The 143,716-nt window shown below is 39.7% G+C and overlaps 6 protein-coding genes across 11 annotated transcripts; 3 read left to right on the top strand and 3 right to left on the bottom strand.

The window, feature by feature from the left end:
* Positions 1-32,765: 32,765 nt before the first annotated feature.
* Positions 32,766-76,914, bottom strand: PMS1 (PMS1 homolog 1, mismatch repair system component). 4 transcript variants are annotated; one of them, XM_054277537.1, is made up of 14 exons: positions 76,583-76,704; positions 75,654-75,752; positions 74,500-74,646; positions 70,659-70,841; positions 68,615-68,717; positions 67,345-67,508; positions 55,956-56,072; positions 52,139-52,261; positions 50,907-51,050; positions 48,831-49,726; positions 44,397-44,852; positions 43,725-43,855; positions 34,946-35,106; positions 32,766-33,141 (listed from the first exon to the last, which is right to left on the bottom strand). In XM_054277537.1, exons 3-14 carry the CDS (start codon positions 74,629-74,631, stop codon positions 32,950-32,952), a joined length of 2,802 nt encoding a protein of 933 aa, XP_054133512.1. In that variant the 5' UTR covers positions 74,632-74,646; positions 75,654-75,752; positions 76,583-76,704; the 3' UTR covers positions 32,766-32,949. The 4 variants fall into 4 exon arrangements, with proteins under 4 accessions (XP_054133512.1, XP_054133514.1, XP_054133513.1 ...); XM_054277539.1 differs by having other exon boundaries at positions 75,654-75,749; XM_054277538.1 differs by lacking the exons at positions 75,654-75,752; positions 76,583-76,704 and adding an exon at positions 76,866-76,914.
* ORMDL1 (ORMDL sphingolipid biosynthesis regulator 1) lies at positions 76,835-83,255 on the top strand. 2 transcript variants are annotated; one of them, XM_054277542.1, is made up of 5 exons: positions 76,835-76,924; positions 77,168-77,230; positions 78,300-78,480; positions 80,829-80,980; positions 81,928-83,255. In XM_054277542.1, the coding sequence occupies exons 3-5, from the start codon at positions 78,307-78,309 to the stop codon at positions 82,061-82,063; spliced, it is 462 nt and encodes a 153-aa protein (XP_054133517.1). In that variant the 5' UTR covers positions 76,835-76,924; positions 77,168-77,230; positions 78,300-78,306; the 3' UTR covers positions 82,064-83,255. The 2 variants fall into 2 exon arrangements, with proteins under 2 accessions (XP_054133517.1, XP_054133516.1); XM_054277541.1 differs by lacking the exon at positions 76,835-76,924 and having other exon boundaries at positions 77,058-77,230.
* A 1,185-nt stretch (positions 83,256-84,440) lies between these two features.
* Positions 84,441-89,333, top strand: OSGEPL1 (O-sialoglycoprotein endopeptidase like 1). 2 transcript variants are annotated; one of them, XM_054278328.1, is made up of 8 exons: positions 84,441-84,668; positions 84,814-85,063; positions 85,694-86,081; positions 86,972-87,176; positions 87,257-87,405; positions 87,998-88,128; positions 88,275-88,346; positions 89,208-89,333. In XM_054278328.1, the coding sequence occupies exons 2-8, from the start codon at positions 84,852-84,854 to the stop codon at positions 89,296-89,298; spliced, it is 1,248 nt and encodes a 415-aa protein (XP_054134303.1). In that variant the 5' UTR covers positions 84,441-84,668; positions 84,814-84,851; the 3' UTR covers positions 89,299-89,333. The 2 variants fall into 2 exon arrangements, with proteins under 2 accessions (XP_054134303.1, XP_054134304.1); XM_054278329.1 differs by having other exon boundaries at positions 84,626-84,668; positions 84,825-85,063.
* A 271-nt stretch (positions 89,334-89,604) lies between these two features.
* Positions 89,605-93,312, bottom strand: ASNSD1 (asparagine synthetase domain containing 1). The gene is made up of 3 exons (XM_054278327.1): positions 91,846-93,312; positions 90,776-90,957; positions 89,605-89,930 (listed from the first exon to the last, which is right to left on the bottom strand). The coding sequence occupies exons 1-3, from the start codon at positions 93,310-93,312 to the stop codon at positions 89,675-89,677; spliced, it is 1,905 nt and encodes a 634-aa protein (XP_054134302.1). The 3' UTR covers positions 89,605-89,674.
* Positions 93,313-93,316: 4 nt separating this feature from the next.
* Positions 93,317-96,309, bottom strand: ASDURF (ASNSD1 upstream open reading frame). Its single transcript, XM_054278330.1, has 4 exons — positions 96,164-96,309; positions 94,583-94,636; positions 93,991-94,066; positions 93,317-93,405 (listed from the first exon to the last, which is right to left on the bottom strand). The coding sequence occupies exons 1-4, from the start codon at positions 96,236-96,238 to the stop codon at positions 93,335-93,337; spliced, it is 276 nt and encodes a 91-aa protein (XP_054134305.1). The 5' UTR covers positions 96,239-96,309; the 3' UTR covers positions 93,317-93,334.
* Positions 96,310-120,978: 24,669 nt separating this feature from the next.
* SLC40A1 (solute carrier family 40 member 1) lies at positions 120,979-137,285 on the top strand. The gene is made up of 8 exons (XM_054278348.1): positions 120,979-121,198; positions 121,408-121,475; positions 125,644-125,803; positions 126,593-126,708; positions 127,032-127,158; positions 130,155-130,397; positions 132,228-132,887; positions 133,990-137,285. The coding sequence occupies exons 1-8, from the start codon at positions 121,159-121,161 to the stop codon at positions 134,307-134,309; spliced, it is 1,734 nt and encodes a 577-aa protein (XP_054134323.1). The 5' UTR covers positions 120,979-121,158; the 3' UTR covers positions 134,310-137,285.
* Positions 137,286-143,716: the final 6,431 nt, after the last annotated feature.

Here is a 143,716-nt window from a genome sequence, read left to right as displayed (position 1 = left end):
ACCACTACACAATACCACCAGAATCATCCTTAAACACTTGAATATATAGTGCAGACTTGTGAAATGTATCAGATGAAATTCCACATAAATGGACAAACCCTGAAATTAGGGACGGCATAGTATATTTAGCGTGTTTCCATTCCTTTTTCTCATTAGTATGTTAGTAATCAATGGCAATGGTGCTACATAAGCAGGCTGAGTAAATAGAAAGATAGTTATATAAGCGAAGGAATTTAGGCTTAATAATGAATTTACCCTATCCTCAGGTACACTATTCAACATTCTCAAGAAATAGATATTTTTTAAATGAAAAGGAATAGTTTTCTAGACATAGAAAAACAGAAGGCAGCAAAGAAATCCAAAATTCAAATTGCAATCCCACATTTTAACCTGCCTTTGCAACATTACCGTTTGCACTATGGTAAACCAATGCAAATAGTTGGTTGCTACAGATATTGTTTAAAAACCACTTTGATATAACTGACTTGTGTAATATGTATGCATCAATATTTTGTAAATAAATGTTTATTTTTTAATCACTGTTGGTATATGTTCATCACAAAAAAGAATGGCTTTAACCTGTACTTTAGTTTAATAAACAAACCCCAATATTCTCTTCATAATAAATTTTCTGGATTTTAACACAAATAATATGTAGGAACAATGCAACAAACTAAACCATATGTTGAGAATTATTCTACATTTTATATGTTTTTTACATTGGTATGAGCCATCTAGCATAAATGATGGCTGTTGACATGTTTATAAGGTTCTTTGGGTTACTGTTTTTATGGTCATTTTGATCTACAACTGAATTTCCATATTTTGAATGTTATGTTCATAAATAATAATGATATCACAAAAGATTGCTATTAAATGCATTTTATTATATTTAAAAGTTTGCAGCAAAGTATTTCCTGTATTTGAGTAAACATAGTACATGGATTTTCACACAAATTCTGTACATTTTCCTTATAGTAAAAAATTGTTAATTGAAATTAAAAAGATCTATTTACTATAAAGTCCATTTTATTTCACATGTGAAATAGAACTGATAAACCAGGTGTTTAAGACAACACAATCACTGTTAAAACATCTTCATGTTAGTATGATGCACGTTTTTGTTATATTTCAGAAATCAGTTTTGAATTTTCCTTTGTGTAAAACCACCCTTAAATTGCAGAACTGCTTCATTTTCTTCCCTTCCTCTTTTATATATTTTCTGCCTCAGTGGTAAATATTTTGTACTGATTCTTTTTTTACTTTTTTAAAAAATTTGTATGTAAGGACATTAAAACTTAAAGTTTGAGTGATGAGGTTTGAAATTTAAAAGCAAACAGATTTTCTGCAATTTCTTTTGAATGATTAGGAGTTCTGCTAAAGCTGTATCCAGGCATCAAGCAGATGTTCAGCTTCTCCCGCTACAGTTCACCAGAGCAGGTCCCTGGGGCCCTTAAATACACTTTCAATTTAGTTTCCCACAAAACACCATCAGACTAAATAAAAAATCTGAAAGCTTTTGGAATACAGACTCTCAGCGAAGCCAAAAGAATTAGAAGTAAAACACAATTCCCCTCCTAAACAAAGTAACAGAATTAAGGGAGAAATCCTCCATTTGTTAAAGTCAATGGCAAAACCTCCACTGGCTTTAACAGAGACCAAACTTTTGCCCTCTGACTTTTAACTCGTGACATTCAGGCACCAAGCAGTGCCATCCTGCTCATGTGAACTATCAATAGCATCTCCTTGCATGAGGCTCTTAAACCATTCAGAGACTTCCAATTAACTTCCATATACCCTGTAGCTAAACATTCACTGCTTTAATTGGGCCAGTTCATATAGCAACAGCTGCAGAGATACAGCACCGTGGATTCTGCAGATAGGGAACAAAATATATTCCCAGTCTGCACCAAAGTCCAGTTACAACACCTGCAGGATTGGTTTCACTCATGAGAGGTAAAGCTAATGTCAATTCATTTGTTTCCACACAAGTAACATCATTGGCTGCCTGGTAATAACTGTACCCTGCACAAAGGCAGTATACAGAAGTGATGGAATTTTTTATTCCTGGAATTAATGAAAGCAAAGTTAAAGCAAGAAAATAAGTAGCATGAATTCCAAAAAGCATCTACTCCAACCAGCATCCCATCTTGACACTCAGACAAATTTAATTCCTTGTAAATTTTATGCAGAATGCATCTTTTATATTTTGCCAAACTTGAAACAATCATAGAGCAATTATGGCTCCCATGATTTAATATTGACCTTACAGATAAGTGGGTCCTCATGGAACATGCTTTGATCTTTATTTTAGCTGCTGAATAGTTAATTATCAATGTGTTTATTGACAATCAATTTAAGATCTCAATGATTCCTTCTGTTCTTATTGTTACATCCTTTTATTTGCAAGGCTCAGGTCTGAGAGACTTCAGCAGCTTTTTTGAATACTTTGTACAGCTCTCAAACCTCACTGTTAAGCTGTGTATTCAGAATAATGAAAATACCCAGTGAGGGATGATGTGTGAGGAACAGCATCATTTCCTTGCCTGGCATGCTAAGAATCCCAACAGGAATGAACCAGGTAGAGTCCAGCTTTCCAAGGCAGTGTCCAAGTGCCCCAAGATGCACGTGCACACCTGAAACAGGGCAGTTCCTCATCTCTGTACTGCTCCAGTTCTTCCTCTTGGCTCTACTGCCCAGCCCTTTCCCTCCCAACATGAGCCAGTCCTTTTCCAGGGCCGTTTGACTCCTATCTCCCACCCAGCTTCAGTTACAGTGTAACTCGAGTAGCAATTCCCCTCCCATTTCACACAGCATCTCCCATCCCATCCCTCCCCAGACTCTTGCCCTGCAGCCCCTTTTGCAGGGGGAACAGCCCCCTGCAGCACTGCCCTCCTGTCCCTTAAGCAGATCCAGTGCATCCTGCTCCTGCTGGAAGCTGTGGTTAGGGGAGAAACCTTCCAATGTGCTCAACAGAGCCTGTGGGGAATTTAACAGCTGAACACAGAAGTCATCACCACTAAGCATAAATGCACTGAAATTTTTCACAGATGGACTGTTTAGCTAAATATGAGCAGATTTCAAAGGAAGAACTAAAGGCCAAATCCATTCATAGCTTTAGGTAGCTTTTCCTCAATTCTGTGGAGTTTAGGTTTGGGGTTTGTGGTTGTTCATTGGGAAATTGGGGGTTTTTGAAGGTTTTTATGTGTGGTTTCTTTTTTAATCAGACCTTGGATGTGAATGACCTATTTTGGCTAAACTTCTCAAAAAATAAATCTGCTTGAGATTAGGTTTGGACAGCTCAGTCCAGGCAGATAAATTTTGTTAAAGCTGCAGTATAACAAAGCAGGTTATTATAATCTGAAGCACTGATGGACAAACTTCAAAACCAAAATATCCTACCTGAACGTATAAAGTTAGTACCTTTCAATAAAAATAAGTTAGGAAACAGTACATTATGGGAGGCACAAGCTAGGAGCTTTACAAACAATGCTGTACCTATGTAACTCAGCAAAATTGTCAGGAAGAACCTTAGGGATGTGTTTTAACTGACTCAGGTTAGCTCTGTGTTTCCACTTGAGCTTGCACCCAACAATGTTAACTGCAGCAAGCAGGTATCTATACATTGATTTAATACCAGCAATGAAACCAGTAATGCAACTGCATCTGCTTTTCTGTCAAGGCTTCCCCTGCAAGAAGTAAGACTACAAACTCTGGCTTGAAATGCAAGTGTAACATGCTTGAATCCATAAAATTAAATGTTAACAAACTCTGGAAACACTAAAGCTCCAATTCTCCCATTTAGTTTATAAAAGCCCTGACAAAATTCAAAGGAAAAAGGGCTACAGGCCAATTTCTGAATTTGAATAGGCAAGAAGTACAGCTCTGTTCACTCTTGGCCACTTCTAAATAATCTCAAAAAAAAAAGTGATAGTGCTAACATCTGCTGTAGCAATCTTGCAAAACAAAAAAAAAGAAAATGGAGAAGTGCAAATGTACAGCTCATTTACCAGTGAATGACACCAATTAAATACTAGGTGTATTGATGAATTGAACAGAATTCTTGTCTTTGGTGGCTAGACAGTGAATTTGAGGGATGAAGAACTACTACAGTGACTATAAAACAAAAAACCTGCCTGTTTTTATTGCTCCAGAATATAGATGAGAACAAGTAATGAAGCCCTCTGTAGGTGAGGTGTCAAGATCAGCAACAAGCCTTGCAGCATTTTGGGTGTAAGTCTGGCTAATTCTCACCAGCCTTAGCCACTAAGGCTCTCTGAGGGTACAGGAAAAACTGTTCCTTTCTTTACAAGTGGACATAACTCTCACACTGTACATGCTTTCAAAACAGTGCTTTCAGAAAATACAAAATAGCTTAGTGTCCCTGAGTCAGCTTGTGATCTTGAACTCGTGCTCTTAACTTAGAGACTCTGTGTTATCATGAATCAAAAGTAGTCAATGGTCCTAAAAGCTGTTGCAATTTCTCCCCACAGAAATGCCTTTCACCTACAAGTCAATAACCAAGTAAGATTTCAAACCTGTAGCTTTTCCACTATATTTATCATACTACCTCTGTCCTAGAGAATCCCTCAAGAGCTGAGAGCATTCACCTTGAATGCATCCCACCTGTGGAAAGGCAGAGGAACAAGCCCTGGCTCAGCACTTCCTTTTCTGTCACTCCTGATGAAGCCGGTATGGCCTTGGGTGAGATCTTGTTAGCAACTAGTTAGGAAAGAATAAAAAGGCTTGGTTTGGGCATTATGTTCCATGTTTCACCAGTAAAATTACCAGAAGCACTAAAAGGTTATCATGGTAAGGGAGGAATACCTGGGAAAGCATAATGGAAGCTGTTTACGATCCATAAAGTTTAAAAAAAAAGCAGTTTGGGAGACAGCTGCAACACAGACAGGACAATATACTGAAATCATGTAAGGTGTAACAGTCATTGTAAAGCAGTCATGTGCTAAGTGGTCTGCTTCTATGCATTTCAAGGAGCTGAGTACAATAAAAAAAGTGAAATTTAAAGCAGTTAAATAATTTAAGGGATGTAACCAAGGCAGCAGGAAAGATTTTATCTTCCCAAATCCAGGATGATATTGAAGGCATTTGCTAAACTCCTCTATCTTTTTACTCCTCTATCTTAAGAATGCTTAACATGAAAAGGTCTGCTCTTTGCCAAAATTAAAAGATGTTTCACAGCAAATCTAACTTAAGTATAATCTGTTGCATCATAATTTGAATATGTAGCTATCCAAAATATAGTTATTCATAACTTGGCTAATAGTTTGCAGTTAAGGCTCACAATTCATGCACTCTTTCTGCAGAAATCCTTATTAGTTTTTCACCTAGGAGAGGAGCAACTGCTCTCCCAACCAAGCCATAGTATCAGGGACTTTGAGCATTATTTCAGGGCACTTTGTGGCATCCAATTGGGCATTCTTAAGCAGCATGAAGAGCAAAGATTTTCTTTACTCTTGAGCATCTGTGCATTTGAAGAGGAGGTTTATTCTGATTCCAAACAGCAACCATGTCTCCTACTAACGTTTTCCCCATCATTTTCCCCCGTTGTTATCCCTCAAGCCCGGCAGTGCTGCCATCACCGAAGCAGCAGAGCGAACACCTGGCTGTCACGCATTATGGCATCAGGTTGCAGCGCCAGGTGGTCGGAGGAGCGGGAGGCACGTCAAACACATGCCTTCAGGCTGAGCTCAGCTGCCTACTGTATGCTGCTGTCATGTGGGAAAGCTCAGCCTAGGTGCTGGTCCTGGGCAAAATGCCCATGGCTGTGCTGCTGTAGGTGACATGTACCTCAACGTGCTGCTGGCTGGCCAGAGCTCTCTGCTCGCTGTGCTGCTCACCCACCCTGGGGTGGGACCACAAATCTCACAGGATTCCACTCAAGATCACTGTGAGCTCAGAGGCACCAAAGAACATGGGTTATTCTGATAAACAGCAGCACAACATCATAATTGAGTCTTTTCCTTCTAGAAAGGACTTATTCTAGGAGTACCCTAAAACTGGGCTTTTCCCCAAGGCAGAAGTGTTCCTCTCATCATATCGTGACATGCAGTTGCAGCAACGGAATTTTATACTCTGACCTGCACTCAGACCTCGCAGACCTGAGTCCTCACAACAAACACCATGTATTAACAGTCACCAACACACTTCATAAATCAAACTAATAATATTTATTGAACCTGATTTTTGATACCATCCCATTTACAATTACACCATTTGCCTAAGAAGAGAGAAAAGGCAGCTACTCAAAATATTCTTTTTTGAGGCCACTGTGTTATCTCTGAAACACTCTCAGCACACTTGCCTTATTTGTTTTTTTTTTAATAGCTTGTGACTTATTTATTGTTTTGTACTGCTGCACAATTTCTTTGTACTTCTGTATTTTCAGTTCTCCAATACCTTACCAAACCTGGGAATACTACTAAAGCATCCTCACAGAACTCTCCTCTGTTTTCTAAGAGCATCTTACTCTTATTCCCAAACAACTATGTCAACTTTTCAACCAACACAAATCTAGACACAAGCTCTAGTTATCACAAAATTATAAGCCCAAAGCTGACTATCCCCTTAGGGACTAATTTACTGATTTATATTTTAAAATTACAGTCTTAGGAGCATTTTAAAAACTAGGAAAGGTATTTTTTCAAAAAGCACTTCTCCATCCTAATCATTATTTTAGCAGGGTATTGCTCTGGAAATGGATCCTACACCAAGTGGGGCCTTTTACCACAACTTTCTTTCATCACAGTGATATCCCTAATGTCTCACTTTTATCAGTTTACTTCTGTGAAGACTACTGACCTTAACAAAATGCTTCAGAAATCTGTAGCTGTCATTGACTGCCCACTTCTTTACTGCCACTGCACTTGTACAAGACCTCATCTGAACAGAGCTGTAGTAATTGCTACTACCACATAAACACAAATGACAATCCTCATGGATAAAACAAATCACGTCTATAGGAGGCACAGTGCAATCCTCAGCACCCATTGTTTGGGCTGGACATGGCTAAACTTCAGGTCTTCATTTGAAAAACAACTGAAAATTGGTTCCACAAATTTCTCTTGACTGTGATTAAGAAGGAGCTTAGTTACAACAAAATGCAATTACTCAGCTTTGGCCACGCAGCCTTCATGAGGCTTTTCCAGATCCGCTCCCACGGACCCTAATTCTGGTTTGGAAGCCAATTGTTCCTTGGCAGCGTTGCCATGGATCTCACTCAGAGATTTAGCAACACATTCTCCACCAGCTTACAGCAAACACCAACGTCTGCAGCTCACCCACAGCTTGCTTACACCACAATTTGGAAGTTATCCATATTAGAGCCTGCCCATGATTCCCTTCCATGGGGAGGGTGGAATGCTGTGCCACATGAGACTGAGTTCTTGTAGCTGTACCTGACACTGCAATTTCACAACAAGAAGTTCCAAAACACAAAGTCATACACAGAGATAAACAGGCAGGAGGAATTGGGATTTTCCAGGCATTTAGAGAGCCACTGGGATCAAACTGATGTCCCCACCAAGGGAGACATCATGGGTATCTGCTATGGAACCTCTAAGCAGGAAATCAGGAAGCCTCCTTTTAAGCCTCCTTCACAATTCCAGGTTAACATGGAGACTTTAACCACCCCCAGCACCTGCAGGAAAGGCAATGCAGAGGGCACCAGAAATCCTAGAGATTTCTGGAGGATGGCTGGAACAAGAGACTTTTCACTGGCACTGCTACTCACACCTCAGTAAGAACATGGTGACCCAGGGTACCTGTTCTGTCCAATCCAAGCCATTCTGTGACTGACACAGTAGGGGCAAAGGAAATGAGGGAGGCAGAATAAAAGAGGAAAAGCTTTAGCAAAAATAAGGTTCTGTGGCATCAACATGGACATCAGAATCAGGCACCTTGAATTGCCAATATTTTTGATTATTGCCACCATGATGACAGAAAAGTGTTTACTGGATCTGCAAAGCTCCTGTTCCACCGGTTCTCTGACTGCACTGAAGCATCTCACTTTAAACTTGTATTCCATAGAGAAATATATTTCTGTTTGCTTTCCTCTTTGTTTAGGTTTTTTGAAGTATGGGGAAGCTTTCTAAATTCTGTATTTCTTTTCTTCTGGATGATGGCACTCTCAAGCTATGGAAGAACTCTCCTGATAAAGTACTATTACCTAATGTGGATAAATAATTAAATAGTTCTTGGGGTGATGGGAGAATGGCACAGCCTCATTCAGCAGGGTGGAGGAGGAATATTATTTTCATGCTTTGCAATTAATTTTGAAATCTTCTCTCACCATTCTTCAGTGGCAGATATCATGAGACTCCCAACAAGCACCCCAACTCTGTGATCTGTGTGGACTTCGGACAATAAAAAAACTTATATAATTTTTTTGCAAAAATAATTACATTCTTTAAGGATTTTTAAAAAAAATATCGAACTTTTTGCAATAATGCTTGACCAGCATGAATAACTGGAAGAATTATTGGCATTATTACTAAAACAAGTCACAAAAAATTTCTTTTTTTTCCCCTCTGCCCAGATGGTCATATTTAACCAAACAGGGAAATAATGAATAAAAACCCTTGGACTCAATAAGAAAATCCTGGACTGGAATCTGAATTTCATGACCATTATTTTACAAGTGAGACAAAAGTCTTAAATACCAGGTTTCAGTTGTGCTAAAATACTCAAGCAATCTTTATCCTATATATGTGGAAAGAATGTAAGAGAATATTGCCATTGTGATGGTTTCCTTTAACTACAGAGATTATTACAAATAGATGTATTCTATCTCAGGAATTTTTTGGGAATACCAGGAAACCCCCATGAGCAAATGGATGGAAACACATAAACATGGATTTGGACTGCTACTCAGGAGCCTAGATTTCTGGTTGGATTTTTTGTGTATGTCTTAGCCCCTTTTCCTTTGGCTATACCTGTTAACAACAAAGAAGTTCCTCTCTCACTGTTAGGAAGACAGTGGAATTTGGCTGCTCAGAGGCAAAGTTTTAGTTGGGCGTTTGGAATGCTTTTTTATATCTCACATATTTGTGTTCAAAGGACAACTGACCGTGAATAAACCTTTAGGTGAGAAAGTGGCTTTAACACACAGCTCTGACTTCAGCATTATTCCATAGTTTCATTACTACTTGAGAGTTCAACAGAGCAGGCTATAATTTATAGTAAATTACACTTAAGACTACAAAATTCTGACAGTTTTACTCCTGTGTTGTTCAATGCACAAAGTGACCCTATCATGAGGCTGTTGACCTGGCACCCTTGGGAAGTACAGCAGATTTTTCTCAGCTAATGCATGGCCTCACTCAGCAGGACAGGGCAGGCTTGCCCTAAAAAAGGGCAGCACAACAACCCCATGTTCCTGTTACCAGAACTAATGCTACACAAATGAAGAAGTGAGAAAGACACAGCAATTGAAATAAACATTGAAAGAAAATTCTACCATGTGTTTGTCTCTTACAACTAACATTTGCACCAAAACTGTCTATTATATAGCAGAATGATTACTCCTTAATTAAAACCATCATTAGCTGTGTATTTCAAAAATCTATTTTTCATATCATTGTGAGCATGAACTCTGACTGCCACAGACTGGGACACATATGCACTCTCACAAAGGGATACCCTGTTGTCTCCTATGCCACTGCTCAAAAACCCCAGACTGTTGCCAGATGCTAAAAGCAAACTTCATGGCTTGTAGTAATTGTAGTAGAGCCACATGAAATACCATACAAAAACAGAAACATAATTTAAAAAAAACACAGATTATTTAACAATATTAATTCCTTTATCAGTAGTTAATCTAATAATTTCCCCATTGAAAACAAAAAATATTAGCTATATATATTTTGATTAATGCATGTATTTTAAATTACTTAACCAGAAAGTCCATCCTCCCTAAATGTATATTGTAAATACAAATACACACCACCAATCAGAAGATGGAACTAACAAAAATAACCTTAATGAAAAATCAAAGCATAAAAGAGCTTCTATATCCAGCTGAAGACTTCACAATGAAATTAGGACAATCCTACACTAATGGTACAGTCTCTGAAAGATTTTTCCATTCCTCTTTTCAGGAAACCCAGTATAAAATGCTGAGATCTGGAAATGTAATTCTGGCTACGACAGCTATTCTTAATCCCATCAGTAGAGTTGTGAAATCTGAAGCAGCCAACCTTTGTGTTACCCTAATTCACACTTCAATTCCCAGTTATCTCCTAAAAAAAAAACTACGCAAAAGTCTACCTTCAGGACTAAATTATAAAAACATTTCAAACTACCATGACCATAGAATGGTGAAAGGTGGTTAGAAGCTAATCCATGTTCCAGACTTGCTCTTTTGGGGTGACTGTGACACTTGGGGGGGACACAAACACCCTCATCTTCCTGCAATGTCAGGTAGTACACCCCATGTTTTCCTGAGTAATGTGAACTGACTGCAAGCCTCATTGCTCACCCCCTGAACTGCTGGGAGAATAGGCAGAGAAAACTGTGAGGGAAGTTGAGCCTGTGAAGAAGGGAGGGCAGGGGAAAGGCGTTTTTAGGATTTGTTTCCATTTCTCATTGCCCTATTCTGATTTGATTGGTGGTCAATTCAGCTCATTTTCTCAAGTCCTGTCTGTTTTGCCCATGACTCTAATAGCTGTGAGATCTCCCTGCCCTTATGCCAACCCATGAGCCTTTTATTATATTTCTCTCCCCTGTCCAGATTAGGAGACAGAGTGAATTTGATGGGCACCCAGCATCCAGCCAGGGTAAACCCACCACAGGTATGCAACACACTCGGATTATGGGAAATTCTAGAGATATAAATATTAAATAATTTCTCCAATTCCTAAAATGCACTACTTAGAGCATATATTAGATTTGGGAGCTTTGGCTAGTCCTATAGTCCTGGATTAAATCAGGGTCTTTACTGAATGTGCACACTCCTATAAGCAGAAGGATCCTACACCACCAAATGCCTTTGAGAAAAAAAGCAATTTCCTACTGAATGAGAAGTGTAGAATATTTTAAGCCTTTCAGTGAGGATACACTAGTAATTGAAATACAGTTTGCTTTTGCAAGTACTATTCCAGAAGGTGAGCTGAACTCCAAAAGCAGTAGGAAACTGAAACACCCTAAAACATTTTTTCCTCCTCTCTCCACCATCATAGTTTACCACAGCTAAACTATTCTGTAGAGCCAATGCATCAGTGCACAGTGAGGACCTCAGCTGTGGAAGCCCAAGGTCCAAACAAACAACCTGAAATAAATCATGGCAGGGACAAGCCCAGTACTGTACCTTGAAGTGCTACATCTACCCTGAGCATAGCACTGCAAAGGCTTCCCCAGGATTTGCTCTGTTTCTGAACACTCCTCTGTGATTTGGATAAAAAGCTGCCAGGGTGTTTCCTCGGAGACTTCACATCACCTCACAAGAATGCTGTTGACACCTAATCTCACAGCACAGAGCCCCAGACATTTTCCAATCTGTCCATTTCTCTGAAGCTCTTTGTCACCAGGTGATTACCACCCTATATTCCACTGGAAATTCAATTTTCATCCGTAGAGCTAAAAACCTATCAGGTGATAAAAAGCCAACTCATTGCTTCAAGAACACCATGGCAGGTGACTTCCCAATGGCAGAGAATCAGTGCTACTCATGAAGAAGACAAACTGCTAACACTTCTTCAGTGTAAAACATTATCAGAGAGTCATTCCAGAATAACCTCTGCACGTGGAAAATTTTTTTAAAGAAAGGCATATGTTAATTCTAGAAGAATTATTCCTTTCAAACATAACATACAGAAGAAAGGGAAGAATATCTAGCAAATATGAATCAATCCTTGATGGGACAAGGATGGATAACACACCACCACCCACCATGACCTACCCTAAGGGCAGTCACAAATGTTTTTGGACAGTTGCCAGCTTCTTTGCCTTCCTGCAGAGCCTTCATGTAGTGTTCGGGAATTTTTGCCTTTCCACAAGGACACACAGATTGTCTTATGTTGAGCACTGATAGGCACTCAACAGTGATCTGGTGCTTTTAGCTTTTCTTCATATAATACCTACTGAAATTATATGAATAATTATTGTTAACTTGGAAGAAGTTTGCATGGTTTTTATACCATATTCCGTGCATAATGAAAAAGCGACAGTAAAAAACCAAACCGAACCACATCAGCTTTTAAGTCACCAGCAGAAAGAAGCAACTTCCCAAAATAAAATTATTTGAAAGAGAATGCAATTCTGTTACACAAGTACAGAACTCCAGTAAACACAATTTCACCTCATTCTTTCATAAGTTTGTTCAAAACCGGTAAAGGAGTAGGAAGCAGAGTCTAAAGATTCTCCAAAGACCCATGTTCTTCTAAATCCTATTCCTGTAATGGGAAGCCTTCCTCATGAAAGGAGACACCTGCTTTTCCATGGTGCACAGTTCCCCTATGGGCCATGAATAATCTGATACATTTCAGTGGTTTTCATCCTCCTGAATCCAGTGGTAATCCTATTTAAAATACAGAACGGATTTTCCGAGGTAATAAATTATCTGTTATTAACATAAGATTTTTTGATAAGTTTGGCTTTACAAAATTAAGTACAGCTTTTTAAATACCTGGATAATTGGCTGGTTGTATTTTGATATCCTGATTTCTCAGATTGCCATTCTACTATTCAAGCAGAAACACAACTCAGACAAGGCAAGATAATATCCTTGATGATGTTTATATTTAATTTGTTCACATCGTTACATGTTGAACCAAACATTTAGAAGCAGCTAAGAAACTAAAAAAATGGGTGGAAAGCTGAACTACATTATATATTCAGCACTTGAAAAGTCATCTGTTTCCCAGGTCCAAAAGTCCAAGGCTAGAAGAAATATTTATTATTAAGAACCTCTCTTAGATGTTTAAATCAAGTGGTTCTGTTCAAGTTTGCTTATGTAAGATATACTGAACTTTAAACTGTAATCCTCAGTTAGCCAGTGATGTTTTTGCTTTCTCGCTTTTCTTCTAGCCTCAGGAATATCACAATCTCAGCTGCTCAGGTTTGTATAAGGCTTATATACGCTCAATCATGAAAATAGATGCTCTGAATATAAGGAAGTACAAAAAACCCAAAAACTCAAGTCAACATGATGATATCACCAAAATTGAACACTTTTGGCATGAACCTAGTGAAGCCAAGAAATGCATTTGTGAAACAAATTATTGCTAATTTTGTAATTAACTTTGGTCAAGCAATTATCCCTACCTGTCCCATATTAGGAGCAGCACCTCTGCTGAAAGTTAATGCAGCATCTTCACCAGGGTCCCAGTGCAGTAAGAACAATACCAGAGCAATCATGAGCTGCTATCACACTGCCCTGGTGACTGACCCACTCTCAAACTCCACTTGGCACATGGGAAAGGCAGCAGAAGCTACAAGTTCAGGGGTAAGTAAAACCTTTTCTAGCTGTAGCTCAGAGTTTTAAACAGGCTTAAAAATATTACCTGAAAACTCATTCAGCAGCCCAGAGCTCTTTAGAGGCCTTTCCACAAATATACACTATTTAAAAAGAAAAAAAATCAGTTTAGTAAAGCTTTTTGCAAAGTCTGTTTGATGGGTTTATTTTAGTATTATTTTACATGGCTATGTTCATTTCAACCACACTGAATTGATAATGAAAACCACTCAATATCATTGCCTTTCAGCTGTAGTTCTAGCTGAAATATTAAGCTATCATATAACAGTGGCAGCTCTCCAGGCAGGGGAAAAGTGTTTTGCACCTGTTTACAAATGTATTTAGGCATTATTCATCATTACCTTGACTCTACATCTGATTAAATACATTAATGCAATACTCACTTTGCTTTATGCCTGCTTCAATGCCCTCCTAGTCTTAGGTCTTCACTTTGTCAATGACAGGGAACCCCCAAAAACTCTTTCCTGCATCAGCATGGTGGTTTGATCCTGGCTGGATGCCAGGTGCCCACCAAATCTGCTCTGTCACTCCCCTCCTCATGTGGACAGAGAAAACAAATTTAATACAAAATATAATTAAAAGCTCATTATCTGAAAGGCAGGAAGAGATCACTCCCCCATTGCCATCACAGGCAAAACAGGCAGGGCTTGAGGAAGTGAGTTGAAGTTATCACCAGTCAAATCAGAGTAGGACACTGCAGCACCCCCACTACCAAGACCATGCAAACCCAATCTTCTGTGATGCAAAGAACCCCTAATAGGTGTTAACATTTCCTTGAAGGCCTTTGAAGCCACCCTTCTGCTGACCTACACCAAACACACATAAGCAAATTTCTCTTAGCTGCCCCTTCCAACAGAAACCTCAACCCTGAGGATTGTCTGCTGCTCCTGATTTTATTCCTCAGTAACTTACACAAGCCATCATTCCAAGTACAGGCATGAAGGCAAAGGATGCCAACGCTCACTAATCCCTCTTCTCATTTTTACTATCACAATTGTTCTTGAAGTTTGAGTCAGGCTTGAGCTGTTTTGACAGAGTTACACAACTCGGGAATTGAAATCAAAAGTACAAACCAAACAGTGACAAAATTTAGTTATTTTGGAGCCATGATATGATGTAATGAACTACTGGGAAAATTAAAAACTGGTAGAGTTCATTTGCTAAACTTTGTCCAAAATATTGGCATCATTGCTCAAACAAAAGGATGGGAGGTTATTTGAGGAGCAAATTGGACCATAAGGAAAATGTAGGAATTTCACCCCAAAATTCTGATCAATTCCAGTAAGTATTTAACAACTCTGATTAATCTATTTTCCCCCAACTTTTCAGAGTATCTCCTGTTCTTATGGGAAGTGCTAAGAAAAACCCTAAATTATTTGTAGAGCAATAGGTCTTGAAAATGTTTTGTTTACACTGATCTGTATAAACTGCACATTTGCTAGATGCCTGCAATTAGATTTTCTTGGCATGAATACTCCTTTGGGTGTGACTGTACATTGTATGCTCTCCCTACTGCTTTAAAAGGGCAGCAGAGCTTTAACTGCACTTCAGGAGGTTTGGCTGATTGGTTATCTTTTTTTCTTAACAAGACAGACTTTTTTCAAACTTCAGAGTTTTTAAACTATTTTTCTTCACCTAACTGGGGTGATGGGGCAGGGTGGGTGACAGAGGTAGGTGATGATTGCAAATATACACAATTTTACTTTGAATGTATGTAGATGTTTCAGCATAAATAAAATTTGCTCCCCACAGACTCTCATCTATGGGATTCAAAGGCATTCTACACATTGAGCTTCAGACAAAACAGTGGAATTTGAAGACTGAAAAGAGCAGAGTACAAATCCTTTCTACAGTTCTGCATCAGTAGGTAAAAATTTCATGAATAAATCTGAATCTAAACAGCAACACCCAAAAAAACTCCAAGGAACTGCTGAAGGGGAGCAGCATGGACTGTCTGAGCCTCAGAGGAACAGGACTTTAACACGTTCCTTGTTATTTGATAGCTAATCTTAATATAGTTAGAAGAGTCTGAAACAGATGAAGGCTGACTTTATCAAGACAAGATTGGTAAAACTTACTACTTTTATGGAGTAGGCAAAAGACATGGAGGGTATGAAGTCATTCTAGGAAAAAAAGAAAACTCATTTTTCTCTGCATTGAAACACAAAAATCTTTCCACACAGCAAGCACAAAATTAGCATGGTTCAGAAGAAAACAGGGGCTTTGAGAGGGGGGGAAAAGATAAATCATTTGATTACACTGAAGACCTAAATCTATCTCTGACAGAAACTTGAGAACATACCTAAATTTTATCACAACATAGGATATGAAATATTTTCCACAAGATCCTTCCCATAATATCTCTTCCATTTGAGGCAATAGCCCTATAGAAGACCCTACTGATTTAAAATTCCCAGTAGTGGGTAGGTGGTTTCTCAGTCCAGGAACACAACAGACAAGTGAGAGTCCTCAGAGGCTGCCAGACTCTGATGGAGCTGTGGCGTTCCAGAGAGCTGCCATTGGGAACATCTGGAAAGGACAAGGACAGCAGGGACTCTTCCTGTACCTACATTGACCAGAGGGTGGGGAAACCACCAAACCAGGCTGAATGGAAGAGGAGATGCTGTTCAGTCAACATCTCCTTTAGATGCTCTGTGGGACAGAGACAAAAGAGTTTGCAGTGCTAAAAAGGGATTTGATGCTAGTAAGGCAAGAACAGGACCATTAAGGAGATGATCAGACCTGAGAGCGAGGCAGCCCACAATATTGTTTGCAGTGAATGAGCTTTTTGAACAAGTCACTTAGCCAGCTCATCATCTTCATAGACAGTCAAAAGGAAAAACACCCACCCAACCCCTAAACCTGACAGCACTCAACAGTGGGAAAAAACAGGAATACAGCAGGAGATAATCCTGAATGTAACATCTCCACTTTAGCAATTCTCTATAGGTGATTTTCTGAGCACAGCAGCTCTGCCAAGGCAAACAGGGAAGATGGCACAACCTAACCCAGTTAAGAGGTGTGTCTGGTTTTGCTCCTGGCCACTCACCAGCCATGTGGCTCTAGCTTACACCCCTTCCCAGGCCATATCCTTTAGCTGAGGTCCCAGCTTGACTCCAGGATGGCCAAGAGCAGGGAAAGCCTCCCCAGTCTGTGTCCTGCTGGGCACTGGTCAGCACAGGAGCCAGAAGAGCCACAGGGGAGAGAGGGAGGTTCCTGCTGCCACTTCTGCCAGTGAAGGCTTTGGCCTGTGGCCGCTGCTTGCCCTCAGTGGAAAGTTAAAACTCCAGAGTGGGAAGAAACAGGAAGGTTCTGCATCAGGCTGTTATTTGCCATGCCAACAACAGCCAAAACAGATTAGTCAGTGTCCAAATTCACGAGCATGTCCTTCAGAGCCAGCTCCCCAGTTGTTCACCATTTATCTACTCCTCATCTCCTCCTAAGAGAGTGTTAACTGTTTCAAACCTTAAGTCAGTCACCCTCAGATTATTCATCTCAATTTCAGTTAAAGTGAGTATTACTGGCATGGCTGGTTTCCCCAAGAGCACAACAAAATTTTTGTGTAAAAATCCACCTGTCTCCACAACCACGTTAACGAAATACTTGTAAAGAAATGGAATTTAGAGCAGTCATTAAAGGCAACATCCCATAATGATGATGAATTTTTGGAGAAGCAACAGATACTGCTACAGTTTCACCCTAATGAACTGCAGTAATAATCTATTATTCTGGGTAGACTACCTAATCTCCCAAGTATGAGGAGGTTGGGGCTCTGAGAAAATTCACTTTAATGCTTTTTCTGAAATTTCTCAAGTATGTTTCCTGCAATGAATAGGACACTGGTACTGAAAGCTATTTACAAAAACCCAACAAAACAAAAAATAAAACAAAACAACCCCCCATCCCCTTAATGCAAATTCACTTATTTTAACATATTTTGGAATTTAATTGTCAGCCACAGAAGGAAATTTGAGTCTGGAGTACTAAAGATACAGGTTGAGAAAGAAGAAAATGGTAATCAATGAAGGAAAAAAAAAAGAAAAAGAGAGAAGGAATAGGTAGGAGACTGGGTGAAATAGGAACAACCCTATTTCTTTCAACCTTAGCTATGAAAGCTTTTACTGAGTGCTATAAAATTGAATTTAGAGTGCAACAAAAAGGAATTTCTAATTAACGTTAATTAGGCCAGAGAATGCTATGGGGAATGAAGCTGTAGATGGAGAGTTTAAAAAGAACATGCAGACAGTTGTGGGTAACAAAAGGAAAGAGCAAAAGTTATAAATGAGTAGGAAAAAAAAGAGCACATTCCTCCTCTATAGAGGGAGAGGATGCAAGAAGGAGTAACAGCCAACAGAAAGCAAACTAGAGAATTTACTGAAGAAAAACAAAGTGTGATAGCTTTGAGGGGCAATGCACAAACAGCAGAGACTATCTGCTGAAAGAATATCAGGATTAAAAAGAATTCAAAATACGGACTGATTTATTAAATTGGTTTTTGATATTATGAAAAATTAAATTTGATAGTTAAATTAGTGGAAAGCAGTTGCACATGTCATGCAAGGAAACAAATACAAAACATAAAAGAGCTAGAAAGATCACAGATGCACAAAATTATGGTTTATGCACCTCTGCAATGTCCTGCTGCGAGTCACCTTCCATCTAAATAAAGCCTTTTCCACCTTATTCTAACAGATTACCTAAAAACATGATTCAATAAATTAAATGTTCCTCAGGTATTAAGATACACAGGTTTCTTTTTCTGCATGAAAGTTTCCAGCAATTTGTGTCTCATCTTGGCAACAGACTCTAGTATAAAACATAAAAGGATTTGCCAAAAGCAGATTTGCCAAACCTCTTACAAATAAAATAACATAAACACTTCAGAATGCTTAGAAGATGTGAAGACATGTGAGTGTAGATGTGAAGAGTGAGTACAGAGCTCTTGTGCCTGTCAGGAGACAATCAGTGTGAAAAAAAGCTATTTATACTTAATTACACTAACTAACTAAAAAGAACAAATTTCCTTCTGTGATATATTTATTAATGTATAAATAAATAAAACTAAACATATTTTTAAGTATGTTGGTAATAGCAACTACAAAGCAACGTAAGAGAAATGCTTCAGATCACAGCTGTATTTCATACAAATATTTACTATCACACATTGCAATTAGAAAAGCACATTGGTTACAGTAATAAAACTACACAAATGCTTATTTGCATTCTAAATGGCAATCTGTTTTTAAATAAGAATATGTCTGAATAGAGTAAGGGCAAGAGAACTAATTTTTTTATTCTAAGCTAAAACCCATTAAAGCCACATTGAGGGGGATTACATAGGTATAGATCATAGGAACATCTGGCTCTGTAGTTAGTGCAGGCTTCTTTCTAAGCAACAAGCAGTAGAGCACATTGAGCTAAACCTATTTTCAAATATTTAAATTTATTTCAGCATTTTTCACAGATCAGAGAGAAAGATATGTTTGTGATAGTGTAGTTTTTCACTAAAACACAATGGAAGACCTGGCAAGGATATCTTAAACTTCAAGCTTTCAAACTATCTGTATTATATTAGACATGTATTTTAAATTTTTTTTTTTAATGTAAAGAAGAGTTTTTTCAGTTTCTTTATTGGCTGCTCTTACTTTTTAAAGCTTCCTCAGCAGCACCAGAAAATGGCTGGTGGAGGGTCAGTGCAGATCTCCAAGCATCCTGAGTCAGAAGGCAACAAAAAGAATCCCCTCAGGAGCTCAGAAAGTGCATCACATTCATGCGTGTGTGCTCATACATTGATTTTTCCCATCTGGGACTGGAAGTACATTTCTTGTGCTACCAGAAAAGTCACCAGCAAAACCTTCACCTTGCCCTGTAGCATGGTGAGCAGCTCACCTTCAGACATGTCTCTTAATTAGTGAGAACATTACAGCACAGATCAACATTGCTCTTTCGTTCCTATCTTCCAGTGTTCTAGGAGACAAATGTCTGCTATAAACAACCTTTCAGGCTGTTAGACCAGACTAAGTGACCTCTTGAAAGAAGAGTTTAGCACACTCAGGCTAGCATCTGTACAAAGGCTTCCTATGTAGTACAGTTAAGCTTAGTATGAGACACCCCAAGAGTGGAGAGAAACCAGTGTTAAACCAAACAGAAAGAAGTCCCCCAAGCATCCTAATTGCATTGCACCTATCTGACATGCAAATCCCATACTTCGAGAAGACTGTACTGAAGTCTCCATATATTTGGCACATTTGGATATTCCCCGCTATCTTGTTAAACGCTGAGTGCTAGCTACATATTTTTTCTGCTTATATGCAACACTTAAATTTACACGAGTCTACTTACAATTAGGATGCAATGCCTTAATGAAAATTATAGTGTCTTTATAATAAAAAGCTTTTCTAGTATAAAAAGGGGTAGAAAAAGAAAAACTGTTAGAATATTAGGTTTTAGTTGCTGCTCTTAAGGTTACAACAGAATCCCTAAGGAGGAGGAACATTTTATCTACATATACATATATATATACTTTAATTTGTGCTTCAATTGAGGCAAAAGCCACATTAGCCTTTTTATATAGCTCATATTCTTCCAATTTTGTAATGAACCCTTTAGAAAAGCTTCCTATACTGTTAGTTTGATCTTTTACCTTTTTTATCTAAAAAAACTTCTGGGAAGAAGTTCAACGAGGAATGAGAACAGTTGTTGATGCTTTCTCATTCCAGATCTGTTGCACACAGTTCACACTCATTCAGGGCTCAGATTAACCCAGTTCATTTTAAACAGGAGATAATTAAAAAAATTAGGCATAATAAATTATATTTCATCCAAAAGGCTCTTAAAATGCTTTATAGACTCTACACACAGATCACTCCATCAGTCACTGAAAGCAAGTACCTCTGGGATGAAATGCAACAACTGTTCCACGGGGCACGGCAGAGGAGAGGAAGTGAGGAATACCAGCACATCGAATTGCAATTGCAGGGGGAATTTAGGTAGGAAGAATGTAATTACCCCGTTTGGAGCCTGGCCAGACCACGGGGGTTAACATCTTATAAAGAGCCCTCTGAGAATTTTAACAACCCCTAGTGCTCAGGACCTTTAATTTATATTAGCCCTCAGGAGCAAGGCTAACTGCTCTGCTCAACTGGGTTTGTGCGCTGCAGGAAACGGGGAAAATCAACTTCTAGCTGTTCTCTGATTCCACCCAACTACTAAGCAGATTAATACTACTTAGGCTGCAACTTTTCATGAAAATGCAGCAGAAGGCAACAGGAATGAAAAGTGCACAGAATCAGAGCTGTTCTTAATTGATCTTTTTAAAGCTGTAGAGGAACAAAAATGTTTCCTACTCCAAAACATCCTAACTCCTCATACACAAAGCACTCGAGATAATCTCAGATGGTATAACAATAAATAAACCTTATAAACATATATAGGTAGGAAATACAACATCAGAAACATCTATTCCCTTTCCAAATCAGCTTCTGAGAAAGAGCATGAAGCACGTGTACAGATCAGTTAGTTTCTTAAATGAAATGAACCGTTGTCACCAATTATTCTGATATCTCTGATGCATGTACATTTTCGTTTTTAAGAGAAAGAAAAGGCAACAAATGAAAATAAGAAAGATGAGTAGGTAAAAGAAATAGAAGCATGCTATTAATCTTTTTTGCCACTGTCACCTTAAAGCAATTTTAAAAACAAAGTAGACTTGCTTCCAAGCTTCTTTGCTCTAACATAAAATATCAAGTGAAGCTGGAATGGAGTGTAGCTTTTCACTCCCATTGAACCAAAAGCATTTGGAGCAAATTCTAAGAGACTGCCAAATACTCTTTGAAATAGTTTACATTATGCATCCATATCCCACAGAAGTGTCTTATTTTTCAACTAGGTTACACACAATTCAGAGTAATTTAACTTTTTCATTGTAGTGTAATGTAATGTAGTGTAGATTTTTTACTTCATTTTTTTTAAACTTCTGAATGTGCCCAGAGTTGTATTTCCTTTGCCTTTAGCTGATTTATTTTGTTGACTTCAGAGACAGCTAATAATAAAAGTATTCTACATTATTTTCTCTTAAAGCCCCTTATTTGTTTTATTTTATAATGAGAAACGGAAAGAATAAACAAGAGGCTTCTCCAAATCAAGCAAAGCACAACCCTTTGGCTTGTAAATATTCCTTGGGCACAGCAGAGATGCTGTATATCACACGGACAACACAATTGCTGCAGGAGCTGATTTATGCTAATTAGCAAAGCCACCTTGACCAACAGAAAACAAAGGGCAGAACAGTTCACTGCTGATGCAGATTTCCAACATTAGGTTTAAGTTTCACAGGAAATACCAAAGACCAGTGATTATAGGAATCTCACAATGCTGGTACATATCTGGGAGTCCTGGCTGGAGGAACGTCAGTCAGAGGCACAAATCATGAGTGATTTGTATCATGCAGTCTTATCCCAGACTCATCAGCTCTGTGGGCTCTAAAGAGGACAGCCCCTGCTTTTTTAAGAGGATTCACAGATCAGGACTTTTAAGTCCAGAAAAACCTTTGAAAAAGCACATCCTTCAGTCTTTTATGTAAGCCCATCATGCAAGGCTGCTCCATATCCCTGCAGTTATAAGGGAGAATTTGTCTTGCTACAGGTGTTTATATTCAAACAGGTCTCAGCACTGGATTGGTGTGCTCCTCTTCCCCCCAAACAGCTCTGGTCTATTTCTCAAGGGTTGTTTAGGAGCCTAATATTTTTCATTGAGTCTTGAGATTACATGATCTTTTTTGAGTCCCTAAGAACTAGATTTTGAGAAGCATTTAGGCACATGAAACTCTTCTCATGTGCTCATCCCTGACTTCTGAGCATTTAGAAAAACTCCAGAGCTGGTTGAGAATCTGTCACCTCTTCTTATGTTCAAAGATGACTAAACTCAAAAGAGCAAGCTTCGGATGTCCATAAAAGGCAGAAATTTGTAACTCAAGAACTCAGAATGTGTTACAGAGTGCAGATCTGCTCTGAGGCCCGAGTTCATTCCATGGACATAGAAACTGATACAAATAGGTAGATTACTTTTACAGATGGCATGTGCAACTTTGACCACGTAAAGAATTGGTCTAAGTTAAAAACTAACTCCTTTTCAAAATCTATAATGTAGAGATCATGTCAGCTTGTGGGCAAATAAGAGCAAAAAGCAGTGAGTTGAGACATGGATTTATCCCTTTATAACCATCCCACCGTGCAAATTATCATGTACATAAATCAAGCTCATGTTTTCACTTTTACTTAACTAAAGCATCACAGGCCATGGAGCAATTTTTATCCTCATTTTTACTAGAAATGCTGTCCCTCCCAGTACCTCTAAGGAGAAGACCTGTAGCATACACATTCTTTCAAGCTATTTGTGCCTCAGTTTGAACATAGTAATTGCTACACAAGCAAAGAAAATGCTACACAGGTAATTACAAAATGCAGAACACTCTATGTCACTCTATGTAGACAACTTCAGGTTGGATTTAGGAGTTGTTCCAATTAGGTTCCTGTGCAGCAAACAGCTACTAAGTGTTCCTCTGAATATGAAATGAATCATTAAAATAAAACCAATTGAAAAATGCATCAAAACTCACTCTGGCTCAAGAGGTTTAAACTGCAGAAATATCTAGGCCATCAAAACGTAAGTAAAATCTTTTCCATGCAACAACAATAAAAAAGGAGCACTTATGTGATTTGCAGGGTCAGCACTGCTAATTTATAGCAAGGCCATGGTGAACTGAGTACCCTTTTTGTTTTTCTCAAAATACATGCTATCCTACAGATGCAGCACACTGTGTCACAGATGCCCAATAATTAAACAACACGGACAACTTCACATAGTTGTTTGCCATGACCTATTGAAAAACTAACAAAACCTAGCAGTTCTTAGGCTTAGTACAAGGTGCAGAAAAACAAGGACTGTATTTTGCCCCATTGGTGAAGGGGAACAAAAGTGGCCATGTATCTTAACACCTGGGAAAAGTCAGGGCATGCACAGCTGGCCGCGAGCTGGTCACACATTCCTGAGGTTACAATTACAGCTAGTGTTCTCAAACCAGCCTCACTGACAAGCAGTTGCAGATGGCCAAAATGCTTATGTATGGAAAGAGCTTTACTCAGCAAAATCTTAGAAAAATAATGTATCAATAGGAGCACTTGTATCTGTATATGGAGCACTTTCCCAGTCATGTTTTCCTCAGTTAGCCCACAGGTCATGCCATAGAAACCCCCACAAAACAGGAAAACTTTTGTGCTGCACATCATATAAATAATTTGGTACCAGCATATCATTTCCCCCTAAAATAGAGTCCCCACGTAGCTAAAATGGGGAAACTCTATCAGTGTGTTCAGCTAATCACCAGATTTGCCAAGAGCCAGCCACACTGCCAGTCCTCTTCCCAATACTCCAATTTGATGAGGGGACCAAGGGGCATCATAAGGATCATTTGTGTACACAACTTCATTTGTGTACACAGCTTCACACTTCTGACACTTGGGTGAACAGCTAGCAACATTGCAAAGAATGAAAACATGAGAAAAAATAAAAGAAGTACTTTTTTCTATCTCTTCAGCACTGACATTTAAAAAAATACACCTACATGAAGCCTTCTCTGAGGCTTACTGAAACATTCAGAATTCAAACATGATAAAAACTGAAAAATTACCTGCTTAGATATGAAAAGAGAAAGTGAAGGTTTTTGTTGTTTGCAAAACCATCCTTACAAGACACTTTTTTAAGGATGGGGTGATCACATGATTGGGTGCAAGTTTTTGTGGTGCTGAAAGCATGGATACTCAATATAAAATAATCTACAGCAGTTATTACTGTGTTAAAATACAGGTGGAAAAAGATATTTAAGTTAAATATCTAAGATGCTTTTAACTAGTAGCCTTCAAGCTCCTGGAGTGTCTAGCAAAATTTATATAAGAATTGGTATAATAAAAATCATTAGACTTTACATCAAACATGGCCAGAGCCAGCAATCAGGACAGCAATAACAGCTGAAATTTGAACTGGGGCATTGATGATTATTTGCACCACTAAGTTAAAACCTCTTTCATAGGAAAAGAAGTGCTATCTTTTCCAGAACAGAATATGCAAAAATTGCATCAAGGTCTAACATTTTAATTGCAAAATTTTTTCAATTAAAAAATGCAGTAGAAGAACAAATACACAAGAGTACTGCTTGTGCCTGCTGTTCCCTAAGCAAGAGCCCTATTACTGGGATTAGTACAGGGCACCACATGAACATCCTTCTGCACATGATCAGCAAGACTAAAAGGTCACTATGGTTTTAATTCACTATTTGCTATTAAACTCATCTCTTAAACTGACTTTGCATATGTTTCTCAGTTATCACGCATGCCTTGACTTCAACAAATCAGAGGTTAGATTACAAATCACTCAGAGTAAACTTGTGTTCATACTCTGTCCCAAACCAGCTGAGAGTAGAGGAGACCTCTCCAAAGCTTCTGGCTGTCCTTTTTATTGGGCCTTACTCTGCACTCCCTGAGACAGGGATATGTCCCTCTCTGAAGGTTAGGGAGTTTTGCCAGAGTAAAGAGTACAGGACCTGACCTCTTGAACAGCAGTAGCCACATAGATCTCTTAAAACTATTAAGATTTGCACACAACAAAACCTCATTGTCAAAAAGATTTAAAATAAAGTAATAAGGTTGATACTCAATTTTGTAGGTTCCTATTTGTGAAAATCCCTAAGTCTCCTAAAAGAGAATTTGTTGTGAGGTAAATTTTGAACCTGAATATTCCCTCCTGCATATTGAGCTTTTCAAAGATTAATTTTATTCAGCTTGTAACTACCAGCACAAATGCTGATTCTAAATATATCTGCTGAACTCTAAATGACTTCTGTTTATAGAAATAGGACATAACAAGCTATTAAATCTTCCTTACAACAAACTGCAATGCCAAAATACTCGCTCCAGATTTTTGAGCTAGAGTTAAAAAGACATAGACTGGTAATCAGAAGAAAACTAGCAAGAGAGTTATTGCACTGTATTTTGTCATTCAAAACTTTCTTTAAATGGACTTGAATTTTTATTAGTTTTGCATCCACACAGGCTTAAAAAAAAATAAAATTAAAAATCGCCTGGTGCTTGAAACCTTCATGACTTCATATGATTAAGGAATTTAACACAATTTTTGTTGCTACAGAGCACCTAAATAAACTCACAAGAAGCAGAACACAACAATAATGAAAAGATGCATAACTTGTGATGACTTGGATTAATATAGAGTAAGAAATTATATTAAGAACTCCAGAAGAAGTTTGCAATCAGACAAAACTGAACTGCACACACCCATTAAACATTAGATTCATGCTCATCCTAGTAAAAATACAAGTGTAAATCTGAATTGCAGCCCTTGGAGTTTTCACCCTTGTAAACTCTGCATCCCTCTCACGGCTGACTGAGCTGTTTCTTCAGTTTCCATAAGCTACAAGTGGCTGGTGCACTATTAAGCATTTTCAGATTCTACAGTGAAGCTCACTAAGAGCATAAAGCACTATTATTGTAAAAGGTCAGTATCCATTTTATTGCTGTTATAGTTCATGCATAATCACAGTTGTTCATTTGCAAACATAGATCAAAATTGAAATTTCAAAGCCACACTTTCTCAAGGAGCTGGCAGCATTTTCAGTTGCTCAAAGGTCATTGTAAATAAAGCATAGAAGATATGGCTCTCCTAAATGGCAATGGGATCTGGGACAACCACTTTTGGAAAAGGGCATTTTGAAGCTCAGTGTGAAGCCTCAGGGAAAGGTTCTGTAACTCTCTTGTGGGAGAGGTAACTCTGTGAATTCCTCTGATGAGGGAGCAGTTTCCTACAGTTCCATTTGTTTTAGTGGAATGGTTTTAAATGGTTCCTGTTCTAAATTATACACACCTAAGGTATCAGGGAGCATCAGGAATGTTAACTGCATAAATAATATTTCTACTCCGTCTGCTTAAGGGAAGAAGAGACCTCCAATAAAACATTCCTTTGAAATAATCTATTTACTACTAGTCTGTTTTGGCAAAGTCTAACAAGAATCATACCTAGAGACTTGCTCCTCACAAGCTGGAATTATTAGCCCTTCGAAACTAATTTATATGAAAAACTCAAATTATTTCACAAAGATTTTCCCTTTCCATTCTATTAAAGTGAGATGACAGGAGTCTTAAATTTACTTAATGGACACGAGAGGGTTTTTCCCTACTGTTGCCTTTGTTTTTTTTAATTGAGAAAGTAAACTCTCTTACCTTTCATCAGGAACATCTATCTAATATAAGCAGTACTAAGCTTAAGGAAGTAATTCCCTTTTAATTTTGTATAATTTTAGATATTTTTACCTAAGCATCTTGAAATCCTCCAAGAATAGACTGCCTGACATTAGAATTAACACAGAATCTTATTTCTACCAATGCATTTTCACTATTGCAATGACCTGATGAGCAAACACATAAATGCTTTATAAAGCATTCCTCTGTCAAAATGCTTGCCCCCTGTGAATATAGTAATTTATCAGGCATTTCAAGTGCTGAAGCAAAAAACATCAGTGATCTAAAATATGTAAAAAATGCAATGATTCAATTAATGCTGAGTTACTCCATGCATGAATGAACAATTTGACCTGGGCTTGAATACAGTATTTTTAATAACGCAGCTGCCATATTCGTTGGTGTGCGCATTTCCTGAAAACTAATCTGCCAAACAAGTCACAGAGCATGAATCTGCTGCGCTTCCGTTCTTCGAGGGTCACTCGGTAACGCTCCCCACGCACGCTGGGTCACCGCAATGCTGCACGCTGCAGAACACTCACACACCCTGCCATTCCACGATTAAGACATGAATCCTCCAGTTGAAGAAGTCCTACTCTCTCTGAGCATCTAGTGGACACTACAGGTTTTTAGGAAACTTCAGGTTTAGGCATTAATTTGTAATTATTCTGGAATACTTGTTTTGGTTTTGTTTTCCAAGTACATGATATTGTGTCTGCAGTTTGGGTATTTCTTTCCAAGAGTCTGTCAGATTCATAGCTTCTCTTTATAACTGAGGCAGCACAACACATTTGAAAATAAATGAACTAAAACTATTTTCACGTAACCCCCAAAAAAACCCCACCCTCTCCTGTACCACCTAACTGGTACTATTCCAGCTGCAGAGCTTAACCTGAGGATAGTCTGGGAAAGCTTCACCTATAAGCAATTTCACATGGAGTTTATACAAAATTAATGTGCTAGGCTGGGCCCTGAAGAGCAATTCCCCCATCCCACCCCTTATAAATATAGCTTGTTTAGTTTCAGGTGAAATTTCAAATACAGAAGTAACCTTTGAGCAAAACCAAAATCAGGGTTACTTTGACTGAGGAGCTCAGTCCAACAAAATCACCAATAAAATTACTGATGTGAAAAAAAAATTAGGCTGGGTTGATGAAAGACTATAATAACTTTGGATAAACATCTACAACTTCAGATAAAAAGTGATTTAAAAATTAAGTAAATATTCTTTAACTGCAGATGACAGCAGCAGTACAGTTAATATTTAATCAGGACATTATGAGAATATTCAGTAGTGGAAGATAGGATTAACATATTGCTTTAAAACATTCCATTACTTTCTGCATCTGTTTACTGATAATAAAAGAAACAGCTGTTCTAAATGTAACATTAACAGGTGTAAACCATTCATATGAGATTTTAAAACAATAATTCTCCTCTGTTTCCTCCTTAGCTATTCTGAAATGACATTACAAACACCCCTCCTATTAGCTTACACAATTAACTCGTAATTGTTTAACCTCTCTGCATGTCCCCAAAACATATACATGTGGAGTTAGCTTCCTTCTCCTTTTGGGCAAAAGGCTCTGTTCTCCAGCACTGCACATCCTGAACTAATGCACCAGATGTGTCCCATAAAATGGTTGGTCACACTGTTCAGCAGCTTTCCTTTAGCAACTGTTCTATATCAAATTTACTGTAAAAAAGCATCGTAATTATGAAGTAACACTGTATCAAATTCACAGACTGAATATCTCACTATGCTCGGTTAAACTATGAATGATAATTGAGCTTGAAATTGTATATTTACTTTAAATAAGTCCTCCAAATCATCTGCAACAATGTGGGCTTAATTCGAAGCCATTAACAAAAGATTTAACATTTCCACATTTACACTCTCCATAATTTCAGATATGATACTCCATACTTACAGAGAGAAGGAAAGAGAGGAAAAAATAAAAGTTCTGGTAGCCTTCCATTTGCAAAATTAAATAGATGTACCTGAATTATTTCTTATAATTGCTAACCCATCCTGTTAAATGCTGGGTACAAATGAAACAACATTCTCAAGAACCCTCCTAAATTCTATTGCAAATAAATTCAGAATTATAAATTTATTTAGCAAAAGAAACCAAAACTCAATACAAACCCAAAACCTGACATGCTTTATGGAAGATAAAGCAAACTCTGAAGATCAAATATTACAACCCTGTCAAAAACCTAAAAGCTTGTTTGCTGACATTAGCTTTCATGAAGACCGGTAAGTTTGCAGGAGGAAAAAAAAGGAATTAAATCCTTGAGACTAGGAAATGTTTGCTTGTATAACTAAATAAAGTGTTTGGGAATATTGTTCCTATTGACAGATATTTTAAATATTCCACATCAGAATATGAAAATAGAGCAGAATCCATTCTAACAAATCCCAAACTCCATCATCTAGATTTTACTGTTGCCCATGACTGCTAGGTGCTCCTGAAATAACTTCAATGTTCCTCTGGTTTTGCTATAGTTCTCTGAACTATACCATTCATGATAAAGGAAAAAAAAAACAAACAAGAAATAGTGCAAACTCCTTCACACACACACTGGTTAACTGGAACAGAAACTTCATTAATAAGATTCCTACTACATCCAGAAAAGGCACGTGTAAAAGGTGCTACCTTAATTTCATGGTTATACCCATATTTACATGCAAAGAAAAAGAATTGGTTTTCCAATGAGATTTTCCTCTATTTATAAAATCAAATTTATATTCAGCTGTTTCCCACTAAAGGAATGTGCAGCTTCTCAACATTTGGGGGAAGGGGACACCTGAGCTGCAAACACACTACCAGAACCAAACCTGCCCCAACCAATGATACAAACGACCCTCTCAAAAATGCAAAGCTACGTACGACCAACAGGCTTTGGAAGTTTTCCTACGAGTCTGGAAAGCTCCTGACCTCCCCTAGGGAACATTGCTACCTGCCCCAGGCGTATTTTAGGAAAGCAAGCACGCACACCACGAGGAGCAAAGTAAGCAATAACGCTTTCACCTGCTGGGGACGCCAAGGAAGGAAGAAATGACGCTCATACATGGTCAGCCCCAGACCTTAATTTAAGATCAAATTGTACAAAACCGAAATGCCAGCAGAGGGCAGCGCAAATACGACAAGTCCCTGGAATGGCCCAGCCCGGCCACTCGTGGGGAAGCAGCAGCGTGGGGGACAAGGAGGTGGCTGCCACTCGGTGGCCGCTGGGACACGCACCCACCACGGCCTGCTCCGCAGCTCTCCCTCCCTGGGAAAGGTCAAGGACGGCAATATGCAACTCCACCCAACGTGCACATTCAGGTTTTCCTCTTCCTTTCAAACACAGTGCCCGCGGAGCTGGGGACGGACTGACTGCAGGCAAAGGCAGCCTTTGTGTGCTTTCCCGAGAGCCTCGTGGGGCTCACTGTACAGCACCCCATGCTGATAGAATGGCAGAATCCTTCTCCAAAACTCCTACCTCAGGCATACCATTTAACTGCTTCCAACTTGGAAACCTAGAACTGGGGTATTTCTGTTGTTTAAACAAAGAACACAAAATGGATGCATCACTAGAGGCATCAGTAAGAACATCTATAAGAACAGAAAGTAACATTTCTTTTTAGTCACACTGGATAAAGCAAGGAGAAACCTCCACCCTGTCCTATCTAAAGCCATCTCCCACATCAGCAGAACAACTCCCAGTTTCAGCTTGCAGTCCCAACCATGAGTGGTGGGGGGGACACCCAGACTTACAGCTCCAAAGCCGTGCTCCAGCAGTCACTGCTGCCACCCAGGCACACAACATCCCCCAGAAACAGAAAACAAACTGTATGGACACGTACCTAAGGAAGAACTCCAGAGCAGCTCTCAGAAGTGCGAGTCCAGCAAACACAGCAAAGAAAGGAGGGAAGCCCCAGCTCATAAACACCTAACCTGGTGCACCTGCACTTAAAATCCTGATGCTAATTTGCTTCCATAGCAACTAAACCCACCTTGGCACCTGTGAATACCATTTGCCAATCATGTTTTGTCCTCAGTCTGGGGCCTGAATACCAAGTAACATTTGTCCTCTTGATGTAGACTCAAGTGTTACAAAAGATACTAGCACTGGCTTCAGTATATAGGATATAGCTATCTTACCTTTTGGAAAAGAAGCAGCAATTATTAATCTCATTAAATACTTTATGTTATACTCCAAACTGACTGAAAGTGGTGCACCACATTAATTTAATTTCCAACAACCTTAGTCAGGAGATAAACTTCCATTCTTCAGCTTGCTTCTGGCTTTTCTAACTGTAATGGCACCTCTCTAAACTCTCATAATTTGTATTCCAACAAGAATAAAAATAAACAAACTATAACCTTCTATATCCCATGCAAGGCTGGGATCCTGTTTCCCCATCAGAGCCAAGGGTCATGTCTCCTTTCTCTATCTCCATCCACCTTCTCACTTCGATTCTAAAAATTCACATCTTCTGTACTGAGTGACATTTAGAGCCAAATGTCCAGTTTGCAAGTGACATTCTCATTTTGTACCTTGCTACCATTAAGCTTGGAAAGATATCCTGCTTATGCCCTCTGATCATCCTTGCTCTTTTTGAAAAGGACAAACTTGCTTTAGTGGCATAAAGAAATAATCATAAAGGTCCCCTGCACTGAGCAGGGACATCTTCACTCGATCAAATTGCCTGGAGCCCCATCCCACCTGACCTTGAGTATTTCCACAGATGGGGCATCCACTGTGTGTCTGGGTAACCTGCTCTAGTGCCTTACCACCCTCATTGTAAAAAATTTCTTTCTTATATGTAATCTAGATTGATCCTCCTTTGGTTTAAAACAATTACCCCGTGCTCTGTTGCAACAGGCTCTGTGAAAAAGATAATCACTGCCTTTCAGGTTAGAATTGATAATCCTTGCCTTTCAGGTTAGAATTTACATTTTGTGATGTATGGCTGTGTTGTGAGTTCTTAAATTAGTTCACCAGTTCAGCATCAGTGATTTAAACATTCAAACCCTACATTTGCTTGTCTGGTCCAACACTCCTGTCCACAAACTAACTTGCACTTGGGCCTTTCAGCAACCTTCAACCATCTACCCAGCAGCCACAGAAACACTACACAGCTAGGTCCTACCACCACGTTTTCATAGTGCCAAGGTTTGCAAACAACAGCAGGGGATAAACAGGAATTTTCAGATGAACTTGAAACTTTTAAAACATACTCTTCCAGAGACAAGGCATCTGCTGTGCACAGAAGGCCTAGGGGGCAGGTTTACAGAAGTAGGCCACTACTTGAAATAGAGGAGTAAACATTGTGTTCTGGTAGAAGAGAATGAACCAGTTTACCAAAGTCAGTAGCTCTCTATATAGCAGACTATGCCCTAGTTATGCCACATTCTCCCTGAGGGAGGACAGTTTATGTTTCCCACCCCCAAACAGTTTGTGTATAGCACTGCACCAAAAAACATCCATGGGCACCTGATTTCAGTGGTAACCTGTGCTCCTGTGACTCACATCCATTCTGCTTTCATGGAACCAGCCAGTTTTTGTTGATCTGAAGTTTTTAAACTTTTGTACTGTATTTTTGAGAACCATACTTCTGTAAGTGTAGAATTTTTGGGAGACTGGATACTAGGACTGTCAATACTCATTTACATGAGCTAAGAATTTCCAAATAGAAATACAACACTATAATAACTACATATGGCATAACTAACTATAATAACTGCATATGGCAATGCCATATTCAAATACTTACAGCTATCTGGCATTCCTTTGAATATTAAGAGTTGATGTCCTTAGTATAATAAACTTTGCCATGCTCTGTTGAAAGCAACTTCTAACCACTTCACATCTAAAAAATTCTGACATACTGGTATTTCCTAAACCTGCAGCAATAAGAGAAGGAGGAAACCAGTTGAGAACATTTCTTTAATAAATTCTTTTTAAAAAAATAGTGGTGAGTTGTTTTTCTATGGTATTTTTTTCTGTTTTCAAATAGCATTTTTATTTAAATAAAGTCTTTAGGAGGTGAACATGTAACAATGAAAAGTCATTAAACAAAAGCTTTACACAAAACATACTGAAATTACAGAGTAGTGATCAAAATTAAGCAAGAGACGTATGACCCCAAACAAAATGTTCCATTTACTGAATAATTTCCATGGAGTTGTGCTTGTCAACTTCTGGAATATCTGTTAAGTGATGAAAAAAAGGACGACCGTGAACACAGCCTTTATTTTCCTTTCCAAGCTGTTGCTTCATCCTGTAAATTGTGTTTTGCACATCTTCTTTTGACAAATGTAAGGGCAGCTGCCGAGCTAAACGCACTGCTTCTCCCTGTGGAAAACAAAACCAAAACCCCAATAGTTTTAAAGTACCACTTTTTAGCACATCAGCCTGTGGCTACCAGAAAGCAGGAATTAAAAACTCACTGTTTAAAGGTCATCCTTTTCTGCTGCTGAATATTCCAAATCTCAGAAATCTAAATATAACTTTAAACATTTCTTACTGGTCAATTCATAACATTTCTATAATGGAGGCATACACAGTCAGCCCCCCTGGTCATGTTTGCCCTCTTTTAGCCTAATTTTGCAAGATGCTTTGTGTTTCTTATTTCCTGTTGTCACCAATATCAGCTGTACATGTTTACCAGTTCATAAGACATATTTCACACCACAAATTTTAAAAGTATCATAAATTAATTCAAGCAGTCAGTAAGTTCAATTTGAAAAATACTACAGCAAAACTTCATAGATTAATTTGTATTTACTATGTTCTACTGCATCCAATTAACACTAGAAAGCAGAAGTGACTGCTAAAGTACCCACCCTGAAAGGACTAAGGAACTTCAAAAAGAAGTTTTGTTTCCTCCTCCAAGATGGGCCTTCCTGCCAATGCCTTCTCTTCTGTACCTGTTACCTGGACAGAAATGTATGTGGCACACAATCTTCCTTCATACTGTACAAACCTGATCAGCATTCATTATGATTTCATCTAAATCATCTCATTTTCTTAGTCTGAGATTTCCTCCCATTCCTCCAAGTGGGAAAAAGATCACTGTGGACTGTTTCATACCCTGGAAGGCTGCTGCTTCAACCATTACCCTATGCTTTCTTCTGCATCTATCCACTGACAGCAAAAGCTGCAGACATGCTGCCTGCTCAAACATGAACTGAATGATTAAAGTAGTGATTCTGAACACGACAGTGAATGGCATTTCCAGTGTTTAACCTCCCAGAATGGTCAAAAAATCCAGTGCTTATTTCTGAATAACAGCTTTTACAGTTATCTGGGTTTTTTTACAAACCATTCCTGTCTCAACACTGAACCTACCCCTTCTTTAAGCTTCTCTCCTGAGTGCATGAGAGTGGTTGAGTAGTACATAACAGAATCACTTGCTGCAAAGGCAGCTTACTACCCTCAAAAGATAGGGAAAGATTTGTGTAATAATACTTAAAAGATAAAACACATACTCTGTGTAAGTGTGTGTCTAGGTCCCAGTTTGAAGTAACCCAATTCATGTTTTAAATGAGGCATGTTATAAAGGCCTAAGTAAGAAGAGACTTTACATATACTTTGGTAACCTTTTTGAAAAGAATTGGAATTGAAGAGCATTAGTGAAACAGCTAGACAGGAAGTGATCACTACTACTGTTGGGTTACTCCTGCTTTAACTAGTTCCACATCTATTAGTTGTCTCTGAAACTTCATGCCATTATTGTCTCTCCTTTGAGACACTGGAGACATGGACATTTGGAAAATTATTGGATGGAAAATTTATTTATTTCCACAGAAAATACTTACATGAGTCACTGCCATTCTGTGGCAGTTTTTTATCCTAATATGGAGAAATGCCTTTCCAGTTTGAAAAGTGCCTTACAGAGGAAACACTTTGTGAAAACCACCTTTTGGCATGTGTTATATCACATTGGGTGACTGCTTTTGGGTATATCTGATGGAAGCATTTTGGTAAGGAATACACAACTCAGAGAGGATATGATACTCTCTTTTTCAAGTTCTAAACTTCTGTTTAGAACACAATGAAATTAATTAAAACACAAAGTTGAAGAAAGATTTTCAAGCTGTTTCAGGAATTATTACACGTTTAGCCGGCTAATATAAAAAGAAAGCTTCTGTCTCACCTCCAAGTAATTTATCACTTTGAGAGGCCTACATTCATATACTTCCTTTGCATTTCTATTAACTACAGCATTCAGAATTTCTTTCAAATCAGAAATTCCATAATATGGCAGACAATTTGCCATCCCTTCTATTTCCAGATGACTTTCTGCAGCCGAAACACCTGAAAATACAAAAACAAAACAGTAATTCATGCACTGCTTTGATTTCTATTCTATAGCAATTCACAGAAAATTAAACTGATGCAAAATAATTTAGTACTTTAGTCCAATACAATTAGGAAACTTTTTTGCTCCTCCCTTGGAATGAAAAGCATTTATTTGCACAATGTTTCATTATGATGATGTGTGTTTGTTCACATCACAAATGTCTCAGCTTACATTAATCCAAATCCTAGCTGGCACCGTTTAATGCTTAAAACATTTGCAGCATTCCTAGTATTGAGCACAGCTTTAATTAAAGCTTCTGTGACTTTAATTAAACATACATAAACTTAAAGTTGAAGCTAGCAATAAAACACAATTTAGTTTGAAAAAATTAAAACAGTGTTGGCACTATTTCCAACACTGTTAAAGTGGTTTAAACATCTGTAGAGTTCAAATGTTATCATAACAAATTTGGATTCTATTGAAATAAAAAGCAGCTTTTTCTCCTAGCACATCTGAGGAAAAACTCAAACCCATAAAACTAGAGGCTCTGTGACTGAGTGAGTTCATTTTATCATTCATATGGTATCACTGTTGGAGCAGGTAACACTCTGAGTAGGAATGATGAATAAAAAATTAAACAGCCTTTCTAACAGAGTATCTATTCAAGCATTGTGGTCTATATGAATTCCCTTCTTATTCACATTTCAGGAGAGAAAATTGATTGAAGTTGTTCTGATGTAGCAACTTTTTTTCCATGCCACTTAGAAGTAAGTTCTCTGGTGGTCAGGCTCACACATTCTCATTCAGACTATCCTCTCATTCATGTTGTGTGCACAAAAACCTCAGCCCAAACTGCACAGCTACCTTTGCTTTTCCTCCCCTACAGGCCTAACAAGTACAAACTTTCACAAAGACATAGAAAAACTGAATTACTAATGAAAATAAATCCACTCTCATGTAATGGCTCCAGGTAGGATAAATTACCTTCAGCTCAAGTCATAAATGGTTTTTGTAAAGTCAAAAGAGTGGAGAGAAATACATTGCTCCGAAGGTGGATTAAACTAACCAACTCTCACAAGGGATAATTTCTGTTCCTAATCCAAACAAAAACATGAAATATCTCAGAAGTGAGAGAAAATATATAATCATAAGTCAGCTAGATGTACTTTCATTACTGGTAGAATGAAGCTGAGTTATCCATGTCCAGGCACTATCTGACAGTCATTAAATAAGATGAACAGAATAACTGTGCAGGTTGAAACTTTTCCTAAATATGGGTGTGTCACTGGGTAAATAATGCTCTTGGGCCTCTTTAAGCTTCATGGCATGAGATCCTTTGACCAGTGGGAATTTGATATAGGGAATAGCCCCTCATCCCCCCTCCCCCCAAAAATCACATAACCTTCTTCCAGCTATGTAATAAACACTGCTTTACATATGAAACCACATTTCGTTTTTCACCCAGCATAGTCTTCCTTCTCTTTTTCAAGCTGCTTTTCCTGAATCACAGACAGCAAGCAGAGTCATATTTTTATATAATACTGTAAACCTGTGTTCAGATTCAACTTAAAGCAAAATGTTTAATTATATGAAAGTTTGCCAGATATAAAGGTGAGAAAAGAAGAGGTACTATGTTAATATTTCCCCATGGGCAAGCCTGTCAGTAAAGGACAGAAGGAAAAGATAAAGTCTCTTTTTAAAATCTCCTTCAGCTATTTTCTCTTACCTTTTGTCCTATTTTTGATTTAATTACTGATTAGATTTGAGGAACTATTCCAGACCATTTGATTATGCTGCTTTCTCTCTAAAATTAGAACTTAGTCTATTTGAAAACCTTTCAATAATTACCCCTCTATTTCCTACCAAAGACAGGACACAAACTTTTTAAAGTTTCAGGTATTTAGACACTCAGTTTATAAACCTGTATTTCCTGTACTTCCTTTTAAAATTTTATGACAGTGAGGTTCTGAATTTGCAAAACATTTCCTCCTATACTCTTCAGCTTCACCAATAGCCATTGTTCCATCTGCAAATTCTGACAGCCAGATTTGGCTTCACCAATTTCCTATTTCATCTGGAAGTCAAAGTGGGCTTGAAAGAGTTTAACATAAGAACAAACAATACAAACCCTGGCTAAGGGAGGTTTATTTCTTTGGTATTTCTGTTTGTGTCCCACTCTCCTTTTCTGCTAATATTCTTTAAACTGCAAAGTAGCCCTGTTGCATGCTGATTAACAAGTATTTATCTGCAAGTCTCTGCAGGAACTCTGATATTGGCAACACTTGATGATTCAAGCAGATGTCCAAGCCTCAATGTACTTGTAAATTTTTGACAAAATATATGTTAGGATTTTTGAGTATTCAAACAGCACTTCTCAAACAGTTGCCATAGTAGTTTCTCTGAAATACTTTGCAACTTCCAAGGAAAGTGTTTCCATGAACAAATAAACTAGCTTTCAAATGAGTAAAAATGTGGATTTCTCATTGTTACAAATTTCCCCTTTCTCCTTCCAAACGAAGCATTTACAATCATCTTTGGATAATTCCTTCTTGATGGCCAGGAAAAACTGTTCCCTTCCAGCTGCCACCTAGATTAGGTGACACTGTAACACTGTCTATCTCCCAGTCTATGGTCAAATCAAACTGAAATTAAATTGCAGCATGGTTTTGCACTGGTGGATTACAAGAGCTGAGGCAGTTTATATCACCAAGAACAATGGGTTATTTACCTATTACTGCTCTTTGAGGCCTTTCTTTGGACATACTTGTGGTGACTGCATGAGGCAGACCATTCCACCCTAAAAGCCTGCCTTGGAGCATGGCCCAAGACCCAGCACTGATACAATACCAGCTAAGGTGTGTTCCTTGGTCTCAGTTCCTCTCCAGCCAAGAATTCCCATCTCTCTCTAGGCATTTCCCAAAGGCAAACAGACAGATGTGCAGTGAAGGCACATATAATAAATACATCATAAGAAGAACTGGACAGAAAGTAATCCATCTTACTTCTTGAAGTGGTCCCTGCACGTAGGGGTCACTGTGAGCAAACAAATGCCTGGCAGGTCCCAGAACACTGAGTATTAAGTAATTTGCTTTATTAAGTAAAAGCAAACAGACTGCTCTCCCAAAGGTAGCATCACTTGAAGCCTCAGTAAGGCCAGAACATGAGGGGGTGGGAGGGCAGTGGAAGAAGACTGGAGCTCAGCGTCATAGCTTTGCAAATTACAACAACTGGCACATTCCACAAAGAAACCATTGATTTTGCCTAACTGACACGCTGACAGCAAGAAGTGTTTTCTTGGCTGTTTCACAACATGTTTTTCACTGTGAGCTATCCAGAGAAAAATCGAAAAATCTAGTTGAAAACTCCTTAGACTGATGAGCAGTTAATATTAAGAGAAACAGAGAGACAATACAAAGATCTTAGCCTACCAAAAACATGAAGCAGATGAGACACTTCCAAAATCTAGGATACTTGGAACACCTCTGGCTGCAGTCATATAGAGTCTCTGAAGAGAGTAAAGGTAGATCACCTTTCTGTCTTCTAGCAAGAACACATTCAAAAGGCAGACTTATCCTCAAATGAAACAACAGGCAAGCAAGGCCTCCAACTCCCACTCTCGCAAAAATTAACATCCAAAGGTGCCTTTGTGAAAATAAAGATGTTTAAGGAGCTTTCCCACCAAAATGGCAGAACAAGAACAAAACTCCATGTGGAACTGAGTTCTTTCCAGGAAGTAAGCGGCTAATTAGACCTTTCAAAAACCTACAAGGAGTAGTGTATCTCGTGCCACATGGTGTCATGGGGTTCAGAGCAAGGCCTGTGAGAAAGACTCCTGGTAAATTATGACAGTAAATAAAGCTCAGAACCACTCCACTAGATAAAAGGTATTGGCCATTAAAGAATAGAGTTTACTTCTATGAATTCTAAGCACCACAAGGAGATAATATTCAGTTACTCAGTATTAATCCCAAGATTAATGCAAGATTAATGAATGAATTATTTTTATCCTATGAATGACACTGCTCCTAGTATGTCAACCAAGTAAGAAAAAATTAGTACTTTCTGGGTGAGTTCTTTTTCAAGTAAGAAACCGTAAGAATTAAAATCTTCATTAAAAGTCCCTCTGTGCACAAGCTAAGATTCTGAACTGCAAAGAAGCATTTTTAAAGAAGATCAGTTGATATGCAAACCTAATGCAACAAAGGAATTACTGGTCACCTTCCAAATAAAGGCAGCTCCTCAGAGTTTTTTTTCAAATAAACAAGCAGTCAGTTCTGCAAAACACCCCAACACCACAAGGAAACAAGGAATAAACCTATGGTCCTATATTTAAATTTAAATCATTTTAGTAATGGCTAGAGAGGCTACCTGGAACAGAAGCTAGACAGAGTTAAAGGAATAAAGTAGGAATTTATTGAGAGACCTTCAAAGGATACACCTTGGGCAGTACAAGAGCACAGTTGTGGCTCTAGCCAAGATGGATCCTGAGTCACGAGTTTTCACACTTTTATAAGTTTTAGTCCATTTAAATATTGGGGTAATTGTTCAATTACAGCTTCAGGTTAAAAAGTCTTATTCTCCCAGATTGTTCTCCTCAATTTGCCATCGTTTACGCTTTTTGGGCTTGAAGCTGCAATGGTGTCCTTGGTTCTCAGGCTGGAAAAAGATTGTTTTGTCTGACTAAACTGTGAGGAGAACTTGCTCACACTTTATATGAAGTTTAGAGTTACACACTAAGGCAGTACAGAATGTGAAAAATATGAAAGCTAAAGCTTCAGGCATCAATAGTTTTCTAGGAAACTGTCCTAGTGGGGTGCACAATGCCAAAGGCAAGAGGTCCAGTGTTCCAAGTTAGCATCTGAGTATTATGAGTAGACTTAACAGATGGCAATGAGCAGCAATGCTCTGGGTCCTTTTCTTTGGTAGAAGAATATCTGTAAAGATTTAAACAAATAATCAGTGCAACCTACTAGACTGACAGTCCTCTTAATAAACCACCATGGGTCAAGGAAGGCCTCTTCTATGATTAAAACATCTGAATGTCAAATTGGAGCAGCTACATTTCCTTTGCTCTTGTTTTGGGAGGTATCTTAGAGCTAGTGATGGCATCACAGACTTACTTGCATGGATCAACAGAACAGCTTGTTATTTTTCAAAAAGAAATTACTAGAAATACCACTTGCACATTGAAATTCAAATCTTAATAAATCAATCAATTAATCAATCAATCAATAAATTTGCTTGTGATGTCAGAGGATCTCTCTGTCAGAAAAAAAAAATTTCTACTACAGAAAATAAAACTCTTCACTCAGGATGAAAAAGGAAGGCTGCATCTTAACAAGTGCTAGTAAGTGTCTATTAATGAGAAATCAATCAGCAGTCAGAAAGGAATATCTATTATGACCATATCAGGGCTGAAGTCCCAGAGGAAAACACAGACTTCTGAATATGCTGCATCAGACCCTGGCAGAAAGAAAGAGCTGATAGTTCAGTTCAGCTGAGAAACAGCAAATACTAGGACTGATCCAATGAATCCAAAAAGTTAGGAAAAAATTAGTTACAAAGGTTATGTGCACAGAGAATGGCATTTTGGTGTGCTCCTATGGATGCTGCTAAGGAGAAAGTCTCCAGTTACCGCGGGTTAATGGCACATTTCCATTCTAGGACCTCTCCACAGCAAGCATCATCCACTGTGCAAAGCAGGAACCTCTGGCCCAAAAAATTGACAATATATCCTGAAGAAACAGAACTTTTCTGAAGGAAATTCTAGTTCACAAACATCAGAATGCCTCTCTTTCAGGATGTGTGTGAATTTGAAAAACCCTACAAAAACAGACAGTGAATACAGACAGTGAAAAAAGGTAATGCTTCTAATAAGGATTGTGAAATATGTTTTATGAAACAAACTGGTTCTTTCAGAGCTGAGAGATCCTACAGAATACTTAGGTCTAAGTGGGAGAAATCACTCCTGATATGCAAGTCCCCTTCTGTAAAGATTATACAAGAATCTATGAATTAAATAACCTTAGACTTCATAGTGAAATTCCCAGAGAAGGACACATTAGGAATTTTAAAAAGTATTACCTGTGTGACTAAAAATCAACTCTAATAAGTATTTGTAGAAGACAGTGTATTTCAGGGACAAGTTTAAGAAAAAGAGGAGAAACTAATTAAGAAGAAATCCTCGTGTCAGTTGGAAAAAAGCTGGGAAGAAGAAAGAAATTCCATTTGTTTGCTGGTATTTCTACCTTCATCTACAGCGGCATGCTCTTTTAATAAAAAAGGCTGTAACTGCTATAATGTCATCAGCAGAAGCTTATAAACATGACTGACAAGACTCATGTTACTAACTTTTCAGTCAAGTAGTTAAAATAGAAAAGTAGGACAAAGAACTGAATTAGATTCCCATTCTTTACTGGGCTATTTCGATGGTTCATCAACCTCCACAGTGCATACAAAGCACTTTCACTACCTGTAAACTAAACCAGAACAGTTTCCTTGAGGTTCCATTTTCTTAAGTTTACATCTTAGAAACACAGGATGGGAAGATTATGTCCCAGTTACTGTGTCAAGTCCTTTGTTATTATTGTGTTACAATGCTGCTCTTAAACTAAGCAAGCTGTCTTAAAAGCAGTTTGCCATTAGGCTTTGGCCAAGACAGCCACTTTTGTTCACAGTACCTAGTATGGGCTGGTTTGGATTTGTGCAGGAAACGGTGCTGGTAAGGCAGGGATGTTTTGTTACAGCTGAGCAGGGCTTACACAGCATCAAGGCCCTTCCTGCTCCTCACCCCAGCAGTGAGGAGGCTGGGGGTGCACAGGGAGCTGGGAGGGGACACAGCTGGGCAGCTGACCCAAGGGACATCCCAGACCATGTGGCACCAAGCTCACAGAGCTGGGGCAAGGAGAAAGAAGTGGAGTGCTGTGATGATGTTTGTTGTCCCAAATGACCATTCCATGGGATGGAGCCCAGCTTTTCTGGAGACAGGTGAACATGTGCCTGCCCATGGGAAGCAGTGAAATAATTCCTTTTTCTGTTTCATTTCTGTACACAGCTTTGGCTTTACCTGTTAAATGGTATTTATATCTCAACCCACAAGTTTTCTCACTTTTACCCTTCCAGTTCTCTCCCCCAGCCCACTGAGAGGGGAGTGAATGATTGGCTGTGTGGGGCTGAGCTGCTGGCTGTGGTTAAACCATGACACATCTGCAGTACTACAAGACTGGTCAACAACTTTCTGTTGTTGCTTGGAAATAAACTAGAAATTAAATTCTTCATCCAGGATGAAAAATTATTTATCTACAAATTTTCACACTCAATTTATTCACGTCTAGTTTACATTAACTAGATTTTGAGCAAATTTAGAATATCAGGAGGTAAAAAAAAGTTGGTGAGCAAAAGTGCTAAGCTACAATCCCTCTCTCCCATACTTGCCTAAGGACATATCATAGACATCCTCAGCCTCTGATCTGCTTGTCTGAGCAAACCATGTAAGAGCAGCCTCTTATGGTACATGCTTTATTTCCCTAATCATTCACTCCATGATTATTATCAAGATTAGTATCAGCACCTCTTCTATTGAGGTGCTGGTATTTATGTAGAGATTTAGTCAGTCAGAAGGAAGTTTCCCTGTTTTTGCTGTGCATGATCCAGTAAGGAAAACAGCTCTGGCTCAGTTCTTCGCAAGAGGCAGCCTCTGAGTGAAGGAGTTGGTCTACATCCCTTTTTTGTAGCTACCCTTAAAAGATCCCATATGTTACAGTACATCTGTCATCACTGTACATATGTGGGGATCTGTAACACATGAAGCTATAGCATTTCTAACAGCTCTTATGGCCAATCTTTTCCCTGAGCTGTCAGCTAGGTGCTACCCCCAAGGAAGCTTGCTTTTCTTGGAATTCTGCTATAGAATTCGTGATCTGCAGAACCTCCACTGGGTCACCCCTGTGTTTCCAGCACATCCTAGAAAACATTCTTCAGAAAGATGTAAAGACCTTTGAGTTCTCTTGATAAAGTAAAAAAAAATCTCTGAAATGCATTTTTCTGTGATCAATAGAGAGGTATTGAAAAGTATACTCCTTCAAAATGTATTCAGATCAAACTCTGAGAAAAGATGTGGTGATCCTTTGACCATCTCTTTGCTGGCCCCTTTGGGCTCTGGGTTACAATTTTAATAGAAAAGTATAACACCAACCAGGATCCAGCTCCTTACTGGATCTCCTTAATGCTCAGCAGTACAGTAGTCAGCTAAAGCACATACTTGCAGAAGGTGCCTGGGCTCAGGAATTCCTGTCAGTTTAACCTAAATTATATTAGAATGGCAATTAAGGATATCGGCATTGAGCATTTTGAGAAAAGAAGAAAGAATTGAAGAAAACACGGATTTCAGAGCATTCTTTGAAATACTATTTAAGTTTTCTCTTCAGTCATCAGTTTCCATTACTCCATGTTCTGTGGGGAAGATTACATTCTCTTCCAAGAAATAAAATCTCAATGGTAAGGAAAACAGAATGCTAGAGCTTTAAAAGACAAGGTAATGCAGAATAACATGATCCATATTGACAATAATTTAAATCACTAAATCATAGGAAGCAAGCTCCAATGCAACTAATAGATTTTAAAACCATCATACCTTCTATCACTTTTATCTGGAATCCATTTGCTACAAGCCTTGGATCTGACAAATAACCTGATCCATGGAAACTCTGGTAATTCTTCTGCATTTTATAAAGAGCAGCCATATACTGAGATCCACCAATAAGACTGGAAAAAAAAAATCCCCAAATGTTAAAAGCCAACATCCCTTATGTGAAAATTGCAAGTGTGCAAAAACCACAGAAAAAGATATCAGGTGATAAGGAGTCATCAAGATTTTATAAAGTATTTTGGAAAAACAATTGTTTAAAGAAACAAAATGAGAACTATTCACTTATCTTAGTGAGGGGACTGAGCTTAGGCATACAGTAATACTAATTCTATCAGCCATTTCCTAATTCTTGGAGGAAAATCAGTTAAAGTGAAGTTGTGAAAATGTGGAGCATTTAATTTTCTTCTCGGGGAGGAAATTTTTATTTGATGCACTATCAAGGAAATTGGTCAAAGATCATACTTATTTCAACTAGAATAAGACCAAGTGTGCTCAGTACTTCAAGATCAAAGTATAAAACCCAAAACTCTGTTTTAATAGCTAAGTGAGTGCACAAATAAGCCCAGCATTAGCAAACAGGGCCTTGCCAGTTTACTGTATATAATTATCAACTCATGTTTCAAGTAATATATACATTTTTGCTGAATAGTACTATACCTGTCTGTTAACACAATTGGATTGTCCAGTTTCTCTACTGGAAGCTTATGGTTCATCAATAATCTCTTACACAGCAGGGCCTCTTCCAGTCTATATGGATTCAGCAACTTGACATTTTTTTCAGTAGCAAGTATCCAGACATCAGGAAAACTCTGACGACGGATCAGGAAAAGCTCATGCTCATCTGAAACATTTCTCTCTTGTCTCTGAAGGTGGCGTCTACAGGAACTCAGAGAAAAAGGCACTGTCACAATTTTCACAGGCTGTTCCAGTCTCCCCTTCTTTTCAATCTGGTTATGAAATATCTTATCAAGCTTCTGCTGGTCAGATGCAGAACTCTTCAGCTTGGCTTTGTGTTTTTCTGCCTCCTTTGCTGGTCGGTGCATTGGCTGTGCATTGGCTTTCTTGACCTCTCTGTTGTACCGTTCCTGGTCCTTAGTGGCTTTTATTTCATAACTTGAAGGAGAAAACAAACCAGCAGCATCAGCAGATGAAAAACTCCAGATCTTAACCCCTAACACACTACAGCAGAAGGAAAGGTAACCATTTCAAGAGCCAAGAACCACATCCATGGTCCATTCAAGTACCCACATCAACACACTGCCCACTACGATGAAGATGGTGACGGTGCCTCTATTACATCACATCTTGAACAAAAGCTGGAAATTTTCCTTCATCAAGACAGCCAGCAAAACCTTAATTACTGTAAGGGAGAGGAACTATTACTCTAAGGAACAGAGTGCATCATATAAAGACCTACAACAAGGTTCTTTTCACCTCAGTCCCTTGTTTAATTTACAGTCAAATACAGAGTTTTGGAAGGAGTTTTTTGTCACAGGCACATCCAGCTCAATTCACAAAGTAGTTTAAGCTTCTAGAGCTCTATAGTCTTGCAGGGGAGGCCATGGGGCCAGCAGGACTTTGGAGCTTGAATAATTTCCCAAGCCCCAGGTCTTACTTACTTAAAAGCGTATTTGATTTCAAATGGCCTAAAATTAGCCAGATGAAGTGTAAGAATAGAGGATATGAATGATTATCACAGAAATCTGTAAGTAATAATCAATCTTAGAATTTTTTCAAAAGCAGTCAATAAAAAGCTACTCCTAAATGCTGTCAAAATGGTTAAAACATTACTACATACTAAACCTCTACAACATGAATAGGTTCTTAATGAGTGTATAAATGTCAGTGAGATAACTAAACTTTTATAGGTCCCAGGTTTATGCTTGTCTACTGCTTATGAATTTTACTTTCCTGAAAGCAAAGGTTGTGATTTGCTGAACTCCCTCTTTTTGCCCTTATTTGATATTCTGAATTCTAGAAGGTAATTCAAACCAGTATAATCTTCAATTAAAAAAAAAGCAAAAAAAAGCAGTACTATCATATGTTAGTATTGGAAATAAGTATTTTAGCTGGTCATATTTATTTATTGCTACTTGCTGGAACAGTTTGATTCAATTATGTGTATGCACGCTGGAAAATTAAGGTCAACAAAAGGGTCACCATTTGCAATTAATTATGATGTGCTAGCACTCACATATGGTACCAATATTTAGTTAACTAAAAAAGTCAGCTTAAATAGTTTCTTGCAATAAATCACGTCCTAGAAAATATGGAGCAAACATTAAGATAAAAAACATCTGCTCCATTTAAAATGAATGGATGAAATCACTTGAACAGATTTTTTTTTAATCCCAAATTCATTTACAGCTTTGACCAGATCAATAAATACTTTGTTTTGAATAGACCTAACTGTAATGTAGGAAAATATTTAAGTGTAGTAGAATTGAGCCTTCAGTGATCACTGATAATCCAAAATGAAAACACTTCCAAACAAAGTCCAACTTGCCTGTCAGTTTAGACTACCACCAGAAAAATTCTAGTCTTACAAACTTTGATTGTGAGCATCTTCCAAATTCATACACATCAATATCAGTGATTTGCCCAGAACCAAAGAAAAACTGCAGATTTACAAACTATGAGGGAAGAACACTTTTGCCTTTCTGAAAATCCTTCCATAGAGGAACATATAATCAACAAGTGCTACAAGAACAGCGTTTCTCTGCTTTGTGAATTAAGACTGCAAATTCAGGATCTTTTTCTGATGCTTCAAAACCTATAGACATGAAAATTTGCAAAACTGGATGTAAGCAGAGAGTGGAAGAGTAAAACGAAGTCTAGTTTCAAAGGCAGCTTTGGTTTAACTAGAAAAATGGACCAATGATATATTCCTTCCCCCTTGCAATGTAAACCCAAACAAAATAATAAGCATACTAAGAAACCCCTTCTAATGTATGTCCCTCAGCCCTTATAAGACAAATAATCTGAATTTGAGTATTAGTTGCAAACTCTGACAGCAAAGACCATGCTACCTGAAAAAATATTTCTCCCAAGGTACAAATCTACTCATGAAGAATTACTGCAGAGTGCTGACAAGGTGATTTGTTAGTCCCATGACAATGTGTGCAACTTTGAACCTTTCCTACACCTTCAGGGTAACTACTCCTGCCACTGTTATGGCACTTAGAGTGATTTTTCCCACTCCCACCTGAGCCTGATATGCAGGAAACATGAAGGCCAGAAACACATGCAAGCTGTATTAAGTAAGAGGCGAGTGACTGCAAGGAATGAAATCCTTTGCAAAGCAGGGGGATATGTGATGCTGCCAGCACAGACATGCATGGAGCTTTCCTCCTCTATTAGAACCTAAAGACCATAACATTTGACATTCCGGTTGTGTAATAAATGCTGGCTTGTTTTGAAAAGGCCATCCTGTGTCACCACAAGACATCTGGTGCTTGTACTACTCCCAAAAGGGATTTAAATTAATTGAGACCCGATGGAGGGGCCACAGAGAGAAACAGAGATGCTGAAACCATTGCACAAGGCAGGACTTTATCACAGAAGGATGAAGGAGTGGAGGCCAGGCAATGTGGGGTTGTGCCAGCATGATGCATGAAGTAGAGCTGTGGCACTCGGCTGCCCTGATATATTTACATTTGTTGTTACCTCTAGGTGGCCCAATTTACCCAGAGTACCTGGAGGCAAGACTCATGTTCTCTGCCACAAGTCCTTCTGGATTGCTGCTCTGCAGGAAAAGTTGTCTGTGTATCTCCTCCTATTTGCTATTCTCTGAGGCAAATAAATGTGGAAAGGTAAACCAAACCTGGTATCTATAGATACAACTAGTGGTGAATTCTTCATTTCCTTCAACAGCCATGGGACTCAATTCGACATATAAGGAAAACATATATACACTGTGTGTAATATATTGCATTCAGTCCCACATATAAGGAAAACTTGATTACCAGAGAGGTCTCCTTCCTGAACTAATGCAAAGTTAATCTGTAGGCACACTCTTTAACATAACAGTTGTACCAGGAAAGCAACCATGAAATCTCAAAAGCTAAAGCAGAGCAAATTAAAATTTTCTGAAACAGCTGGCAGAACCTTTTGTTTCATTTCATTAAAAGCATGAATATAATTGGAGTATATTTCTACTATTACATTAATATTTCTGCTTATGCAGAGATGGACAAAACACTTTCTCACGTGTATGGGTTTGTGACCATGGCATGTTGCTTGCATAGTAAACTTTAAATTAGGTAAACCAGAAGCTAGGTGAAAAGGTTTCACTTAACTCTGATACAGCTAACATTCAGAACAATGCAGATGTCTTTTTAAAATATTTCCTTTTCTTGCAAATGGATTTCAAAAACTCAGTTACAATTCATTTTAGAAAAACATGGAATTTAGCTATTCAGACTGTGATCTAGGAAGAGACTTAGTCTTGTTTGAAACAGATTAAAATCTGGACTGTGCTATAGTCTCTGAACCAGCAATGGGATAGCTGGTTAGGGGAAAAAGTAATTCCTTGTGTCATTTGACTGGGTTTTACAAATACAATTCTGAGATAGCCTTGGCTGAGATACAAATGAAAATTAGAGGAATGGAATTTATCCAGTGTTCGAGTACCAAAGTTCCTAAAAAAGAACTCTCCCTTTTCAGTAATAAAAGTTGAAAAACCTCTGAAGAACTCTACAGCACCTCATCCATCACCATGCTGGTTTTCAAGGACAATGCACTGGGAGTGATACTGTAAAGGCTGCCTCTAGAAGCTTGTAGGACTCAAACAGTCAGTTTCCTGCCTGTTATTTTAAATAACTGTGCAGCAGAGCTGTCCCTAACTACTGCTGTCCCTAATCCAGCTGCTGCACAGCACAGTGGCAGAAGGAGTAATTCCAATCTGCAGTGCACAACTGCACACAGCAAAACACAACTCTGATGTCAAACAATACTGATTCTGATCCTGAGAAGTCAAAATTCATTATCTACTTTTTCATAAATAACTGGAATGTTGCAATTTCTTTAATCCATTGCAAGGAACTCTTTGGTAGCTTCCAGATTCAGAAACAAGACACAGCCTGAACTTACTTCCGTTTTTCCTCTTCATTCAAATTCTTCCACTGCTCTTCAATTGTCAGCAGGATGTCATTCATGCTGGTCTTTGGATTATCATCTATCAATTTTGGACGACACTCATGTGTGAAAAATTCAAATGCAGACTTTGGTTTCTTTATTATTTTGCTATTAATTAAGTCATAAGCTGTCACACGTCCAAATTTTTCACTTATCACATTTTTTTTCTTTATGCTTTGATCTGACCTTTGTGGATCACTGATTTTTTCACCAGTGCATTCATTTTGCTTATTAACTGTCCCTCCAGCTCCAGGAATCAAGATCTTAACAGGTTCCAGCTTGTCTCCCAGAATGTGTTTAAATGCACTTCCCATACTCCAACTATCAGCAGAGATCTCAGGTAAGTCCTTAGGGACTAAGGCTTCCTCATTTTTATCTATTTTGTCAATAGTATCAGAGCTCTCAACATGCTCATTGGCTTTTTTAGACTCGGGGTCCACAGGAACACTGTTAATTTGAATATCAGCCATATTCTGTCCATTCTGTTCCTCCTCATGCAATAAATTTAAGGAATTGTCTGGAAAGGCATCACTCTTAGAAACCTCTCTTTTGTCCAGGCAACTGTGTACATTATCACCACTAAATGTCTGATGATTTAAGCAGATCTCTGCGTTTTTTCCTGCTTGACAGTTCTGCACATCACTGCTGAGTGAAAGGAATGAAGTATGAGCATGTAGCTCATCATTTCCAGATGGTCCCATTTCATTAACAGCCACATCTGTTTGGTCTGTTCTATGAACAAACATGTCTTCTGAGGTAACATCTGTTTTATTACTTTCACCAGGGACTGCAGCAGGTAGTGGCCCATACAGTGATTTCAACACATTTTCAACTGCAAGCAAGACAGATTCCTGGAAAAAAAAAACCACAAAACACACATACACAAGTGCACCTGAAAATGTAACTGTCAGATACCAAAAATATGGAACAATATGTAAAGTGCTCTTATTTGGAATAATCTTTAGACATGTCTGGGCAGATCACTGCATTTCAGTTGTTCACACGTTCCAAAAGATTCTGAACTGGACACTTTCAGCTTCAAATATTTTGTGACATTCTGCTTCACTAGTTTACCCTGATATCACAGAGCAAATTAAATGCCTTCTTTATAACAGGGTTTTGACTTCTTAAACCAGTATCATGTAAAGTTATTCCTACCTTATATGGAGTTAAAAGTTTACAGCCAAAACAGGTGCACAGCAACATCCAATTTCATGTGGATGTGCTTTCATGGTCCATGTTTCCAATTCAGCTTTGCACCAAATGATGGAAATGAGCAAGATAAAAAACCCAAACCCATAAAATATAAAAATTAAAAAAAAAATAAAAAGAAAAGAGAGAAAAGAAACTCCATCCCTTTTTCTAATGCCAAAGAAAAACTAGATCAAATGTAAAAATGCTGTATATTAATTTTCATACAAGTGACCCTTACCAGGCAGGACATTTGCAAGAACAACACAAACAAATACAAAAGGTTTTTATGAATAAGAGGATTAACATACTGGTGTGACTACCTATATTCACTTTGAATAAGCACATTAATAACCACCAATGCAATCTTTCTAATTTTTGTGGCACTTAATTGATGTCATCAATAATGTATCACACATAATGACAAAATAGTGCTTTGATGAGAAATCAACTCCCCTCCTCCCCATCCTCACCTTAATGGTGGTGTTTAAACATTGATTACTTGGTTTAAATATGAAATTTATACAGGGGCACATAACATAATTCCACTTAACTTCTCTCCCTGTAAAGCCATCTGAAACCAAAGTGGTACATGCATAAATCTGACAGCATCAAAACCTTTCAAATGAACTGGGAAACTAATTTTGAAGAATCTCCCAGTTAGCCTGTTCAGTACTTTTTGTTCAAAACAGTGCTCTGACAAAGGCAAGCTGTCATGTAACTAAAAAAACCCCAAAAACCCAGTGACAGTGTTTATGTTTGAACATTCTGGTAGTTCCAAGGCCCTTATCATGCTTATGTAAGGACTGACAACTCAGAAACAGAACAAATCTTAATTACCTTATAATGCAGCATAACTTGTGTTTTATCAGGTGTTATATTCACATCCACAGCAGAGGCAGGTACAGTAATATTCAAAAAGAAAACAGGATATAAACGAGTACAGTCCTTTTGTGTCACCTGACTGTAGTATTGTCGAATTAACTAGAGATGGATGTAATAAAGAGACGTCAGTAAAGGCAATAAAATAGACAAAAATGCATAGAAACAAAATCTGACATTATAGAAACACAACTGGTTTGCTGGTTTTGTCCATTTTTCAACTTCAAGAAATGCTTAAAAGGTCCTCATTTCATGTATGCCAGAATAATCACCAAAAGGCCAGTTCCTGGTAGCTTCCATGCCTTCATAGCATGGAGGTAAACATGATATACAGCCTATTTTCCATGCAGGGCACTGTATTTTTACTTTGTGTGCTGAATCCCATCTTGAATCCAGGCTTCCTTGCTCTTGTTAAGGAACCATCTCTGTCACGGGACTCAAACTAAGCTTTAAACTCCCAGAAGTGCCAGGCACATCAAATAATACATGGAGATGGATTACCCTTATTCAGCATTTAACACACCAACATAAGTTCAGGGTTTACATACACAGAGCTTTGCCTGCCAATTGAAAACTGACGTTGTGTCCACTTTAAAACCTGCAGGAACACTTTGGCATAAGCATGATTTTCTTCCCTGGTGATGACAAGGATTAGGACAGCAAGGCTGCTCCAAGTGAAGTGCTGCAAGGTTCAGTAGTGAGAGAAACCCAAGAGTATCAAATTCTGCCTACACGATGCCTAGCTGTAGCCAATGCTGCTGCACTATCACTTTCATTTCTACCCAATGCACACACAAATTTAAAGGGAAAGCATGGGTGTTTGCTTGGTAAGCCCACAGCTGGAAGTGGACAAAATCAAAACTCCCTTATGGGAAATTGCACAGGTGATTTCTACAGGCTAATACAAAGAATCAACTATTCTGCTATCTTGCATAGAGCATCTGAAATTAATTTTGTTAAACAGCCAAAGCCACCAAACTTCCAGCTCTGTGGTCTGACTGCAGCAATAGAACTGAGGCACCGGCAGTGTCAGACTTTTGGAAGGGCTTTCTGTTGTAAATGCTAGTATTTTCACCTGTAATACTTCAAACTGTTGCATGGGAGAAAAAAAAGTTGCAGATTGCTTAGGTGTCTCTGTCCTGAAAGAAATCACATTTCTATTCCTTGAATTAAAAGCTAGAGAATGTTACCTTCAGTATTTCCTTCTGAAGAACCGGACGATTATTTATAAAAATGAAACTCCTTTCTGAACTTGAAAGGCTTGTCAAAGAAGTGTCTGACTCAGCTTTTGGGAGAAATCCAGAAAGATTTATCTACAATGATAAAACAAATACAGTGCAAAAATCTTTTAAAGAACCCAAAATGTTTTTTTATAAAGGTGAGACAGTAGAACAAAACTGTAAGGGAGTCCAAGTCATTCATATGCATGCACTGCTTCTCGACAGCTACAATAGACAAAGATAAAGGCAGTTAGAGGAAAAAAAAAATAGGCTGATAAAGATGGGATTGTATCTATTTCCCTTGGTCAGTTTATTGACATATGTCCCATTTGGACTGCCAGTTGCAGCAGGATGCTGCCTGGAGCTGAGGCTGTGGAGAGCCAGGCCAGCAGCTCTTGGCTTGCTGACTGTGGGGTTGCCAACCTAAGCCCTGTCCAAGCCAAAGGCACAGAGTGCTGCCCAACCTGGCCAGGGCAGCAGTGAACCAGCCCTACAGGGAAAGCCCAAAACACACAATCCCTCCTTCTCTATGTACAGAGCACCTTAAATAGCCTGTCACAGGGCATTTATTCAGGGCACCTAAATTTACCTACGCCACCTGTATCCAAATCATCTGACTCTCAGAGTGCTGAGCACCCACGATTCACAGGCTGCAGCAGAACCTGTGAGCACAGCACTGCCAGGGAGCCTTGGAAACAGCACATGATTTGTGTACCTAACATGAACTCCAAGTTTTAAGGTTTTTCTGTTGAGATTCTTTAACAGGTTTTTCAGGTCAAAATAAGGCCAATGACTCGTGCTGTTTGTCCCATCTTTTCCCCCTCTCCCTCACTAAGCAACTTTGAGACTGTTGGATGGATTTCAAATCAATCTGATAAAGAAGCAGAAATCCCAAAGATGTATTTCCACAATTCCTGTGATAACTGACAGCTGTTTGCAGAGAACAGCCTCAAGATAATGACTTTACTAAAGAAAAGGCAATTGTAACTTTTCAAAAGCCAGGAACAGCAGCATGCAAGAACTGACATCCTGGGCAGCCCACATCCTGCCCCACACATTGCCCTTCTCCACCTGCCCAAACAAGCAGGTGAAAGAACACTGGGGCAGCATGAGGATTTTGGAGATAGGAGAAAGTCAGGAGAATGTTCTGGTAGCAGGGTGGATCACTGAACACAGAAATGAGTCCTCATAAGCTCTGCTTTTGGCAGAACCCCGTGTATCTGCTAAAATCCAAATTATCATGCATTTGAAATGGAATTTAAGATCCATGGGACTTGGCCCATCCTTCCCATTCATCTACGTCACGCAGCTATCTGCTCATGTGCTCCCTTATTCCCTCCTGACCTTGGACCAAGCATTCTGTGCTAAAGCTGGCGTGTTCTGGTCAGCAACGTCGCAAAGAACCAAACACCACTGGTCAAATTAAAGAGGTGTCAAGTATCTGTTGGATGATTATCAGAAAACAACATGCAGCACTTTGAGATTTTATTCTGCAGCTTTAGCACATCCTCCCTCAATGTTCCTCCACTGCGCTTCTTTTTCTAATTCATAAATATTTGTTCAAGTCTTTAACTTCCAACAATATTTTTATATACAGAAAACATTAAAACAAAACTGAAAGTCTCTAAATAACTCATTTAACAAGTTGCCAGATTTAGAAATGGCCGATTGCTGTTACTATTTACAGCCATGTAGAATATCAGTATGCTCATTAAAAGTTATCTACAATTTATAATAATAGTCTTAGTAGAATTTTCATATATGAAAGTATATGAAGTATGAAGACAAAATTACAGACACTGGAAAATCTTAATGAAACTTTGATTTCATACTAGATCAACTGTTTTCAAATTTATATTTTTATAAAAACTACAACTTCTATATTCATTAACATATATCTGTGTCAGGTGGACAGCAGAACGCCTTTCTTTTACACTTTCTCCCAGTGGCACATGTAGCTGCTAAATGTAACCTTCATAGGAAAGAAAACAATAGGGAAATTTCCTGTGTGAAAGTTCTCAGCCCAAATAAATCTATCCATTTACAAGACTGGGGATCTGAAAAGTTTAAAAAGTTGTTTTGGTTCTTTATTTTCTTGGTTTTCTTTTTATTTTACACATAGCTCCTGAGTTTGCATGCCTCAAAGCTAATTTGAAATGTGTTCCTGTTTCATTCAGTGCCCATAATGGAGATATTCTCAAGAAGTCCAGTCTTTAAAATCCCTGGATCACTTGTTGAAGAAGTTTTAACTCTGCAGTAAGGAACAGCAAGATAAGTTTTGTCTTCAGAGCAGACTTTGCAGCAAAGGAGCATGCAGCTACACAATGAACAAATAGGAGTTAAAAGAACTAAAGAGCTGCCCTCTGGTCTGTGTAGCAAACGAGAGACAGACTGAATGGGAAGGGAAAAAAAGCAGTATATGCCTCGCCTTTAAATACCTATTCCAATACCTGCACACAAGGGAGGAAAAAATGATTACACGGGCAACTTAACTCTGCCACTCCAGTAATGTTTGGCTGCCTAGTTTAGAAATGTCCAGAGTTTCTGAACGTCAACATTGTGCATGGATCACTTATACACCTATAAATGATGCACATGGTATTTTACACACTATTTAGAGACAGAGAGAGAGATGGAATGTTCTCCAACTTCTATTCAAGGAATATGGATGCCTCACGATATAGCAGAGAAGTAATGTGAGAACCTAAGTGCCTCCTCCAAGCCAGTCCCTTCTAGATACCCCCTTATCTTCCCTTTGGAGCCCCCTGCACGTGTCCTGGGGGCACATCCAAGCTACATTCAGGTAAGAATAGCTCTGGATGTTCAGTTCAGACATAAACAAATGAAACTTTGTAAAGTACAAGAAGTGACTTTGCTTTGTTCCCCCTCATTCTACTGGATGTCTGAAAGCACTCTGGCAAACTCAAGATTTAAGTCTGAATAATGCTATTAAGCTGCACATATAAACAGTGAGACATTAAAGTCTGAATAATATTCTTGAGCACCATGCTGAATGCAGTATTGGTAAGTTGGGTCTAAGAGCCATTGTGACTTTACAGTGACTCATCTCATCCTGTCAAGGTTTATCACCACATGATATAGGAAAATGCAGCTTACAAGGTTCAAAGGTAGCAAGATTCCCCTTTAATAAAAAATTTCTCAAGGAAAAAAAAAAAAAGGAAGCAGAGTAAAAAAATATTGAAAACATTAGATGAAGGAGGGTATCATGGGTAATTCCCTCATTTTTAGAAGGGGAAAAAGAAGCCAAGAACACAGAATTTTTTGAAAACTATAAAGTGTTCAGCTGAAATACGTGTTTGGTGGAAGTTGTACATAACTTGCCCTTCTAAGTATGTGTTTCTTTCCCTGCTCAGGTGCCCCCACTGAAATTGAGGGAATACTCTTTAGAGTACAAGGCTAAGAGGCCACGAAGATGAGAACCATCTAAATGCTCAGATATTAATGAGAGCACAACCTGCCTGTGGGCCAGGAATCCCAACTGAGACAGCTCTGAGCAATCAGCAATTCTGCATTTGTCATCACAACTGTTTTTACTGCCATTTGATCAGTGCCACATGAGTCCTGACGAGGTGATTCTTGGAGTGGATTTTCAATCACCAAACCAATTAATTTTGCGGAGAGGACAGTAATAGAATCGAATGCATTAATCAGATGTCAATCTGGAGACACACCTTCTTTTTCAAAGTCTCCTTCTTTTTGAGTATTTCCTTAGCTCTCTTCATTGACAGACCTGAAGTGAATTTGGGAGAAGGAAGTTAAAACTCACCTCAGGATATTTGCAGCAGTGTTGAAAAGGTACCATACTGCTCATAACGGCTGTTCCCAGAACTGACATACAGGCCATTTTGTGATCTGATACCCTGGTCTTCTGCCAAATAACTGCCTGAAACAAATGGCACAGAGTCAAATTTTTGACATTATATTTGCTGAACTCATGTCATGTCTATGAACATGCATATGCAACTGCACACACACTGTATATGTAACATTCTGTACCTTGACCCTCTGAAAATCACAACTTTCAGCGTTAACAGACTCGATATGGTACCTTTTGACACATCTTCTCATATTCTGTTACTTATTTAGACACACAGCAATTGGAAAGCTAAGCAATGCTTGTATTCATGCATGTTCTGTGGCTCTTCTGGACTTCTGTACCTGAGGGCAACTGTTAAAACCAAGTCAATACAAATATTACTTCTCTTAGATATACAGCAGTGAGATTTGTGGTTTTCCTGAGCAGTTAAAGTGAGGGTTTATGACAGGTCTCTCACAGGCCGGTCAATATTTGAAAGCAGGCACTGCAATTTTTAAGTTACTTATATCAAAGAGCTTGTTTCAGTAGAGATCAGGCTATTAGCTGTCCATCCATAGCTCACACCTGGATACTCCAGGTCTATGAGATAAGCCTGCCATTTAGAAAGAAAAGCAGTTTCTAAGGAACTATATATTAGGAAAGCAGTTCTTTGTCCAATAAAAACTTTTACAAGTTAGAAGGATGAAGGACCATCTGCTGTATTAGCTACATGTCTTGAAATATAATTACAAAGACTTAACAAATACAGTGAGGCAATATGAACTGCAACTTGCAACAGAAGTCACTTGTCAAGTCTACTTCTGCACACAGAAGGTATTACTTACTTTGGGAGTGAAATTTTGTCCATCACTAATGAGAAGTCCTATACCAAATAGTTACAAATTTAATTCTGAATCTGCTGACTTTCTTTGCTGTGAATCAACAAAAAAAAAAATGTTATACTTGGTTGGTTTTCTGCTTCTAGGCAACTGAGACTGCTACACTCAGGTCCACTTCATTTTTGCCACTGTTAGTTGCCTAAGTGTATTCAATGTTTTCCTTTAAATACAAAAGGAAAAATAATGCAGCATATTGCATTTTAAATTGGATGCTACAGTGCTGTTGAAATTTATATTTTCAGTAGGTATTATGTGTCCAATAAATTCAAAATAAGCTCACAGTATTCAAGTACATGTTGTTAAGTGAAAGGATGGTGAGAGAGCAAAAAATACACAAGCACCCATCTCAAGAAATGCTATACATAGCCTTAAAATTCCACCTGTCCAGTGGAATATTTGCTGGCCTTCAGGGGTGAATTCCACAGAAGAACACAGTTCTCCTGGAACATGATATTCCCTTCCTACAGGACAGGTGGAATTGTAAAGCTTTGAGACTGCTGACCCTAAACTATTCCCCAAATCTTTAATTTTCCAGTTCCACTACCTTCTGCAGCATTTGTGAAGTGGTGCTTTTTAGTCCTGCCTGAATGTAATTCATCTCCTACAGAGCAGCCTGACAGCCCTTTGCACATGCTGGATCAGAGCTTGGTTATTCCACAGCGAGGTGAACCCCTCAGACATAAAACACAATTTACATCAGGGGGCAGGGAACAGAAAAAGGGGAGAAGTGAGCAAGGAGAGCCACAGGTCGGGTGTCCACAGCTCTGGCAGGGAGTCTCCCCATGCTCCAGAGCAGGCAGAGGTGAAGGACAGCCCAGGGCTGCCTCAGCCTCTCTCCTCTCCACCTGCTCTAAGCCTCCTCAAAGACATTCTGGAGTGATGAAAGAATCTGTCCTCTTCTTTATAGCTCCTCTTATAAAACATATCCTGTACTGCTTCTATTTTAAAATTGATTACTTAAAATGGAAACAGAAAGTGCCAAGTGATTTTTTTCTTTACTGGATATATTTTAAATTAAATGCATGTGACCAAACTGAGAAAGACACTTGTTACATGACTAATATAAACATCATGCTGTTTATTTTCGGGTACCCTAGTGTGATGCTGCAGGTACAGATATAAATCTTAGCTGCTGATTAATGCAAGGTTATTACACAGCTTGACCTGCTCGAATGGCTGGTACTCAGAACTTTGAAAAGATCACTTGAATAAGGTGGTTTTAAGAAAGCTGTGGAAAAAGAGAATTTAGTAAATGCAAACTTGCTAAAAGTAGTTACTGTAAGAAGTTCAGATTAGTTTTTTAAATAGTCATATACTCGCCAGGTACTCAGTACTAGAGACAGAATTTTAGGAAATAGTTACCACAGTAGCTTAAATTAAAGCCACAAACTAAAGAGGCCATGCAACTCCTTAATTTCTATACTATATAAAGACAGAATACAGTGTGTATTCATTTCTAGCTCTGCTGCACATTATGAAGCAACAACATAGGAAGAGCCAGCAAATTACAGAAAATTATTTTTCTATATTCCCCAGATGTATCAACAGCTATTAAAAAAATCAGAGAAACAATGCCTGTTCCATTTCATTTATTTTGGAAAGTGTTGCCATGAGGTTCCTGCATTACCCCATTTTTTTAACCTTGCTTATACCCTTTAGTTTATCTAAAAATACAGCCCTCTCACACACCCCCCATATTTTTTTCTAGGTCATATAAAGCGGGTGTCTAGGATGAGCCAAGGAAGAATCTGACTCTAGTCAGTATGATGACGCTGCAGAAACAGCCTACTCAAAGATATATTATTACATATGGCCCATCTTAGATTCTGCAAGAGCTAGCCAAATATATTCCACCTCTCTGTTTCATTGAAGGGGATTGCACGATCCACATCTTACAAAATATCCTAATGCATATAAAATCTATTGCACATATGCAGAAGATAATGATGTGGGTACCTATTCCTCCTATTCCTATGTGTGTACCTATTCCTCCACCCCATGCAGCCCTAGGACACAGGCATAGTTTTTTGGAGGATGACAATGTACACTCCAACCTAAATGATTGTGTGACTCCATGCACACACAGACTAGGTAGCTGTTATTTCATTATGAACACATATAGTGCAGGAGGATTCCTTGAAAAATGTGTGAAGTGCAGAGAAAGAGTGTGCAACCTCTTCCCACAGGGGTCCCTGCTATACAGGATTAGAGAGAATTAAGAGTTGCTCAGTATTTGTTTCTTCAAAGATATCAAGGAAGAGCAGAATAAAAAAACAGTTGCTCTGCATCCCTAACTATCCTTTACATTTTAGAATTTCTACCAGTAGCTACAGTGATTTGCAATCCCAGATAAAAGGAAAATCTTAATTAGAGCTGGGACCAGATGCTGTTTCCAACTGTGGCTACTTCAGCACAATAATGATGCTGAGAGTTAAACAAACTCATTCCAGTTACCTTATTACTACATAATGGCAGCACACTTAAAGTAGACTTTTAGTACCCAAACCCCACCTATTTTCTTTATTTATTTCATCACAGTCACATTATTCACACTGTAATAAGGTTTGGGGGTGTAAAGCAGTTGTAAAGTTGAGCAAGCAGTTGTACATGAGCTGTAGGCTGGTAACATACTTCAGTTAGCTCTTTAGAAGAGAACTGCATTTCAGTCTCTCTAGTTTTGTGCTACATGCTTCAAAAATCTTCTCACCCTGGCATCTGAGATCTCAGTGCAGATAACTCTTTGGGCCAGTATGTTCCTTAGTTGCTTGACCTAAAGCCTAATAGCCTATTAGGTTTCAATTGGAAGCATTGCTTCCTACCTGTTGAGAGTACACAAACAGGAACAAATTCAGGCAGCAATATCCCAAGACTGAATTGAGCCCAAGGGAAACAAAACCACATCCTCCAATACTATGTCTATAACCTCTTCATCTTAATGATGCAGACACCCAGCTCCAAGGGCTGGCACATTCTCTGCAGTGGAAGAAAACCCATCTGCTAAGATCAAAACTGATCAATATGAAGTCCTCACCACATTCTTTAGAATGCCAGCCTTGAGAAGTGCTGCTGTTTTTCAGCTCCACGCTTTAACTGGTGTTCTTTTTTAACACCAGTAGTAAGTTACCTTCCTAAAAGGGAACCCTTACATAAACTGCCCTTGAAAACAGAAATCACAATTTTTTTTCAATATAGCTTATTAAAAAATTAGGCAACTAATCAATTATTTTCCTAGATATTTTATACTCACCCCTAAGGAATCAGCTGCCCCCTCCATTTGTATGTGAAGCTGGGACAATTTATCAGTGGAGATATCCAGTTCAGAAACTCAAGGCACCATTTTTCCCCTCATCAGATGCAGCTACATACCTGTCTGTCCAATGGCATCAAATATTAGAACTATCAAGGGGATTTGTTGAAAGACAGTCACGTTCCACAGCACTGTTCATTCTACAAATTCCAGTATATTCCTTACTCAGATTTCCCTTTCATGACACGAGAGCACCCTCCCAACAAAAAGACTGTCTTGAGCATGACACAGTGGAGAAATGCTTGGATTTGGGAGTTAGGAGGTAAGTTAGGAGAGGAGCTAACAGAAATTATACAAGGAGCCAAGGATCTTCATCTGGTAACACCTGTCTTCAAAGCCTTTCAAGAATTCCAAAGACTACTGAGAGTCACATGCTTTTTGATTGCTTTAATCACACATGTTCAGCCACGGGTGTTCAGAGAATCTGATTCCCTCTTATGACCAGGTGATCCACCTAGTGGATGAGGGGAAGGCTGTGGATAGAACCTTAACTTCAGTGAAGTTCTAGGCACTGTCTCCCACAGCATTCTCCTGAAGAAACCATGGCTTGGACAGGTGCATTCTTTTTGGATGCACTCTGTCTGGATGGCCAAGCTGAGAGAGTGGTAGTGAATGGAATGAAATACAGTTGGAACTGGTCACTACTGGTGTTCTTCAGGCTCAGAATCAGGGCCAGGCCTGTTTAACATCTTTTCCAATTATCTGGAGAAGGGGACTGAGTGTACCCTCAGGCAGTTTGCAGGCAACATCTAGTTGGGTGGGAGTGTTGATCTGCTGGAGGGCAGGAAGGCTCTGCAGAGGAATCTGGACAGGCTGAATTCACAGGCCAAGGCCAATGGTGTGGTGTGCAGTTCAATAAGATGAAGTGCCAGGTCCTGAACTTGGATCACAACAAGCCCCTGCAGCACTACAGGCCGGGGGAAGAGTGGCTATTAAGGTGCCCACTGGAAAAGGACCTGGGGGTGCTGGTTGATTACAGCTGAACACAAGCCAGTGTGTGGCCAAGAAGACCAATGGCATCCTGCCCTCTATCAGGAATAGTGTAGCAGGACCAGGACAGTGATTGTCTTTCTGTACTCAGCATCGGTCACACCACACCCCGTGTCTCATGTGCAGTCTTGGGCCCCTCACTACAAAAAAGACATGGAGGTGGTGGAGTGTGTCCAGAGAAGGGCAATGAAGCTAGAACACAAGTGAGATGAGGAGAGCCTGAGGGAGCTGAGGGTGTTTAGCCTGAGAAAAGGAGGCTCAGAGGGGATCTTATTGCTCACTACCTCACAGGAGGTCATAGCCAGATAAGGGTCAGGCTCTTCTCCCATGCAAGCAGCAACAGGACAAGGAGAAATGGCCTCAAGGTGCACCAGGGAGGTCCAGGTTAGGTGTTAGAAAAATTTCTTCACTGCAAGAGTAGTTAGGCATTGGAACAGGCTCCCCTGGGAAGTGGTGGAGTCACCATCCCTGGGAGTGCTCAAACACTGAGCAGACGTGGCACTTCACAGTGAGGTTTAGTGGCCATGGTGGTATTTGGTCAAAGGTTGGACCTGATGCTCTTGGAGGTCTTTTCCAACCTTAATGATTCTCAGGTTCTATGAAAAGGTTCTTTCCCTCAGAGGGTGGTTGGGCACTGAAACAGAGTCCCCATGCCTGTGGTCACAGCACCAAGCATGACAGAGTTCAAGAAGCATTTGGACAACACTCTCAGGCACATGGTGGGATTCTGGGGCATCCTGTGCAGGGACAGCAGTTGGACTCAATGATCCCTGTGGGTCACTTCTAATTCAAGATATTCTAAGATTCTATTAGATTCCACTTCCCTAGCAGGAAGAAAAAACAAATAAAGCCTCCTAAACAATCAAACTACTGTCAACACCCAGTCTCCAACCCAAAACTGTGATTCAGAAAATGTACAACATCACACTGAATTCTATAAATAAAGGGAGGTTTTAAAGCCTTTTGTAAAACAGCAGTTAACAAAAATAACACATATAAAACAGTGACAAAGTGCATTGTTAAAGAAGAGGGAAAATTCCCATGCAGCTCTGGAAACATTCTTTTTTTCCACGTACCTTTTTAAGCCGACAGTGTGAGTGCAAAAGCCTTGCAAAGGCACATCTCAGATTCTGCAACACACACTGCATATGTGAAACAGTAATTGTTTTGAGATTTTTGACATATACTGTGCTGTCATTTGTAAAAAGTGATGGATGAGAAACTGGAAACCTCAAGGAATTAGTAATAGGATATAAAGCATTTCACCTCTGGGTCACCAGTTCAAATTCAACCAGGTTGGTAGTGACCAAAAGTAGTTACCATCTGGCAGCTGTTCTCTGGCTGATGTAAATTGAGTTGAGGGTCTCAGCGCATTTCCTAGCGGACAGGTGTCCTCAGCACAAAAAAACACCATAATTAACTCTCTGTTTGGCTTTCTCAGCAAGGCCACTGAACAACGCATAGAAGCAAAGGCTGAGCTGTATTCCAGGTTAGAATGGAAGCATGTTGGCTGCAGAGCACTGCAGATTCTCAATCATAATTCCTCTTTATATTTTAAGACACACAGATTAGGGAGGGATTTCATTCATCATCATTACATTAAACAGAGTAGTCTTTCCAATTCAACATAGAGTTTATGTGCTCCTATCTCTGTTCAATTCAGATTTTTTTAAACATGCAGCCATAGCAGAGTTTGGAAGCACAATAAATGAATGCAAAGTAAATTGACATTATTAAAAACGGCAAATGTACCATAACACACTCACTCTCTAAAAATCCACACTTATTACAGAGGACAGGGACACACAAAAAAACCTGGATTGAGATTATTTCATACAAACTGTTGGTTAAGATTATGCAACTTTGGAAAATAGAGGAGACTTACTGTAAAGAAAACAAAGATGGCATCCTTTAAGTCAACACCACCAACAAAAGAGGTTTTGGGGAAGACACTATCCACAGTTATTACAAGACTTTTTAAACGGACTTTGCATCCAAAAGTTCTGACTCATGACTCTCTTAAGAAACAAACAAGAAACAGTTTTAGGCAGAACTGCGTGTGACCAAGCTTCAAATGTTATGTGTGAAAAACACTGGAAAAAAAATTCACTTATGCCAAGTTTTCCTCAACAGGAACTGGAAAATTTACTGAGCCTACTTATGGCCCATCTGTACTTTGTACAAGACATGGGACCACTTGTGCACAGTATGACCTGCTGATAGGCACCATCTAAACCATCTGTTGCTGAATTTTTTTGGCTCTACTATATCTAATATTGTTAAAATAGCTATAGTTACTGGATGCCCTTGCTCATTTTGGCATTTGTGGAATAAAGGCAACTGAAACAGAATTAAAGCATTCCCTATCAGTCTTACAAAACACTGATGAAATACCCTTCTATCTCTTCAACATCAGTGGTTTATAGAGACTGAGCTGAGGGCTACTGGTATTAAACAGAGAAGAGTGTGAAACTGCAGTTCTAGAGAAGAGCTGGAACTACTAAAAGCTGTGTTTTAACAGCTTGAGTAAAACACAGCCAGAGCTCACAGGTTGCTAGAACTCAGCATTTGGGGCTGAAGGGTTTGAGGCAGTTTAAGCAGTAGCTGACTTTGAAATGTTCTTAACACGCCTTCAGATAACATTAACTTTAAATAAACTTGCTGAATACTCATGTAAATTATTTCCATTTGGCTGTCTCATTATTCAATATGCTTTCAAGGAACATGGTGATGAAAGAAGAAAAATACCTCTTTCTAACATAACCATACTGGCAAGAGGATCAACATTATCAGTATTCAAAGAATGTCTTGGCAGGATAAACCTTCATAAAAAGAAGGAGCACTAGCTAATCCAAGTTGTCAAAATAGCAATAGTACCTCAAGGCTTGATCTGCAAAGTGATTCATTATTTATTGCTAATGCAAACAAAACATTCTGAGCAGAAACAGCAATTGAGTGTTTCCTATCTTGGAAAGCCACTGATGGAGAATCCACAATAAATAAATCTGAGGAGGAATAGAGAATATCTATTTTCTTACCCACTAAAAATCAACCAAAGGCTGGAAGAGGTAGTTCTTTTCTGTGAAGAACCACACTTAACAGCAATCAATATTTTCCAAACTAACACAGACATGAAATGTAGGAAGAAGAAAAAAATGCTGGAAATTTCATTCAAAAGCACAAGACACACACCTTTTGAAAAAACTCAATCAGACATGGTGGAAATTCATCATGCAATGTAGCATGCACCCTAAAACCATCTATACTTCAACAGCTCAAAATAAGTTTCTGCTGGAATTCATCAGGCAACCATTTTCAGATGCCTAACCTCAGACACTTCAGGGCAGCTTCAGCCTTTCTGCATTCCTCTCCAGTAAAGCCAGGGCTATGCTTTCACAGAATCACAGAATGGTTTGGGTTGAAAGGGACCTTGCAGATCTCTGGGTCCAACTCCCCAGCCATGGGCATGTTTCTCAAGGCCAGCTGCTCAAACCCCATCCAACCCACCATGCTCCTTTAACTTCATATAAAATACAGGGCTGTAAAAACTCAGGGATTTGGTTTTTCAGGGGGAGGATTGTTTTTAGTTTTGTTTTCTGGTGTGGCTTTTTTCTTAAAAGTATTGGTTTTGTAATTTATTTAGAAAACTTCCTTGAAATACATTTTTATTTACTTTTCTTACTATATTTTCTAGTCTTTCATTTCATCTTTCTTTGTCTCCTACTGTAATAGTTAATCTCTGCTATCTTCTTGCCCTTTTAAGCCCAGGAACCTGACTGTACTCTCAAGGTGTACCTTCTTTCATTGCAACAGAAAGTACTGGTTCAGCCTCAAGAATGTGGGATTCTAACAAGTCCTCTGAATATAATTGCATATACAATTTGTCTTTTAAATGAACACATTATCTGTGAGCTACATAAAAAATAAAGCTATTCTAAGAAGTTGATTCTTTCTCCTAGTACATCTCTAACAAAAAAATAACGAACATACACACAAATAAAATCACCAAGGACACTATTCAGTAGAGTATTACTACAGCACAAATATGCTGTAGTGTCTGTATGGAAAAAACACTTTCCTGATCCAAATTAGCTATTGTAATGAAAACAATATTTAGCATATGAAGGCAAAAGAAATAAAGAATATTTATGTTCTGTGATAAGGTAAAACAAATGCACCATTGACCTACTGCAAGTTGCTACACACTGGAAACTCAAAATTTCAAATCTTTTAAAAGGTGTGATACAACAGATGACTTTTTATTTTGCACAGAATGCCAACAGCAGTAGAAAGACAGGAATCTGAATACAAATTTTATAAACTCAGTTCAGTTATTAACTTTCAGACTATATTAAAGCATCTCCACATGCACAGAGACAGACCACACTTTCTGTCTACTTAAGCCTTTAATTCTCCTGTCTCAGCAACGGCTACTGAGCGACCTCTTGTGATGAAATGTTTGAGCACTTTCTCACCTCTTTTCCTCTTTTAAAAAAAGAAATTCAACGAACAAAAGGCTGGCAGTGCAAAATGAAAAATACAAAAAGCCAACATCGTTTTTATCATTACAATAAAGGAAACTTTGTTATCCATTTATTAAATCCCTAAAATTGGGTGTTGAAGAATGTACCTCTGAAGCTAATAAGTGAGGTTCAAAAGAAACCCCAATGTGCAATGGCAACTAACATGCCACCTTCACACCATTTTTGCAGGAAGTGTTGGGAAAAATACAGGTAATCACCTTCTTGGACCTTACTGCCACTGTATTAAAATAAGCAGAGAAAAACCACCCCAAGATACTCAATACCCTGATTAAAGGGATGAAATCAAAATACCATAAAGAAAATAGCATTTGTGAGTTGTTGAAAAGGGCAAAAACAGACCACTAAGAAGAAAAAATTAGTTTTACTGACCAACATCAGTACTGTGAACCACTGGTAGATATGTCAAGGAGCTCAATATAGTCTTGGAGGCACACATCCCCCAAGATGTCTGGTTCCAAATTCTCAGTGATCTCAATGAAGTAAGACTACAAGTTAGCTACTCTTTCTCAGCCTTGAAATATGAATTCTGTAGCCAGCTTTAGTTTTTCACAGTACCTACACAGTGATATTTAAAAATGCATACATAAATACAATCAAAGCATGTTAAACAAGTCCAAAAAAGCAAAGGAAATCTGTTGTCATTTCAGAAAAGTACAAGTGCCTTTTCCTACTCCCACTGCAAAGGAACTGAAGTGTGAATGTCTGATTGATGGGGTAACTGATCAAGTCTCAGTGAGCATGACAAATATCAACAAACAGCATTATTGTACAACAGAAACAGAATTGCTGAGGGATCTGGCCACGAGATGTCACTCTCTACTTTGTGGCAACTTGGAAGTTCATTTGCACAGCCTCCCCCTCAGAGGTGTAAAAAGCCAGGGTACAGCCAATGAAATCTGTTCTGTTAAATTTGGGTCAGGTTAAGAGGAACTGCTCCACATGTCATTTCTGTAGCTGTGATGTAGAATTCCCATTCAGCATGCAGTGAAGTCAAAGTAACCTCCAAATTACCCCTGCATTCATCCTCCCAAGTTTAACCAAGAGCAACTAGCTCAACCAAATGTTGTTGTTATAACATGTTACTGTTATTACACCAATGACACAAATTGTTTTGAACTTTCCAGCCTTTTAAAATAAAATCATTGTTATGTACTGAGCTCTTATGACTCAGAATACAGCAAGCTGCCTGTATGAACTATAGTTTCTATCCAGATAGATAGTCTAAAATAGTAATTTTTACACATTTTTTTCAGGTGGCTTTGGTTAACACTTCATCAGGCCCTGTGGTTTAGTAAGGTCTCACTTCTCGGTTTGAAAACCATCACCATCTTTACAAACCACTAGCATGCAAAATAATTTTTATACTTCATATATCTAGCCAGGCATCTCCTGCAAGAGACCAAAAATACCTGAGCCTGAGTTTTAGGAGCTTAACATAAAAATCTGTAGCCATTAGAAATATACACCTATGAAAGGAGAAAGTAAGTGGAAGTCCAAAACAAAGCTACGATGAAAGAAAAAATTTAGGAGTGAAACATTTTGTGTAAGTATTACATGAACTGCATGGATTCATCAGAAACTGATCCTTAAGACAGCTGACAGAAAAAACTCATTATTACCTTATTATGTGTTAATGTTATCCTCAGGTCTGGTTTTATGATACCATATGCTGTCAGTAGATCTTGGACTTTTTTCAGTTCTTCCTTACATTTTCTATTTGTTGAGTAAAACTGCTTTCTTACAGGAAGATTCTTAAACAAATTTAGGACTGTTACTGTAGTACCTGCAAGAAAATAAAGTAGAAATTATACTGAAAGCAAATCACTGACTGGATCTTGAGGAAACTATTTTTACATAAACAGACACATTTGTATGCTGCTGCACTAAATCAGGCTATTAGCATGAGAAGAAATATACCAAATTAGCAATCATTCCTCCCCAAAAGGTATCTCAAGACTTTGGATTCTTCTCCTTTATTTAGAGTTATGACTGCAGCATTAAGCTTTCTTTCATACACACTAACAGCAGCAAGAAGCAGCACTAAATAAAGCTGTCTCAATGCATAAGTTAGCCTTCATTAGCAAAATGAGTAATTAAAAGACTAGAATCTAATCACACATATCTGGAGGCAAAGGAACACTGTGCTTCATTAAGGGCCTTCACAAGCATTTGCTTTGGGGTAGTACCTGAAGTGCCAAATACCTCTGCTCAAGGTACAGTACACTGTAGGAGGAGGAATATTCATTTACCAACACAACCACATGAGCTCCTAGCCCATAAGGACATTGCAAAGCATTAGATATGTCAGAGAACTCAACAATTTCAATGAAAGGCATGGCATTGCAACCTGCAGGTGCTCTGGCAGTGGAAAACACTATACAGGCTAAATCTTAAAAAGAATCCTTAGTAAAAATTAGGTACACACTCTTCCTGCAAGCCAGAAAGAATTGTGAGTTTGCCTGGTCCTACAGCCACGCTGCTTCCAGCAATTCCTATGTATGGCAGCAGGGCAACTCTTCCTCCTTTATGCAAGGATTTTGCTACATACAGATACATTACTTTGGTCCTGAAGAAATCTTTCATACACTTACACAGACTAGGAGCATTTAATTTTTACAGGTTTTATTTCCACTGTCAGCTTGAAGAAGTGAGTCAGAGAAGGAGAAACTAGTTTATAATTACAATCTAGAACAACTTCCAAGAGGTATCATTTCTTATGCTATGACAACACATTCTCAGCTGACAGACACAAGGCATGAAAAGTTTACAGCTGCAAAGATTTCATACTCAGCCTTTAAGTAAACAGCAGGTATTTCAACATCAGACAGAGCCTCAGAGAAACACAAAATACACCTGTCACCTTGCAACACCAGAGCAGTGATAGCCTACCTTGCCCAAGATGGGAAGGCTTTTTAGAGGTTACACGTCCATTGCTATCCAAGGCATACTGAATGCTGAAATCATCAGCAGCTGTCTTTGTGGTGACCAAAACCTGAAGAGAGCGATGTAAAAAAACCTGTGTTAATCAGGGATAGACAAAGTTCACAATGAGCTTAGATAAGCTTTGCTACCACACTCGCCACACCAATCTGTTACTTTAGTCACCATAATTACATTTAATTAGTTTATAAAATTTCTCTTGAACAGGTGTTTCTTACAGGCACAAAAACATTCAGTATTATTCTGCATGTTTCCTGCCATGTAACTAAAAGCATTTCTATCATGCTGATTCACAAAGCACAGCAATTCCTGCTACCTACAACACACACTGCTCTATCTTCTATCTAGCACAGATTAAATAAACTTTATCAACTGACATTTCTGCATTTTTACCCTCTGTGAGATAAACTGACTATGACAACTTAAATTCATGTGAGATTCCACGAACTTAAAGATGACTCTCAAACAAACAATATATTTTCTTTCCACACCTGAACATATCTGGCAATCAGTCACAGCAAGTTTTGTAAGCTGTTAAGGTACTTCACAGATTGCTTTAGCAAGAGCAGTCATAAATCAGAGTTCAGTTACCAACGCTGTGAGTAACAGAACCACTGCCCTTTAACCACCTGGAAGACACAGTTTAACACACATACAGATGTTCAGGATATTTTGGTTTACTTCAGTGTCTCACATGAATCATTCAGCATTCAGTCATGCCCCTGGAGAGAAAAACAATAATTGATTAAATAGGAATTACAGTATTGCAGACCTACTTAAGGGCCAATAGCAAAGTACCTTCAAACTGAAATTTCAGGGGGCAGTTTGAGTAGGCAGAACACAATTAATGCCAGAAGTGTTAATTAACATAATTACTGATACAAGGAGTAATACTTATTAAAGCACTTCATACACTCAGGCCACCTCCCATCTCTTATGAAATCAGCCATAGAGCTGATTAGAAGCCCTGAACAGATGGCATTCTGCTCTGAGAGCTCATTAGAAGGAACCAATGATTGAGGTCTGTCATCATCTATCAAAACACCAACACTTTTGAAAGCATCTTTGGAAATCTCCATCCAAGTACACAGCCCACTCCTGCTTAGTGCAATGTGAATGCAGCCCAAGGTACCAAGGAGTGAAGCTGTACCATCATCTCTCCTGAGCTCAACAGCTGATGCTTCCAAGCAGACACAGGCTTTGCCGTCTTCCTGCTTGTTCTAATCCTCAGCAGACTTGCACCTAAAACATGGCCTTGGTGCAGCATGATTTCAGGAAGGGAGAGCACAAGAGATCTGGCAGATGCTGTGCCTTCAGCAGCCTGAACACTTTTCAGATGGTTTTGAACAAACACATTTACTTTTAGCCAACAAGTAAAGTAGCAAATGTCAGTACACTGCCAATCCTCTTAATACAAACACATGGCTCAGACTCAGCTAGGTCAGGCAGCAGGTTCCTGTTTACTCACAGGGACAAAGTTTGTGCAACTGCAGTCACATACATGTCAAAGAGCAATAAGGAGCCCAGCAAGATCCCATGAGTGCTGATCACCCAGATAAGAAGGCGGAAATCATTACTGCAATGGTGCCTGTGTGGGCCATCAGTTCCCTCAAATGATTTCTCCTGGCCATCACCTGCTGCTCCTTTCTTGATCTACCCTAAATCAAGTAGCAAAGCCAGCCATACTCTTTGACATGATACTCCCTGACACAAAAGGAAAGAAAATACAACACAATCTGTCTGTTACCTGTTCTGACTAAGCAAAATAAACAGAGCACTGCTGTGACCTGTGTGACAGAAAGGCAGGACTGACACAAACAAGAAATTTCTATGACATGGCTTCTGGGGCTGGGGAGAAATTCAGCATACACAAGCATATCCCTGGTAAGTCACTGGAACATTTCAAGTCTTTGTACAGAATAAAACTTCCATGATCACATACAGACAACAGAAATCATAACACAAAGGTTCCCCATTTATTGCAAGTGCTCACTTCTGATACGCTGCAAATCGATCCCAAAGCTTCCCCACGGAAGCCGTACGTTGTCAGCCTTTCAAGGTCCTCAGAGGAGCTGATTTTTGAGGTGTAGTGTTTGATGGCCATAACTGGGACATCATCAACCTTGATTCCACTGCCATTGTCTCTCACTTCTATTTTGCTAAACCCGTAATTCTCCTAAAAAAAGAACAAAACACAAAGGAGCAGTAAAACAACTGAATTGATTAAGATGAAATATTGAAGCAGCTAAGGTTACAGCTTCTAATTAACCATACAGAAGTTGAAGCTTTGCTTGTTTGGAGGAACTGAGCAACCATTAAATGTCCCTGTTTAAGGAAAAAAAAAGAAAAGGAAAAATACACCATGTTAGGATAACAGTGAAGTTTTCTCTAATTAAATAACATAACTCATCTCCTGTGATTTGGAAACAGCAAAACCTAAGCTCAAAAGGAGACCTATAGCTGGAAAGCTGAAGATTTTTTTGTCTCTTTTCACCTCTCTTACCTACTTGGTATTGATTTTTTTGAAATCACTTGAATGCAGCTCTGCATCCACTGAATTCAGCAGACCCTCACTTCACACCATTTTCAGTTTCAATTTTGATTGATGTGATTCCATTACATTTTCTAAGTTCTGCTTTCCAAGTTCAATACACAGAAGCTGAAATTCTAATGTGGGGCAAGGCATGACGTGTAAGAGTAATAAAAAAGCTTGTAAAGAGATACAGTATTTTACAAAAAGAAGTAAAGGTTCCCAGAGACTCTTTTAAAACAGCCCTCAAGGAAGCAAAGTTCAATCTTTGTAATTTGCCTTTACATACATGTAAAGCATATTTTACTGAATTCCAGTTTAAATATGTCATTCCAGTAAGCACCAGCATAAATAGGGTAAAATTCTGAAGCCCAGATATTTACAACAGCTTAATAAAAGATGAAATTTAGGTTCTGTAACATCTCAAACAAGTGCAGGAAAAAATTCTTCTTTCCAGCTACATTATAGTCTGCACAAGTGAGCAGCACCTGGAGGAACCACAAGCCAGGAGGAGAAAGCAATCAGAGCTGCAGGATCAGTAACTAAACCTCTTCCACAGAAGCAAGACTGGCTCTTTGAAAAGATTATGATGCAACAAACAAAAAAATGTGCTGTAGTGTGTAATACATCTAGGTGACCTTACAACTAGTTTTGCTTAGAAATTATTATCTTAAAACAGTGGCTGCCATCACTGATGCTGGACAGAGCATGTGATGGTGATCACTGAAAGGAGGTTGATTAAACAGAACAAAATTTGCTGTCCTACCTGGGCCTATGCTGAAAACAGTTATGAAAAATTATAATGTACTCACAAGGTTATTTCTTGAAGTAAAAAAAATGATGCAATCAAAAACAAAAGAAAGGGATCTAAAGAAACCCTCTGCATTCACACATAATCTGATTTAGGAAACATCAAAAGCCTCTGAGGTAGGCTCAGAACCACAATACACAAAAAACAACAGAAATATGAGTACATTTCACTTTCTGTTTTAATGAATGGTGCAAAAGCTGTCTTCAGGTGAAAAACAATGCTTTTGCTCATGTTTGGGTCAACTTCCTACTGGGCAGCAAAACAGAACTAAGCAATACACCTCAAATGAGCACAAAAACACACAAGGAAATAGAGGCAGGAAACCCTCTACCCTGCTGCTGTGTGTGCTAATGAAAGGTTTGAGAATTTTACTATGACCCCCTATTTTCCATTCTCATTTTTACTTTCTAACCTGTTAGTTCTTTAAGAAAAGTGAGATTTATCTTGAATCAAAATGCTACATAAATGATTCTCTCTTTCTCTTTTAATCTTATTGATTTTTACTTGTTTATGTTTTATGTAAATGTTATGTAAACATGCTTAAACTTTGTATTTTGTAACACCTTCCTTCATGAGCTGAATCTGACAAAGGTTATGAACCCATGGAATGTTTCAGTTGCTCTGCCAGGTCACTGATGCCAATCAGTATGATTCAGCTTTGGGACACAGTGCAAAGATGCCAAATAACATCACCTATGGCCAATCAAGACTGAAACACCAGCCAGTTCACCACTGCCATGACTCTTATCTGAGACCCATTCCATCTGCAGGTTAATTCCTGTCTGTCTGTCAGAAAGGAATTGTTATCTTCGTTCAGGCAAATTGGATAAACTACGCCCTCCTATTCCATCTGAAAAAGATTAAAACAATGAAAATGCTGCAGTTTCAGGCAAAACCCATCAAGCTGTAAAATGGAATTTCAAAGCTTCTCTTCTCTGTTATGCTTTTGAAGTAATCCAGAATTAATGTGGTCATTGACCTCTATTAAGTGGTCAGAGTTATTTTAATTTCCCATTAAAAAAATACCAGAAAAAATCCAATGTTTTACAGTATTACTGTCTAGAGTTGTACAGAGTGCAGGTTTTCTCCTCTCCCCTATTACCCACAGAAGAAAAATCATCAAATTTCTTTTAATTGCTGACAACTCATGTAAAGCCATGTTTGTTTGTTTGGAACTGCAATGTTTTGGATTGGGCTGGACTGACACAAGAATGTCAGAGCAGTGCAGATGACTCATGCACTGAAAATGGTTAAAAATGCTCTTTTTCAGTGATTTGGGACAAAGCTGGACACTGTGCTGTGAAACCCACACTAGTTAGAGGGCTCTCTCCTCTGCAAGGTTTGTTCCAACCATTCTGGAACACTCCAAAACCTTTCTGTTCACTCCCTGCAGTTTCTGATCAGCTCCCAGGATCTGATCCCAATACCCTTCACCCCCACAGCTGTGTACACACTACTCACTTTGGAGTTACTCAAGAAGCAAGATACTCTGCAATCTAAATATTGAGAAGACAGAGATTATGAGAGACCATAGCAAAGAGAGAACATCTTCAGCTCACTCAAAGCAGTAACAAACATGTGCCTTGGCATCTACAGGAAAGCATTCTCACATGGAACAACTCCAGTCAGAAAACACAGCAGACATGGACAAAGAAACAAGGAGAAACTGAACTGTCCTCCTAGTTAATTGCATTTGTCTAACATTTAATTCAAGAATATCCTATGCATTCACTGTTATTTGCAGAAAGGAAATTGGATACAATTCTGAATACATGCATTTATACAGGATATAGCAACGCTTCTTTCTTACTAAGCAGGAGATACTGCTATATACAGCTGCTGACAAAACACTGCAAAGGCAGAAATAGGACAGCAAGAGGAGCTGACCAGTTACCCAATCTAATGGGAGAAAAAAACTCAAATTCTTTATTAAAGTAGTATTTCCTATTGTCAGAAACTATCCCTGAATGACATGCCAACATTTTTGAACAGCTTATAAAAATAGTTAGAAGTAGCCAGAGTTCACCATGCTAATTAGAGACAGGGTGGTGATTCGTATTACAAAAACATGTTTTGTTTTGAATGGCCATCAACCTTTTCTGCTGTCTCCATTTTTACCTTTCTTACAATACTTTGTAATGAGAATTAAATATGTCAGCCTGACAGCAAACCTAAGTCCCACATTTACAATAGGCTATTAGTCAGAAAATACAAATTTTAAGTAGGAAAAGAAGGATTAAGAAAGCTAACAGTTTTTTCCCCACAATACACCCAGAAGCACTAATATGCCTTACTGTTCCAGAGCAGGGCCTCAAGAACACAAATGGAAACTAATTTTGTACCATTTTTACTTGAGGTAAAAATATATACATATAAATATATAATAATCATTGCCATTCCCCAAATCACAATAGCCTAAAAATCACATTTGCAATGGAACAATTTTCTTGGCATCTTATTCTAGATCCAATTCTTTTTGAGAGAAAGACTTACCAGTTTAATATCAATGCCTGTAGCACTGGCATCCAAGGAATTTTCTATCAGCTCCTTCACCACACTGACAACTGAAGTAATCACCTGAGAACTCGAAAGGAGCCGAATTGTCTCTCCAGGCAGCTGCTTCATGGTGGAAAGATTCAGCTGCACAGAAAAAAACAGAAAAAGAATGTAAAAGGAACAATTACACATTTCTAGGAAACTGTTTCACAGGAACTTTGAAATGTAGAAAAACACAGCATTATGGCTGCAAAGTGAAATTTTCAAGTTACAGTACAAGAGACAGCTTCCTCTGCAGTCAATAGGTGTTGGGAGAGAAGTGGGGAGGCAACACATTGGTGCTGAGGAAAAGCCATATTCAATGGCAATGGGATCTACTGGCAAAAATAAAAACCAAATCCAAAAAAGTTCTCTATCACAGTCCTGCCTCTCTGATCTGATGCACTGTGTGCCCTCAGGCAGGTCATTTATTCCTATGTCACTCCATCTCTCACTTGAAAATGAAGATGCCTTATGAACCAGTGGAGATTTCTTTTTTTAATTATTGGAAATACAAAGGGCCATAAAATTCTTGCTATATTATAGAGACACACTCCCATGAAGAGATTGTACACAGATCTGTGAATTTTAGCATGCATTTCTATTGAAGTATCTACATTGACACAAACAGCCAAGCCCCAGGAAAACCATTTTGCTGATCCTTGTAGCTTGCCACAAAAGAATTCAACCACAGTTTTATATGCATATGAGACAGGCAGGGGAATGGTTCAGACAGGTTTCTTCTCTTCTCTGGTTTATGTTATATAATGCTATTTACACTGAAAGGCAAACAATCCTGGCAGTCCTGGCTTTCCCATTGATTCAGTCCAAAGTATCTGCTGAAGAACACAGACTGCACACTCAGCACCTGTCCCAAGGATATGAGCACACATGGAGGAATGGAACAAACACAGATTTCCTCCTGACACAGCCAGGTCCCGGTGAGGGATTGCAGCCAACACCCCTGAGCATCACTGCCCTGCAGGGTGAATGCAGCTGATACAACAATTACAGGACGTTTCGAGGAAGTACAGTGTTGTGAAGTACAAGCAGCACTGAAACTTTTCTAGGAACAGCTACAAAGGGGGTTTCTCTTTATTATTGTTATTTACATTGCAAAGGGAGTTTGCCTTTCAAATGTGGTAAAGGGATCGGATGAATAGTTTTTGCACCAACTGGAAAACAAGAGGAGCAGGAGAACACGTGCACTGCTGAAGAAGAACCGATGTTAATATCATGTACACATGTTAATATCACATACACATGTTCAGAGGCAGGTTTTGAGGCATTCATGCACAGGAATGCCAGGAATTCAGTACAGGACTCCCATGTCAAGTGCTTCACGATTCACTCATGGGAGTAAAACAGATGGGAGCTGGATGTGTCTCCATCAAAAGACACTGACTAAGACACGGGAGGATCTTAAAACAAAAACGCTGGAGACCTCAAAGACAAATTTTCTATGAGGTGTGACCGATGCGGGCAGCTCGGGAGAGGAATCAGCTCCCGGCCGTGTGGCGTCCCCTGCCCTGGACCCCAACTGAGGGACACAACGCTCGCCACATCTCGGGAACATCTATGGGGAGGCACAAAGGGACCTCTGGGATGTCCTACCCATGGAAAGGCACCCAACCTATGATGCCTTTTAGCTAAGAGACACGTGTGTCAGCTCCAGCCACCTTACTACTCTAACTCTTCACGGACCACAGGCGTTCCAGCCCTGCTCTGTGGGAAGGCGCAGCATTTCCTGCGTGGGAGCCCCATCACTGATCTAACCCTTGCATCCTTCTACAGACATGTCCGACATGCCAACAACTGCGGTTCTACCCATCCTCAGGTAAACCAGGAGCAAAATCTCCCTAAATTTCACGGTTCCGGCCCTACAGACGTCTGAAGCCACACCAAGAACCCCGCCCCCCCCCTCCGAGCACCGCCTTCCTCAGGGGCCCTCCCTCAGCGCGCACAGAGGCATTTATTCGGTTTACGAGGCGAAAAAGCGGGCGAAAAGCGGCAGATAAACCCTACGGGCCCTCCAGTTTACCCCAGACCACAGAGCCGTCCGCAGTTCCCGGTTCTCGCTGCGAGAGGCGGGGCGCCCGCTGCTCCCGGGGCCTGCCCGGCCTCTGCCCGCGGGAAGCGGCGCCCCAGCCCCGGCGCGGCCTCAGCGAGGCGGCGGCGCTTCCCTCCCGCTCCCGTTCCCGTTCCCGCCCCGCGGCTGCGCTACCTGCGCGCCCGCCCCGCGCCCGTGGGCGGTACGGACGGCCCGGCCCGGCCCCTCCGCTCCCCTCCCGACCGGCTCTGCCCACGGGCACCGCGGGCTCTACCTGCGGCCGGCGCCCGACGCTCCGCTCCGGCTCCTCGGCGGCCGCGGGGCTGCGGAAAGGTGGGGCCGCGGCGGGGGGCGGAGGGACGGGCGGCCGGGGCCGCCTGCGCGCCGGGCTGCGGAGAAGGCCACGGGTACGGCCGGCCTGGGGCAGCGGCGGGGCCGGGGCGGCGGCGGAGCGGGGCCGGCAGGGCAGGGATGGCAGAGGGAAGGCGGCGGTGCGGCGAGCTGCCCCGCGGATCGGGCTGGAGTCGTGGCGTGGAATGGGAAGGGATGGCGGGTCACGGCAAGATGTCTGTCTAGGTGCTGGCTCGGCGGGTGCTGCATCCCGGGGAGAGAGGAACAGCCTTGAGTCGCCCATCCCAGGTAATGTGTGCCCTGCGAGTGCACGGCTTGGAATGCTCGGTGACAGGTACCGGGTAAGGTCGGCAGTGCACCGGTTCGGGTTCAGCTTCAGCGTAGCTATTTTTAGTCTACTGCTGTTCATATTGCAGAATACTCGGGTAAATTTTATATTCGTTTTATACCCCATACCTCTAAGGTATGGAGTATAAAATAAATAAGTGTCAGAAACAAACTTCTTACTGAAAGCAAGCTTGCTTTTGCTGGTTAAACAGTGTTTTTGTATTCTGATTCAGATGATTGCTAAAAACCCCACTTCATCTCGCTCCCATAACTAAATATCCATAGTCCCAGAGATCACGTGAGTTTTAAGTAAGCAATAGTTTAGGGGGTTTTTAAAAATTATAATTACAAATTTTACTGCAATAGGATGAGAGTGGCATTGTAGGTAAGTTCTGTCAGTTTCCTGGATGTATCACCATATGAAATCATTCTGTGTATCTCTGCATGTGTCTGCTTAGAAAACTTTTGAACCTGTTTTCTAATTTCGGCCGGATTTAGGAGATGAAAATGTCTGTCTGGAAACTAACAGATGGGGAGAGGTGGGAATCTGCACTTTGCTTCAAGAAAAAGAGGCATAGATTACTCCTTTATTACTCTTTCTAGAAGTAGGTGGCTGGGCAGTGGGTATATGCAGAATTCTTCACTAACCATTACATGAACAAGAAAGAGGAGGAAGATTGTCTGATGTGGGAGGTGGAACAGAGCTCTGGATATTGTCATGGATGGAGAAAATTCAGAGGATTAAAGTTATTAGCTTGGTTTCTGACAGCTTTGCAACTAATTTTTTGAAATGTCCCTTCTGCAGCAGGCTTGTGAATTTTATTTGTTTGGACTTGTTTTAAACAAGTGGTTCCCAACTGTCCCTTTGTACTGATTTCTCTATAAACCATAGCCTGAAGATCTTGAGGTACATCTGTGCTCTCTCCAGTCCTGCTTCTTTAAAGCAGCTTTTCCCCACATTTGAAAATTGCATATGTTAAGTCCTCCTCTGTACCAGTAGTCTCAGTCTTCAAACAGATCTGTTTTATAGGGTAAAAATGAACGTAGGAGTTGCCCACAGCGAGGTGAATCCCAACACTCGGGTGATGAACAGCCGTGGAATGTGGCTGACGTACGCGCTGGGAGTCGGCATGCTGCACATTGTCCTGCTCAGCATTCCCTTCTTTAGTGTCCCTGTCGCCTGGACTTTAACTAATGTCATTCACAACCTGGTGAGTGCCCTCTCTTGGAACGGGGTTTGAGTAGTGGTTGTTCATAAATACTTATTTTCAGTAGCAAGGGAGGAGGAAAGTAGCCAGTCTGTATGGACAGTGAAATCCTGCTGTCCAGAGCACCACCTCTCCTTGGCCTATCCACAAAGGATTGGCTGTTTTGGGGAGGAGGGGTGATACACAACCACTTTTAAGCATGAAAGACATGAAATATTCTTTATGTAGTTATGTATTCTTTTAAATGGCATTTAATTAGGCTGGAAGGTTGCAGACAGAAAATCATCATGCCAATCAACTTTCACAGTGTTCTGTGTATTATTAGACAGCTGTACTGAATCCATAAACTACCACATTTTGAATACTTGGACACTTTCTGCTAATTTTCCACATACATCTGTTAGTATCCCAAAATGTTTAATTTTAGCTGCCTACCTATTTTCTTTAAGAGAAATGCTTCTATTCTATTTCTTCTAGTTTTGCTTTCTGGCCAGGCTGCATAACTCAGAATGACTTCAGCATGCAATGTTGTCACCATACAGGACATTAGAGTAATCTCTCTTGAAAGCAGTGGGAAAAACTAAACTACTTTGACCCCAGCCCTGAAACCATTTGTTATTCAGAGGGTTGTGGCTTGCATGATGACTTCTGTATGCAAAAGATTTTGTGACCTGCTTTCTGCTCCTCTCCCCAGGATGCTATCATTTTCCTGTAGCCACTTAAAGTAGTGCAGCTATCTGTATTGGTCCTGCCATGCTTAGAGGAAAGAGGGCCATAACCCAGCAATTTAGATCATACTTGAGGTTTGCTAGCTCAGCTTCCTAACATTACCAGCAAAGAAGACAAAAAGATAGCTCCTTCCTTATTGAGGAAAATGATAGTTCACTGAGGATGGGTAATACCCCCTTGAATGTTAAGTTTTAATTTTTATTTGAGCTTTTTGGTTTTGTAGATAGGTTTAAAACTACTGGTGAAATTGTAACTGTCATTAGAGCGTTCTGTGTGTTATCTTTGACAGCATCAGACATGTCTGACTTCAGAAGATGTTGGCAGAGACAAGTATTACTAAATATTTCCCACATGCCTTACTGAACTCATTGCAAGTAGCTGTAATGACAACAGGGATGAGAGCATGCACTGGCAAGTAGTTTTGTAGTGAAACACTAGAAGATGAGTATAAATTGCACTGTTGGATATTTCAGAAGTTAAATGGCACTTCTCGTGGAAACAAATCCTCAAATGGTTTGACAAAAAAAAAATTTTGGATTTCCACTAATGGAAAAGTCTTAGCTAACCTTGAAAGCAGTTTTGATGGTTCTTTCTGCAAGTACCACTGGGAAATAAAATGTGGAGTAAGCAGTTGGATCTGTCCTAAAAGTGTCTTTATGGTTATTAAAATAGACACTGCAAACGTCATGAATCAAAAAATTAATTAAGCAAATCAATTGTCCTAGGTTCACAGGGCTCTGGTCTGGAGGCTGTTCCAAAAAAAGATGGAAGGAGACATGAAGTGATTTGCTGAGATTTCACCTCCATTATAAGAGTTTGGAAGAAATGTGGGTTTTTTTTTGTCTATATAAAGCTTTCTTATGAAAATTTTTGAATGTGCATAGAAGGAAATCTTTGATATTGTCTCATAGAGACTCTTCCCTGGAGTTGGTGTGCTCTCTTTGATAGAAAACAAGTGTTTTTTTCAAACTGGAAGAAGGTGTACTCTCCTGTTTGAAACCAAGAGGCCCAAACTGGTCTTTGAGAACAAACCATACATGGCATGTTCCCATCAAACAGGAGCAGTAACAAGGAGAGTCCAGCATGTTTAAGGAGAAGCAGCAAAGAGGTGGACAGATGGCATTCAGCAGAATGCCTAGTCCATTCTAAGCATTTGAAGCTGGTAAGGGGGTGAGAAAGCTTTCAGGAGTTGGTGTGACATTGTCAGTGTTTGTAGGTAGAGTTTTGCTTTATGCACACTCTACTACTCATCACTGTATTAACACTGTGCTAGGAAAGTGGTGATACAAATCCACACTTGTTACAGTGCTTGTTAAAATTCTGTTGCAAGGAATGATGAATGCAAGGAACTTTTGCCTACTAGTGTAGAAGGCAAGGGACTGGACTGGATGCCACACAGACTCGGGCTTTAATTCTGACTCTGCACAGTCTCAGGCAAATCACTTCTTGTCTCTTCCTTCCTCTTCAATAACTTGTCATTACAGGCTAGCAGCTCTTCTGGGTGAGAATTCACTCACTCACTTTTTCTTTTTTTTTTTAATTTTATAATGCATTGAACAATGTAACAATTATTTAAAAATATTACTAAAAGTGCCTCTGTGTTCACTTTTTATTTTCCCCAGGGAATGTATGTGTTTTTGCATGCAGTAAAGGGAACTCCTTTTGAAACACCTGATCAGGGCAAAGCTAGGCTACTAACACACTGGGAACAACTGGATTATGGAGTACAGTTCACATCTTCAAGGAAGTTCTTCACAATCTCTCCTATAATTCTGTGAGTTCAAAACTGTGTTATAGATCAAGTGACACATAAAGCTGTGATTTCAAAAACTGCAACATGATGGGCTGCAATTTACAGTCTAAAAGCATTTTCTGTCTTTTTTTCTTGTGTGTTTGTTTGTTTATTTCCACATCACAGTTGTAGGGAGTATTTATTTACAGGCTGTGTAATCAACAATCTTTCTTCTGCTTTTGACACTCCACATACTGAAGTCAAAGTTTGTAAACAGTTACTAATGGGACAGGTTTTAATTATTAGAAATGTGAGGAAAACTTCCTGTTAACTCTTGAATTTCTTTAAGAGATTGTGAAGTCATAAATATTGAAAATCTAAACTAATTTGTGACAGCATTTATTAACTGTTTTGCAACTTGTGAGCTACAAATGTGTCATTCCTCAGTGGATGGGATCTAGTGTCAGTTTTGCTTTGTACATATTGTCTTCTATTTACACTATGCAAATAGCATAGGAATTCTATTCACCTGTCTCTGTTGACAAAAGTGTGGTTGTGTAACTAAGAAAAATCAGATATATATTTATTATCTGACTCTAAAAGTCTTTCTGTTTGTCCCTGAAGAAAATTTACATGTCCACTTATATGGCAGTGAGAGGGGAGGGAAGATCCTGCATGATGTTTAGAAGGTTGGCTCATAAAGGACAGAATCTGAGAAAATATATATAACTCCTCAAGGTGGGGAGAAGTGCTGGAAGAAAATAGTAAACTAAGAGTTGCTTTTTAGCACCTTGAGAGGTATGGGAAGAAGAGACTTAGACCATAATTTTGCTGTAGATACTCTAGAACCTCTGGTGAGATATTTAATACAGATACAGATGTTAACCAGTAAAATCTTACTAATCATTCAAGCACTTCTTTCAACTATGCTTTGTATGTGTTTTAGACAAGGCTGCCATCAGCTAAGCTTGCTCCCTTCTCTCCTGCAGGTACTTCCTGACGAGTTTCTATACAAAGTATGATCCCACACACTTCATCCTCAACACAGCCTCTCTCCTGACCGTGCTTATCCCCAAGCTGCCACAGTTGCACGGGGTTCGACTCTTTGGCATCAATAAATACTGAGCAGAAGGTTCAACACTGGCTGCCCCTGACATGGCTACTGCTGCTCCCCAGGTGAAGGAAACGAGTAGTCTGCTGTGCTGAGTATCTCATCACAGCCAGGGAGAGATGCTTTTACGTCTGAGATACAATTCCTGCTTCCTGCAGCATTGTCTGGGATGAAAATCGACTTTGTAAGAAGATGCCTTCAGATACTTCAGTGTGGATTGGAAACATGTAGAAGAAAGATTTCCATGAAGAACTGGGCAGGCCCAGTTCTAAAGCCTAATCCCCACTAAGACTGTACGTGTGGCTGATGCAAGTGGCTTGTAAGGAAGGTTCAAGTAACAGCTGAAATGGAGAGCAGAGTTTCACAAATACCCATCATCCATAATGCAGGTGGTAACTTTACATATAAATCCAGAATCCTCGATGCCAAGGACTGGTGAGGCCACATTCTTAGATTAAGAGAAATTAGGTAGTTTCTGCTGTAATGGATTGTAAGTGGTTGTGCTTGTTTTTGCATTGTAAAAGTTTGTCCCACAGTAAGTACTGTGGCAGCGAGCGTAAATTGATGGTATCATTCCTGCCTTCTCTGTTCTTGTGATTTTTTTTTTAATTTTTTTTTTTTTTGTCACAATAACTGAACAAAGTCCTTAACTGCCAGCTCAGGGGAGTTCCACATCAACTCAAGAGCTCAGTTTATGTACGCTTTTACAAGTTGCCACTGTTGTGTTTATTTCATTTTGCTTACCAGGATACTGACTTTTCTATGTGTAAGTGAGACATCCTGAAAAATTGCAATTTCTAGGTGTGAATTTTTGACTGTTTTCTCTGCTATTCTGATGGGTTATTTTTCAGTAGCTGAAAGGCCAGTGAGGTGGTGGGGAAAGGCTTGCTGCTGTTGTAGGAGAAGGTGCTCTGTTACAGAGCAAGTGTCTGAGCACGGAAGCTGTGTAGGTTGTAAGCTAGAATAGAAGCTGAACTAGAAGTAGGTGAGTAGGCAAATCACATTGACTAACTATGCTTTTGCAGAAAAAGGTATAGATAACTTGCATGTCTTGGAAATGTGGAGGAATGCTGTGTTTTAGGGGTACTGTGTAGTACGGGGTAATCTTGTATATTATCAGCTCTGGAATTAGAGTGACGGAGGTACATCTACTGCTCTGAGCGCTTATTTCTCTGTCGTGGGGAAAAGGAGGAATTCTGAAGTCTGCTGTGTCTGCCAGCCCAAACCAGCTCAGATTTAATGGAAGACCTCATGTAAGACTTGATTTACATTTTGGTTGCAGTGGCAGCCAGTGAGCTGGAAAAAAAAAATTAAAAATATCAAAAGACAAGCCTACAGTGGTGTACTTACTTTTTTTCTACAGCAATTTTCCAGCTGTTTACTTGATCGATAAAGATGTTAAAAAAGGGTAATGAGTTATGAATTTTCTTTAGCAATTGGAAGTAATTATTTCTGTCTGTTGCTTGCACAGAAAGCGGTAACTGGCTGATTTTTAAATAATGACCATCACAAGGCTGTGCTGCCTTTGGGCAGGGACTGCAGGAGACGACCCGAACTTGGTGTCCCAAGGTCCGGGGTGCCTGGGGGTGGCTGGACAAAGCCTTGTGGAGGATTGTGGAGGAATCCCCTGAAAGGATCTTTAGCTGATCAGAGTGACCCCGAGAAAAGTTCAAAAGTCTCTTTTCCCAGCCTGGTGCTTGAAGAAGGAGTCAGGGCTCTTCATTTCTGTCTCAGGGTTGTTTATTGTATCTTATCTATAAAATTCTCTTTCTGCCCAGCCGAGGTCTGCTCAGCAAGGCAGCCAGCGGCACTCTGACTACCCTCGGGGTGGTGTTGTGTTTTTATACTAAACTACGTAATAAACTACGTATAGCATATTTACAATTACTTTCCAATACCTATCACCTATGTTAGCCAGTGAACTTCTATTCTAAACCAATCCCAAAGTGCCAGCATCACAGCAGAAGATAGAGACCAAGAAGAAGAAAGGCTAGACACGCCCAATTCCCTCCATCTTGTCCCCAAAACCCCCATTCTAAAAATCCCAAAATCTACCTTTCTCACTCTGTGGTAATTTTACTATTATACTATTTAAACTTCTGTGACTTTCAGGTCCTCATACAAAGCTGCTGATTTGCTCCACGGGTCATAATCAAATCCACAAGTGTTCTGGGCTTGGGTCCCCGAGGCCCCCGGCAGGGGTGCCCGCAGCTCTGGACACGCAGCGGGACGTGCAGAGTTCCGACAGTCCCCGCTCCCCGCACGGCGGCTGCGCCGGCCCGGAGCACCGCCCGCCTTCCCGGCGGGGCGGAGCCGGGCCCGGGGGTGGGTGGTGACAGATCGCGACACGGCGAGGACGCGAGTGCGCCGCGACTCGGGCGGGGAGGGACCGGGGAGTTCCGGCCGCCGCTCTCCTGGCCGGGGCTGGAGGATCCGCGGAGGTGGAGCCGAGCCCGTGACCCGGCAGAGCGGCCGGAGCTGCCCTGTCCTGCCCGCACGGCAGCGCTCCTGCTGCGGCCATGGGCCGGCTGTGACCTCCCGTAGGGCTGCGACCTCTTTAGGGCTGCCAGAGGCACCGCCACCGAGCGTAGTGAGGAGCTCTCTTCACACGTAATTCAGGTAAAACAAGACCAGTTACCTCCCAGCTATTTTTTTTCTTAGGGTCTTAAATGTCGTGTGTGGCCATTCATGACTTTAAAAGCTCTTCGGAAAATCAGAGCAGAACACGTGCTTGAAAACCCTCCACTAATAATAAACTGTATAGTTCTCTTCTAGACGTAACCACCAGGTAGATTATAAACAATGAACAGCATTGCCAAAAGCGTTTTGCGGTCGGTGAAGCACGGTCGAGCTGCGTGGCTGAGGACCAGCTCTGCTCGCTCTGGGAAGCGGCGTTTTCACAGGCTGGTTTTGGGAATAGAGACGAGCTGTGACGACACCGGCGCTGCTGTGGTGGATGAAGCTGGCTGTGTTCTGGGAGAAGCACTGCACTGTCAGAAGGAAGTTCATTTACAGTAAGAACAGACTTCTCTCAAGGCTTCTGCCTTAAGAACGATTTTACTTTTATTGTTACTTATAATATCCATATGAAAGTCTTCCCTGCCCCATAAAACTCAATAAGTGGTGGGTAGATATGAAGATGTATTACTTTGGCCTCAACACATACTGCCTGAGATAGTACTAAGGGGGAGGAAATAAATGCCATGAATTTAACAAGTTTCCTCCAGTGTTTTCTTTCAAAGAGAGACAGATTACTTCTCTAGCTTGAATAAAAGATGAAAACATTGCTACAGTTAAAATCACCAAATGTCTTGATTTTTTAAAGGAAAAATTAGTCAAATATAAGCATTGGTCGTTAAGAACATGAACTGACAAGTGAGGGGTTGTGAATATTAAATTACACTGTTTTGGAACAGTGTTGAGATACATTTAAAAAGCATCTGTACCAAAAATGGGCAAGTTACATCCTTTCTGGCCTTGATAATTATGCTCCCTTCAGTGCCCTTGACACTAAACAAGGCATTTGAAAACACACTAAGGAAACAGGCAGGATACGACAAGGTTAAGAGGTGCCTGAAAACTATTTTTATGGCATTCTATCTGTTATAAACCACCAATGCACTGCAATTCCTTGGTTTTACTAGATCGGGAGGAATAATTCCCGTGGTGGCACAGCAGCTCCACAGAGAAAACATCGACCGAGTGGTTCAAGAGGCCCTTAGTGCCAGCGGCGTTTGTGTGGCCGAGCTTGCGGCCGTGGCCACCACGGTGAAACCCGGGCTGGCTCTGAGCCTGGGCGTGGGGCTGCACTACAGCCGGGGCCTGGTCAGCAGGCACCAGAAACCCTTCATCCCCATCCACCACATGGAGGCTCACGCACTCACCATCAGGCTCACGCATCCCCTGGAATTCCCCTTCTTAGTTCTCCTCATCTCTGGAGGCCACTGTCTCTTGGCAGTAGCACAAGGGGTTTCAGATTTCCTCCTGCTTGGACAGTCCATCGACATCGCACCGGGTGACATGCTGGATAAGGTAATATCCCTTTTCCTTACCTTACCTTAGTGTTCTCTTCTTTTCATTGCATTTATACTACATAATGGTAGTAATATCATCAGCCTGAGGACAGCAATTCAATGCAGTACAAGTTTTATGTAACTTTTTATCTGTTTTGAAATGCCATATTTTTAAGATACGAAAGACTGTTAAAAATGTACAGAAAATATCAACTGTAATTGTAGGTACAGTAATTATATTTTCGCAAATAGGCAACATAACCAAAACTGGTGTTGGATGTTTCATTGACACTGATTATATAAAGAAGTTGTATTAATTAGAGAAGATTTACAGAGGTGTTTTATGGAAGTATTATTATGCGGTCAGGTTTAAAACAATGGATGTTAAAGCATTTCTTAGTGTTTTTAGAGTTTGAAAAGCATGGTTCGGCCATCACAATCTTAAGTTTTCTGGGTCCCTGAGTACAGTCTGTAAAATTGATCATTTATGGTTTTGTTCTCAGCACTGTTTTTAAACAGTACTTGTGCATATTAATTAAAAAATTGGGGGAGTGCATGGAATCATAAAGAGGATTTTCAAAAGTTGAAACCAGCTTTGTTCCTGTGTATCTGGTAATACAGCATGGCAGACCGTGTGTTTCCTATAGCTTAAAAATGGAGTAATTAATATTTCCTGAAAAATTTGTTGATCCTCATGTTTGCCCAGATTGATCTAGAATTTCATTTCTACATACCCCACGAAAAAAAATATCCTGCTGGGCTGATGTTGTGTCTTACCCTTAGCATGCCCTGTTCGTAATTTCACATTGGATTGAATGTTTTGGTGTCACATTTTACCCCATGGACTGCAGTACAGTGATGCCATTCCAGGAGGAACTGATTCCAAGTCTGTTGTTTGTCATCTCTTAGGTGGCACGAAGGCTGTCTCTAAGCAAGCACCCAGAGTGCCACAGCATGGCTGGGGGGCAGGCCATAGAGCATTTGGCTCAGAGTGGGAACCAGGAGCTGCTCACCTTCCAACTGCCCATGCAGCAGTATCGCAACTGCGACTTCTCTTTCTCCGGACTGCAAAACATTGTCAATAATGCCATTGTACAGAAAGAAAAAGAAGAAGGTATTTTTAGGCAGTCAGATACAAGCTGAGCTTTTGATGACCTGCACTCAGGAGCCCCCTTTGATGATATACTTTTATAGGTATTCAGGAAGGTGAGATCCTGTCCTGTGTTAAGGATGTTGCTGCTGCTGTACAGCACGCAGTGGCTGTCCATATCATCCAGAGGACGTATCGAGCCATGCTCTTCTGCATCAAAAACAGCCTATTGCCATCAAAAAATGCCACTTTGGTGGGTATACCTTTTTTTTTCCTTTGTATAGCTGACTCTATAACATCATTTGAAGATGCAGATGCCTTGTTGTACTTTCTGTCTTTGACATATGAGGAAGATCTCATATGTCTGTATGTATTATACTGTTAAAAAACCAACAATATTGAAGTAACAGTCCTATAAATATTTAGCTGGATTTTAAACTAGAGACAGATTGTCTTACCATCTAATCTGACATCCCGTAACAATTTGCCCTCATGCTGCCCAATACTTGATGGCTGTTTTAGTTACAGTAGAACCATAGATGGGTTTAACTTGGAAAGGACCTTAAAGATCATCCATTTCTAACCCTCCTTCCATGGGCAGGGACACCTTCCATTAGACTTGCTTCAGCAATGTCTTTTTAAGCAAACTTAGCATACTCTTTTCTGGTATGTTTTAATCTTAAATGCATTATTATTATTATTATTATTATTATTATTATTATTATTATTTATTATTATTATTTAGAACTTCAACTGATAACACTTTTCTAAACATGATGCTGGTTGTGTGTGACCCATAAGTACTTTTGAGTTAATGCATTTTTTTCTTTTTGAAATGCTCTAAGGTTGTATCAGGAGGAGTTGCAAGTAATCAGTATATCAGAAAAGTTCTACAGAATCTGGCAGATGCAAATGATTTTGCTTTGCTGTGTCCTCCTCCAAGACTCTGCACTGATAATGGTGTTATGATTGCATGGTAAGAGTTGTTTCTCTTTAACACACATTGCAGGAGCACATGCAAAGTTGACATGAGAGTCAAGAAGCTTTTTTTGTGCTGATTGAACCATGTGCTCCTATGCAGAGTTGTGATGTACATTTTTCTGTAATTGCTTTGTTGCTCAGGAATGGCATTGAAAGGTTACGTGCAGGGCTGGGGGTCCTTCACAGCACTGCTGGCATCCGCTACGAGCCAAGGTAAGGGACTGACTGCTCATTCCCAGGCTCTGTCCTCACTGTGGGCTGGGAAGGGGGAACAGGTCACATGAAAAACAGGCACAAGCTGCTGAGGAGTCTCTCTGCAGCACAAAGAAATTTTAAAAGTTAAGGCAGTTTTAAATACAAATGATCATGGCTGGTATTTATGTTCGTTTTGGCTCAGAAATTTAATTTATCATACATCATAACAGTTCTATGTATTTTCCTACTATGATTGTATAGATGTTTGGCTTAAGGCCAAACAAAATGCAGATATTTCAGAAGTACCAGCTGGTATTAAACTTTGGAATTTTTTCAGGTTTTTTTTCCCTTTCCATTTTCAGAAAAAGAGATTTGGATGGTCTCGATACAAAAAAAATATATTACAGTTTTCAGATGAAAAATTATAAAATACTCTACTTCAAAAATAATTTGCTGTATATATTTCAGTGAATAAAAAACTAAGTTTTACTTGCTGTAGACAATGAATTATTTAAGGTTATCTTAGTAGTTACCTGTGAATCTCTAGTGTTTTACATTCATCAGCAGGACATAAAATGAATTATCAACTAAAATCAGAATCTAAATAGAACAACAGGCCCAGAAGATGGCTTTGAAAATCACAACTGTGTTTCTAGAGTTTGGAATGGCTACAAACACAAATATTTCCTCATTGTAAAGATATTTCCAGTTGCAGTTTGAGATGGATTGTTTTAATGGTCACAGTCTTAGAAGTGCAGGGACTGTACTGAAATACTTTGACTCTCATGTAATTGTAAAAAAGGTCTGTGAAGCTGTACCTCTGTGTGATATGGCAATGGCGATGTTAATTTTTAACAAATACATAATTTTGTTTTCTAGAGCTCCCCTGGGAATTGATATTTCAAAAAGAGTAGAAGAAGATTCCATCAAAGTGCCAAAACTAAAAGAGATCCGATGGTTGGCATCTTAAAAAGTAACTTAATAAAATAAATAGTTCAATGAAAACTGTTTCAATGCTGTTATGGTTAGGGACAATACTTGGATTACAAGTGTTGAAATCAGCTGTCAGAGAAACAAATGCTGTGTTGCAATCACCAAAGTAATTCCAGTTACTATAAACTAAGCATTCAGTATTAAAACAAAAAGCAGCATCTCAGTATTAAAACAAAAAAAAGCACAGGATGCATTCATAGTGAGTTCCTTGTACAGACACACATGTACAACTCTGATTATTAATAATTATGCCCAAGTGTGTAAAAAAAGCCCAGACCAAACATTGTAAGAAAACTTGATTTACTGACTTTGTGTATAGAATAAATGCAACATCTCCAGATACAGCTCTACAATTAATCTACTGAAAGTAACTTCAGCCTGCTGCATGTGTCAGATGCTTTTTCACTGTTGCTCTCTAGTTTTGCAATCCGAGATCCAAACTGTACTGCCCTTTTTGGCAAGACAGCTGAGGCTGTCAGGCCCAGCTCCTTGGCTGCAAGGCGCAGAATCAGTTTCTCGCCAATTCCTCGAGGTAAAGTCAAATCAGCTTTTTCTGAGACGGGCAGAGAATTGAGGAATGAGACAATATCTTCATCAAGAAAAGGAAACCTGAAAGAGAGATTTACATGGGTAAAAACCCTTTAAAAATTCCATAGGAATAGTCTTGGTTTTCCCCTTTACCACATGCAAAGACCGTGTGAAACTACACTGTAACTGTGAAACAAAAAGATTTACACAACAAATGCTGGTATCATTCTGAATTTCAGGCTTTCACACCTAATCATGTGCATGCTTAAGAGCACTGCACGTCCACCACTGCAACCCTTCTTGTGCTGAACTGAAAATGTGCAACTAAGATTTGGAAAAATATTGGCACAAAGATCACATGAGAAAACCTTTCATGCACCTGAGTGGCCTCTGCCCCTGGACTAGACCTAAGGAATTTTTTTCAAGTTGATGGCAGCATGGAGAAGTAGGCACAAATAAAATGATTCTTCAACTCTTCGGACTTAACAGCCAGGAAATGTGGTGGATATTGACTATGCTTTACTGCAGGGATAGGAATATACAGCTCCTGTTACCCTGTCTTTCTCCAGAGACACTCCCCGAAGATCCACACCAGAACACTTCAAAGTTGTGCAAAAGACTGTTTAGCTTAGAATTATAAAACCAGCTAGAATTTGCCTATTTCAACATCTGTTGTTTCTTCTTAAAACTTCTAGATGGAAATCAAGTCGCTAAATTTCCTTAAGTAAACTCTTCCACAATGTACTACAGACCACTTTTTTAAAAAACAAAACCAAAAACTGCACAACACAGTACACATTAACAAAACTGCAGCAGAACTAGAGACAATAAAACACACAGAAGTTTCAATTAAGATTTTGTTAGGGGTGTGAAAAACTGCATCTAACCAGCAAAATCAGTTTTGCTCTGAGTCAAAACAGTAATACCTGGCTTCTTTTCCATGATCACCGATGATCCTGTCATCTCTGCCCAGATTTCGAGAAGAAATGCGCCCTAACTCCATTTCAAGTTCTTTATTAAGACCCTCTAAGCCATCTTTGGTGAAGCAAACACGATGTCTAGAGTACCCAGCAAGCTGCTCATCTGCTCCAATTCCTGTAAGCACAACCTGAGGAAACAGAAGAAATCTTAGTATCAATGCAAGTTAATTTGTAACAGACCTTAAAGGTTTAACTACATTTTAATGAGAAATTTAATACACATCTTTTAAAAGTATTACTTATCAGAATGGGCTGTGCCTTACACATATACAAAGCCTAAAACAATTCCCAGTACAGTCATTGGTAACTTAAATTATCAGACCTTAAAGTACACACAAACATTGCTAGTGGAGCAAGGAAAAAACCATCAAAATAATGCCGTATTCATCACAAATACACCAGTATATTTGAAGAATGTCTTTGTTAGTTTCTATGATAATAAACAGCATTTGTTAAACACCAGAGTCAAAGTCTATGTCATGTTGTAGTTACCTGAATGTACACCCAGAATACTATTAATTTACTACTACTGGGTTAGTAACAGCTACATTACACAAAGTAAAAATGGCTTACACTACTCAGTAAGTACAGTAAAATGTTTTATCAAGAGAAAAAACACTATTACATCTGGCCCATTTCTGTGCCTTCAACAGCTGAAATGAACAGTTCCTTCTTTCCTACACAAACCATCAGGAACAGAGAAGTGAGAAATCAGAAACAAAAATTATAGATGGTGGTCATTTGTTTCCATATATATTTGTTTCCATATATCCAACTTGGACATTATTGCATATCCAAGTTCACTGAAAAGCCATTCACATTACATGACAAAAGAACTGAATGTGATTTTTAATTCTAGAATTACACAAATACTGTAATTATAGAATATTCTACATTCCGACACTGAATTTCAGAAGCCTTATGAATAGCAAAAATCCCAGCTGATTTCTAAATCAACAAAACTGTTTTTCCATCCAGAAGTCAAACACTAGGCAGAAAATAAAACAAAACAATACCTTTGCAGGACTTTTATATGGTTTCAGTTCTCCTTGGTTACTAATGAAGCCCTCTCCTCTGGAAGCAAACCAAATTGCACAGCCAATACTGTCATCCAAGACTGTATCCAGTGGATAGATTAAGTAATTAATATGCTCTTTTCTCATTTTTTTCAATTCCTCTAGTGTAACATTAATTTCCACAAAGTTCCAGGTTCTTGAAGGGTTAATGGCTTCTAATTCCTTCAGTCCTGCCCTACCAGTGATTCTGTCAGGAACATCAAAGCAGGATGAATGAGTACCAGTGTCAGCAGCAGGATCTTGAGAGCTTTCTTGAGGACAAAGCAAATCAAGCTGTACTTCACGGCCAGTTTGTCTTTTAGTGGTTCCCCTGTGCTTAGCTTGCTCTTTCATCATGAAAGCTACATTAAGAAGATCAATTGGCTCTTCCAAAGGCACATGTTTATCAGCCAGGGCTGCAATAACCATAGAGTCAATGCCACCAGAAAAGAGCACTGCAATATGTGCTCTCTTATGAGACATGCTTGGAACTTCTCTTGTTATCTGATCTGGATCTCTAAAGAGACACAGGACTCGTCTCTTGACTGCTTCATTTAAAACATCAATAAATTGACAGGCTAATTTTTTCTTGTGTTCCTCTGCAAGAAATTCTTGAAGGGTTTCTACAGAAACCACACCGTTAATATTGCTAAAATTAGAGCTTGGACATGCACCTGTTTTATTTAAGGGGATGACTGGTGCTCTAAGACACAGCTTTGATTCATTCAGCACGAGATGTACATGGTTTGGTAAGTCTTTCGACACTTGGTCAAGAACATTAATGCATGTTTCTTCTACTGCTTTCTCTCTGCAGATGTACTTCCATGGAAACAATGTTAAAGACAAAGATTTAGTTGCTGCACAAGCTTTGAGATCAATTTTGAAAATTCCACATGCTGGGACTTCTTGCCATTGGCTGCCTGATTCAGAACAACCACTTACAGATGAGAGACAGAAAGCTCTGTCAACCTCATTACTGAACTGCCAAAGCAAACTACGACGGCCAAAGTAATCTCTGCCAAACCATAAACTGTGGCTGGCTGCTTCATAATAAATGTAAGCCCAGGGACCCTGAAGTGATGAGAAGAGTGACAGAATGTCCATTTCACTGCTGCATGAAGCCAGGTGATGAAACACTACTTCAGTGTCATTCTCTAGATTTCCTACATGCACTCCACTGAAAATTTCTCCATTCCAAAGAAAAACATTGTTATTGGCATCTTCCAGAGGCTGAGGAGTCACCAGTCCCCTCATGTGAAGTACATGGCCTGAAAACAGACATTGATAAGAGAGATCAGACACAGTTTTTATCAACTCTTGGCTACTGTCTGGGCCTCTTCTTCTTAGATGGCAGAGGATGTCTTCACTGAGGAAATCTTGGATCGCACACTGGCTGCACAAGGTAACAACACAGCAAATGCCACACATTGCAACGGGCAATTCACATCAACTACTTCTTGATTTTAGCCTTTTCTGAATTTTCCAGCTCCTGATGTGCCTTCTTTAATTCATCTAATGTGTCTGTGTAAGAGAAAATCACACAAATAATCAGTTTCACAAAAAGGAACGTTTATGTATAGGTAAATTTCAGTGTATATCTACAACATTAATAATTCCAGCCACTTTTTCAATTAAAGTGATAAACATAAAACACTAATTAAGCAAAGAGCTATGTTTGTGTTCCATAACTACCAACACAAGCTATATAAGCTTGCTGTAGCATATTCCTCTTTAATTATACAAAGATGATGATTTTTTTTCCAAAGAAAGCCACAGTGCAATAGGAGAATGGCCAACTCTTATATAATCACTATGACTTCAACATTTGTAGTAGGAAAAGGGAACTGATGATAAAAATGGCAATGCTATTAATCCAAATCAAAGCAAAGAGAAGCAGCAATTGTTCACTCCAGAAAATTAAATTTATACTTCTAAATTTATACTCTTCTAATGCTTGTCCCATCATCACCTCTATTATCCATTCTCCTATTACTTTGTATTTGACACACAGCTGCAATTTTCTCGTTTTAGCATGCCTTTGAAATCAGCTACAAATGCAACTTTTAAACATTAACTATTTGAGATACTTTTACACTGCAAACTTACTTTTGGACTGAGACAGCATTTCTGTCCGGTCTGCAAGGAAGAATATGTTGCTGTTGGGTTGCTGCTTATAAACTTTCTGTAAAACAAAACCCACACTGTATTAAGTGAAAGCAGCAGATCCTGGACCCACACTGCAGCAGAGGCTGGTGTGGGTCCAAAGAGACACTCCTGGTACAAAAGTGAAGGGGTAAGTTCTGCCCTGTGAACACCTGCATTCTCATGCTGTACCATCAAAAGCATTTAATGCTCAACCTAAGACAAGTCTGAATTTCTCTTTTCCTCATCCACAAGGGATCACATTCTATTTTAAACAAATGCACAGAAAAAGTAAGAATACTTCATGAATCCAAACATCTTAATGAAATAACTCAAATAAAACATAAAACAGCAAAAAACCCCAACACTGCCCAAGTATACATAACCAAATAATTTGCAGGACAAATTATTCTGAGCACACCTGACCACATGTTTATAAAAATCTGGATTACAACAAATTAAAGACAGCATGCTCTGATTCTTTTGCCCCTCTTGCCTTTATGATTATTTCTCTGCTAAAGTGAAATAGTTAAAAGCAAATTTGTAAAACCCTTACCCGGTTCTTCTTCAAATTAGAAAGCTCATCGACTACAACCTTCTGCTCTTTAATCTGAAAGGCAAAGCTGCATTTGAATTTAATGACAAAAATAAGACATCATATCAATCCTAGTGGTGAGCATGTCTACTGATATTTTAAGACAGCCACATGCATGTCTAGCTGAATCACTGAAGTATAAAAGTTACACACTTAATTTCTCTAGAAACAGGCTATTTTGCATGCATTGGTATTTCTCCTACCTTCAAAAGCCACAGAGTAAGGTCAGCCAAACTGAATATGGCACACTGAAAGTACAACTTTTCCAGCAGCTACATCAGTCTCTTGTATCTACACACCAACAAGGCAGAGCAGCAGAGCCATCCTCTGCTATGGACTAAACCACTTAGGCACAACAGAAGTGACAACCTGCAGCTCTGTGATGTCCCAGCTTTGCAGCTTCCAGGCAATCAAAAACATCACTGTCTCTATATGTGCCCATGCAGAAGTAATTTTTTTAAAATATAATCACATAATGTTAAGGGGTTGCAAAGGACTTTAAAGATCATCTAGTCCCAGCCTGCCCCGTGCCATGGGCAGGGACACACCCAACTAAACCTGGCTGCTCCTGGCCTTGAACACTTCTAGGGTTGGGGCATCCACAGCTTCTCAACATGTGAGCGCCTCACAACTCTGACAGCAAAGAATGTCTGCCTAGTACCTAACCCAAATCTGCCCTCTTTCAATTTGTACATATTGCTCCTTGTCTTATCACTACAGTTCCTTACAAAGAGCCCCTTCTCTGGCTTCCCTGTAGGCCCTATTGGAACACTGGCAGGTTGATATGAGGTTTTTAGGAGTGAAAGTTTCACAGGCTTGCCTTATTGCATACTGAACAAGGCTGTGGGCACCAGGGAAGAGGGAGTGGATAAATGAGAGGACCAGCCTTTATGGCTGAACTCCCTTGGGACATTTTGGGCAGACAAAGCTGAACAGGGCTAGAGGGAAGCCATATGAGAAGCAGGTGGGGGTATTTGAAGGGGAGACCTCACAGCAGTCTTCAAGTTCATTAGGAGGGGAAGTGGAGGGGCAGACACTGATGTCTTCTCCCTGGTGACCAGCGACAGTACCAAGGGGAACAGCCTGGAGCTGGGTCAGGGGATGTTCAGATTGGATACCAGGAACAGGTTCTTCACCCAGAGCGTGGCTGGGCACTGAACTCTTCACTGAAAGCGGTGACAGCACCAGCCTGACAGAGTTCACATAACTTTTGGATAACGTGCTCAGGCACACGGTGATTCCTGCGGTGTCCTGTGCAGCGCAGGAGTTAGACTCGACCACTGGACATCTCTTGAAACTCACGATATTCTGTGAGAAAAACCTCACTGCGCCTCACTTGGCATTTCAAGCAGTAAGACCCAAAATACCGACCTGGCAAGCGAGCTATCAGCGAGGCAACACGGGCTCGCTAAACGCAGGCCGCTCTCGGGGCCCGAGGGCACAGCCTTGGGCACAGGAACCCCGGTCCCTGGCAGCACCCGCCCTCCTCTGCCTCACACTGCTGCACCCCAGGCGACAGCTCCGGGGACCGCCTCTGCTCACCCTTCGGCTCAGCTCCTCCTTGTGGCGCAGCGCCGCGCTCTCCCCATCCTCCTGCCGCGGCTGCCGCCCCGACATGGCCGCGGCGGGCAGCGGGCGCGCTCACCCGGCAGCAGCGACAGCCCCGCTTCCGACACACACACCGGAACCAGCCGCACCAGGGCGCACGCGCGCAGGCGGGGCCGCGCACAACACCACCAATCAGCAGGCGCGGCAGAGCGCGCGCCCGACGGGGCGCCAATCAGCAGGCGCGGCAAAGCTCGCGCCCGACGGGGCGCCAATCAGCAGGCGCGGCAGAGCGCGCGCGGGCGCGCGGGCCGGGCGGCGGGAATCGTGAGGGGGCTCGCGCCCCCTCACGGGGGAAGGCGGGAGTGCCGGGCGGGCCGGAGCTCCGGGAGCCGCGTCCCGGAGCGCGTCGGGACAGGCCCAAGGTGGAGGAAATGTTTGGAATGAGGCTTGGAAACCGTGCTCCTTGTGGAGTGTGTCGGCTTGGTGTGGTGTGACCCCGAGCTGCTGTCGTGCAGAGGGCTCTCAAACCCCCTTAAGCAGTTTGCTTAAGCAGTAAGTGAAGACTTACTGCCCAGAAGAGATATGAATCATACACTATTTACAGATATTAGGATCATATGTTTCATTTTGTTCATCATTAGGACATGTTCCTACAAGAAAGGTAGACAGGGACTTTTTAGAGGGGCATGTAGTGACAGGACAAGGGAGAATGTATTCACATTGACAGAGGGCAGGTTTAGATCAGATACTTGATGGAAATTGTCTACACAGAGGATGTGAGACACTTGCAGAGAACCTGAGGCAGCTCCATCCTTGCAAGTGTTCAAGGCCAGGTTGCACAGGGCTCTCAGACACCTGCCCATGGTAGGGGGTTAAAATGAGAATCTTTAAGGTCCTTCCCAACCCAAACCATTCCAGGATTCTATGATTTTATTATTATACAAGATGTATGTTTATCCACCTAAGATGATCCTAACATTTTTCTCTTCCATTCTAGTATAGATGTGTCACAGTGATGCATATGTCTACCTGTCTTAAAAAATACATAATTGTCTCATTTTCATCCCTTTCCTTCTTTTTAAACATTGTATAATTATTCTAAACACTCAAGAGTAATCCAAACTCACAGACCAATTGCTACCAGTTGCTCAGTTGTAGGATTTTATGTGATTTCTATCCCACTTGTGGTCCTTGTGGTACTGACTGCAGTGCAAATATAGTTCAAATCTTCATGAACCATTTGAAATATTTGCAAGTTTAGTAAGAGAGGTAGGAGTGATTTTTTGCTTTAATCTCACATAATCATACATATTATATATTTTGAGAATACTTAGAATTTGTGACCAAGATTGCACCTTGGTTGTACCCATGAGCTTGGTTGGAATGTCTGTGATGCTGATCAAAACTTTTAGCAGCAGTATAGGAAGAGCAAGGATTTTGGCTCCTAGCAGAAGGATGAAGAAAGACAATTTGGCTAGAAGAGTATTTGGCAATACACTTACTTGCAAAAGCTGTGCTTATTTGCTTTTAACAGAGAGAGAAACTGAGGTTACACTTGCCTCAAAGGTCAGTCTTGCTCTTCCCCCCACTTTAACCCACACTTGTGCCCCCAGCCTTGCCCCAGCATGGCTGTGTGCTGGGACAGCTGAGGGGCTGGTCTGTTTTTCTCAGCAGTGCCCAGTGCTGCTGTGATTTTGGGAGCTGTTTCCCAGGGGATGGGGTGGTTCTGGGGCTTGTGCCTCGACTTCTGGAAGAACCAGACATATCTGGGTCACACAGATTGGTTTTGGTGCTGTTGCTCAGTGTGCTTTGTGGTTTGGCACTGCTGTTCTGGTGAGTAATGGGTTTAATCTGAGGAACTCCCAACCCTCTGCTGCCCAAGTTTTATTTGTTGTTCATATGTTACAAAGGTTGATGATCAAGTAACCCAGTAGTCAAAGTATAGTTTCTGTCCTGATTATCCTTTTTATGTTCAGTAATAAATGCAGTTAATGTTTATCAAAACCCCATCACTCAGTGTTACTAATTGTTTCAGAAGAGTGATGATAATGGTTTTGAGGCATAATAGAAAAGGTGGAATGGTTTTAACTTCTGGTCTTGCAACAAATTGATGATTCTTCTACTGATACAGAGTGGGCTTTTGACAGTTCCTTTTAAAATGAATGAATTCCTGGGCCAAGATCACTCTTGAAATTACAGCTGACAGCTAAGTGGGAAATGTCATTCAGTGACACATCTCTGGTTATCATGCTTCTGTCTGTGTGTCTGAGAACAGCTCTAGTGCGCTAAACTATTTTTCTTTTAGTAACCTAAAACTGTTTCTGGATGTTAATAATGTCTGACACAATGTTAATAAAGTATCAACAAATATTTCAGTCTTTTAAAGCCCTCACCTTTTCAGTATCTGGCATCTTTAAAAATATAAAAAATAACACAAATTACCCAACAAGTCATGTAAGTAGCCAAAAACCAGAAGTAGTTACTGTTGCCAGAAAGTCTCTGAAGTTGCCATGACCTGTTGCAAATGCATGGCCAAACAGTAACCTTTAAATAACCAAGCTCAGGCTCCCAAAGGCTGCTGTTGAGCCACACTGAGGAGGTGAGGCATCCTTGGGACAACACTGTCAAGTCTTCTGCTCATGATGTTGGCAGCACATTTGTGTCAGAGGATTTCACAGCTGTGAGAGGCACAGGGTAGGACTGATGCAGCCTCAAAGTTCCCCTGGTTTTTGTGTGGGCTGCAAATCCACGTGTAATCAATTCTGTGTCTCTCAGCTGGCACTTGGGAACATGTTCAGCCATGCTAATCAGTTGTGGGTTCCAGTGTGAGGTTCAGCAGTGAGTGCCTGCACTCTGAGGAAGCTCATCATGCTCTAGAAGAACTCCTCACACAGGTCCTTGGAAGGGAATGGCACCAGGACTAGTGTAGCTCTAATGCTGGCCACAAGAGAGCAAGCTGAAACTGCTGGCTGCTCAGAGACTGTCAGGGAAAGAGTGAGGCCAGCCATGTAAGACAGGTGGATGAGGTGTCTAAAAGGACACAGTCAGAGGATATTGCATTTATATAGGTTTTTATCTGCTTTGGAGCATCTTCAGTTCTGATCCTGGGTTGTTTTGTATTCAGACATTGTGTCATCATAAGTGGATTCTGAGATGTAGCTTCAACCTCTGTGTTAATTTCACAGTTGAACCTATATTTGAATAATTTTCTAATTTATGCCAGTCTAAAAAAATTCAAATTGTTGAAATGAGTTGGGTTTGCTTTATGGTAATCCTTCTGCTAATTTGTCTGAGACAGCAGGATTTGAAGGGACTTAGGTTAACTTACACAGCCAGGGATCTGGATATATACCCTGGAATCTAGGCAAAGTTGTGGTTTGTTCCCTTATGTTAAGTACCTAGATTGTCAGTGACACAAGAAACCTTGCAAAACCTATAATCATTCTACTTTAAAAGTCCTGCAACTGCAAGTAAAACAAGAAGTCTGAGCACTTTTATGGTCTTGAAGTACAGTCAGTTTTTTCAGCACTTCTGATACACTGTTAAAGCAATCTGAGAACTCATTTGCACAAAAATTCTGTGTAGTTCACAAGCATTAAATTATTAATTTTCTAATTAAAAGCAGAGTTTCATCACTTTCACATGGAAGATTTTAAGGTTGTTGTCAAAATAGCTGAAAACTATCCTCAGTCTCTCATTAGTTTTTACAATCTGATTGCACACCTCAAAGCTTCTAAAAGTGCTGAACAGCTTATTTGTAAAATACTCCCAGCAGTCTTTTATCTGATGATTTAAGTAAGAGAGGATTTAAAAATAGGCTTTTATGAGTTCACTGTGTTCTTCAATGTAAAACTGAAGTAGCTCTAATGAGCTTTCATGTTTCTGAAAGCTTTCTCAAGGTTTTTAGTTGCTGTAGTTGAGAAGACAGTTTGACCTTTAATTTTATTTTTTTTTCCTTAGTGCAGAACAATTAGTTTGCACTTTGTTAGACTTTAGAAGAGAGGTAAGTTTATGTTAGTGTTACTTTCACTTGGAAATGCAGAACTATGAGCTTTGGCATTGTCTCTTGCAGGGCAGTCCCTCACATGCTCTGAATAACCAATGCTCAGGTTTACTGCAGTAACCACTTTGAATATGGGATCAGAGTTCCAGATACACATTTTGAACAGTGGAATGTTCAGGGATCTTAAAAAATCAAGTGCTGTGTCTTACAAAACAACCATTTTCTTTGCAGTATGAAGATGGAAGCCTGGTGCCTGGATGCTGGAAGCTCTTCTGTTGGTGCCACCAAAGAGCAGGAGTGTGAGAGGCTTAGAACTGCTCAGGAGCCTTGGATAGACAGCTACCTGGATGATCTTGGATTGGGCATCTTGATATAAAATCCAATTAGTGCCAATATTTCTGCCTAATTATAAAAGGGAAAGAGAGCTGCACCAAACACTCTGAGCGAAGAGTCAAGAAGTCACTCAAGTGAAGACTTACTGCCCAGTAAGTGCTTTTTGGAAGCTGCATTAGGAAGACTGGAGAAGACTGGAGGGATAATTATGGGCTTGCTTCTCTTTCCTGTTGGGAGTGCCTCCATGACTGTAAGTACTGGGTTTAATACTATGTACAACTGATATCTTCTGGAAAATAAACCCCAGAGATAAGATTGTTTTGGAGGAGCAGGCAGGCCTGAGCAGGATGGGCTGAAGGCAGGGAAGTGGCAGCCTGCTTTTGCTCCCATGATATGGGTCTCCTGGAATCAGGAGATTGGTAATTTCAGCTGAGATAGGTTACAGCCCCCTCAAGCACACAACAGACACCTCAGTGAGGGCTTGGGCAGAACACAACACGTCTGAGCAGGCTGGACAAAGGGGAAATGCACAATTCCTTTGTAAGGCTCTCTGAGGCAGGAGGGAAGGTAAGGATCTTTGCTCTGAGATGCCCAGCTGCATTAGGATCGTGCCTGGGTTGTTTTGTTAAATGTGTAGCTCTCATGTGCTTTTTGTGCCTTTGCTCTCACTGTCACATACATTTGGACTTAGCTCCTGCTACTGGGCAAAGAGAGCCACCAGAGAGATTGTTTTTCCAGGTTTGGAGATGGGAGTTATTTGAAAGGAAACACTAAGGTTTTCAAATTCTAATGTGCCAGAGGCCATGTTATCAAACAGATTGATGACCTTCATTTATTTTTAAACTTCATTCTTTCTGTCTTAGGCTGCCCTGAGGCCTTCCCATTTATGCCATTACCCACTGTCCTTATTCCTCTCCAGTTTTCTTTTTATTTTTCTTCTCTCTACTCGAAGTTTTGGTACAAATCAGCCTGCACACATGGCAAAACAACCTGGGACCCAAAGAAATTGAACCCTTGGTAGAATTTTCAGTCTTGAGGGTTATACTTGTTCACCATCCTTTTATGGTGAATGGGATACTTAGTGCTTTCAGGTCCATGGAACTCAAAATGCCCAACTGAGATCAATGAATACAGAGAGGAAATCTAAGCCAAAGCTGTGTGAGTTTTCAGGGTGAGGAACAGAACTTGGAGGTCCTGGCTTTTATTCATGTTCCACCTATGAACATTAGCATTTCCATGTTTAAATTACTATTTCCATATTTAAAATTGGACATTTTTTGCTTTAGGAAGTCACAGTCAGAAAGCTACTCATTGCAGAAATATTCACTGCACTGAATGACAAATGTGTATATATTTTAATTTTATCACAGTTTTTATGTTAACTGTTTTAAACCTCCATTTAAAAGCCAAGCAATTCTTGCTTGGCAACCTAGACCTTTCTTCTCAGCAGCTGGAAAGAAAATATTCTGACCAAGTTCTCATGGAGCAGCAGACTAAACATTCCACTAGTAAGTGACCTCTGACAGAAAAGCTCACAGAAAAGAGCTCATGAAACATTTATTTTGGCTTATCACAGCACAAAACATTTCTATTTGTCATGTTGACATAAAATTTAAAAAGGCAAAATTCCCTGCTTGCAAGTTGCTGTGCCTTAAGCTTTACAATGATTATCATCTAATTTGAAGTTTAAACATCACTAAGATGTAACTGTTTTCCCAAATACTCTCCTGTGAAACACCATCACTGATCCTATACCCTTTCCCACTTTAAAAGAGTTTTTGGAATAAGTACAGCTGTTGCAATTCAGGAAGAAAGGCCTGTGACAGTACCAAAGGGTAGGCTGTAATTTCTGTGAGGTGTAAGAATCTCAAGTTTTAAGTAGTGTAATAGACCTCAAAAGATTTCCTTCTCTCTCAAGGAGGAGCCACAGCAAGGAAAATGCTGATAGGCTTTGAATGTTTGCCATATTTGTATCTGGTATAGTTACTTAAAATGCAGCAATGCTGCCTGCATTCCTGGTATTCTCAGTGCTGATTTTTAAAATGTTAATTCATCATTTGGAGCAACCACAAGGAAGGGAGAGGTATCATTGCAGAATTCCTGGTATGTATTTTAATTGTTGAATACTTAGCAAAACTTTGCACATGGCTCTGAATTTAACAGTAATTTAGGTAATAGAATTAAGGTCTTTCTGCTACTGACATGCATTATCACGTGTGAGAGGGTAGAGCCTTCTACCTAGATAAAATCATACAAATTTTTAACATTGAGCATTTGAGTAACATCCTTTGTATTAATATTCTGACATTTCTTTGGAAATGGTACTGGTATGTAGCATTTCAGAAATCAGTACAGTAGCTGTCTGGAAAACAAAACAACCCCAAACTAGCACTAGATACTTGTAAGTTAATATCTCAGCCTACATACAATGCAAGTTCAGTTAATACCCTTAAAGCAAACTTTTAAAAGCTTTTTACAAGGTTATAAATATGACACTGTCAGTGTAACTTGACAGACTTACTGAGAAGTAGTGACTTGGTTAGCAGTGAAAGTCAGAAATAAAAATATTGAATTTAGAATAAACAAGCTTTGCCAAATTTTGCTTAGAGGTTGCTGATAGGTCTCAATAGGTCAAGGTGGCAGTCCTGTCAGCATCAGTTTACATGGCAGAAAGGAGGAAAATTTAGAGTGGCCATTAGGAAAATGGTAAAATTGCTAGCAACATGGACAAGATGTGACTACATTTGATTCTCTCCAGCCCAGAACAAATAGAGAGGCACAACAATAAGTTGAATTGAAGGAACATAAATTTATGGGGTTATTCCAGTCCAAAAGGATGAAAGTTCTCCCTGAAGAAGGGAAAACAGGCATCTATTTTTTACTGTCTTTGTATCTTCTTAGCCTTATCTGCTGTCTCCACTTTCAATGAAATCTTGAAAAGTGATTATCCAGGAGATAATGCATTGGTCAAAATCCTCTTATGGACAGTGTTCAGAGCTCAAAAGACAATTCAAAATTTAAAGCAACTGTTATACACAGAGTATGGTTAGGATTTGACTGCAGGAGTTCTTGAATTCTGTCCCAGTAGGAGAAAACCCTGAGCCCCTGAACAGTGGTGTCACAGGCTGTGCTTGCCTTACTGATAAGCACAGTTAAAGTGATAAACCTGTTACAACTGTTCTAGAATTTGTACAGTAATCAGCACAATTAAAGCAGAGCAGGTTTGGCCAACACTTGCTGAAGAGGCCTCCTAGTCCTTGCAACTATCAGATTTGCCCTATTACTTACACAGCTGCTGCAGAGATTACATGAAAGTATCTGATTAAAAATTGTATTAACTGGAAGGATACCATGAGCTCTGTAAAATCAGAGGAAGACAATAATTGCTCTTTTTTTTTAATTTTATTTTTTATCTGAAGTATTTAATTGACTTTTAATCCTGTTAAGCGTGTCCACTGAATACAGCCTAACAAATATTGTTTGCTGCTGAAATGGATGCAGCAGCTCCTCAGCTGCACATAGAGGCATTGGAGTATTTTTGGCTAAGAAATGAAGGCTTTAGCATTCAGTTACTGTTCATGTAACTTACACTTATTTGTTTACTGTGTTTTCCACAAAGTGTTGCCAGGAGACTTTGCCAGGCTTGTTTTCAGTCATGCACTGAACTAGACTCCAGCAGACTGTGTGCTTACTCCATCAGTGCTCTGCCTTTATCTTCTTAATAAAACAGCTAACACCTTGCAGAATAAAATATATTATTTGAATGGCTGAAAAATTGGAAAATTTTCTTCAGAGATGACACTGGGAAATGAAATACATTTCTTGTTCTGAGTAAGAACAATAAAAAGCATTTATTTTTTGTTTACTCATGTATTTAATATTTTAAACTGTAACAAAGTCATTATCACCTTATTACAGAAGAACTTGGATATGTGATCTGCATCTTGCTTGTTTAAATGAATAGTACTCTGCAAAGGTAGAGTACTATTGATTACAAAGCAAGATGAGCAAGGTTTAGGTGGTGAAGAACTATTTGGGTTATTGTATTCTTCTTGCAGGGAATTTAAGCAGCACAGTCTTGAACATCTTGCTGCTGGGGTATTTTCATTAGATTTAATAAAATTTCAGATCTCATCTGTATAAATTTAACTGTGTGGAAGTTTGTGGATACAGAAATACAAGTTTATAAGTATGCACATAAGCCTACTCTATTAGATAATAATCCTAGATATTCTATTTGTTGTTAGCAGCATTTCTTTATATTGCAGAATTCTATGTTTCATATGTATTTATATTGTCAAATAAGGACAAATATGGAAGTTTGTGGGATTTCTGGGCTGTTCAGATGGTCTGGGGAAAAGCCCAAAGATGGCCTTGGGCCCCCGGGTTCGAAAGGACGAGAGGAAGCTTCAGATTTGTTCTTGGTCTTGGTGTTTATTAATTGCTTATCTAAAAGATTTTCTCTTGGCCTGACAGAGTTCTGCTCAGCAGTCAGCCATGGGCACACACCGAAAGCCCCTGGGGCGGTCACCTATCTTTATACCCGGAGTTACATATACCATATTTATCATTTTTCTCCAATACCCTCTACCCTTATTAACCAGTGTTCCCCTAGTAAGGTCCAATCCCGGAGTGCCAACATCACCACAGAAGATGGAGGTCTAGAGGAAGAAGAAGAAGGAGAAGGGCACGCCCCAATTCCTCCATCTTACTTCTCTAGACCCCCTGTACAGAAATCTTAAACCCTGTATCTCACACTCCAATTAACTTGTCCCTTCACCATTCACCCCAGTGAAATCCTCCCGTCCTCATACTGATGTCATCTCCCATGTGGGATCAAAGTCCAGCCACCAGACATCTCTGGCAGCATTCCAGGACTCCCGAGCCCCCCAGGGGGGGTCTTGTTCACCCTGCACCCCAGTTCTGAGAGACTGAGATCCCACAGAAGTTAGATGATATTAAGCACTTAAAAACTCCTGCAAACAAACAAAAAAACCCACAAAGAATTTTAAATAGCTTTATATCTTGAGAGATGCTGTTCTTGCTCCACATCTGATCTGTCTTGCCTGCTGCTACACAATTTTGTCTTGGGCTTGATGACCTCTGAGGATGCCAGATGCTGTTTTGAAAAGGATTTTTAAGTAATCATGGATAACTCAAATAATATTTTTTCAAGTTTACAGAAGTCATTAAAACCTAAGCTCAGGTGAGTTAACACTTGGACAAAATGAAAATTCCTACAAACAGAACAGCAAAGGAGGAAATTTCACATGTAATGAATCAGACCTAAATATGCATCTGATACCACTGCAGTTTGCTATTTTCTTTCAGGCACTACTCCACTCCAAAACCATGCAGGATGTCTTAGTATTTATCTTGGCAAGCATATCCAGTACTAAATGTATACCTCAATACATTATTTTGACAGTATAGTCAGTGCTCAAGCAGCTTTTAGATTTTCAAACTGAAGGTATTTCTCTTTGACCAGGCTGCATCATGCACACAGCTGATGCAGAAAGGTGAACATTTGACTCTAGTTACTGAACAATTCAGTTTCCAGCCATGGCAGAGTTTGAGCGTGTCTCATATTCTGATGCTGAGGACAAAGCTGAGGAGACTGAGAGTAAAGGTTTTGTGTTCCAACATGTAGATAGGGAAGTGGAGGAAGAGGAGGTTTGTTGGATTCAGCCTCTTCCCAGCAGAGCTTCTAATGACAGGTTGCACCATCTACTCTGCCTGCATATCTAACCCTATGCAGAGCAAAAATGAGGAAATACTTGCTAGATGATTGGCAAGATGTTTGCTAGCAGTGTTGACAGTGGTTATCTTTCTGATCTGACACTTCACTGATACTGTGTGTTTGACATGTGGGAGAATTATTTACAACTCTATCAGAACTGGAAAAATGGTTGAAAGAGACATCCAAATAGTAGAGATTGTTGCCTCTTTAAAATTTAATTTTATAACACAAAAAGCACTGAGTGGTGAGGTTTTTATATATTTGGAAATGAAAATATTTATGTTGCCCATGGTTGGTGAAATGTAATGCCACAGAAATTCCCAGGTTTAAAATGCTGGCTTTTTAAAATAGACTAATTTTCTGAGCACTAATGGTATTTTTTGTTCATAGAATACAGGTAAATAAGGAGAGTGAAATCTCATGCTTCAATAATTGTTGGAAGGGAATCAGTTTAAGCCCCTAACTCTCCTGTAGTTGTGTGTTCAAAAGGAACAGAGAGTTGCACAGCTACTGAAATCTGCTCTGTAGTACTGGCTGTTGCAGGGCAGGCCAGAATGTCAGGAGCTTGGGTGAATCTGATAGATCTGCTACTGCAGGGTCAAATGTTCCTGTTAAGAAACGAACAACAACCACAGAAAGGCAGAGTATCTTGCACTACCCTCACTGCTGCTGGCTGTTCAGTATTCCAGCAATTGCACAAGGGCCAGTGTAGTCTCAGTTGCCCTGTATCAGAAGATAGGCAGCTGGCAATGCTAAACTTTTGTTATCATCTTCACTTTTGAGGCTTTCACTGTGCTAATTAGCATGACTAATTAAAAATAACTGGATTCCCTGAGGTTTATTGCATTTGCTTTTTAGCATTAGAACATTGTTTTTCCACAGAAGCATCTACTGGAGTTTTTCCTGAGATACAACTACAGGGCATTCTGCTTAGACATTAACACAATTAATTTTTCATGGTTTTTCTAACTAGCTCATCTTTAAAAATAAGATTTTGCAATATATCTGTATCTAGTAAATAGGTCTTTTTGCAAGGGTTTATTTATTATATATCTGTCAATTTCTGATTTTCAGAACAGAGCTCATATCACAGCAAAGCATTTTATTGTTTAATTCTTTATGGTTTTTTTTCCATCAGTGTACTGTGTGTTTGGATCAAGTAGCTCTCACTGCCTGTGGGGCATCTTCTGTACGACCCAATAGATGAAATATTTCTGGTAAACTCAGCTCTGGTTAATTCATGTTCCATGTGTTACTGTGATTTGATGTTAGACTGTACTTTCAGTTCTTCATATTTGAAAGTCATTAAGATACTTCCTGCTTGATTTCAGCGCCGTTGCTTCATGTGTTTATTTGCTTATTGTTTAATTGTAAGTTAAAACTTTACTTCTGAGGGTATTTAAAAGTCATCACCCACTCTGCACTAGGTATGAAGTAATCTCCGTTTCCTGGCCTTAATTGTTGCATAACACTGCAATGCACAGCGGTGGAACAGCTGCAACATCCTGGCTGAAAATTCTGCATTATGTCTGAGGAGGGAGGGTGGTGTAATCAGGCCAATATTCTGTCCTTGAGCACCCTGCAGTGTCTGCAGAATTATACAAAACATGCCAACTTCAGACAGGAAGGATTATTCATTGGAGGAAATTTCCTGGGTAACCCAGCCAGATGTAGAGTGGTCATTATGAAAGGCTCTTGCTAGGCAGTATCTTTATCTAGCAAGCTGTTTTCCTGCAAATAGAGATTTGATGAAAGATCAGAGTGCCACACCTTGTGCATAGGTGTGGGAAGAACATTTATCATTGTTTGGTTTGGTACCCAAATGACGTTGCTGATTTTTAATTTGCTGAGGTGATGAGCAGCCTGACCTCTGTCTCAGAGGGCACAAAGGCATACCTCAAAATTAATAAAAATCTTTATCATGGAGTGTCTTGCTGTCCTTTCCTATTTCCCTTATGATTTAATGGCTTCTTCCACAGCTGTTGCTCTCATTTTGATTCCCTGTGGTTCTCAGGGTGCAAAATATACAGCCACATACTCCAATTGCTGATAATTATGTTTTTTTATTATTTTGGCAGGAATGTTTGTACAGCTGCTTCTTTTCTTTCATAAAACATCCCTGGGGACTGAAATCTTTGTTCTGATGACAGTGAGAATATTTTCAGCTTGTACAGAAGTCAGGGGTTTCTCCTAAAAGCACTGCACTAGAGCCTTTTAGCCTACAGAATTTAAATATACCAACTGCAAGACTGTTCATAACATGGCCACCTTCTAATGCTTTATGATTCCCTGAACAAAGGTGAGGGGTTACGTTTTTAGCACACCATCATCTTCCTTGACTCTTATTCTCCTCACAATGCCACAGCCCATACTGTATGAACAGTGAAAAAAAAACCAAAACAGCAAGTTATGCCTCCTTAGCTGAATAAAAAATTCCAAGGTGCCACGATTGGATGAACCAGGAACAGATATAGGTGATATTTGGCAATTGGAAGCATTAATTAATTTCTCAGATGAGATAAAAGAAGATGCAGATGATGACAGAGAAGCAGTGGAACAGGTTGTTCAGGGAGATTTTGCAGTCTCCAGCCTTGGAACTGGATAAAGCTTTGAGCAACCTGATCTCATAGCTGACTTTGCTTGGAGCAGCAGAATAGGGAAGATACTTTCTGGGCTCTTTTCCAATATGAAATTTTTTTGAGATTGAGAAAAGCTTGAAAAAGGTCTAGCATCTCACAAGGTCCATAAAACCTGCCACGGTGTATCCTAGTGTTTACCAGCAAGATCTTCCTTTAATCCACGACCCCTCTTTCCAATGAGCCTGCTCACATCTCCTGCTTCTGTGAGATGACCTATGTGGAATGCTAGTTAAACCCCATTTCCCTTATTTACTGATCTGCCATGGACTCCAATGCAGATTATACTTATCACCAAAAATTCTGCTTGTCTTCTGTGAAGTTACTGTGGAGGGAGAGAGCAAGGACAGTGTGTACCATATTCTTATTTGCAGTATACCTTATTTTCTTCTGCATGCTTAACTACTGAAATTTAATTCCTTACTTCTTCCATGATGACAATACCACTGAGATCAATTAATCTGTTTTTCTTCCTTTCTTGCTTTTATCACACTGTTTGTTTCAACCTGGCCAGTGAAGCCACTTCCATTGTTCTACTCCGGCCATTCTTTACTTTCCATGTTTTTCTAATACCTAAACTAAATGGCTTGCACCTTGCATTTCAGATGTTACTGTTGCTCACTCCACATTCCCTATTGTCCCCTCTGACTCTGCAGCTATGAGCTTTGCTGTGTGGCTGCACCGTCACTGCTCTAACAGCTGCACTTCATCCCACAATTCCTGCGCAGACTGCCCACCCAAAAGCTGTGCATGTCAGAAAGCACAGAGCAAACGCCTGCAAGGCATGCAGTGGGGAGAGGGCTCTGAGGAACTTTCAGGGAAAGTGATGTCTGACTAAATTTAGCACCTCTTTACTCATTACACAAGGATCTTCTTTCCTTGGGGAGCCACAGTGAGGTCAGACACACTGGATATTAGCTGGTCAGTAGTTTTTTGGTTACTATATATATAGGAAAATACACAGGAAAAATACAGTGGTAGCCCCAATACTTTGTCCATGTGCTCTGTGTTCTGAGGAGCACCCAGTACTGTGGACAGTGTACAAACACATGTTTTAGGTGTTACCAGTGTGACAAATCATGACATGTCAATCCTGCAAACTGCACAAACTGTCTGCAAACTTTTCTTTTTCTTGCTTGGATTTTGAGAAGGGCTCAACATCCTGCCACAAAGGAACTTGACTGGTACCACTGTGGGTGGAGTTCATTTTTAGTACAGTAGATCTGTAAACTGAATTACATATTTTCTGTCAAACCTATTCCCAACAAATAGCCAACAGCATTAGTCAGTTGAAAAAGTATCATCTGCTTATAATGGTCATTAATTTAATATCACCCTGCTCACCATAACATCACTGTTCCACGCCTCCTCCTCCCTGGTCTTTCTGCAGAGTTAAACTTCATGAAGTGTGCATGTGGTGGAACTAATTAGCAAACTAATTGAATGCTGTCTCCATTTTCAAGTTTTCAGACTACTTGACTGGCACTCATTAATTCAACATTTTAGTGATACATAGAATAATCTTCATTCTATAGATGAGAAAATTTAAGGACATAAAATTAGACATGTCTGCATATGACAGCACTCTGAATTTACTGTGCAGGACACTATTCATCCACAAATTTTAGAAGACTTTAGAAAATCTCTCCATTTTTATAGCAAAGGAAATTAAGACAAAAAATGCGCTTGTTTGGAAAGACAGAGAAAAACCCTGTGATAGAACAAAAAGTAGGCTGACCCGTGGATTCTCACTCTGCAGACACTGAGCTGCTGATAAACCTTAAAGGAAAATATGACAAGTTATTGATATGCTTCTCCTGCAGTTGGAAGATTGTGCAGCATGAGTTCAGCATTGGTACCAGTAGGTTTGGCAGCATAAATCTTACCATGAGCTTTCTGAGCACGTACCCTATTTCCCCAGCCAGGCCCTGTAGCTGCTGCTCAGCTCCATGGTGCCAGAAGGAGACTGGAGGGAGAGACAGCATTAGAGATACCCCTGCATCAGTGACAGGAACCCCAGACAGGGGGAATCCAAGATTACTGGGATTACTGGTTAGCACACTGCTATATAACTTCATTTTGGTATCAGCAGGGAGAAAGCAGGCACTGAATTATCAGCGCTTCCATCCAACTTTCAGTTAAGCTGGTTAAGCCACAAAAATATCCTTGTTTTTCTTTCAAATTCACATGTGAAGATCTAGATGTAATGTCACTTTCTGCACCTTCTCAAGTCATGTTATATGTGGTGTTCTTGAAAAGTAGCAATTGTGTTCTATAGTTTGGAGATGCAGCCTATATTTTTTAAACCAGTTGTTATTTTTTGTTAAATACATACAACTTGCTGTAGTTTTTTTTACAAAACCTACATGTGTCCTTGGTTGTGTTCCCATTTGAACATCTTGCAGAGATGTCAAATTATTTTTCACTGGGTTGCCTTGAACTACAAATGTATTAAGCTATATAAGTAAACTTTGTCTCAGAATTTTAGAATTTAGTATTTTGGCCTTTTATCAGGCTTTCTAGTTCTCCTTAGAATTTAAAATATGGCTTATTCACTGATTATGTAGAGGATAAATAGAAGTAGACTAGTCACTTGATTAATGTGGCATATCTGGTATTTCATGTACTAATTCATACTGAATAACTGACTTTTCTATTCCTATTATGATAATATACTTTAGTCAGTGCCAATACCTGACCAAACTTAGCAAATCTTAATTTTCAACAAACTAAAAATATAGTTAAAAATATTTATGAAATAATTTGTTTGAATAATTTAGAAATAAACTTTATTTCAGGGTGGCTAATGAGGTTTCTCAAGTGAGCTTTCTTCTGTTACGCAACACTACCAAATTAGGTCAAGTCGTGATTTCATAGATAGTTGAATCTATAAAACCTGACACACAAAACCTTAAGTAGATTCATAGAAAAGACAGGCATATTAAGTTGGATGGAAATTGCAGTTGATTTATGGCACCTATAAAACACCAATGGCCTAACAGATAAGACTGGTTTTGCCTTCCTGACAGATTTCAGTCTTGAGCAAGGAATTGTTAGGGAAAGTCAGACTGTGGTGATTTTTATGAATATATTTAATAATACAAAACTTTTAACAACCACCTGTCATCAACAGTTTACTTTGATGCTAAGGTAGGAAAAAACCCTTAAAAATGGTCCTAATTTCAGAGAGCTGATGATCAATGCTAAATACATATGATAATCCACAGTCCCCTGTATATTATTTACTCTTGGAATCTAATCTGACAATCAGTTGGGCACATGATTAGCTGATAAATAGTTGTACACATATGATTTACTCGAATCAAACATTAACTAAACACAGAGTATAATAATAGGTGAAAATAGGTAGAGAAGGGAGTAGGTGGCAATAACAAAGGCCAATTTCTTGCTTGCTCTCTCTAAGCATAGGAAAGAACAAATCAGCTCAATGCCCTCCTACTGTGAATTTGGCCTTTCATCTTCAAAGCACTTTCCAAACGTTTATTAATTATCTTTACAGCAGTCCGCAGGGCTAATAGATAAATAGCCGCCTTCTGGGGACAAACTGAAACACGAAGGTGGAGCCATGGCTTGGTGGCCCCGGTGAGTCAGCACGGAATCCAAGATCAAAATCCAGCAGGGGCCGGCACCCGCGCTCCTGGGCGCTCGCTGCAGCCACTCTCTTTCGTGGTCTTGTCCTCCCGTGTGCCAAAGACTTGGTTTCTTTGTTTTGCTCGGTTTCTTCCCATTTGCCTTCTGCTTCCTGCAGGCCTCACTGGAGATCAGATCATGTGCAAATTGGCAGGTACAGTTTTCGTTTTTCTTTCTTCCCTCAGCCTTCCTACTTAAGTAAATGCCCAACCAGCCTTCTTGTCCCCTTATACCCTATCCTTCGACTGTGCATTTTTGAGAAAGTAATAAACCTTGAATTGACTGAATCTTACATTCATTAATTTGACATATCAGAGCATAATGATGTAATTTTTCTAATTAAATGGCTGTACCTAAAAAATCACAAGAATGTCTTGAATCAATTAATGAAATACTTCTTTTGATGGTTTCCTATAAAATCTCCAAATCTAGATTCCCGTTAAGGATCTCAACTATTTTATTCCAGTGATTCCCACAGCCTACAGCCATGTATTTAACTGTCTAAGGAGTAATGATTGTGAAGACAGGCATGTTCCCTTGGACAATTTGGGATGATTTACCTTCTTAGTCATACCTTATCCAGTTACAGCTACAATTCATTACCAGAGCAGAAGCTCATATATCGTAGTGGCCTCATTTTCTCCTTTCAGACTGTCTCCTAAAAGCCAGTTAGGTTCCTCACTGAGACTCCATCCAAAGTTTCTCTTGGCTCCAAGGGATCATCCTGGATAAATCTGGCCAAACTCAGACCATGTAAATTGCTACTAAGTGATAGCATTTCAATTGGTTGTGTGTAGGGGTGTCCAGTGAAAAATGCTGGACTAAAGACTTCTACAGTCTGAAATAAATTTGGGAAAACTGAAGGTGGCTCTCAATCTCCCTGGATCTACGTTCTTCCCTGTAGCTGCTGTAAAACCTAGCGCAGAACTGCTGCTGAATCACAGTGTAGAAAGATTGGCAAAGTACTCTGAGAAAAGACAAAATTTTGCCATACACATGCTGTCCTAAAGATACAAAAGCCTCAGTAAGATTATTATAGAGTAGGAATTTGTTCTGTTTTTCTAAATTTAGACATCTCTTACCATCTGAGATGACAGTGGCTGTCCTGTCTGCCACTCAGTTAATACACCTGTAGAACTCAGGTCTCTTACAGGACCTATGTTGTAGTTGCCATTTGGATGTTTTACTCTCACAGGATCTCTTGAGTTAGATGCCTATGTTTGGCAACTTATTTTGACCCTACATAACATGTAGGCACTGTGAAGTTTTTCATCTAAATTAATCACTGTCTTGAAACTTGTTATGGACAAAGCATAAACAAAACACTTGTTTTGCAAGGGCAGGTATTAAATCGATTGCTGGCAATAAGAATGTGGTCAAAACAGAATATTACAGAAGAAAGGAATTCACAAATGAAAAACCTGTGCTCCTCAGGATGGATGTGAATATTGTGTAAATAGACATTAGTTAGAGGTTTCATTGTGACAACGTTGTCTCTCATAATTATAGGTTACAACAACTCTTCTGTTTGCTGGCAAGGTTAAACACATCACAACAATGCTCCTGACCATGTCTGACATCCAGAATTGCACCTTCTCTTAAGAAACATCCTCTGCCTGTTTATCCTTTATAATTTCCCAACCACTTTGGAGCCCTATACTTAATTGACTTTGGCATGGATTCTCATCCTGAAAGCACTTGGAAGCACGTGCATAATTAATGTTTGAGTATTTCTACTGAATACAGTAATGGGCAGTTATATGTTTTAAAGGACTGAAGACATAATTAGTGAGCAGCCCAAAGATTTAAAAGACTACTTGAAATTTACCTTGAAAAGCAACTTAAGTCAACCTCTTCTGCAGTGAAGCAAGACCCCTCCCTCAGCCCCAGCTGAGGTCAGAAAAAAAAATCAATGTACAGTATTAAGACAATTTGAAATCCTTTGATCTTGCCATTGTTTTATGTTTTCTGTATGCAAACCCGTGTGGTGTAGTTTAAGAATTTAGCTATTATACATCTATTCTTGACAGTACCAGTAATATACAGACTTCTTCAGATTTTTTTCCTTCTCCCATTTTCCTGACATTAATGTGTCAGGAAAGGGTTCTTGTTACATCAAGACTCACGTGCCAGGCTTCATATGACCAGGACCCCATGATGTTGCTAACTTTCCATATCAGTTCCCTTAATTTATTAATGATCATTTCATCCATTTGGGAGTGCTAACCATAATAATAGGGTGGAGAAGTATTAGATAACAGCAAGTTATCAGTCATATGTGTGTTTTCTTGTTAGATGATTAAGGGTACTGAGTAGATTTGTGCTTAAGATATTTTAAAAAATAAGATATCTGCAGAAACAGGTAAGCCACATTTCCAGCTCTGCTAGAACAGGGTTGCACAGCGCTGAAACTGAGGGCTAAATCATCCTCTGGGGCCAGGGACCAAAGATTTTGAAAAACTTTCTGTGGCAGAGGAGTTTGTGTCCTGTCCCTGAGCACACTACATAAATATATTTCTGCTAGCAGATTCCTCTTTGGACATTGCAGGGTCTCCCTGGCTGTATCTCTGGAATATGATTCAGGCCCTGGGTGTCATTAATGAAACAGAGAGAGGAGTTTCTGTGGTATTATCTTAACTTTCACTTCAGATTAGTTAGAAAATTAACAAAACAATATTAATATGAATGTTCTTATGTTCTTAATATGAATGCCCTTATAAAAGACATTTCAGAACAAACTGAATTTTTCAGGTTTTGGGTTTTTAAAAATTTTAAAATTTATTATTATGCTTGCCACCCTTAAAGAAAATAGCCTGAAGATGGACAAAGCTTTCTGTGGGAACAGCTTTCCCTGGCTGTTAGTTGAAGTTTGCTGTGTTAGTGAAGGCAAATACCATCAGTGACAAGAAGGTATCTGATTGAGTCTGATGGGTAAACTGTTCTTTGAAAGCTAAGATTAGGATTTATGAGAATTGAAGGCTAAGTAATTGTACAATGATGACTAATTACTAGATGATTATGTTGTCATTATTATTGTAAATAATCAATATAGCACTGACATCAAAGGGTTATGGTAATGACATTGCAAAGGGAAAAAGACTGGTTTATTATTCTTAATAAGATATGGCAACTTAGTTAATCACTGTCTAACATCAAATACAGGCAGGTGGTAGTGTGAGGTTTTTCTGGAACTCAGAACTGTGTGTCAGACTCATCTCTGCAGGTTTTGCTAAAGATACATTTGGCTCAGTGTCATTTCCCAGTGCAGGGCCCTGTTCACACAGGATGCTGTATATGGATGGGTGAAGGGCTCTACCTGCAAGACTGATGGCTACACAATTGATGGCTGTTGAAGTGCATGTTATTTGCATAACTCCAGAACAGTTCATAGAAATGATTTTGTTTGTTGGCATATGCTTCCTTCACGTCATTCTAAGTACATCTTGTACTTTATGCTTTACCTTCCAAAAAATTGCTTTCAAGTTGTGGCTGGTTTGAACGTAACTGTATCATAACTGGTCTCCAAAGACAAACATGTTTTTATAAAGGCTGTTCTGGAGACACCCAGAAACAGAAATTGATAGTGCAACTGAAGCTCGTCCCTTTTCCTCCTGTGGGATCACTGATACTACAGGTTGTTCAGTTCAAGCTAGTGGCAGGTCAAAAGAAAACTTCCAAGAGGTTTTTCAGCACTATCTTAAATCTAGAAATGTTTTTGTTTGGTCTATTTAATTGAAATCAATGGAAACTAAACATGTGCCGGAAGTTAAAAATGTGTTTTTAAGTATTTTCTTGGCATAGAATCAGAATAAAACATTGCAGAAAGGTGAACAGTAATATCAAAATCTGACTGTCTTAAAGAGGTCAACCATTACCTCCAATAGGAGTTATTTAAGGAAGGCTACCTTTACTTCTAACAATTGCTTTTTTTTTAAGGGATACAAATACTGTCTGACTTGTGTTAATATTTGATTTTATTTTATGTATCAAAATTCCCTAACAATGAATTAAGGAATAAAGGCAAAATTCATAGGTATTAGTAGGCTGTGGGAAAAATAGCAAATCCCAGCTTTTTCATATTGCATACTAAAATACACACAGGAAACAAAATACTGTTTATTAAGCATTCTTTTATTGTTTAGTAAAAGAACAATGACACCTGATAGGAGACAAACTGCAGTAATGAAGAAAACAAACCAAATGAGCTTAAATTGCAGATAGGCTATTATCTTACCCTCCAGACTCATTTCAGGCCCTTCCTCAACACAGTGTTCCAGTTCAAGTAAATAATTCCCTCTCTTGAGAGTGAATGTGCAGTGTGATATAGGCAGTTTGCAGAAATGTTACTCTTGACATTTGGGTGCAAAACATCCACTTGTCCCTAAGTAGATGTGGTGACTTCTTTCCTTTTAATTACTTTTTTCTCATTTGGTACAAGATGTTTTCTTTATTTGAGTTTAGGGTATAGTGTTTCATCATGACTGAGAAAGATTGGACAAAAGGAGTCTCTTGTTGAAACCAGTTGTCCTATGATATATGGCATAACACATAAGGTATTTTAAGTTGTTTTGGTCACTAGTCAGGCTATCACTGATCAGTTAGAAATGTTTAGCTTGCTCATGTGAACACAGAGCTGGTTCAGCTCCCTGAGCTGGAGTTGTGTAGAAGCTAGAGAATTCTAGCTTCTGCAAACAATCCTCTCAATTTCTTTTCTGGAGGTTCTGCATGGTTTTCTCCCAAGAGTTTGTCACAGGAGCCTAGCTCTGGTCCTGAAAATAATGATTGTTTCAGGTTAAAATGACTGATCTGTCATCCAGCCCTGAGAGACAGGAGCTGTCACTTTGAAATCTGAATGAAACAAATCCCATAAGAGCCTCCCACTGTGGATCCTAGAGAAAGTGGGAGGGAGTAGATGTTTAGTTAATGACCATTAATAGGTGTAGATGTTCAATTGCTAACATGTAAGTGACCTGAACAGGTCTGGGGTAAAACCTGGGAGACTTTTCTATCCCACCTCTGCCTGTTTGCCTGTGCAGGAGCATTGCAAACAGGAATGTCAGCTGATACAGAGATGGCACCCCTGGGAGTTGAACATGTGGGGTTTGAACAGCAGAGCCACAGCTTCCCATGCCTAAGTCATAGCAGGGGGCAGTGCAGTAAAGGCTTCTGAGCTTCACCCTTCCAAAGACACAGATTGTATGTATTCTTTCCAATTTTGCTTGGCTGTGTGTGAGCTGAATGAATAAAAAACCACTTTGCACACCAAGAGGTGTGTCTTAATGAAGAATGGCAACAGCATGATAATTAAACTTCATGAAACCTCTCAGCTGAGTGTAAGACCTGAGTGTGCATGAGGTGTCTCACTATGATTCATGCCTCTTTGGTTAAACCATGATGACAATTGTGAGTATTATTTAGTAAAATTGCTATTGTTCTACATTCAGCAGCTCTATTACAAGCACAGTGCTTAAAGAAGCTGCCACTGATGTGGGCAGTTGTTTAAAGCCAAAATACATCCTCTCTTATTTTTGAAGCTGTGTCTTTCCTGCAAATGTCTCTTTAACTATTACTGACATCATAGTTATGCACTTACCAATAATGAAAATATTTTCAGTTGTTTACATCTAATAGTTTAATTGTTGCTCTTGTTGCCAGAAAAATTAAATATTAGGTTTTTTTGTTCTAGACAGCTGTCTTATTAGAAATACTTTGAATAATGCCTTTTGAATGTATTTTTTTTATATTCAAATCAGAAACTTTAAAAATCTAAAAACTAGTTTAGTATTTATATTTCTTCATTCAAATAATAACTAGAGAAATTATATTAGTAATATATTTTTAAGAAAGCTTATGGAATTTATCCACTGAAAAAACTTTAGCTAGGAAGACTACAACATAAATATATATATATCTTGTTAATTCAAATGTCCATGTTCATTCTGTCAGTGACCATTAGTCAGGCCTGGTCTCAAATCCATGGCTGGTGTGCTGTGCCATTGTGTAAATTGTTGCTGCAAGACTCCTGAATTGGGGGTGCACCAAGTAAAACTGGCAACTCCTCTCATACAACTTCCAGCTATTAAACATCCTAAATACATCAGAAATCTGTAAGTGTTGTGAAAAGACTCTGGTGAGCCACTCAACCTGAATAAAAGCCCTGGATCTTTAAAAATATATTTACAAGGGTTTAACAAAGCAATCTGATAAAATTTAATGGATTTAATGGAGTATTTATAAAAATATTTGAGGCTTTTTTTAGCACCATCTTAGATGTAAAAATCAAAGTGTTCAGGTTACTCTATTATGTTGGGTATCAGTATTGTAAGGGGAAAAAACCTGAGCATAGACTTACTTTAATAAGCGTGTTGGGAAGATCATCAGCAAAGTGGTGGCAAATTTAGGAGAAAAATGATGAATTTCCCTTACCTGCCAACTCCCCTGCTTTTGGAAACACCTCACAAATCAGCTATGGCCTTTTAGATATATATCCAAGTCCTCTGGATATTTGGCAGGGAAATTGTTAGAGAAGGGTATAACACACATGCCTGTGGATGTAAGAAATTCTGGCTGATGCCTGCTGGCAAGCAAGACACTGCACCCTGTGTCAGTGTGTGCAGTGACTGTGGTGGGGCTGGGACAGGTGTGAGCTGCAGTGGCCAAGCTGCAGGGTTTATCTGCACCGTGCAGTCCTGTGCAGCACCCCTGTGCACTGAGGACGGGCTGAGCCCACTGCACACACGATGCAGCCTCGGCTGCCATCCCCTGCAGCAGCATCCCAGACTCACACCGGGCTCACTCTGTGTCCCGCTGGACAGAGCACACATTCTTCCATGAGAGAAATCCCAGAGACATACAGCAACCAAAGAATGTTGTCCATGTTTTCTTTGCCTCTTGGCATAGCTTAAATATCACCTAAACCAAATTCATTACCAGTAGAAAAAATTGCCAAGATGATGATTTCACCTATATAATCCAATGTTCAGTGAATACTCAATCAGAAATGATTATTTAAACTCTAATTCTAGAGAACTAAAAACTAGAAATCACATTGTTCTCTAGTAACAAAGAAAGGTCTAACCAGCAGTACTGTGCTGGTGTTACTGCTGCTGCTGTATCACATATATGTGTGTATGCATGATGTACATCACAGACCAGATCAGACCCCATCGATTCAGTAACCAAACCATAACAGTGGCCATACCAGGGACAGGGCTGGAAAAGATGTGAGTCCAATGGGATACTCTGCAACCATTAAAAAAATTTACTCTGCTTTTGATGACAATCTGAGAAAAGATTTTCTGCAAAAATTTAAGGAAAATACCATAAGAAGAAACACTTAACTCACATAGGATAACCAATCCCATTAAAATAGCGATTTTAGGCTTCCTATGTTTATATTGAATTTTATTTCTGAATTATTTTGTCCCTAGGTATAGTTCCCATTATGCAAAGTATAATCAATGATTCATGCATAGAAAGTCATCTAATTACTGTAAGAATACTTTGAAAAAGATCACAGGAGTGGCAACACCAGGACAGGTTATTGGTCTGTTATGTCAGGCATTTGCTTCTGGGGTGGCCTATATACTTGGGGGGGAAAAAACCAACCAACCAAAAAAAAAAAATCTAACAAAAAACCCCACAACCCAAACCAAAAGCAATTTTACACACAGAGGATGGAACTTCACAGTATTACACAATGAAAATATAATCTCAGCTCTGGCAGCCAAGAACAATCATTATGATTTCAACCGCACAAGGACAGATAATTCTTGTATATTTTCATAGTACCCTGAAAAAGATCTAGCTAATTGTACATTTTGACCATTTCTTAAGTTCTATAAACATGCAGTTTTTGTGGTAGTCAATACCAAAAGTAGGTCACATAGTGTGCAAAAAAAGTAATTATGGAAGGAACTGGGATGCTTCATCTGAAGCAGAGAGCCTGAGCCAGCAGCAACTGGGTCAATTCTAAACCACCTTCATTAGAATAGAAATGCTATTTGAATTAGCTTAATTTTTGGTACCCTGTTTAGGTTTTTTCTTACTTTGAACCTCAGAATTGAGAGCTCTGTCCTTTACAGTGTTTCAACCACACGCTTGAGGTACTTGGCGCCTCTCGTACAACCCCAGCTTCTTGAATCAGCATATTCAAGGCCGTCACGATTTTTAAGATGCCAGAAAGCAGAAAGGGAGCAGCCGAGAGCCGCGCAGAGGCAGCGCTAAGGGGCTCAGGGTTGCCGGGGTGCCCTCCGCGGTGCCCGGAGCCGAGGCTCAGCACCAGGCGCTGCCCCCCGGAGCCGCTCGGGGCGCCGCTCCTGCTCCGCGGGGCTCTGGCGATGCCGGGCCGCCCCCGGGGCGGGGCGGGGCGGGCGGGGCGGTGCCGCCGCCGCTACAAAAGGCGCTGCGCCGCCGCGTCCCAGCCTGACGCTTTGGGCAGCCCAGAGCAGCGAGCCGGGCGTCGAGCGGCGCTCGGCCCCTCCGCGGCGGAGCGTCCCCGCCGCCCGCGGCGCATAAGGCCAAGGCTTTCCGACTTCAGCTACAGTGCTAGCTAAGTCGGGGAAGGCAACACGGAGCGAAGCCGCGTGTCCCCCCCCTTCTCTCGGCAGCGGCGGAGCGGGCCGGCATGGCGCGGGCAGCGGAGCCGGAGGGCCGGCGGCGCGGCGGTCAGTGCGGACGGGCCGGCCCCGAGCGGTGCCGGGCGCGGGTGACCGGGCGGGGCTGCCCGCGGGCGGGGGGCACCAAATCGCGCCGTGTCCCGCTGGCCCCTCCGCTCTCAGAACGGTGTCCGCGGCAGCGAGCTGCGCCTGCTGTACCGAAATGCGGTGGATGTGCCCGCATTTGCTTTAGCATCTGTTTCTTGTTTCTCATTTAGGATCTGTGATTGCCTATTTTACGTCTGCAAAGTTTCTTCTTTATCTTGGACATGCACTGTCCACTTGGGTAAGTAAAATACTGCCGTGGTAGAAGTAGGATTTTGTTAATCTGGCTGTGATTTATCTGAGCTTTATTGGTGCTTTCCAAAAATCTTCACAAATTAGCACACCACCACAGAGGTCTTATTACAACACCTTGCTGTTAAAAGTCTTCATAATCTTTACAAGATATGTTGTAGGAGGTTAGTTGTAGTGCAGAGTAGTGCAGTAGTCAATTTTTGGAGGCACTGATTCTGTACCTTTTAATGTTTTTAAAAAACTGTAGAACCAGTGAGACTCCTTATAGAGAAGCAGAATGAGAGACAGCCCATTGCAGCATTATATGGAAAGGACTCATATTTACTAATGGGAATTGCTCAGTGTTTACAATGGACTCAATACTGCCACTCACGAGCTGACTTGTTGATAGCATCAGGAGTTGTCCTCTGTAAAATTGCTTGCTTCCTGAAATTATTTCCTTCTGTGCTAATATAACTTACTATACCAGCTTTTACTCACTTGAGGAATACTAAAAAAAAAAGCTACCTTAAGATATGCACTAAAAATACAGTCTTATTCATTTTCACAGAATAAAATTAAGTGTGTGTTTTAGCACAATCTTAAGTCTCCATACAATGGCTTGGTTCAAAAATAAATGGAAGGTTTCCCCTCATTTTCTTTGTGCTGTGTTTTGGTCCTGTGTTGGAACACTTGGATTGGTTTGATGTATGTGTTGAAGAAATGGCTGATCTCCAGTTACAACAGCGCATGCCTGACTCTGGAGCTTCTTGCTTTCGCTAACCTGAAAGGTTGTACTGACGTTTCTCTTAATGAAAGCAGTCTTTGAGTGGTATCAAATGTTTGTTTAAACAAATGCAATATTTTGGCAGCTGTTAATATTAAAAAGCAGCGAGCCAAATAGTTCCTTCAGAAGTCAGGACCTATTTCCTGCCACAGTTTTTGTCAGTCATGCCCACAAAGTGCCTCAATGGCCATTTGGCCAACCCTCCTTACTCCTCTCTGGCCAGTGCTTCCCAGCTCTGTGGTGGGCTTGCTTTGAGTCCCTGAGTAAAGGTGGCAAAGCAGAGTTAGAAAACAATCTTGCACACAGTAACAAGTGATAGACTACAAGATGTCTGTTTAGCAATATTAATATAACCTGCTCAGGTCCTGGTGGGTTTTGTGCTGAAAATCTTGCCTCAAAACACCCCCAGCCCAATCTGCTCAAAAACCAGAAGTTATTCTGCAATAGCTTATTTTTACAGAACTGGGTGCAGGACTTCACCTTTTGTATCTCCTAAGCTTTGGTGTTCCTGTAGTGTGAAGGTTTTTGCTACCAGAAACAGTAAACAAATACCTGAATCTTCAGAACACCAAGTAATAGATCATCTTTGTTTTAGAATGGCTCTGTCCACAACACAAAACCCAAGAGAAATGGGGTTTTGCTGTAATTGATAGAGCTGATTTGGTTTCTGTGTTACTATGCCATTCCCAAATGCCAAGAGAAACTGTAAATGATTAAACATGTCACATCTCCAGACATGTTCAGACTTGAACAAAGTCCAGGCTCTGTTGGGCCCTTGCTCAGTCAAGTGTTTGAATGTGTGCCTGGCCTCAGGGATCTTAATAGGCTGGCCAGAAATGCTGCACTGGAGTCCCAGACCTTGGGCTGTTGCTGTCTGTCCCTCAGCAATAAAGGAACAGCATGGAACTGGGTTCTCCTTGTTGGTGTCAGGCCCAATGTTTTCCAGGAGGTCAGCTGATCCCAACTTGCCAGCCTTATCTGTGTCCCTCAGGAGGCTGGCAGTGGGTGATGGTCTGGCTATTCCTCAGCTTGTTGGCTTCAGTTCTGACGTGGATTGTATACATTCAGTGTAAGGGTAATTATAATTACAGAAGGGGAGGAGCTGTCTTTAAAAGGATAGTGATGCTGAACAGCTGTAACTATTTACAAGTTTTCAAAAAGCCACATTTTACGGTGGGACTAAGTGTATGTAATGAAGGATCTGCCTGTTTCTCTAAAGAATATTTGCTGTTCAAGTTTCACTAGCTCTTAGCTTGAAATAACATACCTGCTACAAAGCTTTGCAATCCACTAATATTGTTCTCCTTTATCTTTGCCTTTTTTTTTTTTTTTATGGCTTTTAATTCTTGAAAGAAAATCATACTTTCTGGTTGTAGCAGCTGTGGTTTCTCCAGAAGTCTTCTCTGTGGGTTGTCCTGATCAAAATACTCTGGGTAAATGTGTTGGATAAAGTTGAACAGTGTTCACAGGCTCTCAGATAAGTGTAAGCAAAATCAGGATGTCTCTGGAGTCAAATTAACCTTTCCATGACTTTGAAGTGAGATTCAGTTTTTCACTCCAACAATAGTGACAGGCACTGACTTGCACATGCTTAGGTGTTTTTTAAAATGCCTTTTTCATTTTCTCAGAATCCAGTAACTGAAACATCTATGCATAGAGGAAAAAAAAGGCAAACTTAATATAAAAGGGATTTTTTGATTGTTTTTCTATCTTAATAAAAGTTGTCTGGGTTAATTCACCTGCATGTATTTTAAGTGAAATTCTATCAAGTACCACCTCAGGAGGTTGTATTAAGTTTAAGTGAAAGGTGGAATTGGGAAATGATATGCCTGTGGATTCATTGCTGGGATATTTTCCATGTATTTCTGCTAACTAGCCATGGAATGTAAGTGGAAGATATTTACAGAAGGCTTTAGGTGTCTCTTGAGTGAAAAATGGTTTATAATACATAAAAGGAGGCATAAGATGATCATGCTTATAGTAACATTTGTCAATTTAGTTTAAAAAAGCATACAGAACACCCTGGGATTTTTATTTGGAAAGATGGAATTTTTCTTCCCATGATTGGAGTATAATTTTTTTCAGCCTGTGTTTAAGGAAACAAGTATCAAAGTTTACATGTTACAATGTTTGCAGAAAACTCCAGTGAACTCAAATAACATTAAAAGGCAAGTGCTTTTTGTGTCTGGTTATACTGAGTGCTAATCATACTTTGCAATTATTTTGACCCTCCAAATAGTATGCTTTTTATGAAGCTTTTGATTGCTGTGTTACATGGTTAGATTTTGCTGGCTTTGATTTTTAAAAGTTCTTTTATGTTACACCTCCCCCAGCCCTTCTGAATATTTGAGGTCCTTAGAAATTTGTACTCTTTGCTGTATCACATGGCAACTATTTATTTAAGATTAGGCAACAGAAGAAAACAGTTTCATGTTTGGTTTGTAGGAGACCAATGCTAGGACCCTTATTAAACAACCTGTGTGCCCTAGAATGGTATGAATGATTTCTATTCATCTGGTTTTGTACTGATCACAGAAAGGATTTTCTGTCATATATTGCTGCAATATGCTCAAAAGTAAAGTGAGATGTGACAATAAAACCTCCATGTATTTATTAGCAAACCTGAGACTGTTTTGAATAGAATGAAAATGACTTCACTTGGATGTGTTTCACCATTTGGGTGTCCTTTTTGTACCTGTAGCAAGTGGTTATCAGGACATGAATGTGTTTTATTTTAAGCACTAGGTTAAATTAGCAATAGGCTGAACTAGCAGTGGGTTTACAACAGATTAAATGAGCTATGCCTTTCTTCCTCCTCTGAGTAATATACCAGTGCTGAACACTAAAAACAGCTGAAGTCCATTGATTTTTAGAAACTTCAGTTAACATTTACCTATATCTGTCCTGAATTTTATGATGACTTGTTTCCACTTGACTCACTCTTGTGTTATAAAGCAGCAGTTAGGCTTTGATCATCTAAGAGCAAACTGCTGCCTTGAAAAGTTATTTAAATAGTGATGGTAAATCTGTTGTTAATATTTGATCTGTGCCAGAGAGTTTGTGTAAGCTTTTTGAGACTTGTTGGATGTGGCTGGTGACAGACTTTGTCCAGTAATATACTAATAGAAAATATCTGGCATTTTGGGGTTTGTGGTATTAAAGGTGTAATGATCCACTTGATTAGGATAGATGATCTTAATGACACTGGGATAAAATCAATGGTGACAGGATGTATCAATCAACAAACCTCCTAAGAAAGCAGCAACCACAAAAACCCCACAGCACCTCTGTACATGTAACAAACCTCTATTTTAGTCCAGACTAAAACAGTGAACCTGTGTACCTGTAAAGAGCAACCAGTAATGTTGTGTGTGTTCTCTTACTCTTCAAGGGAGATCGGATGTGGCATTTTGCTGTGTCTGTGTTCCTGGTGGAACTTTATGGCAACAGCTTGCTCCTGACTGCAGTCTATGGCCTGGTTGTGGCGGGATCAGTTCTGCTCCTGGGAGCCCTTATTGGAGACTGGGTGGACAAGAACTCCAGGCTCAAAGGTTAGATGCCTTGAGTGGGTTATTTACCTTCCAAATTCGTGCTAGAAAGGTGAAGCTGACAGTTAATTCAAGTCAAATATGAGAATGAGGCTTACTTATCTAAGAAGGGCAGATGGTTTCAGGGTGGTGATGGTTATACAGAGATGCTCTCAAAGGCAGGAGGAAAACAGTTTTATGTCATGATATGTCTGTTACTCAGGCTAAACCCATGTGATGTGTAGAGATGTATGGAAACACAAAAGGTAAAAAATATGTAACTTTAAGGGCTACAGATCAAATTCTGTTTACATTAAAACCCTAACATGCACCTGTCTTTTTGTTGTCTTTTATGGGGATACAAACATCTTTCACTTGAGTGTAAACACACTGCATTTGCATTATGCATATTGCATGTATGCTGTAGTCTGTTTTACAAATAAAATGGGATCAAGTTCTTCAAATGAATTTTTACTTTCCAAAAATTTTCAAAATAGTTTTCTTTCCATGATAGGTTGACGATGAATTTTAGAGGCTTGAGCTAGGTTTTTACTACTTGAAACAGGGACCTTGAGAGAAAACCTACATTGAGTGTAAATCAAGAGCTACGAAGTTACATTAGACATTAGTTTGTTTCTCTAAGACAATGGAAGATTCAGACTCTACTATAAAGTATATTTTGCCACTTATGTTTGGGGGAGACTAGGAAAACAAGGCTATTTAATAAATCTGTGTGTTCCTTGATTAAAGCTATGGCCATTCTTAGCTCATTCTTATGTTCATAACTGTTGCTCTCTGTTTGGTTTAAAACAGTGGCCCAGACATCCTTGATTGTGCAGAATTCATCTGTCATCCTGTGTGGTGTTATCCTGATGATTATCTTCTTGTTTAAGACACAGCTCTTGACATTATACCATGGATGGCTTCTTGTGAGTGCTTCAGCTTGTTAATAAGAAATTAATTTGTGAAGAAACTTTGGGAAGCTTGGGAGATGGATGAGTTTTTATCTTAATCTTTAATTGTTTAATCTGTACAGACATTTCTGGGAGTCAAAACTGGCAAATGAAACTGTACATGTTAGGCAAACAGATATGATTGTTTTCTGCTAGGAATTGTAGACTTGATCTTGTTTTGTGTGAAGAATCATGCTGAAATGTATGGAATCAAATATAAAAGTCTTTTCTCCTTGTGTAGAAAGTGGAGATGTCCATCAGTTTTCTCACATTCTAACTCTTTCCCCTCATCTCTCTAGACATTGTGCTATATCCTGGTTATCACAATAGCAAATATTGCCAATTTGGCCAGCACTGCCACAGCGATCACAATTCAGAGGGACTGGATTGTTGTGGTTGCAGGGGAAGACAGAAGCAAACTGGCAGGTGAAATATATTGCCTTTATAATATCTTGCATGTCTTACTTTCCAAGATTGATTTTATTTTTGTTTTAAGACTAGAGTTTTACAGAGATCAGTGCATCTTTGAGTTCCAGATATTATGAGGAAAAATAGGGCAGCCTTTATTTTGCTCTTTCTTGCTCTGGACTACAGCTACTGAGATCACAAATTACTGTTGTGATTACAATTCAGTTAGGCATCTCCAAACTTGTTTTGCCCTCCTCTTAGTCCTGCTGCAGCTCTGTTAGGAAAACTAGTCTTGCTGAACAAGCCAAGTGTTGCAATACTTTATTTTTAGGTCCCTGGAATGAAGCAGAGAACTCTTGCGAAACTGGGCTCCTCTCATAGGGATCAAAAAAAGATGCATGAGAATGAAGCCCAGAACAGTTAAATAGGTATATTAGGGAATTGCCAGTAGGTAATACTGTGCATGCAGGCACACTTGAAACCTTGCATTTCTCTAGCATTAGATGTCTAACTCAGAGCTGTGAACTTCCCTTCAGCTAGAATTGCAAGCTCTGCTTTCCTTTGACATCAGGTACTTTTGAGCATAGACTACAGACAAAATACTTTCTAGGCAAAAGATTCTTTATGTTTGCTTTTCCCCCTGTGCCCTGCACTTGCACAGTGACACTGATACTACTAAGAGAGGGAATTAATTCCCATTTATATCCTATTGCAGCTTGGTAGTCATGAAACTTCTTGGATGTGAGAGACTGGGACTCACCAAGGCTGCACAATACAAATTACATCAAAGGGTGTACAGCAATCTTTGGCTGTGCTGCTCCTCTGATTGTAACAAAGCAGCATTTTTTGTGATGAATTTGGTCAGGCTGTACAGGCTCTGAATCAACCCCATAAGGGGACTTAAGCCTTCTCAGATAGAGGAACTGATACTGAACTGCAAACAAGGCACAGAGCAGTTTAACATTACCCAGACCTCTATGGCTCACCTCTATAGTTTAGATACCTTCAGGCTTAGACAGCATTTCAGCTTCTGGACTCTAATTTTGTATAAAGCTGCCTGAATTGCCCACAAAGTTCAGAGTCCTTTTGGAAATTTCAATCCTGTATTCCAGATTTTTACTTGCTATTTAGCTCCAATGAAGAAATATTATTTATCCTTTTCATCCAGGAAAGGCTAATTCTTAGATGCATTAAAAGTGTCATACTTTTATTTCCCAGTCCACAAATTATCTTCCTTAATCTTTTATTTTGACCTTGCAGTGCCTTTCTAGGTCATGCCTTTTGTAGAGCTGTAATACAGGTGACCTTTCTTTACACATGTGAATCACAGGTAGAAAAATAGCAGCTATCTGTAAAAGTCTTAGGTTAATGAGAACTATTAAAATTCTTGTTGTGTCAGATGTTACTCAGCAAATCATCTCCCCATCCCTGTCCCACATAACACATGAGATAAAGCACAGACCACACCTGCAGAGAAACTGCTGCCTGGGAGTCAGTCCTGCCTCTTTACTGCTTCATGAGCTCAGGCACAATTGTATCACCACTTACAATTTGTACTGAGAAATCAGGCAAGAGATTATTGGAAATTCTCTTATGACGTGATTGAGAATGGAAACAACCACTGGATTAAGCACCTTAGTTCAACAGATTTATCTGAGACATCCCTTCCAGACTGAACAGGCTTGTTTTCTGATTAATCATGATGAACCTGGGACCTATTGAAACTCCTTAACGTAAAAGAAAAAAGTAATTAAAATTAAGTGCTGACACTGACTTTGCAGCAAATATCATTGTCCATCTCTGCTTTGTTACCTTTCCTCAAAGAGAAATCTTAGTTATGCAAGTTAGTGGAATAGGGAAATAAACAATTACCTTCTCTGTTGTCCTTGATTAGTTTTCCTGCTCATTCTTTGTACCTTTTCTGAGTGGAATTACAACTCAACTCAAAAAAACAAAGGTTAGTTGGTTGGAATTTTTAAAGCCAAATATTATGCAATTATCTCACTTAACTATTTAACTGAGGGTTAACTAGGTTAACATTCAATTTACTTTGAAATAGAGTAACCCAAATGTTTCTTTGAGGACTAATTCTCTACAGAATAAAGATTCAATAAAGCAGCTTCATGCTGATGTAGAATTTCACTTGGCCTTCACAAACTCTGGTTTTATAGTAGAACTCCAAAAGGGGCTTCATGTGTGAAACCACTGTCTAGCAATTTGTAGGAGTGGAAGAGTGGCACTGTTAATTGGAAACTTACTGGAACCCAGACAGCTTAATGACAGTAAAGTAGATAAGATTGAGAAGGGTGAGGTGTTCCCTAGCAGCTAATGAAAGATGCATTTATGCTGAGAATGGGTTGCTTGTTTTGACTGTAAACATCAAAGGACCAGAAAGGAGTGAGGACTTTGCTCAGTAAGATCTAAGGATGCCTACAGCTGCCATCAACCAATGTGACTTAACAAGGAAATGTCAAAGCCATTTCAAAGTTCTGCTGCTATCACAGTGGTTCTTTGGCCACCAGTTATTAGAAGTGAATGGAGAAGGCTAAGAATACTGTGTTCCAGTGTTGGGAGATAGTAGTCTATCTTCCCAAGGAACAATTCCACCTTCTGAGATTCCTGGAGCTGTGCATGCTAGGTTTGTGTGTTACAGGGCTGGAGCTCAGAGTCCACAGTATCAGTGCTGTGTAAAAGTGATCTCCTCTTATGATGAGAAGTTTTACCTGATCTCATGATGAACAGGACTGTGCTGCCACTGTGAACCCAGCATGCTAAACCTGGGAGACCTCATGCAGGCAAAACTGGAACGAGTCGGGTTTTGGCTTACAAGCACCTTGGTTGATTGCAGTCAACTTAAATATTGAAATAGTCTGAAGGTGCCTCTGGTTATTTCTGGAACCAGTTACAGTTGGAGCAGGACTTGTAGCTTTACCTTTATACATGTGCAAGTCACAATTTTGTCAATGAATTGTAAGTGTTCTCCAGTCATTTCATCATCAAATAATTTCTGACAGATATGAATGCCACAATAAGAAGAATTGATCAACTGACCAATATCTTGGCCCCAATGGCTGTTGGTCAGATAATGACATTTGGCTCCCCCATGATTGGCTGTGGATTCATTTCTGGCTGGAACCTGATGTCCATGTGTGTGGAATATCTGCTGCTCTGGAAGGTTTACCAGAAAACCCCTACTCTGGCTCACAAATCTGCAAAAGTTGAAGCATCGGAACTGAAACAGCTGAATGTAAAGAAAGGTATTGAAAACACAGACATGTACCTACTCAAATTCACTGTATATTCATTGCATCAGTCAAGCCAAGTGTTGACTTTTGTCTTCCACAGGCACTGCTTTGAGGCTAAGTAGCTTTCTACTCCTGGCTTGGAGATTGCAGGTTTGGGGTATAGATACCAGAGACTAATCTAAGCAACAATACTTGGTGCAGCTTTTTGAGGAATTTCATAAAATGAAGCCACAGAGTGAATTGTCTTCTCTTTGTTAACCCCTTAGAGCAAGTCTGCCTTCAGGCTCATCATAAGGAATACTCCTATCCATCTATACTATAGCTGATAAGCTGGACCAGGTGCTCGGCTCTATAAGACTATTCCTTGCTAACTCATCTCTGCTTACACCTAGTACTAACAGGCTTTCAGGAGTTTCTAGAATAGATGGTCATACTTCTATTCTGGCATGACTTAATGATTTTTACATGCTGCAGGAAATGGTGGAGGAAAAAAAATGAACTCTTTTGGCCTTCAGCTCTGCTTCCTTGGCCAAGCAGTACAAGTGGGATTTGCAGTGCAGATGACTGTGGCTATTATTACTATAAGTAGCACTAAAATTGATACTAAAGTTACTTTAGATAGACTCAATATCAGACATTTAAATTCAGAAACACACTTTTTATTGTGAAGTAATAGAAATGTTAGATGCTGAAATACTAAACTTAAGTGTTTCCCCATTTTTAAGGTAGCAGTATGTAACATTACTGAAAGCTCATGTTATGGCCCCCAGCCTAGCATAGGTGGTGGGTTTTTGTTTGTGTTTTTATTATTGGGTTATTTAGGGTTTTTTTGAAATAATAATTCGTGGGTTTTGTTTAAATGCTAACAATCAATCTTGTCTCACAATATTGTCATACAAGCTGCTATTAAAACTGCTGAAGAGATCTATCTTCCCAGCCATCAGATCCATGGTGCTGGTCCAGTAAGCTGTTGGACCAGGCTGCTGGCAGTTGAGTATTAGAGAACAAGAGAGTGTGGAAGGCTCCACAGCTTTGGAACTGGCTTTTAAATACTTCTGGAGAATGAAGCATTTAGCAAATGTCAATATATAGGAAACACTTACTAATCTTTGCTGTTGCAATGTTCTGATTTCATTAGAAGACTTGTGTTTTTAAAAGTTGCTGAAGTACTTCATGCATCTCACTTGCTGTATGTGGAGTTAGTTTTGAACTTTATAGTGTAAAAGCAGTGCTCAGGCATCCAGACATTTGTGGAATTTGTCCTCCTTAGTAGTGTAAATAGTGATATGAGTTTTTGGATTTTTGTTTGTGATCAGTGGAAGTGCCTTTTTCCTTTATTGCAGTGTTAATGGAGTGGTAGAAATGCATAGGTTTGTGGTTTGTTGTTTCTTTCTTTTTAAGTTGAGCTTTGAAAGCTCTTGACTCTGGATAGGCTTCAGCCTTGACATGAGATACTGACAGATGTTTAAGTATGCCCTTTTTTCATTCAGTGCTTTTAAGCATACAAAGCTGTGTTAAAATGCCAACTAACACTGGCATTCGTTAAACAAATAATTTCTCTGTGGAGCTGGGGAATTCTCAGCTAGAAGCAGGCAGTGCTTTTTCCTATCACTGTTTAATTAATTAAACTGATAGGGATAAACTGTACTTGATCTTGCTCCCCAGGTAGGATTTTAGAAGGCTTTAAATGATTTTAATTTAGGTAATTAAGAGAAAGCTTGGCAGTGGAGCTTGACTGATGCATTTCTGCAGTAGTGAACTTCTGGCAAACAATCATCTGTTGCTTTACACTGTGCATTTTGCAGGCAGGAGCGTATCTGACAGCTCCATTTCTGTTTACAGAGAGTGACATGAAACCTGCTGAAGGAGTGCAGCTCATTATTGAGAAAGATGTAGCTGGCTTTGAGCCCCAGCAGGAGAAGGAAGTCGGCTGCGCTGCCCGGATTGCCGAACCTTTCATAACCTTCCGGGACGGATGGGTTGCGTACTACAACCAGCCGGTGTTCCTTGCAGGCATGGGCCTTGCATTCCTCTATATGACTGTTCTGGGATTCGATTGTATCACTACAGGCTATGCATACACTCAGGGGCTGAGTGGCTCTGTGCTAAGCCTCCTCATGGGTGCCTCAGCAGTCACTGGAATCATGGGCACAGTGGCTTTCACTTGGCTCCGGCGCAGATGTGGCCTCATTCGCACGGGCCTTATTTCTGGAGTCGCTCAGATTGCGTGTCTGATCTTATGTGTCGTCTCTGTATTTATGCCTGGAAGCCCTATGGATCTGACTGTTTCTCCATTTGCTGACATCAGTGCCAGGCTGTTTGAAAATGAGCCATTGCCTACTATAGCATCTCCAGAATCTGAAATGATTTTTGCAACTGGAATGCCCAACTTGTTAAACGGGTCTATTGCTCCTGCTAACAGTGACCCAGAGATGAGTCCTGAGCCTGTGCCTTTAATCTCTGTTAGTCTCCTGTTTGCAGGAGTCATTGCTGCTAGAGTTGGTAAGTATTACATCTCTATTACAATTTGATTTAATGTCTGCTTTTAACTCTAAAAGTTACAGTGCCTGTCAACTAAATAGAACTTTAGAATTAGAGGCAATAATTGGAATGTTACGTCTTGTTTCTGGGGCTAGTTGATTATACATCCACATAAAAATGAAATGATCCTGCAAGAGTATCACTAGGGTGAAGACTGCAGTTCTAACTCCATGTATATTTTATGTCACTAATAGGAGAAAAGTTACCACATTTGGAGATGATTGTAAAATATTTTTTGGAAAGCTTATCTCTAAATTATTTTTGTTCATGACCAAATGAAACCACTTGTTACTAGGAAACAGCACCAAACACATCTGCTATGAAAACCTTTGCCTTTCAGAGTTTACTGAATTAATCCATTTATTTAAATTGTCATTTAGAAAGGAAGCTGTGATTTGGATGACAGTCTAAGATTTTGAGGTATTGCTGGTCAGTATAACATTAGTATCTATCAACAGAATAGGCAGTCTAACATATAAATGTAATGGACAGTAATGGTCATCTGTAGAATCATTATCCTCAATTTCTGCAGTTTTTGCTGAATTCTGGAGGAATAAAATACTTGGTTCACATGCATTAAGTTTTTTTGCAAGATAAGCTTCTAAAGCTGAGTCATGAACAGACTAAACCAGTATGGAAGCTGATGTCACCTATTTGAAATTATTGTGTATTTTGCATAATTTAAAATATGTTTGTGGGTTTTTTAAATACAGAACTTTAGTGATTGCACCTAGGATGAATACACTGTAAATAGCTGTAAGCCAGCTATTTAAACAAGAAAAGGATGACTAAAACATTGACTCCTTAGTCACGATGAAACAGGATGTGTCAGGCAACTTCATGTATTAAGTTTCTTTATGTATTATTTCATGAAATATTTTGTAAAAGGAAAGTCAATTGCTCTTGACTGGGAGTGTGAAATCAGTTCTAGTCAGCAAGAGGATGTCTTATGCTGTCTATTTTTGGCAGAAGTGAGTGCTTGGAAGGATGAATTGAATTGTGCCAGTGATGAGTTTGCCATGAGAAGCCCAGCAGTATGGCTAATTGTCTTCTCTCTCCATAGGCCTTTGGTCCTTTGATTTGACTGTCACACAGTTACTCCAAGAAAACGTCATAGAATCTGAAAGAGGCATCATAAACGGTGTCCAAAACTCCATGAATTATCTTCTTGACTTGCTGCACTTCATCATGGTCATCTTGGCCCCAAACCCTGAAGCTTTTGGCTTATTGGTGCTTATTTCTGTGTCTTTTGTTGCAATGGGCCACATAATGTACTTCAGATTTGCCCAAAAAAGCTTGGGAAAACAACTTTTTGTTTGTCACACTCCTGATCCCAAAACAGCCCCTGACAGTTCACCACCTGGTAACACATCTACTGTCTGAAAGGATCCACTTCTCTTTACTAACTTCGCTTCACAAATGCCATGGTTAAGCACATATACTTCCTTTTATGACCCTGTTTGAGGTGTTTCTCTAGAGTTGAATGCATAACTTAGCTCTTTGGGGAAGCTTTCCCAAGAGAGAAAACTCATTTTACAGTGACCCTGTAAATGTTTTATGTTTGGCAGAGGACAGCCTGGCTGGATCTTGACAGCTGCAGTGTCAAAGGTTCCCCACAAGTCTGGTGTTTGATCACAAAAATACTGTTCAAGTTCCATGGCTGACCCCTACAGTGATACTGTGGTTAAGTGATTATACAGACTCAATTTACCATGAATTCTGGATAATTCTTGTGTTCATTGAGTAAAATGGGGTCTTGTCCTTCCTTTTAGTTACTTCAGAATAACTTTTTATGCAGTATTTGATTGTTTGGAGTTTTTCTCCAATATTCCTTTACCATGAACAGTTCTGCTCACCTTTATTCTTAAACTGGTATAAACATCCTCTCTAAACATTGGACTTCGATGGTCCTTGTGGGTCCCTTCTAACTCACAATATTCTATGATCCTTCTTTATTCTTCTAATAAACAATTTAATCTTTTTTTCCCCAAAACCTTTATAGTATTTTATGTTTTGGTTTAACTTTATGGAAACACCTTTGCAGGTTTTTTGCATGTTTCCTTACAAATTAGAATACTGTTAGGTACAAGATATTGTATTACACTTTTGTTGCACTTGTTAGAGTAAAGCAGCCTCATTTAGCAGAAGCTATTGATGTAATATTACAAAGCATGGCTTTTAAATTGCAAATGGCAGGTTTGCTTGGGTTTGATGTAGCAGAAAGTGCTAAGGTCAGGAGTACTGGTACAGAAAGATAAATTCTAGTGCTAACTTAGTTTTTGCCTCAGAGTACAAGAAGCTTTAGTTAATTTTCCAATATATCAGGCTTTATTAGGGTTTCTGAAAACAATTGCATTTGAAAATAGTTAATATTTCATGCAATAGGTGGATTACTTGCATTTATCTGATGTGTATGTGGATTTTGGCTTTGTTCTAAAATAGTGCTAAACCAATGAGTTGATGGACTGAGAGGCCCTCTAAAGCAGCTTCAGAGCAATGAAAATGATACATCCCCTCTGTTCAATAAGCTCTTGCCTTTTTTGTTAGTTTTGGTTTTTTTTACCCTGCTTGTGTACTAACACAGTACTTTCAGAGTCATTAACCCTATGTGCACTTTTGTGGAAATTATGCACTTCGCTTTCTCAGTAGAGTTGAACCTGGTGGTGTTCTGAGTTTTCCTATGGCTTGGCAGTCTGACTTCTAAATTTAAATATTGGTAAAATGTTTGTTTGCAGAATAAGTAGTATATGAAAACATAATGTCAGCAACTTCTGAAAAGTATCCTCTGTAACTTTTAAGGGTTTTTTTAATTTTAGGTACTGTCCTTCACAGTCATTTATGCTGCCAGACTCTACCCTGGAATGTGTGTGAACTCCATTGAAATTAAAGGCGTTACACCAGGGCTGAATCTAGGCCAGTCATCAGATTTTGTAACAATTACATTATCCATCAAAGCATGTAAAGAACCTCTAGTGGCTTTTGTCTCAGATATATTGTTTTGTGACAGGTGTGAAATGGAATGAATGGGAATCCAATGTACAACCAATGCACTTGTAGTCCATAGTTTTCAATAACTGGATGTAATGATTTTTCTCCTCTAATGGACCAAACCTAATAATTACTCTATGTTGCTGAAAACTTCTCAGGGATGTTTTCACTAGCTTTATAAGTGTTTATACTTTGACCAAGCATTTGGGTTTTGTTTTGATACAATAAAGTAAAATATGTAATTTAGAGTAGGTTTAAAATTTGTGACTCAATCCTGAGTGTAACTTAAGGAAAAGGGAATTTTGCCATCAGCAGAATTTGTCAGAAGACAAATAAAACAAGCTTATCTAGATTTGTAGAGTAAATATGTCCAAAGGATAGCTTTATGTGGTATATGATAAGTACACTAGTAAATAAAATAGCTCTGATTTGCCAAATAGATTTTGTCATGTGTATCTAATTTAAATTGGGACCAGATTTTAATAGTGTTAAATATAAAGGTAGTCCAAATGTCAGTGAATGCCTCTATACTGCACTTTGAAAAAAATCTGAATGCCACTGTATATCTTGGACTCATTGGCCATCAGGGAAACAAAGCTGAAAATGCAGCTTTTTTTTTGTGCTGTCTACAGTGCACAGAACCCAGGGTGCCTAAAATGTAATGCTGTAGCACTAAGCACCAGCCATCCCAGAGAGGATGTATTTCTGAAGTCCAGAGAGCTCCAAAAATGTGACAAATAGAGCTGGGAGCATGCCATGTTCCTGCCTGTTCCCAAATACTTTTTTTTTTTCCTTTTTCCAAGAACAATTTAGTCTTGTTTCATTTGAGTAGCAATTTGTTTCATAAGTAGTTCCACTAGATAGTGCAGTACTATTAGGAGAGGACTGGAGCCTTGTATTTGGTAAACATGATGTGGTTAGGATTCATATGTGCACATCACAGCTGGAAGGCAAGACAATCCTAAAATAGAAAAGTGAATGCTAGTTTGAAGACAAACAAAGAGGTTTAAATTTGAAAAGTTGTGTGTATTGGTCTGCATTGGATGTCAAAAACAGTGTATGCTGCTTGAGCACAGCCCGTTTGTGTGTGAGTCCAAGATGTGTGCTGACACCTGTACTCAGTAGTGCTTTGAAGCAGTGTGGAGCCTGAAGTCTTTCTTAGCAGGACTTTCATTAAGTAAGCATTTTTGGCCTTGTATTTATTTATTTTTTTTTAAAAATGTCCAAATTGGATGAAAACTGCCCTTAAAAATGTACGCACTAGAAATCAATCTTACCAGAATATTTTATTATACAACCTTATGCTGGACATAGTATTGATTTATGTATTACTATTGTTAAAGCTAATTAATAAATTTGCATAAAAACTTATTTGTCCTGTATTTTTCAGTTTGTGGGTATCTGGGTATGCTACACTTACCATGGAACCTGTGTAGAAAGCTTTTTTGTATGGTGGGCTGGAACTGATATGAAGCACAACCAAATAGCATTGAGGAGGGTGCAAATAACAAAAGTTAAAATCTTTCAATGACCTTGTTACTTTTTGGTGAATTGATTTTTATTTACCATCCTCAGTGCTAAGTTAAGACACAATAGATGAAGGTCTTGCAGCTTCAGCCTGGATCTTGCATTGGCAGTAGAACAGTTTTGTGTCTTGGCCTGCTGAGCAACAGAAAGCAAATTATTTTACTTTGCCATGCATCTTTACCATACTGGGTTTGGGATTATAGCCTTCTGTAGCAGCAACCTGTAGGTGAGAGCTCTGGGGATAGGAGTGGTCAAGGTTTAGTAGTCAAGTACTTTTCAATACTAAACCCAAAATGTTTCCTATAGGACTGATTCTGGCTTTGTGTGTTTAGGATATGTTTGCACAAAGGATCAACCTTGATAAGGATGTTGCATTGGTTCACTAGGAGCTCCCTGAACTGATTCCTCTTAGTTCACAGAGTTTCCTAGAAATAGACCTTTATGGTTGTTTGCCTTCTTTACTGCCACCTAATTTAAAGACAAATGTTAGAATACTGATTTGAAAACATAGGAATACATATCCACCCCTGTAAATATAAAAGTACAGAGAAAAGGATTTGTGAATGGTATAGTGTACTTAATAGGTAAAGAATATAATTCTTTAAACTGAAGAAGTCCCTTCACAATTTAGTGTTTGATGGTTTCACTTGTGGTTTTTTTACTCAGCTGTAAACATTTTGCAAAGTTCTGAGTTTTTTAAGCCCCTCAGGAATTCAGCAACTGCTGAATTCAACTGCTCTGCAACCAAAGGTAAAATGGTTGGAGATACCTCCCACTGTTTGTTTGCTTGTTGGACTACTTGGCTTACCAGGTAGTTGAGATATCAACCTGCCTGTGGAGGTAAATAATATATTCTGTACTGTGTTCTCCTTTGAATATTTAACTGCTTGTTTGCAAAAGCATTTTCAAAAAGTGAGCGCTGGTAATGGGGTATGAAAGTTGAATCTTCTTAAAGGAAAAAGAGTGAACTCGGACCCTTCGCTTTGAACTGTTTTGTTTCTTTGGTGAGAAATCTAACTCAGAAATTCCAAAGAAGTAAGTAGGTTCATATCTAGTAATTTTAAAAGCCTACAGTTCCTTCTGTATTTGCTTCTGTAAAGTAGATGGAGGATGTCCTAGGAATCAGAGTAAAGACTCTTTCTGCTAGGGAGGAGTGCAACCAGTAGGTGAATCTAGCACTCTGGAGGTAGTGTTAGATTCAGGTAGAATCTATCTGCCTGAAGGCTGGCCTACTTTCAGATTCTCCAGGAACATTTGTGCTATACTCTGCATTCATGTCTTTCTCAAGTGCTTAGTACTAGGGAAGTTAGTAGTAAGTGCTAGAGTAATAGTCCTATTTTGTCTTGCCTTCTGTAGTTACACGTTCTCTTTCCTGCTTGTGGGTGCTTTAACAGCATGGTGTAATAAAAGATATTTTATTCCTGGGATGAGGCTATGCCTTTAGCTTCTGCTTTTAAAAAGACAATTTTGCCCCTCTGAAGGGCAGAAAAAACTGAACAAGGATATTTGCTTAAAGGCTTGCAGGCAGTATGGACAAAGTGCATGCTGCTCAATAATGCTTTTTCAAATACTTCAGCTTGTCCTTGTGTGGGTCAATATTTCTTTCTAGTTAAACTTTATTTCCCTTGTGGTCACAAGCGAAGCATGCAACTGTGTGCTTTTTACTCTTGGTACAGGGTGATGGAGCAATCTGTTTTTATACATGCAGTGTTAAGAGTTCTTAATCCTTTGTATAAAGTGTAAGGGAAGTTACTTCATTTATAAAATCTGGAGTCACTTCCTTTGGTTGATTAGGGAAAGAGAAGGTACAGTAGATGTCTAATCATAACTCATTAAGATCAAAAAACCCCACCCACAACAGCAAAGAGTGGCTCAGAAAATATCCCAACTTGTTCATGGTAAGTCATTGTTCATGTCAGGAGGGAGGGAGACATCATAACAGGACATCCTCATCCCAGTGCCACCGGACTGGAGTCTGAGGGTGAGTCCTGCCTTGAGCAGCACCAGCAGCAAAGTGTGGGTTTCTCTGTGTGTGTCCTTGGCCCGTGCCAGCTGCAGTAGCTGTGGCTCCTACTCCTGCCTTGTGTCATCCTGTCCCTGCCGTGAGGTGAGCCTGCAGCACTGCCCCTCCCCGGGTCTGTGGGCAGGGCAGAGCCCGTGCTGCCATCCTGGGGAGGCACACAGGGCAGAGCCCGTGCTGCCATCCTGGGGAGGCACACAGGGCAGAGCCCGTGCTGCCATCCTGGGGAGGCACACAGGGCAGAGCCCGTGCTCCCATCCTGGGGAGGCACACAGGGCAGAGCAGAGCCCATGCTCCCATCCTGGGCAGTGCCACAGAGCAGAGCCCGTGCTGCCATCCTGGGCAGTGCCACAGAGCAGAGCCCGTGCTCCCATCCTGATCCTGGGCAGTGCCACAGAGCAGAGCCCGTGCTCCCATCCTGGGCAGTGCCACAGAGCAGAGCCTGTGCTCCCATCCTGATCCTGGGCAGTGCCACAGAGCAGAGCCCGTGCTGCCATCCTGGGCAGTGCCACAGAGCAGAGCCCGTGCTCCCATCCTGATCCTGGGCAGTGCCACAGAGCAGAGCCCGTGCTGCCATCCTGGGCAGTGCCACAGAGCAGAGCCCGTGCTCCCATCCTGGGCAGTGCCACGTGTGCACGGGGCCCGTGAGAGCTCCGGAGGAGGGATGGACCAGCTGACAGGACAAACAGCACCTGCCTGGCCTTTGCTCTGCCAAAGACCTTGGGGAGCCCAAACAGTCCCAGGCTTCTCTTCTGCCCACCTGCTGAATCAAACTTTGAGACCTTTCTCTTTCATAATATTTAAATGGAATTAACCAAGTGGTTCAAAAGCTCTTTGTCAGGAAGTGAAGGAGGTGGCAGAGAGCACTGTGATTGAGTAAGTTCTGTGTCCTTGGAAAAAAGTGGCTAAAAACATGTCCTGTGTGAAATGTCAGTGTATCTATTGCCAACAGCACACTTTAACAAACTGATGAAGTAGTCCAGAAAAAAATAAGATGAAATTCAATGCAAGGCTCTACATTTAGGCACAACCAACTGACTCCCAAATACTGGGTAGGGAATGCACATCCCCTGTTATAGGAAGTAACTGTAAGGTTATAGCATAACAAAGAGAAAACATATGTAAATGTGAAAAAATAAATGGAAATGGGATCTGTAGCATGTGTGCTTCATTAGTTGAATCATACAGGATACTGTTCTCTTTGGAATTGAAAAAAATGGAGACTTGCATCCAATTTTTCCTTTGTATTTGTCTTGAACAGCAGTGATAACCAGAGAGAAGCCAGAACAGTGTAATAGCTGCAGTCAGAGCTCTAGGAAATGCTGAGTAAAGTGCTCTAGGGAACCCTGCTTGAGCAAGGAGGTTGGACTAAGTGACTTCCAGGGGTCCCTTCCAACCTTACCTGATCTGTAATTCTGTGAAATGAGTGAAAGAATTCAGGACACTTAGAGACTGAGTTGAAGTGCTAACCATATCTGCCTGTGTAAAAGGGGATGGAAATGTGTAATGTTGCTTGAGAAGACAAGTATTAGCCAAATCAGAATACAGCATATTGAAACTCTGCAAGTTGTGGAGTTTCCAATCCTGACTCTTCAAGAGCTGGTATGATTTTTCCCAGCTCTGTTTTTCTCCAATTGCATGTGATGTATTTCTGCAGTTCTTCCAGTTCAGTGTTTCTTCTAGTACTGCTGCTGAGGTAGTGAACTAGTCTTACTGTTCACCTTCAGTTTATAAGCAATTTCTGGACTTGCTATTAAAAGTAGTTCTGCAGGATTAGTAAAATGTTTGGGAAGCCTGTTTAAGAATTTAAGGGTATTTTTTTAGTACTATCAAAACAATTACCACAAACACTAATGCAGCAAATCTTCACAGTTTTTCACAGTGCTCACATAATATTCCTGTGCAGAGCCTGCCTGCATTTAATGTGTACATCTCCTGTCCAGCCACCTTCTTTGAGCTCCTTTTGCTGTTGATACCCTACTGATTTAGGTAAGAGCTGCAGCTCTTCAAGAATTGGGACTGTGTATTTTCTGGGCCTGCTTCTAGAAAGGCCCAGCTTGGTTCTCAGGCTGCTTAAAAAGTAAATTCCACGTGTGAATTCCTGAATTTCTGTGAGCTTCCTTCCACTGGCTGACCACATCACATGTAAGGGAGTTGTACAAATATGTGGTCTGTCCATCTGGGAAAGAGGGAGGAGGAAAAGTCCATGTTAGAAATATTTGTTCAGCTGCTATTGGAGTAAGGCCAGTCAAAGTTACTGTTTACAGTATGAAGTGTGCTGCAGTTCATTTATCTTCTAAAGATAACCAATCAAGATAAAGAATTATCCAGTCTTTGGGGCAGTTTTGGCTTTATTTGCTTGACTGCAATATACTATTCCCTGTCATCCTATACTGACCTTGGCATTGTTTAGCCATGCCTGATGGGAGCAAAGAGACACCAAGCAGCCCATTCAGACTGTGGGGCTTCCTTAGTGGCTGTCTAAGCACAGACACAGCTGCTTTGCACAAACCCCCTGCAAATTTCACAGTTTTCACTCCACAGATACCTTGAGCATAATCTTTGTGTGCCCCTGCACACAGTGAGGCCCTTAGTATACAAACAGCTCTTGGAGAGAAATGCACAAAATAACACTGGTAGCATATGTACATCAAAGGAATGTAAAAAGAAAAAAAAATTAAATGCTTCTCCAGGGAGAAAGGTTTTTTATAAGAATATCTCCTGAATGTCTTTTGAAAAGTTTCTTCCCCCTCTGGAATACCAAAAAACTTTGTATGTGTTGGGAAGCCTCTATTTACTTCATTTTAAGACAAGGTTTCTCTTATATCTCACTATAAAGCCATTTTATCTTTCACCCACCAAGGAGCTTTAACTATAATTTTAATGCCTTTACTATCCAAGGATAGCCTTGTCAGGGATTTTCAGTTGTCAAAGAAGCAGAGTCATGCATTGGCTATTTTGTTTTCTTTTCTTTCTTGCTCTGATTAGTGCCTGATGCTGGCAGGTACCACCAGCCTCCATGCAAAATTCACAGTAGCTGCAAAGGAACAAGATACACCTCATCACCTTTAATTCCTTCCTTTGAATCTGTGTCATTAGACTCATCTAAGCCAAAAGAGGGAAAAGAAACTGTTCTCCCACTGTTTGTTTCCTCTATTTTCTTTATTTTTTGTGACTGTGTGGACCCAAGGAGGAACAGACTGTGAATAGCAGAATCAGACCTGAGGAGGCCAAGTCTTTGGTTTCACACCAAAGGCAACCAGATTAGAAAAGAAGAGAGATTGTCCTTTTCTTAAGGTAATTGCTTAGATATGTCCTCCCTCCACAAATAATGAATTCTTATCCAGTTCTGCTTTGCTAACAGAGAGTAAATTTTCAGTAAGAAAATGGTAACATGGCTTATTTACTTGGATTTTTAGTACAGGTTACCAGTTGAAGTTCAGGGTTATATAGGAATGTACAATTTCATTTTATCTGCTTAGCTGTGATAAAATCCTAATGTTGTCTTATCTAAATGGAACAGAGCAAAGAGACCAAGGCTGATAGCTGGATGTTCAGCAGACAGCTCTAAATTCAGGCTGATCTTGTACTTCTTTTTTGTGTTGCCTCCACTGTCTAGTTGGCATTTCCCACTTGGTCACAGAGGACAGAGATTAGATCAGTATCAGAGCATGGAAACAGAAGTGCTGGAAGATCATGTGAGTAACCTCAGCACTTTCTGGCATATCCTCTCAAGTGTCACAAAGGAATTGAAACACAGGTCAGCATTCTCCTCAACCCTTGCCACATTCCTCCACATCCACAGATCTCCACACCGTGGAGGTTGTGCCTGTGTGCTCAGGATAGGTGCTGGTTTCTGAGTCTGTACATTTCCAGTGCGTCACGTATTTGCTGAAGATAACTTTGTATGCACTGACAAATTTAACACCAGAAAAGAAGGATAAAGAGGGCAGCCAGCATGGGGCACCTAGTAGGGTTCTCAGTGGTTTTCATGGACTGCCCTTGTGACCTAGTGCCAAACATGGTGGCCAAGGCAACAGCAACTTTTATTTCTGTAGTTCACCTGAGGTGTGCAGCATTGCTTGGGATCATACTTCAGCATTACTTGAGGTAATTCTGTGAAGATCTCCATACACTATTGTACATTCCAAGAACCTTCACACTGGGAGAGGACAACAAGCAAATGTTGTACTGAATTAACAAAAATGCATATTCAGAGAATTATTATTACCATTCTGGCCTTCTAATTCTCTTT

This window comes from Melozone crissalis, unplaced genomic scaffold (assembly GCF_028551555.1).
Source record: "Melozone crissalis strain CALT ecotype California unplaced genomic scaffold, PUWL_Pcris_2 ptg000023l_1, whole genome shotgun sequence".
NCBI classification, from domain to species: domain Eukaryota; kingdom Metazoa; phylum Chordata; class Aves; order Passeriformes; family Passerellidae; genus Melozone; species Melozone crissalis.
This window is presented reverse-complemented; position numbering and strand designations above follow the sequence as displayed.

Excerpts from the sequence above, each read along its gene's own strand:
- ORMDL1 (XM_054277542.1), top strand. The coding sequence starts at position 78,307 with ATGAACGTAGGAGTTGCCCACAGCGAGGTGAATCCCAACACTCGGGTG. Across the intron at positions 78,481-80,828 it reads CTAATGTCATTCACAACCTG|GGAATGTATGTGTTTTTGCA; the intron begins GTGAGTGCCCTC and ends TATTTTCCCCAG. Across the intron at positions 80,981-81,927 it reads ACAATCTCTCCTATAATTCT|GTACTTCCTGACGAGTTTCT; the intron begins GTGAGTTCAAAA and ends TCTCTCCTGCAG.
- OSGEPL1 (XM_054278328.1), top strand. The coding sequence starts at position 84,852 with ATGAACAGCATTGCCAAAAGCGTTTTGCGGTCGGTGAAGCACGGTCGA. Across the intron at positions 87,406-87,997 it reads CATCAAAAAATGCCACTTTG|GTTGTATCAGGAGGAGTTGC; the intron begins GTGGGTATACCT and ends AAATGCTCTAAG. Across the intron at positions 88,129-88,274 it reads AATGGTGTTATGATTGCATG|GAATGGCATTGAAAGGTTAC; the intron begins GTAAGAGTTGTT and ends TTTGTTGCTCAG.
- SLC40A1 (XM_054278348.1), top strand. The coding sequence starts at position 121,159 with ATGGCGCGGGCAGCGGAGCCGGAGGGCCGGCGGCGCGGCG. Across the intron at positions 121,476-125,643 it reads GACATGCACTGTCCACTTGG|GGAGATCGGATGTGGCATTT; the intron begins GTAAGTAAAATA and ends TTACTCTTCAAG. Across the intron at positions 132,888-133,989 it reads AGTCATTGCTGCTAGAGTTG|GCCTTTGGTCCTTTGATTTG; the intron begins GTAAGTATTACA and ends CTCTCTCCATAG.
- ASNSD1 (XM_054278327.1), bottom strand. The coding sequence starts at position 93,312 with ATGTGTGGCATTTGCTGTGTTGTTACCTTGTGCAGCCAGTGTGCGATC. Across the intron at positions 90,958-91,845 it reads CATATAAAAGTCCTGCAAAG|GTTGTGCTTACAGGAATTGG; the intron begins GTATTGTTTTGT and ends CTGTTTCCTCAG. Across the intron at positions 89,931-90,775 it reads GATCATGGAAAAGAAGCCAG|GTTTCCTTTTCTTGATGAAG; the intron begins GTATTACTGTTT and ends TCTCTCTTTCAG.
- PMS1 (XM_054277538.1), bottom strand. The coding sequence starts at position 74,631 with ATGAAGCAGCTGCCTGGAGAGACAATTCGGCTCCTTTCGAGTTCTCAG. Across the intron at positions 70,842-74,499 it reads CAGGCATTGATATTAAACTG|GAGAATTACGGGTTTAGCAA; the intron begins GTAAGTCTTTCT and ends TTCTTTTTTTAG. Across the intron at positions 49,727-50,906 it reads AAGTTATGCTGCATTATAAG|GAATCTGTCTTGCTTGCAGT; the intron begins GTAATTAAGATT and ends TTTTTTTTCCAG.
- ASDURF (XM_054278330.1), bottom strand. The coding sequence starts at position 96,238 with ATGTCGGGGCGGCAGCCGCGGCAGGAGGATGGGGAGAGCGCGGCGCTG. Across the intron at positions 94,067-94,582 it reads CTAATTTGAAGAAGAACCGG|AAAGTTTATAAGCAGCAACC; the intron begins GTAAGGGTTTTA and ends TTTGTTTTACAG. Across the intron at positions 93,406-93,990 it reads AATGCTGTCTCAGTCCAAAA|ACACATTAGATGAATTAAAG; the intron begins GTAAGTTTGCAG and ends TCTCTTACACAG.